Below are 129,746 nucleotides of genomic sequence, written 5' to 3' on the forward strand. Positions count from 1 at the left end.
CCTGTCAAGCAAAGTTCCTGAAGTGCAGCGACTTCAAAGTTGCGTGGTTGGAGTTCGTCGTAGATTATCATTTACCAGCTCCAGAACAGTTGTGACATACTGTAAAAAGGGAGAGATTAAGAACCACGGACGGTTTCGATTGTTGGTTGTCCAGTATGTGGTGGTGAAATTCCATTCTGTGTATACTGTGTAGCCCGGGAAAGGCTGTGCTGATGGAACTCGCAAGAAGATAGTAAAAGTGACAACTGGTTGAGTTCGAATCTTGTTGAGTAAAACGGCATCCTTGAGAAAGTTGAGGAGAATTTCCTCTCGTACCGGATCATTACCCAGGGCTTCTCGAATTGAACCGATGTCGTGGAATCGACGAAGTTCGTCCAGTTCGCGGCATTCGGTTATTAAGGACATTCTGAATAGTGTCACAAGGTGGCAGCTAAAATGGCTGCCGTCGTTTCTGCTTCTTCTTTTTATTTCATCGTCAAAATCAAAACATTGCATTGGCGCGCAAGACAAAATCGTTTGAAACTTAAATGTTTCAGATTGCTTAGAAATTGTATGTAAGCATGTTAGCACATGCAGATGAATAGATTTTCTTCACAGAATTTTGATTGGTTTGGAAAAATGTACCTTTTTTTTCAAAACAAATGAAACACGTTGTACAAAAATCAGTCAGCTTATTGCTGAATGATGCGCTTGTGTGCGTGCCATCTCCTATCGTTGTAGTACATTCTAACCGCACACAGATGCTCAACGTAATTAGAAAACATACCCGAAGCTTTGTTGTGATTTTGGCATCGGTTCACCTTAAGTGCTCGATGGTAAGCCTAATGTTGCATGAGGCGCCGTGGATCCCCTCCGGCAACAAGATGGTCATGGGTGATTTTCTTGTGTCCGACAGAGCAGCTGAGCTGAGACCGGACATCCCGGTGAATGTCGATGTGCGAGATCAGTTTCGAGACCGGTCGACATGATTACTATATCTGCTTGCGAGTTTGTTAAACTCCGGCAGAACTACTAGAGGTGTGTCACTGGCTTTGATCTTGGCATCGGTTCACCTTAAGTGCTCGATGGTAAGCCTAATGTTGCATGAGGCGCCGTGGATCCCCTCCGGCAACAAGATGGTCATGGGTGATTTTCTTGTGTCCAAAAGGGCAGCTGAGCTGAGACCGGACATCCCGGTGAATGTCGATGTGCGAGATCAGTTTCGAGACCGGTCGACATGATTACTATATCTGCTTGCGAGTTTGTTAAACTCCGGCAGAACTACTAGAGGTGTGTCACTGGCTTTGATCTTCTTTGTCAGGTGGAAGTTTATGTTCGGGCCGTGTTCATGGTAGTTTCGCCCGTATATCCGGGGTAGGGCCTAAGTCGAAATATTCTGAATATTCTACGTTGCTTTTTTAAATGTAGCTTTTACTGTAGATATAAATTATTTTTTGGTAAGGTTTTTCATAAAGCATCTATTGTTAAACGTTAAATATAACAAAGAATTGATTCCTATATGTTTTTTGTTGGTTGAAACTAAAATAGTGCATACGCCCAATTGGCTTTGGGTGCGCGACGTTCGGCATAAATACGTTAGGCATAAGTACATTAGGCATACATACGTTAGGCATAAGTATGTTAGACATAATGGACGTTAGGCATAATGGACGATTGGCATAATATACGTTAGGCATAATGCACGAATGGCATAATGGACGTTAGGCATAATGGACGATAGGCATAATTCATAAAAACATAAAATTAAGTGCAAGCCTTTATTTATTGTAGATATTTCAACCTTACCCCCGTTTTTCGGGTTAGAAAAAAACTGCACTTTGCAATACCATACCATCGTATGACTTTATCAAGACACCCTGATATGAAAAATACAATGCGAGATATTTATCCCTTACTAGTGTAGATTTTTTTTTCTATTTTTTACATAGATTAGCTGGATGTTTTCCTCATTTAAGTCAACAGTTTTGGTTCAAATACATTTCAAATTTATTGGATGTATTACCAATATAACTGTAATAAAGTATTGAAAAATAAGTCAGAATAATTACCAAAAATTAAGCTTTGGAGCTATGGAAATTTCCAGTATTATGGACAGCATCCGCATTAGGCTAAGGTTGTTACGTTTGTTGACGATACCTTTTTTATTTCGGTGACTTTTCACAGTACACGAAAAAAGTCCAGATTCTGTAGTTCTACCTTTGATGACCTCATGAATATAATCATTGAACTGTATCCCAGATTATACAGTTCAATGAATATATGAATATGGCTGCTTCTATATTATCTCCCATATTAGATAATATAAAAACAGCAATATGAGTATATTCGTTGAATGAATAATAAAATGCACCATTCTTTCTTTCATGAGCTGTTCTTAAAGGCACGAAGACTTTTTCCAATAGGTCCAATTTGCAAATGAGAGCCCTCTTTTTTCGCATTCTCTTTCGCTTATTACTGCAAAACCAAAAAGCTTTTTAAACATTTATCGGTATGTTTCGAAAGACCAAGGTTTTTACTAGCTTATTACGCAAATAGTTGAAGGGAAATCAGAAAGGTGACCGAGTAATTCGCGGAAGAGAAAGTAAACAAAGAGAGGCTCTCTTTTGTAGATTGAACCTATTGAAAAAAAGTCTTCATATTTTCTTCTTGGAAAATTGCACGTATGCCAAACGTCCTTATGCCTAACGTATCTATGCCTAATGGGGTACACCCATTGGCTTTCCGGTCGTGATTTCTCCCTTCAGAATTCGCCGTTTGCGATAAGGTTAAACTGTGGACATTATTTTCAGAAGGGTGCGGTAAATGGGCTACACCCTCAATTCAGTTCGGTAATTTCCGCACAGCTGAAAAGTCAGAAAATTTTTCAACTATATAGCTCAGCAAAGTGGCTTTAATTTACTGATTTTCCGCGATATATTTTCCGAGTTTCAGCAAAACAAACGTCACTTCTACTGAGATCTCGATAAAAGTTTTGTTAGCTGAGTGTAAACAGACTCTGTCTTGCTAGGTAGGGCCGGGTAAATGGGCGAGCTCGACATGATATTTTTAATAGGGAAAATTGTCAAATATTAGCCATTCGCCCTAGTTCTGTCCGAAACTGTAAATTTCGCCTTTATATTCTATTTGAGAAGAAGAGCGTAAGTCGAATTCTCGAAGAAAAATGCATGTTTTGCAGTTTTGTTTGCTTTAATCATTAATCGAAATAAAACGATTTTTAATAAATTTTTACCACTACCTTATAGTGTTTTAAACGCATAACGTCATAATAGCAATATTTCAATTCATTTATATTTGTGATTTAGGCCCTAATGAAAGATCTATGTCGAAGTGTCTTCAAAATACTTGTTTTCGCATCTGGCATCGCTGCCGAGAGTCAAACAAGTATCAATCAAAACACGCTGTGTTACAAGCGTTACGTTACGAGCCCTAGTTCGATCGGAATTACATTAAATTTTGGAGCGCTCTTTGCAGCGATGCCACATGTTTTTGTGAAATGTCTGTAGAAGAATAATTAAAATGTCTGTAAAAGTCTGTATAGGGTTGTGTAAATCCTATTCACACTAGGTTATTACTTTAAAAGTGGCTTGAAATTAGTAAACTATTGTGAAGGAATCACTCGTATTAGAATCAAATTATTCTAGTATAATTTTGTTAAACACTGTTACTTTTTTAAAAGTCTGTAAATGTCTGATTACGTCTGTAGGAGACCATCAAAAGTCTGTAAAATACAGATATATCTGTAAATCTGGCATCCCTGGCTCTTTGTTTATTTGGCTGATCAGCTGTTCTTTAGAAAACCTGTGAACAGCTGATCAGCCAGGTAAACAAACAGCGCACCAAATGTCATTCTGGTCGAGCGGGGGCTTGGAAAGTACCGCTATGTAACGCAGCCTGTACTGGTTCATATTGAGATATCTGACGTTTAAAATACGCACACTGAGATTTCGCATTTTTATACTACCGCCCTCCCCTTAAGCCCACAAGCGGTTTGTTTTCCTCCCAATTCGCAGTGCAAATGATTTGTTTTCCTCCCCAATTTAAACGTCAAAACGGCACAATACTAACGCAGCTGGATAAGTCTATACGTGTACAGTAGAGGGCTTTGATAGGTGAGGTTTTTGGTTGGTAATTTCACAGTTGTTTTTGTGCAACTACTTTGTGCATATTCAATTTTCAATAAATTGTAATTGTAATTGTAATTGTAATTTTATTGCATACGGTATTCTGTTGGTTTACACCTAGTATCAGGACAAAAAATAAATAAAATACAGATCAGTAATACTCATTTTCAAACCACAACCATTATGGGAAAAGTTTTGTCAATAGTTGTTCGACAAGCAAACCTATACAATGTTGAAAACCGCGCTCAAAAAGTCATATCGCAAGCTAAACCTCAACCTGCGCCTACATTCGAATCGAATCTAAAGGATCTGGACAGAGTACTGAAAAGTATGTATCTTATATGTATTTTGTCTTCATTTTGTTTTCGCAACATATTTGCTAGTTTAGAATAAACATCACATATAAAGTTGTTTGAAACGAAACAAGGCGTGCTAGGAAGGTATCTGCATGGGTGTACAAGAAATCTTACAAATTGTTTCTTAACCCGAAAACCCATCGTAACTTCTAAATATACAACGTATATTACCGATTTCATTCTGCCCTATGTTGATCTAAGCATATTTTTATAATCATGTTTCAAAATAAGACATTTATTTGGCATGTGTCGAAATGTCGTAACTTTTATTTTGAAAGGACATACGTGAAATATTTCAAAATTTCACATAACATGTACTGAATGTCCAGGCAGAAGCACTAGTATAGTAAAGTCAAAAAAATACCTATCGAGCATAATGCAGCTTTCCTACAGAGGTATCAGAGATGAATTCCAATTGTGCTCGATTGAGTTGATAAAGTTTACCGTCAGTTTTTTTCTCCAAGATCTCTAAAATCCTGTGGTAATAGCTACAATAGCAATATAGAACCCTTAGTCTGGTACCCATTTTGTCGAAAATTTTGGAAGAAATTCAATATTCTTAAATGCTACATTTGCTAAAAAGAGTCATGTGCAGCCTCATATGATTTTGCAATAAAAGAAAATGTCCAATAATTTTTAAAAGGACGCCCCCTACCAAATGACTTTAAAATATATTAACTTTAAACCTTTCATATTTTAGTATCATTCAATTATATATATATTGGCACAATTGTTCGATCTTAAACATTCGTTCCCAAACTCCTATTGTTTTAAACTTACGAAACTTGAACCCTGTATTTCTGAATTCGAGGTGGATGTCACTTAGGACTTTTAGATAGGTACATATTCTTGAATTATTTGTTCAACTCCAGAAGAAAATGCACAGACCTGATGCAACAATAACAATAATCGTGTTCAATAAAATCAAAAATAAAGCTACGTGAAATAAAATCGAAACTAATTTAAATCATTGATACTCACTGCATACGTAATTCACTGAGTACAAAGTTAAAGGTCATATGATAATTAATTTTAGAACATCCCGATCTGATACAAGAGCTCAATGTGAAGAACAAGGCGCTAGACGATAAACTAAAAGTTGTGTTTGTTACTTCAACGGATTCGGTATGATCTATCGCCATCCAATTAGAAGGAATGTTCATAAATTCTACATTGTCTTTTAGGAACACGAGCCACTTCGGGCACAAGATACCGAGAAAGCACTACCGTCGGATCGAACAACTACAGACGACTTTGAATTTGGGCATCTAGAACCTTTAAAAGTCGCAAAAGGTCATTGCACGTTACGTCAAGCAATAAAATTCATTTCAGATCATCATAGCTCAGAAGCCGAATGGACAACAAGCAAGATAGCAAAGGAATATAACATTAAGGAATCGGTAATTCGCAACATTTTGAGCTACTTCAAAACTTTTGAACTACACGTGCCCGATGAAAAACTTGAAAAACGAAAATTGTTATTAAAAATACCTAATAAAACTGATTCAATAAAGTGAAAACTTTGTTTTATTTTAAAAATCAAATAATGTTTGGCGGACAATCATAAAGATTCACACATTTATCTTCTGAAACTGAAACAACTTTTGAACTATCTGGGCTGTACTTAACACCCCACACCTGGTCTTGATGGTCGTTGAAGGTATGGAGACATTGACGTTCTGCAACATTCCACAGTTTGACAGTTTTGTCGCTTGATGATGATGCGAAGCTTCGACCATCACCAGAGAAGGACACCGATAATACCCAAGATGAATGTCCAGATAAAGTCCCAACTACATCCGAATGAGCTACATCGTACAGTTTCATATGTCCGTCATCAGAAGCAGTAAGGAGCATCTGAGAATCGGGTGAGAAACAAAGACTCCGGACGGACATAGCATGACCCTCAAGTGTTTGTGCCACTTTTCCCGCTGCTACATCAAAGATGTTAATTATTCCGTCAATGGCACCGCTAGCGATGTATTTGCCATCAGGACTCTAAAAAGAAATAATTATAAATTTCTGCGTAAAATGTCTTTATAAATGCTGTGTACATATGCAATACTCAGCGTAAATTTTCCGTTTTGGGGATCTAGCACTTGTTCTGGTTTGCCGGTTTCTACATTATATAGTGAAATTTTTCCTTCGTGCGATCCAGATATTATGTATGTATCACAGGGAGAAAATGCTACGGTCCACAAATCGACTGGTCCGAGAGCTATTTGATTCAGCAGTTCACCGGTTTCAGATTTCCAGATACATAGTCCTGAATCTAAGGAACTGCTTGCAATTACTGAAATATAGGAATTATTTAGTTATGTTCTGATATACAATGCATGCTTTTGTAAGTACTTTCTCCGTTCGTACTGACATCCACAGACACTACGCCCAAAGAATGCCCAGTGAACGTATTTCGCAGTTTTAATTGATTGTTGGCGGTTACGTCCCATACTTTGACACGGTCATCTAATCCACTTGTGACAACAAAATCGCGATATTCTGTTTGCTTGGCTCTAAAAGAATCATTAGAGTTATCTGCGTCCTCTTTGTCATGCTCCTCGAGATCCAATTTGATACGACCCCAAGAGCAAGCCCAAATGCTTTCCTCGTGTGCCGACTCTTCTTTGTGAAGAAGCGAATACTAAAATTATACACTTATTATTTGAATTGCTTTAATTACTCGAAAATACATACCATTTTTGTTTTGAGACGATTAACGATAGATAAACGATTCTAGACCGGTTGTTCTGTAACCTGTTGTTAATAAGGAAATTGAAATTTAATACAGTTTGCCGTATTTATATTGGATTGTTGTCAATGTCACTATTACAGTCAGAGATGCCAGGTACTTTTTTCAAATGTCTGCAATAATAATTTTAAAAGTCTGGGAAGAACAAAAATGTCAGGAAAGCTAGTGTAATCAAAAGCCTTTTCATTCAAAAATCTGTAAATATCTGCAACCAAACTAAAAAATCTGCAAATATCTGCAACCAAACTAAAAAATCTGCAAATATCTGCGTCATCGAAGAAATCTGCAGCTTAAATTAAAAGTCTGCGAATTTGCAGACTTGTCTGCAAATCTGGCATCTCTGATTACAGTAGAAGCACGCTTTTAAGTCCAGTCAGATCATTGTTGCCAACCCTTCAAATTTATCTGGATTCTTCAATTTTGAAGCGCCCGCGATAGAAATCGACGAGAATATTTCAAATGGACACATAAACAAACATAAACGTTTACTGAGAAATAAAAATATGCATATTTAGCATACTTTCTATTCCCGTCTCTTTTCTTCTGCGGTGATTTTTATGCATATACTTCTAGTAAGCATTCAATGAGTGGATAGACCGAATATGCACAATGCATAAAATTTACAGCAGAAGAAACGAGAGGCAGATAAAAAAGTATGCTATAGATGCATAAATAAAATTCGGCGTGTTAACTCTTCAAACAATCATAAAAGCATGTTCAGAAGCGTTTTATTTAATAGGAGTTTCAAAGTTGAACTGGAACTGAAACATTTACATCGCCAGCAGAGCGTTTTGTTTTATAATTTCGAACAGCTTTATTTTAAAATTTAAAACTGGTATACGACGCCATTCTGTTTGTTACTGATTTTGAAACACGTTTAGAATAGAAAAACTCTAGAAAGAGAACTGCAGCTTTCGCAACGTATGCCCCAGCAGAAAAAACGAGAGGCAGATAGAAAAGTATGCTATCGATGCATAAATAAAATCCTTCGTGTTAACTCTTCAAACAATCGTAAGGGCATGTTCAGGAGCGCTTTATTTAATAGGAGTTCAAAGTAGAACTGGAATTGAAACATTTAGATACCCAGCAGAGCGTTTTGTTTTATAATTTCGAACAGTTTTATTTTAAAATTTAAAACTGGTATGCGACGCCGTTCTATTTGTTGCTGATTTTGAAACACGTTTAGAATAGAAAAACTCTAGAAAGAGAACTGCGGAGAGAAGAACTGCAGTTTTGGCAGCGTATGCCCCGGGCATTGTATTGATGTTCGATTGGATTCGTTTTTGACAGCAAATCTCGAATCCAAACGATCCAAAATGGAGTCTCCACAGTCCTCTTTCTAGAGTTTTTCTAGTTTAGAACTGTGTTTTAAATACATGAAGAGTACTCCCTTAATAAACATCTTATGATCCAAGAGCCTAACGACCTGTTCAGGGTATCATCCATACAATATGTGGAATCGTTGGACTATATGGGTTGAAGCTTGTGTATATTTTTTTATTAGGGTCAGCACAGACACTTAGACCCGATAGACTGGGGAAAAATAAATTTGAAAGCGGTAACGCTGAAGGCATGGCGAACAATGAATTTTGAACTGAATAGAACACCCGCTAAAACTGCTGCTGGAGACAGCAAGTTCTAGTTTTAAAATTTTCAGTTTTATATTATAGAACTGTCAAAATTTTGAATCTAGAATTGGAATACTCCTGAACATGCCCTAAAACGATATTATGGTTATTACTGTTTTAATATTGTTCGACGCAGAGTTCTCGCAATACATAAAACTTTCTGTAAGAACTAATTTTACTGTCCAGCGAAAAAGTGATACAGTGAATTCACATTAAATGCTACTGTTTCTGAGTAAATAATGGGTGCAAAAACCGATTTTTTAAAAGCAAATAATGGGTGGAAAAAGCCGATTTTGTAGGATACATAACCATCCCGCTTTTCTACTGTAAAAGTCGAATTTACATTAAAGGTAACTGTAGGAACATTGAAGTTTATTGTTTTTGTAGTGTAGCGAAACCTAGGAGCAGATCACTTGTGATGCATTTTTAAAAATCAGCGAAATTAAATGCATTTATTTCCATCAAAATAGAAATTCATAATGTATTTTGCGTTGCGTGCAATGTCTTTTGAGTTGCGTCTAAGACGTCAAAACCCTACGAAAAAAACTAGCGCTACATTCCACAAAACGTCGAACAAAGTGGTTTGAAGAAGCCGTTTTCTGAAAAAAAATTGATTTTGGTTAGGTTGTCTTATTTTTATTAAAGTTAATCAACCACATATACGGCAAATGTGTGGTAGATACTTTTTTACTTTTCCGCATCATTTCTGTTCAATTTAATCATTTTCACCCTTTTTTGTCAAAGGTAATGACAATATATTCTGATAAATATAGCAACACAGCCAAGCATCGTTCCGCTATCCCTGCAGTAACATTGCGTACTGTGTGAAAAGTCAGAATCAACCAATCAGGAGCTGGAACATTCTGACAAAATTGGAAAAAAACCCTCTATTCTCATGCCTTGTCTTAGGATTGAACTAAAAAGAAATGTGTGTAATTATGTTTTCATACGAAGAGTGTAAACTTTATAACATGCATACTAAATAATTTTCACGATACAAATAAAATTCGAGTAAATTTAAACAGATTAGAAATTACAAAGCCTCTTGTGATGCATTTTTAAAAATCAGCGAAATTAAATGCATTTCTTTACATCAAAATAGAAATTCATAATGCATTTTGCGTTGCGTGCATTGTATTTTGCGTTGCGTGTAAGACTTCAAAACCCTACAAAAAACGGCCCTACATTCAACAAAACATCGAACAAAGTGGATCAGCGTAGGACGATTGTTAAGTAATCTTTTTACGAGGGAATGCAAAGTTGATGCGAAAATGGAAATTAAATGCATTTTTTCTAAGTTGATGCAAATTTGTTATACATTCCTAGAGTGATCTGCCCCTAGGTCCAGTCCCTCATTTTATATAGCTGGTAGATGCAAATGCAAAATCTGAACATTATGAACTTATCGACTAGTTCTCTCCTAATATCGTGACATTCGTCACAAATATTAATTTTGAATGGCATCAGCAAAGTAGCCAACCTAGGGGCAGATCACTTGTGATGCATTTTTAAAAATCAGTGAAATTAAATGCATTTATTTCCATCAAAATAGAAATTCATAATGTATTTTGCGTTGCGGGCAATGTTGTTTGCGTAGCGTGTAAGACGTCAAAACCCTACAGAAAAACTAGCCCTACATTTAACAAAACGTCGAACAAAGTGGATCAGCGTAGGATGTTTGTAAAAACAAACTTTTCTGCGAGGCAGTGCAAAGCTGATGCAAAAATGGAAATCAAGTGCATTTTTTTTCAATTTGATGCAAATTTGTTATACATTCTTAGAGTGATCTGCCCCTAGTAGCCAACTGTGTGGCAATATTGCTATTACTCATAAACTGCATTCCCGGATATATCCTCTCTAGTGCAACAAAAAATATGTAGAAAGGCTCAGTAACGTAAATCAATGCATGTCCGAATTTCATGAATGGGTATTTTGCAAAATATTTTCGAAATAGAATTCCCCAAGTATTCATTAAAATTACAAGCCACTCGCAATTTGCACAATATTCCTGGTTGCCAAAACTAGCAGACAAAATAACTTGGTAAATCTTGCAGCAAAATTTACAGTTTTTCTCCGCCTGTCTACATTTAAAGCATAGTTTTTTGTTTTTTTTTGCTGTGTCTCCAAAATCAAGATTTTAATCTGGTCACCCTGCTCGCATCGCATAAATAAACCCACTTTTCGATAGGGATTAAAATCTGAAATTGACAGCTAAAATTCTGCTACAAAGTTTGGTTCGACAGATTGATAAATATCATAATTATCATGAAGTTCTACAATAACTTGTAAAAATAATGTTCCGATCAAGCGAGTATAGTTTGTTTTTACTTTTTTATGTAAGCTGCTACTCTTTCGTTGATGGTTTAATGAAAAATACTACTAACAGTAAGTATCATGATTCCTACTGCCAATTCCATTCTGATTAATATACATCTTCCAGTTATCAAATGTATGGTAGATATGCTAAATCAATGTCCGCCCAATTCTTTGTGTGACGAAGGGTCATGTGTTTGCTTAAACGAATTTATGCGCAATCCAGATTTCAGTGAAATAAAGAAAAACGAATTATGCATTACACAAACTACATCTCACAATGCTGCTGGAAACAAATCAGTTACTTTCGATAAGGTCTTTAAGAAAACTCCTGAAACACATCATATCCTCGGTGGAATATTGATACCAATTTGCATAGTAATAGTGGTACTAGCTGCAATTGTACTGACGAAAAAACTGCAAATATTGCAAAAAATTCGACTAATGATATTTTCAAGTCGAGCAAGAAGACCCGCTTATGAAGATGTCGTATTAGGTAATGACTCAGACGATCCTCCCATAATATAAAACGTTCTCTGTATAACCATACTAAAACTGATTTTTATTAACTTTTGCAGTAGGCTATGAACAATAATTCCGAAGAGTGGAGGATAGCTTGTAATATGTAATTCTGTAGCAATCGATAGAGCATCAGATAACATTTTGATCTTAATTAATCTGAATGTGACGGGAAGGACTTTTGTATATTGTAGGAATAATATATTGTACTGATAAATAAGGAACATAAGAATATTTTTATGTCTATAGATATCAAAGATCGCATGGTCATCAATGTTTACCGTCAAATCATTTGTACATACTGAAGATTAATTCAAAAGATTTAATCTGTAAATATAGATATATCAATGTAATGAGATGTAATCTGTACAGATTATGCGGTAATAATAAATTAGGGTGAAAGCAGTCATCGCAATGAAGTAAACAAATATATCGGTTTTAATAATTTAAATAGCATTTAACGATATCTTTTGCATATTAGTTATTCCAACATATATTTCTAAGGCTCAGTGTAAGAATGATTCAACTAAAAATTGATTTTTTGTTTTTAGTTATATGTTGTAATGTGCTAAAGCTTATCACAATTAGTATCATAAAAATAAGGTGACTGAGAAACTTGATTTCTTAGTCAAAAGAACATTGATTGCGTACAAATATATTTTAAAAAGCACTTTCGTTATACACTTCCAAAAAACCTATTTTCGTCGTTTTATCTTTGGGGCGTTCTGGCACTGAATCTCTTATGTACAAGGCACCCGGCTTGGAAATTCTAAGCAAACTGAAATAGTCATCAAGCTAGCTGATGCTGTACACTTTCCACTTGGGTCTGCCTTCGCATCAGCGATGTTATTCTATTATTATGAAGTAGAATACATCCATCCACCCATCCATGAACGAAATAACTCGTAGTTTCAGGTGTTCAGATTGAACAGATCGGTTTGCGAATAAGAAAAAATGATAGATTGTGACTTGTTCATTTATGGCTCCAACCTCTGTGAGTCAGCGTCAGGCACAATTGGAGAAGATTCAAATTTTCCGTGACAACTCGTTACGGGAAACAAACTTTTTCGTTTCATTCAACCTTTATTCCCTGAGTTTGTGACTTTTGTATTTAGTTTGTTTATTTGACACGACTCGTTGTGTTGGAGTTACGCGCCAATTTTTTTATTCCACATTAAAATTTCTTAAGCTCCATAGATTTCAATTGAAAATTTTTTACAAGAAAGATTAGTTTTGTGAATTAGGGCGGGTTACCTATAGTGAAAGCTGTTGGATTTTTCATGTCATGTTCTTAAATAACAGTTTGTTTCCGCTACCAACGACACTGGTCGTTCAAAGTAGTTTCCCGTCCTATACAAAAAAGACCTTCAACTGAGAAAGCCTCGAAAAACAGCCATCCTTAAAAACGAATACAAGCAGTTATTTTGCACACATATGACAAAAACTTTATGAAAATCAATCAGTAGTATCAGTAGTAATGTACCCAAAATACATTGATTGATTTTCAAGAAGATTAATGGTTTAATGATTACCAAAAAACTCCTCTTTTGTTTTCAATGATGGCTGCTTTTTAACTTTCTTATTTGAACGTTATAATGAGCGTTATGTGCATTTAGTGTGTTGAGAGTACATTGAGTTCTCTTTGATAGATTTTTTTACGATATTCACAAACATTTAATGGTCAACGTTACCATATAGGTACAAATACAAGATATATAACACAAACACTTCAAAATTGAACATAAAACATACAACTTTGCTCAGCAAATCCTCTGGAACCGGCATACCATCCTGCCCCAGAAACTCGCAGACGATCGCGCAGGAGATGGGTATCATAAACTTCTGGATAGCAGCCAGCTCCTTCCCCAACTCCAACTCCTTCAGCGCCTACAGTAGCTTCTTCGGAACGACTCCAGTTGTCGAAACCATAACAGGAACAATTCTCAAAACCTCATCGAACCTCATCCTTTCTTTCAGCTCTACGGGCAGTGACGATATCTGGCAATTTTTCCACCGTGAATATCTACCAGATTGTGATCCAGTAGAACGGCGACGTCGATTATAGTGACTTGGCGTCGACCCATGTCATAGATCAATATATCTGGGGAGTTGTGCTGTAGGAATAGGTCCTATAGAACATTGTGATCCCAGTACAGTACGGTCTCGCGCGGCGAATGATACATCTGGCATATATTCTCGACGTCTTAGTGCCAAGCATTCTTCTTGTACTTCTTCGTCGACATTACCCTGTCCTGGATGGCTATCTTGTCGGACTCGATCACTGAAGATAGTTCACCTCGCTTGAGCCATAGGTTTGATACAGCCTTGTCAACGTACGGCTGCTCCAAATGGCGGAGGTGGGCACCGTGCACAGCTTTCTGCTTCCACTCTGTAATCTTCTCCACAGTCCGAAGATTGCAGTTAGGTTCGTAACTCGTTTGCGCTAGGTGATCCGCAGGACAAATTGCTTTATGTACTCTATGTTGGTTGGGACTTTTCACAAAGTATTCTCGCAGTCGTCGCACCTGCTCTACGCATAGTGTATGGATGTCGGCTATTCCTTATCCCCGTTCATCCCGTGGCAATGTGAATCTCTCCAGCGCAGACTGAGGATGGTGCATTCTAAACTTTAAACGCTTTCCTCAATTTTCTCTCAAGATCTTCCAGGTCAGTTCGGCTCCATTTGATGACGCCGAAACCGTAGGTCAACACGGGTACAGCGAACGTCCTAATTGTTCTGACCCACGTTCACGAAAGCCTTCAAGATACAGTTCACTCAACTCAAAAACTTATCTCATTGCTCAAGCTTGATGTCGATGTGGCGAATCCTGGGAAGCTGCTGGAATTCGAGGTACTTGTACGATTCACCGCGTACCTAATAACCTTCATCGATCTCATAGCCACCAGTGTCGATCAATTGCCCTGATAGTAGCCTCAACAGATCGGCATTTTTCTTGGCCAAACTCCATGCCGATGTCGCCACTAATCTTTTCGATTAGTTTGATGACTACACCAGTCGTTCCGTTGAGTCAGCATAGCTCTTTAGATCGTCCATGTAGAAGGTATGGGTCATCTCTTCCGGAAAACTCTCTCCATATCTTATCTTATAACCAAGCCCGTTTTGAATTAGTGTCATACTGAAGAGGCTCATCGCCAAGCAAAACTAAAGCGGGTTGAAGGAATCGTCTTGGAATATTCCCTTCAATATGCGGAGCGCTTTAGACCGCAAAACATCTTTTCCACTTCTGAGCTGCTGCGTTGTCGTCCACCTCTCCATCGCCCGCTGCAGGAAGCTCACGACTACAGAATCAAATGTATACATCTCTAATACCTTCATGAGGAACAAGTGTGGTATGGATGGAGTCGTATGCCTTCTTGTAATCGCTATAGGTTCCATTGGTTATACGCTGCTTGTCCAACAATGACTGCATCGATGATGGCTTGATCTTTGCAGTAATGTGTGTTTTTCTTTCATCCCTTCCGGTCCTACGTCAGGATGTTATTCTGCTCACGATGGGCCCATACGTTGTGATGATGGTGCTTAGGATCTTGTACAGACTTTATAGCTGCTGTCCTTGGGAAGGAGGATTGCGGTGCCATGGGTTACGAAATCCGGTAATAACGTCCTGTTGAAATATACAGCCATCGAAGGATGTACATTGTACAACGATTAATTTCTTGCACCAAAAGTTCTGGATTCCATCTGGTCCAGGTTCCGCCCACTTCCGAACATTGATTTTCATGAAGATTTTGTAGTATATAGTCACAGAGTCTGTGGTATAGACACGCTGCTGGGCGTAATACTGATTCTCACTATTTGACCTATTTACTCTGGTTTCCTCCTGTGTGCAGAGTTGACAGCAATCGGAGGATTGACGTTTTGATTGTCTGAATTGCTACCAGTAATTTGAAGTTCCCCTTTTTTATATCGTCCTGCTCAATTTCTTCGTTTTGACTATAGATTAAATGCTGCACTCTGGAAAGGGTGCCGTTGAAAACTTTGAAAACTTTGGAGTACTATTCGACTCATAATTATTCAGCGAACATGGACAGTAGCTGCCAAAGCTTCTGCGTCTCTAGGTTTCTTGCGTAGAAGCGACTCAGATTTAAATGATCTGTATGCACTCAAAATCGTTATCTTGCTCTCTGATTCGCAGCACCTTGGAATATGCTATCCAAATTAAGGCGCTGTGTTCAACGAAACAATCGGTCTAAAAATAGTTTTAAATAAGTAATAATTGATTTGTAATTGAAAGAACCGAAGATTTGTAATTCGAAATAAACAAATCAGAAGCATCGCGACTTTTACTAACCACCCACTTTCAAATTACACCCATATTGATGCAAATGTGAAGTGTTTTGTGGTTACCGGAAACCGCCATCTTGGTTTTCAGAATTCGTCATTTTTCCGTTGTCTACTAATCATCCCCTTTCAAATGACAAATGCAGTTAACCGAACATTTGTAAGTCGGAAAAAATACTTTTTACTCCGGTTTGCTATCAGAATAAAAAAAGAGAACAGGAGCACCCCTGCCGAAGAAGCCTGCATTGAGGGCGGAGTACTCTGCCGGTGGGAAGCAGCCAGGGTAGCTCTCCAACGGGCACTAAACTTCCCCGACAGTGGGCGACGAATGTCACCATCTCATCATCGCAGGCAACAGCCACCAGGAGCTCACCAATAAGCCCCTTCCAACCATCGCCCGACTGCGTCGCGTGAGACCACGAGCCAGGCACGACCCTGGACCGAATATCGAAAATAGCCTCAGCCGCACAATATACAAATAGTTTCTCGAAAACTATGGGAAGTTGATTTTTCGGGATATTTTGTCCCAAACATTCCCTATTCCTAATAACTATTCCTTTTGCGCTGTTTTTCAAATGACAAAAAAAACGTCAGAAATCAAACGGAACCTTTGCGATCTTTGTCAGAATACGAGAAGTTGGGGTTCTAGAGCATTTTAACATTCATATTAAATTTTATCATTTTCTCGTGCATCTCTAATATTCTTCAATCAAATTTTATTAAATGTATCTTGTTGAACGTGGAAAATCCTATGGAACAAAATAGAAGTAGATTTGCCAACGGTAAAATTCAAATACATTAGATTTTTTGTCATTTTGGCTCGATTACACATTTATCATTAAATAGCTCGCAACGAATCCATTTAACAATAAATAATTATTTAATTTATTATTGCTAGTGTAAAAGGTGCTCAGAAATCACATGAAAGATATTTCATTTCAGGGAACATACGAGAAGTTGGGGTATTAGGGTATTTGATACAAAGTGTGGTTTTCTGGCTAACTGTCAAAAAATCTTATTTTTCTGAATTTACCGATAACGAATCTATTTATATTTTGTTCCTGAGAATTTTCCACGTTTAAAAAAATTAAAAAAATGATGGAAGAATAATTGTGATATATGTACGAGAAAATGATAACATCTGATATGAATGGCAAAATGCCCTAGAACCCCTACTTTATGTATTCTGACAAAGATCGCAAAGGTTCCGTTCGATTTCTGCGATTTCTTCAACGTAAAAAAATGCAAAATATGTACGATTTGCAACATAGAGTAGAATAGATATTAGGATTAGGGGAATTTGGGCAAAATGTCCCAAAACTCAAATTCCTCTTATTTTTTTGAGAATCGAAAATATTTTCGTTGAATTGCTAAGCATGTTTCCATTAAAAAAAAGGTATAAACAATAACTTTGCGAGTGCTACTTTTGAAGTTATAACATTTAATATATTTTTTCCCATAGTACCAATGTCAAAAACTCCTAACGAAGCGGATGTCCAAAATTGTCCATATAAAGTAAAACAACATCCCGGTGATAAAGTGAATGTCTCAGGTCCAAAAATTTTCAAACGCGGTCTCAAGCGTGAACCTAAAAACTCCCGCAGTCGCACGAACATGAATCGGTCACTTCCGGATGTTTCTATCCTTTATATCAGCAGACTAGGTCCATGCCTTCAATTGGATCAATTAAAAAAAGAAAGCTCTCATATCCACTGGACACCACGTTACATGGCGACATGACCGAGGACTCTAGTGATATGGGGTAACTTACTCCCAGTCAGAATGTGAATTGTACACCGAAAACTAACTATCAGAACGAAGGTCCGCGTGACCATCCAAGAACGCACGCGTATATAGGAATGGCCACAAAATCCAGTTTTGTACACGCGAAGTCACATAAACGCGAGCGCACTTGACAAACGCGTTAACATACGAACGCTTAAGCCCTTCGCGATTAACAACGCACACCTACGTTCGCGATCACGCAAACTTAGTTTCACCCCGGTAATAAGGACAACGCTTTAGCACTTGCAAAGTTTCAAACGCTGTCTCAAACGCGAACCTACAAACGCCGTTTTCGCGCGCATATGAATCGGTCACGTATGGAAACCATTGCTCTCTGTCCTAATAACTCAGGTACATACATTCAGTAGGACCAATCAAAAATAAAGCTAATATCCACTAGACAACACGTTCCATGGCGACATCACCGGGAACTCTAGTGATATGGAAGATCTTACTTCTTCCATATCACTAGAGTGAGCATCTGTGCCGTACACCAAAAATAAAGTATTAGATTCACGGTCCGCGCACGATTATCCAAGAACACACGCGAATATGCGAAAGACACACGGTTCTAAAATAGATTTTATACACGCGAAGTTGCCCACATGTTAGCACACGCGACATACAAACGCGCACGCGATCGAACACGTTAACGTACAAATGCTCGATCTCTACGCCTGTAGATACCTGAACCGTACAATGAATATCACATTCAGAATCACGGCCCGCTACAATTGGCCTAAAGCAGTGTTTTAGTGGGCGATATTGCCTGTCTCGTCTGAAAATTGTAGTATGTGATTCTGACGGGGAGCCATTCCAAGATTCTAGCTCTACAGCTCTAGTAGGACAACTCTCGAAAAACAATATTTCTGCATTTTATAATATCTACATTTATCTCGCGTAAGGAGAATATTGTTCTAACCACATTTACGCGTAAGGACCACATTTACGGGCACAAAACCAATGACTAAATTAGTTATACAATTTACGTTTCGCAAAAAGAGATGAGGGGGGTCTCGAGATAGACAAGCAAACTAGTCAATCAGCAGCAATGCGACACAACTGAGAAAGTTTAAGGAGGGCTCTCATGGAATCATACAGACACAGATTTTAACAAGTGTAATATATTTTTAAAAACGTTTTGTTCACAAATATAATGACATTCATTTCATTTTATTTATTTGACAATTACTAAATAGTATGATCGAATTATATTTTTATAGCTATTATAGAGTGCTCTGTGAAAATTTATCATTACAGTTTTGTTTCCCTACTTTTTCATCGTATTTGGCACTTTATTGGTACTAGTGTAGTTAAAAGTGATACATGTTTAATCATTGTATGCATACTTAGAGTACAGTTGTACAGTTGTAAAGTGCAAATTTATAGTATTTATATCGGAAATCTTTACTAAAAATTATTCAGATTCGCTCGAAATTTCCACATTCAAAAATATCAACTGCAGAGATAGAGGAATTGTGACCAAAATGGAGACTACGACAAGCACATATGTTCGCAAACATTGAAACATTGGAAATAATCACCAGTACTATTTTCAGACAAATATCGCCGAAATCATGAATGGCAATGATAACCCACCTTTAAAGCAAGTTAATTTTGTGATTCCTCTAGTTTCTTGTTCCACTTGACAAGTAACTTTAAAAATTTCCGACAGAAAAAATACTTAACTAGATTGTTTGTATAAACGGTATATAATGCAAACAACAGGGATAAATAAAATTTGTTATTGCAAAAAAATGTGATGCAAAGAAATATATTCCGCATGATTCCAATTAGAACGAAATAATAGAATTGTAACATATGTATATATTATGCATATTTACTGATATTTGGTTACTACTAATTTATTCACTGAGTAAAGACCGTTAATTGATAATATATGAGAAATTCTAACACATGAATTCTACAAATAATATACCCCATATGACTATGCTGTGTATTATTGCCGACAATAACACTGATTTCAATTTGAGAAACTCTGAATTTGAGCAACCGTCTTCTGCCATTTCTAGCTGCCTGGAATTCGAGAAACGAAAAAGTACATTTTCCGTTTAATTATGATATCCCGGTTATATCACCAAAATACCGGTTTCTTGTGTGTAGGTTCGTTGCAAATAGGTTGCAAATAAATAATATAACAAAAAGTACAAGAACATTTTCATCGGACGTTTAAAAATGTTTCTTATTATGATAGTCGTTAGATGTCCGATTGACGGTCAATTGATAATTGAAATATAATTTTTCGCGCAGTTGTCATAAATCATGTTCTTCATCTGCATGATTAAAATTGTAGATTCACGACTGATTTACGGAATGCTGGTATCTAGCTTCATGAGAAATCGACGATCTAATCTGGTCATTGGCTGAAATATACTGGAGTTATGCTACTTCAAAAAATGCTACGGAAGAAAAATTTATTTGGACATGTCTTCCTGGGACCCACGGAAATGATAAAACTAAAATCCCGACAATCGGGATTGCACAAATTTCGAGATCTACCTAAAAATGGATATCGCGATAAAATATACTACTCTGAACGGACCTTTTCGTAATAATTCTTTGAGTGTAAATCCCTTTTTTCAACTTATAGCAAGTTATAGTATGAAATAACTTGATTGCGGGGATATCGTGCTCATCGCAAACGCTTAAATTAAATTAAAAAAAGACGTTTAGACAAATCCGAACATAGTTCATACTGTGGCTCTTTTGTACATCACAGTGGCAATGAATTCGACATCAACGATTGCCTTGGGTGCAATGTTAATCCATACACGTCCATATTAAAGAATACATTCACTGATAGTATGCCGATTAGTCATACCTGATCTAACTAACAGATCCGGAAGGCGCTTAAGACATTTCTAAACCGTCAACTTTGGAGGTTTAGTATCTTCCAAAAATTTTACGCCGTAAAACAGTACATCTTCTGATAATATAATTATGATGTTAAATCCTCCTAGAAACAATTATGAAGAATATACTTTTCATATAAATTTAAATCGAGACTTAATTTCTTCAGCATAGTGTTCGAGAGTGCTACCACAAACAACTTTGTTGAAGACATGAATACTCTATATGTTCAGGGTATTGAAATATATTAGACTATTTATGAAAGAAAACCTGGATTGGGTTTAGGAAAATTTCGAGAATATCGTTGATGCGCTGTTTTATGTTGAAAAACTTCGAAATTTATCAACCTTCAAAGATAGCGGTTTTGGAATTAGGTCATTTTGACTGTGAGAAAAGTTTTCGAATAGTTATTACGATTTGGAAGTGCATATTTTTCTACCTCATTAACTTATAAAAGAAAGTCATCTATGGAGTTTTGAAAGCTGTTTTATATTAATTCTTCTTGTTAGTAAACTCAACACTGAGCTTCTGGCTACGCCACTTATGTAGAGGAAACATACAGACGCATACTATGCGACTGCCTACTTCTCACTAAAACCAGATATCAGATTTGCACCATGCGATATTTTGGAATAAACACGATGAATATAAAGCACACAAAAATGTAATTAAAATTAAAATTTTCACGACGAATGCAGGATGTGCTTTACAAACCTATTAAGGATGTATGTTTTCTCAATTTTGCACAACTAGTGTAAGATTGAGAAACTTTTGGTAAAGATTTACGACGTGGGTCATAATAGTAGTCGAAAAGGCCACCTTGACAATCAAAATCAATTGGCTCAATTTTAACATTTCCCACGTAGTTACGAGATTGGACACACGACTCAAACTTGTATAAGTGTTTTGCACAATATGAATATTCAATATGGGTATTTTAGAATAACAACCAGCATTTTGGTAAATGCGCTTGCGAGACAAGATCTTGAAATCCAGGACTGTCCCGCCTAATCTAGGACGTCGTTTCACTTTAACATATAATGTATAATTGTAGGGTAGACGTTCCCTTACTCATCGTATTAGTCGTTTGTAGAAAAAAATGATTATTTTCGTAAACTGAATACTCAGTGAAAGTATTAAGCAAACTTAGCTTGCTGCATATGAACAATCGACCTGCAAAACTCGAACAGTAAAACTTCGATACCGTGTCCTGTTTTCAATTCAATGTATCCTAGTTAACCTCCCGTGAGTCGCGCTAGTGCACGCTGCTTTGAAAATCTAGCGAAATCGTCTTAGCGCACTAGCGGCTCCCAACCAAACTCATTCAGAACTTGATTCCAAATTTCTGCTGGTTTCGGATGAAATTAAATACTTAAACAAATTTCGACGGATTTTACTGGGGTATAACGAACTACTAATATACCCTACACCCATGACATAACAAAAACCTGTTTTAATCCACCTAGTGGTGCAATTATGCCTTTCTGATTTATCTAAACTTATGATTTAATGACTCATTACGTTCAATTTAACATTGTGGAAATGTCTATTACATTCTTCATACTTGATAAGCATATATAAGTGTACGACTGTCACGAACCTGAGAAGCAACATGTCGACACTGACACTGACATAATTGAAACAAAAATATAATATTTATATCGCTTAATCAGCGTGAGTTTAATGTTGTCTTCATGTCAACTTCATGGTGGAGAAGGGAAGGGATATAATTAGTGGGAGGGGGAGGATGCATCGGGAATCATCTAACTTATGTTAGTATACGGGGTGGACGAAGGGAATGCAGGAGGGAGGTTGGTCTGATGGGGGAGGGGGGTTGGTAAGAGAAGGGGAAGGGGGGTCGAGAGGTAGGAGGTGGAGGAGTAGATGGAGGGTTCAACACCGAACTTCATATTATACCATCCATTTGGACTAGGTTAGTGAAAATTGGTTTAGTCATCACCGAAGTGGCCTTTGAGGTATTACGATTGTACAAGTTCATATGAGAAATTACTATGTGACCGCAATAACAAACCTGTAACTCCGGAGCCAAAAGTCAGAACTAAATGAAATTCAGCGGCAGTTATTGGGAGTATTATATCTTTCATTTGAAATCAAGTTTGTAAAAATCGCTTAAGAGTTTGCTGGAAAATAGCTGTGACATTAGCTCGGGAACTTAACGAGTTCCCCGGGGGCATCGAGATCCGTCATTGGTGACCAAAACTATTTTGATTGTCCATCAGTAATGTAGACCCGCAAAATCAAGTACTGTTGAACGTATTTGAATATGTATTACATCATTCGGACATGGGAATTTGCTGTGTGACCGCACTCTTCAGCCCGTAACTCCGGAACCGAAAGTCCTATCAAATAAAAATTCAATAGCGTCTTATGGGACCGTTATACCGTCCATTTGAAATTTGTGCAAATCGGGTCAGCCATCTCTGAGAAAATTGAGTGACATTATTTGACACACACATACATACACACAGACATTTTGCGATCTCGACGAACTGAATCGAATGGGATATGACACTCGTCCCTCCGGGCCTCAGTTGGAAAATCGATTTTCGGAGTGGTTGCGTAGCCTTTCTTTATATGAGAAAGGCAAAAATCGAAATCAAAGCGGTCATACGTATCGACATGAAGAATGTTCAACATAATTCAACATTATTTCGTACCATAATTGATAAATAACCTATCCATGGAACATGGCAACCCTGTGTATGCTTGAGTATATGCAAACAGTGTTTTGAGGCGAAAAATATCATTCATTCTATTCTTGTTCTGAATTAATTGTTTTGAGTTTTGAAATGAGAGATTTTTTTAAAACTAAATGAAAAATATTAAGTGGAAAAAATTTGGTGATTTAATAGTGTGATGGTGTAATTAGGTGAAAAGTGTTGAGATGATTAGCTCAACAGCGATGAAGAAATTCGTCTCACCGATAATTTCAAGGTAAGAAACCGAATAATATTTTGAGCGCAATATTTTTTAATAATTACAAGTTTGCATAGCTTATTCCATGAATGCTTAAACATTAATTTATTTCACTAGATAAATTGCTGATACTGTAAAATGGTGTTGTATTTTTTGTTTAAAGTTGTGTCTACAGGAAATGAGAAAATTGGAGGAGTTGAGATGAATTGGGGCTCATCTATCCTATAATACATGTGGAAATCTTGAAGAGACTTAAGGCTGTGAACCATTTGACGAGTTTTATTTAACTATTGGTTCAAATTTGACAGTTAATAAGTGATTTGCTCTGAAGCATGGCTAAATTTGATAGTGGGACAGTTCAAATTTTTACGCATGATCCAGAATGAAAAGTAGACACATTTGTCTGTGCTTGATTGAGATTGTCAAGATTTTGGAATTGAAAGTGAAGGCCGATAGATGAAAACTGAAACATGTTGTGTCAAGCTTGTTTGGGTCATTTCATGATGTGGATTTATTTAAGCATTCGAGACATCACTCAATGGTTCACAGCCCCTATCGGCGTTCTTTTTTATTTTTTTGCCTTTTATAATCACAAGAAAAATGTGACCTTACTTATATGACAAGCAGTACTTTAATGTTCCTTGAAAAATGCAGTTTAGCAAAGTAAAGCAAAAATAGTAAATTAAATGTAGGGAGCGGGCATAGCGTTGTTGGTAAATCGATTGCCCAGTACGCAGCTCACCGGGGTTCGATGCCCAGTGTATGAATGTTATTATCTACTTGTGTACTAGTGTATAATGTTTGAATGTGTACCCACGTATTAAACATTATTTTTAGAAAAAAAAACTAAAATCTAGAAGAGGGCATTGCGTAGTTGGTTAGTCAACTGCCTTGTTTACAGCTCACTTGGGTTCGATTCCCAACCATGCACACTGCCATAAAATCTCTATAATCCACATAAAAAACTTAAATAATAGAGAAAAATGTGCCGGATGATAAACACATTCAGGTACGTGAGCTTCAAGCGGAATTTGTACTTCAAAATAATGTAGGTAAAAATAAGTGAACCTTTACTACCGAGAGTTTTGGCTGAATGCGAGAAAGAGCGAAAATAAATTTTTGCTATACAATTCTTGATAATATGCGGATATACATTTTTTTGATCACATTGACCCATTCCTACCATTTAAACACGCTTCGCATAGATCGTTATCGTAAATTTTAATCGCTAAAAATACGCTCTAAACTTGTACGAATCCCGGTCATTTCCCGGATCCCGCGAATACAGAATAAAGATTTACAAAAAAGAAGAGTGTTACGCAGTTGTAAGTATAAAACTGTTTTGTGGACTACAAATCATTCATTCATTCCTGCACGTTGATTTATTTTGTCACTCATCTAAATTATGGTAACAGCCATTACGATTGAGATGATCATACCGAACGTAGCTGCTTAAGTTGCTGTACAAAATTGGTATTCGTGTTTCGTGCATTCTTTTGAATTGAATACAGAGCACCTTATTTGGTAATCTAAGGGTAGTGATATTTACAGAATATAAGAGCTACATTAGGTGAGTTGCAAGAATTTGGAATTTTTTGATGGCGAAACCATTAATAACTAAGAAACCTTTCCATTGCATTAGGGAATCTATTGATATCAGACTTCCAGACTTGTTTTTTGAAGACTTGTGCACAAAGACGCGCAGGACCTTATAAATATTTAATAGGTAATTGAAAATATTTACTCAGTTCCAGCGCTTTTAAATAGCAGTCATTCATCATGGTTCCATTAGTTACAAAATTAAAAACAATTAATCTTCGAGCATGAATAAAACATATGATTTACTATTACTGCCTACTTCCTATTTCAATATAGTTATCCCGGGATATCCGAATTCTCAAAACTCGAAAGCAAAAATCCCGAGAAATATTTTTAATTCGAGGCGCTTCAACCTACTATATGTGGTAGTTGGAATAAATAACTTACTATATACTTCTCCAAAACTGTTGCTCAACAAATAGTTTTACTACATACTCAATTCAGCCCGGTAATTTCCGCAAATTTCTTTGTTTATTTTCTGCAAATTATTTTCTGAATCTCAGCTAAAACAACGACACTTTTACTAAGATCTCAGCAAAAAATATTGATTACTGGGTTCTCAGCTGTTAAGATCTCGTTGAAAAATGTAATGAATTGAGATTCAGCAAAAAAATTAAGTAGGCTTATATAGAGTATAAAAATATATTTTATACAAAAAAACTAGGGCAATAATGATTAAATAAAGATAGGCGCTCGATGTATTTGGTAAACGGAGAATGTTCACACTAATACATATCATGCTTTTAAAACTTCGAGTTGCCCCCAAAACCTCTGTCAGAGAATTTAAAAAATAGAAGTTTTGTATACTTTGAAATTTAGATCTCTGTGTATAAAATCTTTAGAATATTTGTGCTATAATAAATTTAAATTTGAAATGTTCCAACATTTTGCTTAAACTCTATATTACAAAACAAAGTAGCCATAAATAAATATCACGTCGATAAACGATTCTTATCTATATAACAAATCGTAACAAAATAATTTTACCACACACTACATTTGTTGACTGGATTCATTGGCGATCCTAGCGAGCAATTATATGCTTCTGCAAAATCTTTGGAATTCGAAAGTGGGCCAATCACTCGCACGATACCTGGCGAATGCACTGATGATCGTATTTTGGTCAAAGCATCCTCTGGGCGCATAGAACCACACCAAATTTGGGCGTAATTCAAGAAAAATAATTGATCATGCGTCATGTTCATGCCAGGAAGCTCCAGTTCTGGTCCATGAAGGTTGACCCACTTCCGATAAGCCTACAAGAATTCACAAATTTTTAAATACTGAAAAAAATGAATGCTTCAAACTCACCCGGAATGATTGCTTCAGTCCACCATTATCAGCTATGTTTTCTCCTTGAGTCATTCTCCCATTCATATATAAATTAACTTCATTTATTTTATAGCGAGAATATTGATCTATTATACACTGAGTTCTTTCGCGAAAAGCTTTAATGGTGGCGTTATTCCACCATTGCATCATATTTCCATCCTTGTCGAATTGCCGTCCTTTATCGTCAAATCCGTGTGTGATTTCATGGCCAATTACAACACCAATTCCACCATAATTGAGCGATTTGGGAAAATGTTGACTGTAAAACAGTGGTTGTAATATTCCGGCTGGAAACACTGGTAAAGCTAGGTTAGTATTTATTCACATTAAAATAAGTAAAAGTCAAACATAAAAGGAAAAACAATAATAATGTTAATAATACATACAATAAAGTGACTAAATTTTCTTTTCGCGATGAAAGTACGTTTGAAACCAATAAACAATAAGAAACAACAAGGGATCTTTTATCACCTATATCATTTTTGTTGGGATTATAAAATGCGTTTACTACTGCTGGTTCTGTCGTCCATTTATCTTTATCGACTGGCTTTCTTAACATTTGCATATTACGTTCAGCTTCCCATTTGAGTATTTTAAGAATGTTGTTCAAAAATTGATCCTTCGAAATTGTTAACTGTAATAGGGGGTTTTAAATATATTATGTAACAAAGTCGATAACATATAATGCTTACGTTTATGTATTCTTTATCGAGTTCCACAGAATTTGTTAATATTTCAGGATAGCCAATTCTTTCATTCATATCGTCTGCTTTTTCTTTGGCAACGGATCGAGTTTCATCATCCATCCAATGATTATCTGCTAAAAGCTCATTAAATGCTTCTCTTATGGTATGTATCATTTCCAGTGCAGTTTCCTTGCTATCATGGTTGAAATTGTCTCGAATAAATAAAGCTCCAACTGCCATTCCTAGTTTTTTGTTTGTCCATTCAACACACTGCGACCATCTGTGTCGTTCCGATTGAATACCTAGTAATATTTTTTTGAACTCAACTCTTTCTTTTTGATAGTCGTCGATCATATGAGTCATTATAGACATCACGAATCGCCAAATTGCATAATTATGAATGATTCGGGTGTCAGTTTCATTCAGTATTCGTCCCATCTCTATTAAATAAGGCATTGCGTAGCTGACGATTTCCTCATCGTCTTCAAGCTTTACATTCCCCAAAGTAGTCTGAAATACAAGAAAAAAGTGTATTTGACGTTCTAAACACGTGAACTGTATACATACTTGCAAATACTCTCTCCAATTGATTTGTGGTACTTCGTGCTGAAGTTGATGTAAAGTAATTTTTTTGTAAATAGCACTGGTGTCGTGTCTATCAGCTTCTGGCAGAGATGCATTTGCTAACCGTACTTCGAAGTTGATTACATCCAGTAGTTCCTTTGAAGCTCTTCCAGAATCACCGCCAAGCAATATTGCAATCTGTGTCATATAGCGGTGATACGCCTTAAGATCACCTTCACTGCTAGTCTTCAGATAATAATCACGCGATGGCAGTGCAAGAACCAGTTGATCAATCTGTTTTGGGAAATGTTAAAGTTATTATAATATTACAATGCAATTTAAATCTATTCTACGCATTCATTTATTGTTAGGATAAAAGTTGGTTTAACCAACTTAGCTGTGCAATTAAACCAACATCATTTATACATACTAGTATTCTATAGCTAGTTATGAGTAATATATATTTGAAAATATTTATTGCATTGTTATTTGTTTTTAGAAATTTTAGTACAAGCAGTAGCCTATATTCTTACATACAACAATATTTATCGAATTATTGTTTTTTGAACTGTGCCACAGAAACCACATATGCGATTTACAGTGACATTTGAATAGCCTTTTCAAAGCAATAAGTTTGATAACCAAATACAACATCGCATGAAATTTTTAACTTTCATGAATTCTGATGTTTATATTGTATAAGATTTACACAGATTTTTGGCTTGTTAACTGCTTGAAATTTGTAGAATTGACGGCCTAAACTACTACTATTAAACTATATCTGTTGTTCTATTTTGCTCCAAAGTTGATCTTGGTTCTAGTATATAGGTGCCCAGTGAAATAATAATGTAGTCGAGCTTTCCAAATTTATTGTTAACTAATCATGAATTAGCGGTTATGAATGAGAAAATGACAATATTTCACATTCTCTCATTTTTGGTTACAGTTCACAAATTATACTTTTTGACGAATTTCACATTGTCCACGTGAATTACAATGTATTGTATTTATTAAGACCACCTAATATAACAAATTCTTACAAATGCTAGTTGCTAGGACAAGTAGGCTTTGCTTGAGCATAAACGTGTTTTTTTCAGGAGAGAATATTTTTTCGAATATAAATTTTTGTCAAGTATTACATTCAAATAACTAAGATCTAATTCAGTAAAACGTAGCTAATTTATGTGGTTGTTTAGTACTGTGTTGATTCTACAATTTGAAGTCGCGGGTGTGGGTGGTCTTTCATCTAGTTATGTTATGACATCACCCGCTGAAGAGAAGAGTGTTTGTAGCAGATTCGGGAGTAGACACACAATTAAGCTCGACAGTCAAGAAAAGTAGCAGCAGCAAGGAAATGAGTAAGATCATTTCAATTTCTACCAGTGTAACTAATCGAACGTGTGACCGGATAATCTATTAAATTTATAAGGTTTGATGTTTGATATGTCCAAAATATTTCCCGGCAGACGCAATCGTGTTCCTTTTTGATTTTCATCTATTGGATTTGCTTTATGTTAGCGTACTTGAGACTAATTTTGAGGTGAATATTCACAGACCAAGCGACATTGCAGTGTTATTGTGCACCATGTTCAGGCGTATGGTGCTCTGGGTGTACGAGTAAAATCGTCAGATATTTATGTTAAATATGATTGAAAACCCTTACTCGTTACCAGAGTAGTCTATTTATAACAATGTTTTGATGTAACTGACATACCTTTGAACATTAGGCAGGACAGGGTTAAACATCTCAGTCCCATCCCAGGAACTTAGGACCAAAGGAGTGACATTAACCCTCTTAGCCAAGTCATTCGCAACGAATTATCACACCCCCATCAAATTAAATTAATTTCTTCATTAAATGACTAACTTGATTGCCGTATAATTTTGAATCATCTTCGTTTTGTACGCTGCAAAGTTGGTCTGGCCGCTTTATTGATTGTGTCACATACCATATGTGTCATAAACATTAATACTGACAAAAAATGTAGGAGAGCGCCTGCAATATTCCAGGTTCCCTACATGTATTGGCTCTATGTGTAGACTAGACTAGACTCGACAAATTCTTGTAAATACCAGTTGCAAAATTGACAATCTGCGGATAGTCATGGTAGTTATACTTTAAGAACCAAAATTAGTTCATAACATTCACGATGTTCGCGATCTATGCCGCTTAGAACCTAATTTAACCATCAGTGGTTTAGATTACGAGATTAGGTTTAATAATTTAAAATATTTTTGGGATTAGGATCAACCAATAATTCCGAAAATTAAAAACTTTGATCGATATTTTATCCAGTTTATATTTTTCTGGAAACACGTACCGGGTGAGAAAACTGGCCATTTTGTTCGTCAGCTATATACTCTAAAATATTTACTCACCTGTAAAATGTTTCTGGAAGAATTTTTATCATCGGCACCAACATACAGTTCAACAAGTACAGGTTCACTATAGACTCCCCTCAACAGACCCAGTAAGTATTCCACACTAGTAGTTGGAGGCACCCATTCTTGCTCTATTACAGGCCAACCACCAAGAAGCTTGAGTACATAACGTAAAGGTTTTATCCCAATTCGGCGTATTTGCTCTAAAATATATGAATTACTGTTGCCATAAAATATATGAACTGTCGCAGAATATTACTTACGTAAATCCATGCAGCTTTTGTAGAACATTTTTGCTTTAATAGTTGCTTGGTTATCATTGACATCAGCCTGTTCTTCTAAAACTCCTTTTAATATCATTTGTTGTTGATCAGCTAGAACCTGTGGTGAATTTATCGTAACATATTAGTATCAAGAACTTTCCTCCGAAGTACTTTATACTACTTCAAAAGTACTTATCGAACTTCTATCTTCGGGTATCACGTGTTTCTTGTTCCATGTTCCACAAGCAAACTGAAAAAAGTCCACACATGGATCAACCGTTCGATCCATCGCCGCAAGCAATGAGGATGCTGAAATTGTAAGCAAATCGATAGTCGATTCAGAATTTAAGCAAACATAAAACATTACCTGTCCTCACACACTCCTCTGATAGGCAAATTTGTCGTTTACTTTCACTGCTCTGCCCGAGTGAACAGCCTTGTCCTAGTAAAGGCGAAAGTACATAACCAATTACTAGCCCGACGAACAAAAGTGAAACACAAATCACTGATATCCATATCCGGTAATGATTATGTTTCGCACTCCATATTTGTACGTGAGGTGAGGTATTGCCAACACATTGATGCTGTATTGAGCTTCTAGTCATAGTACCAGAAGCAAAATTAACTACGATAGATTTACTACTTTTCGTATTAAAGTTGCCTTTCTCGTCATTTTCCGATGATTTAACTAATTCGACATTGGATTCAATCGTTTCTTCGTTGCAACTAGGCACAAAACCATTCATAGGATCATTTTTTGTATTGTTTGGAAAATCGTGTAATTCTTGACTTCTATCTCTGGTTCGTACCGTTTTTGTGTCGATTAATTTGGTACACATTTCTCTTGTTCTTGTTTTATTTAGAAAAGAGCTTAATCATGACACAACACCTACAATGGTAAATAAAGTAATGTTCAATAAAATTTGGGACAATATAGCGAATATATGAATAAATATTACTATCATAGCGAAAAAAAGCGTAAATATCACTATCGTGTTTCAACACATGTTTATGTCCGTTATATATGATTCCTTGGATAGATACACAGTAACTAATAGACCAGCATGTAAACAATTTGAATAAGAAGCGTCCAAAATTAAAATGTTTTGAATATAAATAACCGCATACTAACCTTTCATTGGAAAAACTAAATATTGAGCGATAAACGATATTTGTTATCACCAATTTTACACTGACAACAAAAACACGCGAATAAGTGTTTTCCTATGAATGCTCCATTTCTCTCAGAACATGCGCAAATCAGATCACATAAATTTTGACACTAAATATTGAAGATTTTCCATTCAGCTTTTCTTGCATATGCATATCATTTTCAGCATTTTTACTAGTCGTACATAATAATAGGAATTTACTTTACGTTGCTTTATGCTATGAAACTTCAGGGATGTTTTTCCAAATCTCGGTTTGTTTTCCTATTTGCACTAGATCACCTTCCTGGAGCAGCGTACTGTTTGCTACTGGTACTGTTTGTAATGATGCATTCCGAAGAGCATATTCGTTTCAAAATATTGGGCATCAGCATAAATTTCTCTCTCAAAAAGAGCACATGTTGACTGCTGTTTACATTCTCTTGTTTGTTGCATGCGTATTTTAAAATTAACGAATCGTCCGAAAACGAGGACTTTACTTTGACTGAAATTGAACTAATGAAATAAATAAAAAACTCATTTTTTGTGGTTCCAAAAATTATTTGGTAATCTATCGATATTTTGAAGTGGTGCTTGAATAATCATTAGGACAACTGTATGTCATGTAAATAATGAGCGCCAAACTTTATCACCGAGTGGTAAAACTGTTTTGATCGTCCAAATAATGCTAAGCCAGATTAGAAAATGTTAGTCCCTTGTTACCAAACAGAATATTTTTTGGCAATTGTGTTTTAACTTATAGGTCGATATAGTTTGAAGTGCTATTACTCCATCTATTTTCTATGAATTTATGCTGTTTAGCTTTGTGATTAATTAAGAATAACAATTTTAGATCAGATTTCCCTTATCGATTTAGATTATATTTCAGAGAAACGTTTTGAGAATAAGTTTGTGGCTAGGATAAATTTGATCACCTTGTTGGACATGTATAATAGTGTGTATTTATATTTGAACAACAATGCGTCTCCATTGAATTATTCGACTGTTTCATGTTTTTTCGGGTGTAGTTAGTTCACTGATTGCAGTCCTGATTCTAATGTTTTGGAAGACTGGGAGGAAAATGTGAGAGAAGGGGACGGGCATAGCGTAGCTGGTAAATCGATTGCCTTGTAAGCAGCTCCCCTGGGTTCGATTCCCGATCCCGCACATAGAATTACAGATTTTTCCAAGTGATTTCCCTAACCCGAAAAGAAGCGAATGATTCTAAGGTTAAAACCTCTATAATCAAAATAAAAAAAAATTGACAAATAACAAAAAGCCGTTTGTGTGATTAATGGGGGTCGTTTTATGCAAAAAGCCGTTTGTGTGATTATTGAGGATCGTTTCATGCACTTTGTTTTAAGATTAATTGACAGCATTCGAATACCTAGTGATTGAAAAGACTGAGTTATAATATGTAGGGTAATTGCTGGAGAGATGCCGTAACGAGCGAAACACCACATCACCCATATTCCGGATATGCAGTTATTTTGTCGTTCAGAATAATCACCGAATTATTAAGCATTTTGTTAACGCGAAGAGCTGCATTTTTTTACTGTTCCTTGCAAGCAGGGATGCCACAAGCTTTGGTGGAATGTATGTAAATGAATATTTAAAATGTCTGTTAAAGCCTGTAAAAGGTTTTTTTCTTATTTCGTTTATTTTACACGGCTCAATGCGTTAGCTTAACTGAGCCGCGGACCTTTTAACATTTGCATTGTGCAATTAGAAATAAATGAAACGAATTAATTATATGTGCATCGGATCTTGTGTACGCGTTTTGTTACTTCTTCTCCCGTCTTGGAGATCCTGCATCGCACGCCGCTGCTTATCTGCTTTTTCTCAATTTATAGTTCGTCCATGCTGTCCTCGCTATTGATGTACAGGTTTTCCTGATTAACTGCCTTGGACCGTTTATTGGACCTACAAATCACGAGCGTATATACGTGTTTTTTGTCATTTATGTTATCGGTGGTACTGGTTGTTAATTTGGAGTGATAAGGCGCATCACAACGGTCGGAAATGCTGTGCGTAGATTCTGTTGCTCTAGTGTTCGTTGGTGTCTAAGCAACTACGGTTGATGTTGATTTAGTCAATGTTGCTGAGGGCTGTGCGATTGGTTTGCTTGCAGTTGATGTTGTTCCATTAGATGTTTTGTACATTGTTTTCGGCAATGTGTCTTCTTTTTACAGAATTGATACGTAGGGGTCTGTCCTTCATACGTACACAGCGTGATTTGAGATTTGTTAAAGCCTTTTACTTTGCATTGAAAGTGCAGGTAAGAAGGAATAGGATTTGTCACTAGTATCCTTACTATACGAGCACAGTTAGAAATAAATGCGAAAAAATTTCTCCAGACTTCCAACGTAACGAATTCCACCGCTCCGTATTCCGACAAAATAGCGGTAGTGAACTGATATAGACTACGCAGAGGTAGATTGTGTAGATCTCACCCCAACAAGTGGCATCTCTCCCAGTATGGACATTTTTAAATCTTTATAGTAATTTATGATGTTTGATGTTGTATCGATGGTAGAATATGTGCTGCATATCTGTAAAATACCCTATAAAAAGTCTCTATGTAAACACTGCTTAAATACTAAATCTTGAACCGAGATTTGGAAGGTATAGGTTTAGGTGGGATAAGGTGGGGGGGTTGAAACACATTTTGTTTTTGGATCAAGAAATTTTTTGCATGTTGTTCGTCAGGATAACTTCCAAAGAAATATGCGTACAAATTGTGAAAAGTCTGTTTGTTTATTTAACACGTTTCAACCCCAACGGTCATTCGCTTTTTTTTTTTTGGATTTTTATGCACTTTAGAAAATAATAAATTACAATTCATTAAAAATAATAGAAAAAATTTTTTATTATGGGTGAACTATATACCGCTTCTCGTATTGATTTTATTTCTTGGTGGGGAGAAATCGTTAGGTTTACCCTCTTGTCGCTTACTGATCATTCCGGCTGCCTTCTCCCTCGCTCGTGTTTGTGTCCATGTCTTCGTCGCCGGAGCTTTAGTTGTCGCTGTCAGGTGCTTTTTGTGTTTTCGAATGACTTTGGTATAGCCGTGTTCTCTCTTGTTTATTTCTTCCCTAGGTATGTTAACTATTGGCTTGGGGATACTGTGAATTATTGTTCGTCCGGCATTTATTTTTTTTGGCCGGCTGTCATGTGTATCAGCAGATGTCGAACGCTGCTTGCTAGTGTTGGTTGTAGATGAGTGTGCTTTAGTGGTTTTGGCATATGGCTGACCTTAGTGTGCCGTCCGGTTACAAAACTGGTACGTGGGCGTCTGCCTCGTTCAGCCTCATGTTTCTCCATGTGTCGTTAGAGACGGATTCCACTTCCCCATATTTCGACATGAATCTTTTATTATAATCCGTGGTAGTACGAGGTGCCAGATCATGTAGGCATATTTCCGTTAGATAAAGATCCATATACATGGGGATCTTGGTTTTGACGTTTTCATATTCGATGTCATATTGCATGTTGTTCTTTGCCACGAAATTTTCTGCCTCGGCTAACGAGTTGAAGGTTTTTAGTAATTCTTGTCTCGTATGGTGTAGCTGAATATGTGAAACTTCTGTAAGATCAATGTTCACCTTGATCAACTATTCCACCTCCACAGATTGAAGACGGGTCGATGAAAAGACAATCGCGATTGCATTCTCTTGTAATGGGCGAAATTTATTTTGTGGTTCACTCATTTCACTCGCTGTTAAGTGCAACCGAACTTTGCTGTGTCTATATTTTACACGAAGCAGCTTTCGATAAACCACTCCCTCACCATTGGGTAGACGCACCAACCAACAGAACCTCGATTTCCCGCCAAACAACTTCCGATGACGACTGCTGCCTATTTACCATGGCCTCCCACACAGCATAACGTGATGATGATGCGTTATGTTCTTTCAACGATTATGCGGTATACTTGGGAGGACCGCGCCCAACTGCTACCAGCAGAAGGCAAAGGATTCTTCACATTGTCTTTTGATCATGTCCATGTGAACCTACCTAGTATAGTTCTAAGTTTATAACTGATTCGCTCTAGGATACCTATCCGTCAAATGTATTGTTTTCGTTTCTCTTAGTCTTAAATTTGCCGAAAATAGCCAACAAAATCGTGCACCACTAGCGGATGCTCGAGGACACCTCCAGAAGATCAAATGCTCACTGGATGGCCCACGTCTACACGGTATAGAACGCCGAGGCAAACCATAAAAGACAGGCAAGTATATTTGCTGGCTTTTTGCGACCTTGTACAACAGTTAATTTAATGTAACTTTGCTAAAGATAGCAGTTGTAGATATGTATATATGTACGATATACATTTATTTGTTACAATAAATCAGTTGTTTGTGTTTTCTCCATTCGATGAACTTTTATTGCTTATGTTCATTCTATACATTTCCAGACACTAGTAGATTACATAACTTTTTTTACATACTAAGTACAGTAGGATTCCGTTTTTGGTAACAAATTTAATTTTTTTCAGTTGCCAAAACCGGAGCCATGCCAAAAATGGATTATTTTTAAAGTGCAGATTTCCGATTTACGACTTCAAAAAGTTTTGAAGGATTTTTAATCATATGTGAAATAGAATGGGATGAAAGAAGAAATAAGCAAATTGAACTTTATTCATGTTTTTATCAAATTCAGTCATCGTCCAATAGAATTCTCAAAGGGACGGGCATAGCGTAGTCGGTATATCGATTACCTTGTACGCAGCCCAACTACTTGATGTATTTTGTTTTGATGTCGTATTAAGAATGAAAAGTATCTGGCTTTTGTGATATGTTCGGAAAGGAATAATGCAGCTTTGTGAAACGTGAGGTATATTTCTAATCACATTGGAATGCTCAATTTTTCATTTTCTATACGAAAAATAGCGGAGATATGAGCAAATGAAAATAAAGGGCCTCAGCCCCAAAGGGCTGTTCCATTATATTCTTATTTCACTTGGCATGCATATACAAGCGCATGAACCTGATGAGCAACATTTCGACACTGACGCACTAGAAACAAAAAAAAAATAATTAGCTTAATCAGCATGAGTTCAATGTTGTCTTCATGTTAACATATTTTGGAATGCACGGAGTTGTGGTTTAGAAGGGGATGGTGGGGGTGGGTGGTTATTATTGTGGAAATGGGGGATGTGTCAGAAATCCCTTAATTTACTTTGGTATGCAGCATGGACAAAGGAAATTTGGATGTGAGAGTGCTAAACGGGAGGGGAGTGATGAAGGAGGGGTAGGTGTAAGGAGAAAGAGCGTGGAGCAACAGCCAAACGAATATTATATTTACCATTTTGAACTTGGTTTGTGAAAATTATCATCGAAAACCCGATGTGACTTTAGTTTTGGAGTATACCCGAACCCTGAGGTTTCCATAATTGTCGATAGCGTCTGCCATCAGTGTTCTAGCCCTGTAAATCGAAGTAATTTGATGTATATTTCAATAGATTTTTATCTTGTAAGGTATTGCGGTTGTACCGGTTTATATGGTAAATACCTATGTGACCGCAGTAACCAACCTGTAACTCCGGAACCAAACGTCCATCTGAATGAAATTCATTAGGGAATATTGTATGCTTCATTTCCAATTCAATTTGTAAAAATTGGTCAAGAATTCGTTGGGAAATAAGTGTGGTATTCTTTTAAAATAAGAGACAAGTTCCTTGTGGGCATCAAGAACCGCTATAGGTGACCAATGTGATCGAAGCTACTATGATTGATCATTAGTGATCCAGACCCGCAAATCCAATTAATATTGCACTCATTCTAATACGTAGTACATCATTTGTGAATCTTGGTGGTACAAGTTTATATGGGAAATTGCTGTGTGGACGCACGCTTTAACCCATTACTCCGAAACCGGATGTCCGTTCAACTAATAATTCAATAGCAGCGTATGGGTGCGTTATATCTTCCTTCTTTAACTAAGTTTGTGCAAATCGTTTCGGCCATCTCTGAGAAAATTGAGTGAAACTACCTTTCTAACTCAAAACTGCCTTGAGAAAATAACTTAGGTTTTTCTTCATACTGTTTTATTCCGTGCATATAAGTAACGTGAAAAATTTCAAATATATTTTCTAAAGCAACTTAACAATTTATTTTCACATAAATCGAGTGTTTTTTTCTTTCCAATTCAAGAAAGGCATATGGCCAAAGCACGAAAAAGATTCTGCGCACATACTAAATATAAAGGTTTTTAGTCTTAGGCATGCTCTACCAGAGAGTCTTGAGTCATAGACGGGAACTTTCGAGTAACAATGTATAAACACGCGTTTTATCGATTTTCAATATTTTTTTAATTAAAATGTACACATTTTAACAATTGTTTGTTGTATTTTCTTATGCTTCGTAAAAGTTATAAACTACATTAATTTAGAGGAACATTCGATGCTGATTTTCGTAACTAATTAAATTTTGCTTATAACTACTTTTTATACATCACCCATCTGCTGATTATATGAGTTCTTGTTTGTATTTAGTTGATTATTATTTATACTATATCTATTCAGCGTATGTGTGTTAGGTTGGCTAGAAACCAGAGGTTAAAGATTTTTAAAGGCCAGTCTCTAAAACACTTTCATTGCATACCAAATGCCAACTCCAGTATTGTATCAACGGGAAACTTTTGAAAGAAAAAATCCTTTTGGATGTCTAAGATTCAACTGTAGAATATCTACATACTGTATTCTGCATTAAACAAAACAAAAACGAACACGCAAAATCAATTTGGATTCGAACAATAATCTTTCATAATGGCAAATGAAGACTCGAAGGGGTAATTATCTACATTTTTGGATTTGTTCGTTTTCCCTATGTAAAAATAGATCACACTAATGTATATCTTGTATATTTGGTATTTCATTACTTGTTGTTTTGATTTATAATAATTATAAACGGTTCTCGTTGATGTTGTAATTACTTGAACCAATAATTCTATTTCCGCCAAATAATCGCCTTGTGTATTTAAGTTTATTACACTTAAAGTAAATGCTCAATGAAATTATTAGCTTTTTATCAGAAATAGTATAATCTTCATTCGTAACCCAACTTTGTACCGGGAAACAAGTGCTTTTTGTTCTCTCCGGTGTGGTTTAGTTTTTTCGGTGGTACGAAGGTGCTTGCTGTGGCAGAGGCTGCAGTGGAGCATTACTAATAAACAGTCCCGCGAGTGATAGTTGTTACCTGCGATATCAGTTAAAGTAGTGCAGTGAAGTGCGTTACTAAACATTTTTCTTGCCTGAAAGACGGCTTTGTTTAGACGAGCTATATCAGCTCTACTGTGTGAAGGTCACGCGGGTGACGGATAAAACAAACGAAGGATCAATTCACCTACCAGCTCGTCAGGAACCAACTGGTGAAGTGTTTCGTTCTTTACTTTTCTTATGGATTTTTTTCTTTTTATTGCTTTTGATTTTTTATTTTGATTTAAGTTAAACAGTGCGGTCGAGCGTGTTGCTCCCGCAACAAAATGGAACAAACAGAAGGATCACCCTCCGAAGAGGAATATTATGAAGAAGAAGAACGTATATCTGATACTGAGACAGCCAATGTTATGGTCGATCCACTTCCCCCACTTTCCCCCAATGTCTCACAGCCCCCCCGAGTCAAGGTTTACCAGGATGGATCCGCTGGTCCTTGGGTGGTATACTTTCGGCCCAAAAATAAACCGTTAAACAGCATAACTGTTGCACGGGAGCTGACAAAACGTTACTCGGCCGTAACCGAGATTAAAAAGGTTCAGTCAGATAAACTGCGCGTAGTCGTTACTGACTTGAAACAGGCCAATGATATCGTTAGCAATAGCCTCTTTACGCTGGAGTATCGCGTCTACATCCCTTCTCGTGATGTGGAGATCGACGGTGTGGTAAGTGATGCGGGTCTAACTGTCGATGATCTGATGAATGATGGGGCTGGCCGCTTTAAGGACCCTAACCTTCAATCAGTTAAGATTTTGGAGTGCAAGCAATTGCACTCAAAGTCCATCGAAGATGGTAATTACTATCCATCAGACTCGTTTCGCGTAACCTTCGCCGGATCTGCACTTCCGAGCTACGTTGAAGTGGGAGGAGCTCGTCTACCTGTACGCCTGTTTGTACCGCGGGTCATGAATTGTTCCAATTGCAAGCAGCTAGGTCACACGGCCACCTACTGTAGCAACAAGCAACGGTGCGGTAAATGTGGGGAACGCCATGTGGATGATACTTGCAGTAGCCCCGCTGAGAAGTGTGTTTACTGTGGGGAGAATCCGCATGCACTTTTGACATGCCCAACGTACAAACTTCGCGCGGATAAACTGAAGCGATCCGCCAAAGATCGCTCCAGACGCTCTTACGCAGAAATGCTTAAAAGAGCTGTTCCACTTATCTCCGAAAACCCATTCGCTCTCTTGCCAACTGACGATAACGCCTCTAACGACCCTTGCGAGGGGCATTTTTTGGCTCCGCTTGGAAACTCTAGGAAAAGACCTAATCAAAACTCACCTGAACTTCCTCGTAAGGGTCCTAGGTTGTCCCAAACAAGGGTACAAAATAAAAATAATTCATCAACTGGAAGTGCTGGTACAAATCCGAAGATAATACCTCCTGGTTTTGGGAAATTGAGATACAACCAGGAGTTCCCAGCACTCCCCGGGGCACCAAAAATCCCAAGTGCTCCAATTTTACAGTCAGAAACTCAACCTAAAACGGGATTCCTTAAATTTTCTGACATTGTGGACTGGATATTCACAGCTTTCAACATTACCGATCCTATGAAAAGCTTGCTGGTTGCTATTCTACCAACAGTAAGAACATTTTTAAAACAGTTGACCCCTCCTTACAGCGATCGTATCCTTCGATGGCTAACTTATTAGACGGAATCAGGGATCTGATCACTGTTTTACAGTGGAACTGCAGAAGTATTATCCCCAAAATTGATTCATTAAAACACTTGCTAAATTACAATCATTGTGATGCATTTTCCCTATGTGAAACATGGCTCACTTCTAATATAAACCTCAACTTCCACGATTTTAACATTATCCGCTTGGATCGAGAAGACTCATATGGGGGGGTACTTTTAGGGATCAAAAAGTGCTACTCCTTCAATCGAATCAACCTCCCTTCGACGCCAGGCATTGAAGTTGTCGCTTGTCAAACAACAATCAAAGGCAAAGATCTTTGCATTGCTTCTATTTACATTCCTCCTAGGGCCATGATGGGATATCGAAGGTTCTCCAACGTGATTGAACACCTTCCCTCGCCCCGCCTGCTTCTTGGAGACTTTAACTCTCACGGTACGGGGTGGGGCTGTCTATACGACGATAATCGATCTTCGACAATTCAAGACCTTTGTGACAACTTCAACATGACAATTCTGAACACAGGGGAAATGACACGAATTCCTAGACCACCTGCGCAAGCAAGTGCACTGGACATATCTTTATGCTCGACATCACTACGGTTAGATTGCAAGTGGAAGGTAATATCTGATCCCTACGGTAGTGACCACTTACCAATTGTAATTACAATCACCACTGGTTCAAGACCATCGACACCAATCAATGTTCCCTATGACCTCACACGAAACATTGATTGGAAGAGCTACGCTGCTGAGATATCCAAAACTATCGATTCAACACAGATACTTCCCCCGGAGGAAGAATATAAGTTTTTGTCCAACTCGATTCTCGATAGCGCGATTCAAACTCAGACGAAACGAGTACCCGACGTGAACACCCAAAAACGTTCTCCCAACCCGTGGTGGGACAAAGAGTGCTCAGACGTGTACGCGGAGAAAGCTGCCGCGTATAAAACCTTCCGGAACGACGGGTTAGTTGCTAGTTATCGAGTGTACGCGATATTAGAAATGCGAATGAAAAATTTAATGAAAGCTAAGAAACGCAGTTACTGGCGCCGGTTTGTCGACGGGTTAACAAGAGAAACATCGATGAGCACTCTTTGGGGCACGGCCCGACGTATGCGAAACCGAAACAGTACTAACGAGAGCGTGGAATATTCAAACCGTTGGATATTCGATTTCGCCAAGAAGGTTTGTCCGGATTCCGCCCCGGCACAGAAAATCTACCGCGCCGCGTCGCCTTACAATACCGCGAACGAAACACCGTTTACGATGGTGGAGTTCTCACTTGCTCTCTTATCATGTAACAATAAAGCCCCGGGGCCAGATAGAATTAAATTCAACTTATTGAAGAATCTGCCAGACTCTGCCAAAAGACGCTTGTTGAATTTATTTAATAGGTTTCTTGAGGGTAACATTGTCCCACATGACTGGAGACAGGTGAGGGTCATCGCCATCCAAAAACCAGGAAAACCAGCCTCCGACCATAATTCGTATCGTCCAATTGCAATGCTGTCCTGTAACCGGAAGTTGTTCGAGAAAATGATCCTGTTTCGGCTCGACAATTGGGTCGAAACAAATGGCTTACTGTCAGATACACAATTTGGCTTCCGCAAAGGCAAAGGGACGAACGATTGCCTTGCGTTGCTCTCAACAGAAATTCAAATGGCATATGCTAACAAAGAGCAGATGGCATCAGTATTCTTGGATATTAAGGGGGCTTTCGATTCAGTTTCGATCAACATTCTTTATGAGAAGTTGCACCAGCATGGTCTTTCGCCAATTTTAAATAACTTTTTGCTAAACCTGTTGTCTGAAAAACAAATGCATTTCTCGCATGGCGATTTATCGACATCACGATTTAGCTACATGGGCCTTCCCCAGGGCTCATGTCTAAGCCCTCTCCTCTACAATTTTTACGTGAATGACATTGACGAATGTCTTGTCAATTCCTGCACGCTAAGGCAGCTTGCAGATGACGGTGTGGTCTCTATTACAGGTCCTAAAGCCGTCGACTTGCAAGGACCACTGCAAGATACCTTGGACAATTTGTCTGCATGGGCTCTCCAACTGGGTATCGAGTTCTCCACGGAGAAAACTGAGCTAGTCGTATTTTCTAGAAAGCGTGAACCAGCGCAACTACAGCTTCAATTAATGGATCAAACTATTGCTCAGGCTTCAACATTCAAATATCTCGGGGTATGGTTCGACTCTAAAGGTACCTGGGGATGTCACATTAGGTATCTGAAACAGAAGTGCCAACAAAGGATCAACTTTTTCCGTACAATAACTGGAACATGGTGGGGTGCCCATCCAGGAGACCTAATCAGGTTGTACCAAACAACGATATTATCAGTGTTGGAGTACGGATGTTTCTGCTTTCGCTCCGCTGCGAACATACACTTCATTAAACTGGAGCGAATCCAGTATCGTTGCTTGCGTATTGCCTTGGGTTGCATGCACTCGACCCATACGATGAGTCTCGAAGTGCTGGCGGGCGTTCTTCCGCTGAAAAATCGATTCTGGGACCTCTCATATCGATTGCTCATTCGATGCGATATTCTGAACCCATTGGTGATTGCAAATTGCGAAAGGCTTGTCGAGCTTAATTCTCAGACCCGATTCATGTCCTTGTACTTCGATTACATGGCACAGAACATCAATTCATCTACATATAACGTCAACCGTGCTCATCTCTTAGATACTTCTGATCCAACTGTATTTTTCGATACATCCATGAAGGAAGAGATTTGTGGAATTCCGGATCATATTCGCCCACAAGTGGTCCCAAATATTTTCTATAACAAATACCATCAAGTCGACTGCGCCAAAATGTTCTACACTGACGGATCAATTCTCGACGGGTCCACAGGCTTCGGTATCTTCAACGAAAATCTTGCTGCCTCATTCAAACTCAATGATCCTGCTTCAATTTACGTCGCAGAATTAGCTGCCATTCAGTATACTCTCGGGATCATTGACACCCTGCCCTCAGACCATTACTTCATCGTTTCGGATAGTCTCAGCTCCATTGAGGCCATCCGTGCGGCGAAGCCTGGAAAGCACTCACCGTATTTCCTGGGGAAAATACGGGAATATCTGAGTGCTTTATCTGAAAAATCTTACCAGATTACCTTGGTTTGGGTCCCGTCACATTGTTCTATTGCGGGCAATGAGAAGGCGGACTCTTTAGCCAAGGTGGGCGCATTAGAAGGCGACACTTACGAAAGACCAATTTGCTTCAACGAATTTTTCAGTATCTCTCGTCAGAGGACGCTCGATAATTGGCAAACCTCATGGAGCAATGGGCATCTGGGACGGTGGCTACATTCCATTATCCCGAAGGTATCAACGAATGCTTGGTTTAAGGGGTTGGATGTGAACCGGGACTTTATTCGTACGATGTCAAGGATCATGACCAACCATTACTCGTTTGACGCGCATCTCCGTCGTATAGGGCTTGCTAAAAATAATCATTGTGTTTGTGAGAACGGCTATCACGACATCGAGCATGTTGTTTGGCTGTGCGCAGAGTACTGTGTTGCCAGGTCCCAACTAATAGATTCCCTTCGGGCCCGAGGTAGATCACCCTATGTGCCAGTCCGGGACGTCCTGGCAAGCCGTGACCACCCCTATATTTTTCTTATCTATATCTTTTTGAAAACCATTGATGTCCAAGTTTAATACATTTTACCCTCTCTCATTCACAGTAGAATCTCACCAACCTATCCCTGTATCTACAATATGGCATTGCTTCACGAGTCTTCGGTGCACACTCTTCTTGATAACCGTCTATCCAGAACATCATGACATACCGCACATGCAGATGATATAGAGTGCCAATAATTATCCGAAATATCGACCCTCCCCTCGCCCCTGCGATTACAGGCTGGAAACTACAACACTACAACAAAGTGTGCATATCCGCCACAATGATCAATCAGCAAACGACGATGTCAATTACACAATATGTATCCCACTTCCTACCTTTTTCCTTTACTTACATAAGAGGGGAGCAAGCCGCCCCTAAATACGGCTTTCCCTTCCCCCACTAACATGTGACATGTAATATATAAAAAAAATGAATTATCGGCCTCGTTAAGCTACAGCATTTGGGCCTAAATAAACGTATTTTAAGATAAAAAAAAATAGTATAATCTTAAGTAAGTGAAGTGTAAAGTGTATCAATGAAATAAAGAATTGATTGATAGAAAAACTAGTGTAGTTTGAATGGACGTGAGCTCGAACTGAAATGAACTGAAACTGATTCATAATTTGTACTAATTGGCAATGATATTGTTCTATTTGAGAATGTAGTTATTATATTTTGCCGAAAGTTATCTTATGTACTACTCCCTCGAAAGCTGAATAAACATGTGAACCTTGCCAAACAAAATGGATGAAATAATATAGAGCATAGAGTGTACATAAACAGGTTGAGAGAATCATGTAAATTACCATTGAATTCAATTGAGTACTTCGCCGAGTCTGTTTTTTTCATCTGACTGTGTTTTAAAGCTTATGTTCGCTTTGCATGATGCGCAATACAATACCAACCAGAATGCTACACACTTTTAGAAGATCCGACGCGTTACTATGTATAGCATGAGAATTGATGAAATGTGAAGGATCTCATATTCCATATTCCATATGCTCTTGACGTCTGGATAGAAAAGAGATTTCAACTTAACTCTGCCCACTATTTCGAGTCTGTTTTTTTCATCTGACTGTGTTTTAAAGCTTATGTTCGCTTTGCATGATGCGCAATACAATACCAACCAGAATGCTACACACTTTTAGAAGATCCGACGCGTTACTATGTATAGCATGAGAATTGATGAAATGTGAAGGATCTCATATTCCATATTCCATATGCTCTTGACGTCTGGATAGAAAAGAGATTTCAACTTAACTCTGCCCACTATTTCGAGTCTGTTTTTTTCATCTGACTGTGTTTTAAAGCTTATGTTCGCTTTGCATGATGCGCAATACAATACCAACCAGAATGCTACACACTTTTAGAAGATCCGACGCGTTACTATGTATAGCATGAGAATTGATGAAATGTGAAGGATCTCATATTCCACATGAGTGCGATACAGAGAGGATTACGCTGAACCATGATACCCTTTATGTTCCAACCACGCTATGCACTCATGATAAACAGAGTGCCACGAGAGAAGTTCAAGATTGATTTAGCCTTGAACTTCAGTATGATCTGGTATTTAAAAGAGGAATGCGATTTTAACACTGTAAAAACGGTCATTGTACAGAAGACTGAAGTTGATTTCGCTACCTTTTAGTGGATTTACCAATAAACAACACAGACTAAGCCCACTATTTCGAGTCTGTTTTTTTCATCTGACTGTGTTTTAAAGCTTATGTTCGCTTTGCATGATGCGCAATACAATACCAACCAGAATGCTACACACTTTTAGAAGATCCGACGCGTTACTATGTATAGCATGAGAATTGATGAAATGTGAAGGATCTCATATTCCACATGAGTGCGATACAGAGAGGATTACGCTGAACCATGATACCCTTTATGTTCCAACCACGCTATGCACTCATGATAAACAGAGTGCCACGAGAGAAGTTCAAGATTGATTTAGCCTTGAACTTCAGTATGATCTGGTATTTAAAAGAGGAATGCGATTTTAACACTGTAAAAACGGTCATTGTACAGAAGACTGAAGTTGATTTCGCTACCTTTTAGTGGATTTACCAATAAACAACACAGACTAAGCCCACTATTTCGAGTCTGTTTTTTTCATCTGACTGTGTTTTAAAGCTTATGTTCGCTTTGCATGATGCGCAATACAATACCAACCAGAATGCTACACACTTTTAGAAGATCCGACGCGTTACTATGTATAGCATGAGAATTGATGAAATGTGAAGGATCTCATATTCCACATGAGTGCGATACAGAGAGGATTACGCTGAACCATGATACCCTTTATGTTCCAACCACGCTATGCACTCATGATAAACAGAGTGCCACGAGAGAAGTTCAAGATTGATTTAGCCTTGAACTTCAGTATGATCTGGTATTTAAAAGAGGAATGCGATTTTAACACTGTAAAAACGGTCATTGTACAGAAGACTGAAGTTGATTTCGCTACCTTTTAGTGGATTTACCAATAAACAACACAGACTAAGCAAAACCCTACAGAAAACTCTGAATTGGAGCTCGCACCAGGCATACGTTGTGTATAAGCGTGAATGACGGAAGGTAAAGAACTTAAATCCTTTTCATTCCTTTTTAACTGCGACTGTGGCCAGCGTGACTGCACTCTAGTGGGTCTGGGTTCAATCCCAGCCGAGAAAGCATTGTCCCGGTCCATGAGTTATGGTGATGGACTGATATCTAAGGTTCAGATAATGGAGTCGGTGATAGTCATTAGATAAAAAGGCAAAGAACTCTGACATATTGATTATGAATTTGGAGAGTAACACAAGCCCTAACATAAGGAGTAACCTTTACAGGTTCATTGATCGTATGTAAATACCCGGAGGATAACTTTTCCACAACGCCAATTCGTATGACGCAGCATTAAGCCCGATCCAGATGATACATCAGCTCAGCTTCAGTCACCGTTCCGTTAGGATAAGTTGAATGCATTTCTCGTGTGCCTGTTCACACGTGTCGTACGTCAAAACGTTCCATGTCGTTGTGTGAATGCCTCCATTTAACTGCATATAACTAATCTTGACGTTCGGTACCGGTGACGGAAGCCTGATGTATCGTGTGAATCGTACTTTAATCAACATCAAGATTCGGAATGGAATATCCGACTCCATTAGACTGACGTTAGATTGCTTGAAGCATGGCAATGTAGTATCTCTTGTTGTTTAACATTCATGACAATCAGACTGCCACGAGAGACGTTCATTCTCACAAATATGTTTTATCACTCATGTTCTGAACTTCTCAATGGTTTAATTAAAATGGGTTTCGAGATTGTTATACTGATAATATAGTCCTAATCGTATGTACTAAACATGAATCTGTACTAAATGAACGGATTGATTTAGCCTTGAACTACAGTATGATCTGGTATTTGAAAGAGGAACGCGATTTGTACCCTGTAAAAACGGTCTTTGTACAGAAGACAAAATTTGATTTCACTATCTTTTAGTGGAATTACAATAAATAACACAGACAAAGCAAAACCCTAGACAAAACTCTGAATTGGAACTCGCACCAGGCATACGTTGTGCAGAAGCATGATTGACCAAAGGTAAAGAACATAAATCCTTTTCATGCCTTTTTAACGGCGACTGTAGTCGAGTGGCAAGCGTGACTTTACCCTTGTGGGTCCGGGTTCAATCCCAACCAAGATCGTTGAAATTTTCTGAGGTTAAAAATTTCTGATCCACATCTTTCTTCGGAAGAGAAGTAAAGCGTTAGTCCTGGTCCATGAGTGGAGGTGATGGACCGATATCTAGGGTTCAGATGGTGGAGTCGCCTCTTTGGCGTCGGTGATAGCTATCTATTGTGACTATGGTCATTAAATAAAAAATGAAATGAACTCTGAAATGTTGATTGTGATCACGACCATCATATTTGAATCGCAGAGTTTGTGAAGAAACGTACATCCACTGTATCAAAGATGTGTTCGAATTTCTTCATCCGAGTTGAGGTACAATATGACCTTTCCAGATTTTGAAATCTCAATGTAATCAGCTTTCACTTCAGTCTAACTCAGTAGGATACCTGATGGTGAATCATAATCGATAAAAACGAACACTGGTGATATCCCACTTACCTTTAAATGGGCTGTTAATTTTTACACAACTTTAACGCAAGAAATAGACGTCTATTCTTTGTGGTGGAATGCGCAATAAATAAAGATTCAAATAGTAATCCTTTCAATTTATAACATTTACCTCAGGTAATGTACATGCCAGGTCGTAACTATTGAAAAAATTGGATGTTAATACCAATCAACTAATGGCTAAATTAAAAAAAAAATCGTGAGCAACAAACGAAATTAAAAAACAGTAAATCGGTCTCGTTTGACAAGATTTTGGCGATTAGTTTGGCTTCATATGAAATAAAAAATAGATATTAGTTAAAAAATATAAATAACCCTGGTATTGATGGCAAACCGTTGGTAGTTAGCCAATGTCATTTCGAGTTGTTAACTGACTTAAAGCTTCAAATCAGTCAGTTTTATATCCAGGCACAACTTAGAGACAAACAAAACTTTTGTCATTGTGCTGCTAGGTAAGAATAGAAGAATGTACATTTTTTGGTATTCGTTTGCTGACATAAGAATTCAACTTAAATATTATAACGTAGTTGATTCTCGACTATTGTCATTACTCTCAGCTATTGGATGTTTGCCTACTGTGCTCTCAGGCTGAGAGACCGCGTTATGTTTCGGCGAAGGACATTGGGCGTCATTTGGTACTAATCCTTCCTTGATCCGCTTCTTTTGTTTCATTCGGCGGTTTTGAAACCAAATTTTGACCTAAAAATAAAAAAAATGTTGATTATTGTTTTCTAAATTTACGCTTATTTATGAATTTGATGACATTGCTTTTGATAGGGTACATCAATGAAATACGACGTGGCCAATCTTCAAGACAGCTTGTACGTTATCCTTGAACATGCATTAAAAATTAATTTTTATTGTTTCTTGCAAATCAACTTAAAATCAACAGAGTTAAACCAGGGAGGACACTTCAACATCATTTTTAAAACTTCGTTTTGAATCTTTTCAAGGATTCAGGACAAAATTTCGAAAATGATTTCGATGCGTTGTTGCACAATAACATGTCCATATACTCACTGTTTATGTCATGGTCGGCCTAATTAATTGCTTATAAATTAATAGCTTATTTTTGATAAAGCTAGATTTATTTTTTAAATCGGTATAAATTTTCAATATACTTGTTGTATTTTGTTTGAATTCCTTCAATGTGAAAGTTAGATTTTTGTTTTACATCAGACCTAAGTATTTAACTTGATTAGACCAGGTTCAAGCGAATCCATGTTTCATCTTTTCTAGTAATTATTGATGAAATTAAAATTTTGGGGCAATCAATTGCAAATGACACCAAGACACTAGCATCCGTAACAGAGATGCTAGCGTCATCATAGAAAGGTGACTTTTTAAGAAATATCCTCATTATACAAATTCGGAAAATGAATTCCAATATTTTAGCAATATATTCTTGTGTCAAATACCGTCGCATTCTTTATCTATGCCTAGAAGAGCGAATGACAATGACTCTAACAAGTTGATGAGTATCCAAGACCAAATAAAAACTCCAATAAAATTCTCACATATATATGACATCATATTAATATATTTTATTTTTCAGATAGTAAATGTTTTATCTGGCTTCAGAACAGAAATTACCTCAATATGTTTACATCTTTCAGAAAAGTTTGCCAAACATATATTGAATAATGTAATCAAGTAGAATTTCAGCAAGGTTTTCAAGTAAAACTGTTTCTTGAAAAAAATGAGAAAATTACTGAAAAATGATCAGAATCGAGGTCAGCATGTGTAGTCGATTCTTCACAAATGTGACTTCGGTTGGTCAAAACCCTTTTAAGCGTAAATGGATTCCTCACAGACGAATAACACGTAGGTCTATTTGGGAATGACCAGGAGCGGATCCAGAAAAAAATTTCGGAGGGGGTCCAAAATTTCGACTTGAAAATGTTCATTGTACAATACGTAATATGTAATATCCTCATTCAATTGAAATCGATTTTGGTTATCGAATCTGGTTTGGAATGATTTTGAACTTAGAATGACATGAAAGAAACTATTTAAAAATTTCTCAAGAAGTTAAAACTGTTCGGGGGGGGGGGTCCGGACCCCCAAGACCCTCCCGCTGGATCCGCCACTGGGAATGACACTTAGTCTTAGAATTCAAGCTTTATCGTTCATTCACAGTTTGTTTATTTAGTGACCCTGTGATGCTTTCTCAACCTTGTCCGTTGGTGCTTTGCTCATGAGTAATGAGTGAGTTCAAAATTTTGGCTACTTTCTTGATCAGGATTAAATAAGATATAATTACCGAAATTTTAATTATATTTGCTGATAGAATAGGATTGTAAAGGTCATCTGAAATCAAAATCCTCTTCACAAAGATTTTGTATAATTCTTCGTTTTCAAAATATATTCTTGTTTCAACTAAAATGAATAATTTGTGAAAATGCACCTTCTGCATAAGTTATTGAGTTAGACTAAATTAGTTTTTATTTTTATTGTTTTACCATAGTTAATGAAATCGTACTGAAGCGAGTAATATATAAAACATTTAAATTTACCTGAGTCTCATTCAGATGTAATGAATTTGCTATTTCTATCCTCCTAGCTCGTGTCAAATATTTGTTGAAGTGAAACTCTTTTTCTAGCTCGGTGAGTTGCTTGTTGGTGAAATTAGTCCTCCCCGTACTTGTACTGTTTATCAGAAAACTTGTGTGATGTGCAGTTGTAGTGGTGGCTGAAAACATAAAATTGTTGAATTAATGCTTCCGCTTTGTTGCTTGAAGTACAAATAAATAATATGGTCGGTGTTAAGTCAGACCGGACTAAGTCGCAAAACATCGAAAAACGAGATTATGATAACACTGGGTAAAGAATTTCTTCAGCTACATTCGACCTTTGCCAGATTTGAAATATGTGACCATAAACAAGAATTATGGCAAAAAATAATTTCCAATTATAACGTAAAGGATGCTGCGATTCAAACTTTAAACCCAATTTTCTCGAAATCAATATTATGTCACTTAGTTCGCTTTGACTTAACAGCATCGATTCGATCCATACTAATTTTACTGAGGTCGTTATTGCTTGAGCCAAAACTGTGTCTAATCCCGACTGCGCTCAAAATGTATGAAGAGACGGCGGTTGTGGTTAGAACCTGACTTATTTTCGGGATCAACTAATGGCTTGAAGATTGGAAAAAATACTTAGTTTGGAACATAACAATTCATAATAGTTGTTTTATGAATCTTGCTGGTCAAGTACGTCTCGCGAGATATCGTCACATATAGTAGTCCCAAATCTATGAACTGGGACTTCTATAAAGAGGGCTTGGCGGCTAGGTTTCATGGATATTCTTTGACGATTAAACCTCTAAGTGACTTGAATGAGGTCATGGATGAAACAAGCTCACTCATAGTAGGAGCAGACCAAACGCTTGTCCGCTTCTTCTAAAGAAACTCTTTGGTGGAATGCCGAACTTGCTATACTCGAAAAATTATGTAGAAGAACTTGGAATCGCAAACACAAAGACGGGTCAGGGGCATTATAGTTGAACCGCAAAGCTTACAGAAAAGTCCTCCGATGCTCTGAGCGAAGTGGTTGGAAAGGACTTTGCACAAATGTCTCAAGTCTTAGTTAGCTTAGTAGATTTCCTATTTACGTAAGAATATTTGTTCCGGCAACCATTCCATAAACAGTTTACCATTTATGATTTTTTGTTGCAAATTAGTTATGGGGTAGTTGACGCAACAAAAATTGCTACAAAAATTGTTATTTTTAAAATCGAAAGACTTTCATGTCAATTCCATTATAACTGCTTATGGTAAAAACTCGTCTGTCGAAGATGAAGCACTTAATTGTCTTTTTGATATATATATTTTTCAGGTTGATTGGAGCCCCATCACCGATGACTGCCCTAAGTTCTTTTCAGGTAGTCTTTATTCTCGGGTATTAGCTCGAAAAATTGTAATAACCGAATTTATCAAATAGGGGAACCCGGAAAAAGGATGGAATCATTCCATTTCTACTTCAAAGAGGATATGAACATATCAAGCATATTTTTAACCGTTATGTGTCCGCCGCGGTAACCGGGCACCTTTTTAGGTTTCAATTCATGAAATTCCTATGTTTTATCAATAGCTGGAAATTGAAACTTTGTGAGTCTTAGAACTTCACTAAGCCAAGCTTTTGGGTTAATAATATTGTTGATATATTAAGGGGGAGTGAGGAGGGGCTCCTGAATTGTTTTACTACGTAACAGGCCGCCGTGGGTACCCGGGTAACTACAAAACTGAACTGCCAACAACTAAAGTAATTTCCAACCGATTTTAATACTTTTGGGTGTTTTGGATTCGGGAACTCATCCACTTTTAGAGTTGGTAAAAATGAATCGGGTTACTTTATTCGGTTCCCGGGAATCCGGATTTCCGGAAGCATGTTACAGTGTTGGGACACTATTTGTGAATTTCAATGGAATACTAGCAATATGGGTATTAAAATTCTTGGAATTGCATCAGTAGGCTGTATCTCGTGGTTTTGAAACCATTTGGTGATTTAACCCCGGAACGGACATTTCGAGGCAGGTTTCCGTGGGGCCGTAAGTAGACGAGTTTCTGAATCCAAAACATCTAAAAGTGTTCAAATCGGTTAAGGAAAGCCATAATTATGAGCATTTCAATTTGTGGGTAACCGGGTCGTCGGCCTTTTTAAGGTGTTTTTTTGTTGGACACATAACGGTTAACAAAGTTCTTACTTGTAGTCATTCAACAGAATATATTCTACTAGCGTGACAAGAAATAATAATAAAGTTAATTGCCACAGATGGACCTAAAGGTAAACCTGGGATGAGTATATTCTTGTTCCCAATGACCTTAAATTCCTGTAGTTTTCCTTTTAAACCTTTGAATGTGAGAATTCCACCTCGCGATGAATGTCTGCCTGGCCGTTTGGAGCAACAACTTGAAGAATACGTAGTTTTTTGCGTTCTTTGGTGCTGGTGTTTACTGTCGTGAAATGATATAAGACCAATCCTATTTGCTTGATAGATAATACACAGAATTTCAAGCAAAAACCTTTGTGATACTGTGTGGCGTACATTCTGCACTTCAACAGGGAATTTGCAGTAAAAGAATTTCCTTTTGCTCTGACAGACAGGCTGCCATAAAACCACTTAGTTCATCAGATTCTAGTTTGAAATTAGTAATTACATGTCGAGCTCATATCGAAGAAGTCAACATTTCAAATGTTATCTAACGTGTATGGGTACCCAGTAATTTCGGTATTACTGGAACTGAATTAACGGACGAATTGGCTAGGCAGGTGCTGCGTATAACTTCTTTGGTCCAGAGCCAGTTTTACCAATGTCGTTTAGTTGAATACAACACAAGATGTTATCTTGGACTGCAACCGAACATGTTCTAACAACAACTTTTCTGCAATATGTGAGTCTGAAAGATTTTTTTGGTTCCATTTGGGGTCCGGTAAATGTGAAAAATTTTGAGTTGATTGGTTCGTAGCGTGTTTGAAATTTGCGTAGAAATTTTTGTGGAAAATCCAACTTTTTGACATTTTCATTTCTAGATACCACGCGTTTGTCTCATCAGAATCCGACACGTACTTAGTATCATGATTAAGCTAGCACCGGATTGTTGCTAGCTCAATATGTGTTCCTGAGCCAGAGGTTTGCGTTGTTTGTCAAGCGTGATGACCCGCAAGAAAAGGAGCTCATTTTAAACTGATGAGAACTAATGAAATTGAAACATTTGGTTTGGCTTAGCAAGCCAATGCAAGATGCACTATGCTATATTTCTCGTTAGTGAAGCAACTATTTTGTCTCCATTAAGGAGAAAATTGTTTTAAATCATTTTTGCGCGTGAAGAGCACAAAACGTATAACTAAATTAGTTACGAAATTGAGGGCAGGCATAGCATAGTTGGTAAATAGATTGCCTTGCACGCAGCTGACCTGGGTTCGAGCCCCAACCCCGCACATAGGGATTTTCGGATTCAGGTCCTGTTAAAGTTTCAATTAAACTGAAAACCTAATACCTTCTTAGGTTTGGGTAAAATTCGAGTTATCCAGTTCTATAGCTTGTGTCGGATTTGGGTTTTTGAATTCAAAAACATCGTTATCGAGTAACCGAACTTATCACTAATACGCTCCGTATTAGACTGCTCCAGTTTACATAGACATGGTCACAATTGTCGAATTGTCAAGATTCTGACTCCGAAAGTTTCACTGCCACGATTTCTGTACTGGACTATTACTAGAAACATTGCATATTTGAACAATATAATACTTACTTAGATTAGGTTCAGCTAATCCTCTCAATGGATCAATTACATGATGATTGATATGATATTCCGAAATTATTTGGGAGCCCGACTTTTGCACTGCAACAAAGAAGAGTATTAAATTTATTAGAATGATAGTTGGATTTTAATTGTGAATCTACAGTAATAGAAATTACTTCGTCAAAATATATACCATAAAGAACCTGAAGCACACATTTGGTTAGAATATTTTCGATATTTCCATGTAGATTGGTAGATCTTAGTAAAATGGGCAGCTATAACGTTAAGGCAAATTTCTTCACGTCCGCTTAACTTTTAAACCAGGTATACCGGTGCGTTGAACCTGGTTTAAAAGATAAGCGTGGGTGAAGAAATCGGCCCTAAAAGAAAAGACGACAACAGGCTTCTTACTCTTTTTAATTTTCGCTACTAGGCCCTGCCGAAAACCTAGACACGGTCCAGTCTATTTTCAACCATCAAAGGCATCGGTCACAATACCCAGTGTGCTCCTGCTTCTGTCCGAGCCAATGCAAAGCGAACGAAAAACCAGTTACTTGTGTGCATTATCTGAACAACAAAGAATACCGTTATTTTTATTCTTGTGTGATCTATCAAGATGACTGAGTCTCATCAACAAAACGTGATTATTCGGCCTAACACAGTGGCGATTGACTTCAGGTCTTTTCGCATAAGACCAAGTATTCGTGATGTGGAACATCTGCTGAAGGTGAAAATGCAGCTTCGGTTTTCGGAAGTCACCTGCATACAGCTTGAGCACGTCAGGCTTGCGGTGCTGATAACTTTCAACAAATTCGCCCAGGCCAAAAGATTCATTTCGCAGAACAACTTAAAACAGGTGATTATTTGTGACAACGCTGAAATCAAGATCCCTGTATACATGAATAATGGGAGTATTGAAGTGAAATTACATGATTTATCTCCACTTACTTGCAAAGTGGCAATTAAAAGATTCATGTCGCATTTTGCAGCAGTGGAATCTATTACGGAGGACACATGGAGAAACTACTTCCCAAGTATTTCAAATGGCGTCTTTGTGGTGAGAATGCGGGTAGACCAACCCATTCCCTCCTACCTTACCCTGCAGTACAACACAAAAGGGGGTGACACTATTACACAGCGAACTCTTTGTACATATCAGGGACAAACTAATACGTGTCAATTCTGTGAACAAACGGCGCACTATGGACAACCCTGCCCAGAAACTGCTAAGGAAAGCTCAGTTGCAGAAAAAAATGCCAACACCCAAGCCCCAATATCTTTACCTGAACCACAATCGGTTGCCAAAATAGTGGCTGCAGTTAAGGCAATAATGACAACTGCAAAAGCTTCAAACTTAACAACTAATACCACCAGTGAAGAAGCTACCACCAAGGATGGAGTGTTCACATTCGGGACCTGCAAGGGCAAGAAACCAGGAAGAAGATCTGATCGCGAGTATCATGGCAGTAATCAAGATGATGATACCGACGTAAGCAACAACGAGACAAACATGGGTAACCCCGAAGTTGGCGAAAGAAGGAACATCTTCCCGACGCAAAAAAAGATCTCCGCTCGCAATAGCAAGTTGCGCGCACTGGATCTTACAGACTCAAAATAAAATTTATTGTTATTTTTATTTTTTACTTCTTGTAAATATAAAATGTAAATATAGACCCATGGCTCCTCTAAGCTAACGCATTGAGCCGTGTCAAATAAACGAATTAAAAAAAACCTAGACACCTAGCGCTCATCGTTGCCTGAATCATTTGTATGTTTTTCACAATTGCTGAAAATAAACGTACTTCAAATATATCACCTAAACTGGGTGAATTCATATTTCACTTATATGTTGTATTTTCACAGTTTATTCTCCATTATTCAACTAATTGAAATTGAGAAATCATTCAAGCACTCGAAAAACTCATAATTATGAATAAAATTGATCAATGTGATTTGGATTTTTTATGCTTTTACTGTAAGAGGGGATAGAATTTTACCGGGCCTTAGAGGCCTCGCTTGCCTTCAGAATGGTTAAGCATAATCCGTGGTTCATAGCTGTTCAAAACATCGATGTAGACTTCAGTGTCTACCTTCATACCAGTTTCCCAGCCAACCTTATTGATGGTATATCAACCGAATAATACGTGTTTATATCTCTCTATACAAGTCGCACAAAATCGGCATTATCAGCATTATCAAACGTTCCACAACATTCCTTTTGTAGAATTTTTGCCTTCGGCTTCAATAGGCATTGCAACAGATATTTTAATGATCCCGAAATAATATATTATTCTGTGAAGTTTTTAATTGGTGATGGTGATGGTTCACCCTCATGTCCATTAGACTGGTTTAATTTTTGACTATTAGCTCCACCAGGCTCTACTGATTCCTTTTATGGCCCTTAGTAATAGTGCAAATTTTGGTACCGATTGGTTGTGTCTACGGACCCTTCAAAAATTTCAAAGTTTATATGGAAATTTGTATGGAAAATCGGTGAACATAGAAAATAAATTCTTAAAAAATTACCTCATCAATCAATTCATGGAACCACTATATAATTCTAAAGGTATTCTTTTACTGAACACATTCGTGGAACATTGAAAGTTTGCGAAAATTCGCTGAGAAAAGTTATTAACTAAAGAAGCAGTATGACTTCAAAACAAGTGGATTTTATTATTAATGATAGCAACCCTGTTTGAATAGCTCCATCGTTATACAAGTGTAGACTAGACTTGCCACCCACCACTCGCGTATGGGAGATACAGTTACTCAAACAGGGTTGCTATGATGAATAATAAAATCCACTTCTTTGGAAGTCATGCTACTTCTTTAGTTAATAACTTTTCTCAACGAATTTTCACAAACTTACAATGTTCCTCGAATATGTTCAGTTGAAGAATACCTTTAGAAGTGTTCTGATTAATTATTTGATGAGGTGATTTTTTAAGAATTTATTTTCGATGTTAACCGATACTAATTAGACACAAGCGATCGGTACCAAAATTAGCACAATTACTAAGGGCCATAAAAGGAATCAGTAGAGCCTGATGGAGCCAAAAGTCAAAAATTGAACCAGTCTAACGCCCATACATTGGAGTGTGAACGAACAAAATAGGTACCCTCGTCACAATATTTTTTCCCTCACACTGATACCGATCATATAGGCGCGAAATTAGTCTCGCTACTGCACTAACAAAAAATCAAAAGCCTGACTTGCAATAATAAAGACATGTATTTTAAACCCGAATCTCATTGTCAACGTGTCTGTTATTTGCATTGTGTTTGAAAATAACCACAACACCGAAAACAATTACATTTTGCAAAAAAGAATTTTCAATAGTTCATAGACATTTTTGAAATGCCAGAATGCAAATAAATCTTGATTTTTGCATCATATCGGTGAACATATTGAAACTAGCTTTCAGTATATTTTACGATTCAATACTGGTGGTGTGATGAGCAGATCAAAGGTTGATTTTGGTAAAAAAAAACGATGGAGAGCTATGTCTTATACCTGGACTGAATTCGGTAGCTATTTCACGTTATCTTGACATGATGTCAATCTAAACGAAAGTGGATCGATGGCTTTTTTCGCTTGAACTTTTTCACTGGGACTTTGGTTATCAGACATTAATCAAATATTTGGTAAGGTTTATTATGTTTTTTAAGCGTAGATACGCGCCTATACACGAGGTGAGCAACATTTCTTGCCTCATCGAAGCTTACATTTGTTTTTTGATAAGGAGTTGCTATCACCCTCTAACTTTGAGCGTGATTAGATTGGATTTAAGATTTTAGAGTTTTATTTTTCAAACTGATTCAGGACGAGCATTTGTAACATAGAGCAATTGATAACATTGACTTGAAATTTGCGAGGACTGTAATTGGCTTAATTGTGCACACTTCGTCCTACTTTTGTAAGGTTATTCGACAACAATGCTATGCTTGATGATGACCAGCAATAAAATTTTACCTATCATTACATTGATTATTCCATCATTCATTGCAGTCGACCTTCTCATTTTATTCAAGCCAGAAGCTAAAAATTAATTTGCAGAGGTAGAATTTCCTCTGTCGTTTTGTTTCTTATCCACTGTACGAAGAGTAAAGTGTCGTTGTTTCCCTGCTGTTAAGTAAAAAAAGAAAACCAAGGAAGAAGAAAGCTGCCTCACTGTAGGTGAACACCAATGCGATTAAACAATCTCGCATTAGAATTAAGCCGCTAGTACACGGTTTGCTAGGAGCCAGTGAAATCGGCCGATATTTCGTCAAACGTCGGCTTATCTCTACAGAAGCTCGCTGAATATTCGTGCCTTTAGAAACGTCCGACCTTAAGTACAATGACAACAATAGCGATGACGACATGGACGTGGGCGATAGCGTGAGATAAGGCCCACTGGATAACATCCTAACTCGTCGCTGTTGTGCTATCTTATGACAAACGCCATTTTGGGGTAAACTGAGTTAGATATGCCACATTACTTGTTTGAAAAATCTCTACAAAGTGGCGTTTTCAGAATTGTGAAATTCTACTTGGTTACTTAGATATAGCTAGAAACATGATAAGAAATTGTGAGTTTTTTGCTTCAAATCACTATATCTAAGGATTGGCTCAAGTTATATTGAAGTTTTAGACGGTTTTATGTGTGAAAATGTCTGAGGAACACAATGGCATAAACATTTTCGAAAGAAAATTATACGAGTTGTGAGAAAAACACAGTTTTAGTTTTGAACTGGAAATAAAATATATTTGGCAACACTGTAATCAAGATTAACCATTTTTTCTAGATTCCCTGACTCATTTCCTTTAAAATGCATTTCACCGAATGTTTATAGACCATATAAACCCAAAGATATGAATAAAAGTTAAAAAGTGATGATTTTTTTCTATGGAAAATTTTCCATGCACGATTATGACACGTCATAAAAATTTTGTCATCAATACACGCCTATGACACGTGTGAGTGCGACTTTTGTTTACATTCATAGTAAAAACTCGCAACATAGTCAACCGATCTTCGTAATATTTGAGAGATTAATGCAGAACAGATAGAGGCATCAATTGTCTTCTTTGGATTGTTAATACCATTTATAAGTTTCAAGATATTCAATCTCAAACTTTAAAAATCGTTTTTCTCGAAATGTGCTAAATGGCGCTTGTCATAAGATAGCACAACAGCGACGAACTGCAGTAAGAGAGGAAGCATTTTTTTCCGCCGAAACAAAAGGATCAACGCGCGCACAAAATACGACAGAGTGTGCAAAAATGCAAGGAACCCCCTTGCAAGCAATGCAAAAGTCCTCTTTACATAAAATGCAAGATACCTCCTTGCAGAAAAAGAAAAAGAAATCAAAGGTTTTCTTCCATTTGATTCCACTATGTTTCAAACATGTTTGAAACATAGTGGAATTAAATGGAACAAAACCTTTGAAATATTACGTACTAAGACCTCCGTTTGCGTATGTATTGTGGAAAAAGAAATCGGTAATTATTAATTTGAATGAAAGTTAACCAGAATTTTGGGTCAATGTTGGACTAAAACGGATCGCACAAATCTACAAATAGTTTGAGAAACGTGCCTATCGAGCCAATATATTCTGGTTTCGGATGCCTGGCGGTGCCAATTTCCTTGTTCTACATTTCAATAGTCTTAAAACTAGGAGACAACAATACGGAATTATTATTACAGTGAAATTTTTTCCCATATTACTAATACAAGGTGTTTCAGACTGTGTGTCACGATTTATGACTTTCAATTTGTCCAGAATGAAATAAAATCATTTCATATTTAAGAGTAAAATTTTAACAGTTCATGGCTGTAAACAAATAGTGAATATTTTTGTCTGCATTTGTCAGCAGTCATGAACTGAATAGGGGAACAAATTTAATTTTTTTTTGTGTTCGGAACTATTAAACCATTTCCACAGTTAAATTTAAGGAATTTCCAGAAAAAGCAACAGTTCTGAACGGAATTAATGAAAGTTCTTTCCATGATATGTAACTTGTTAATGAATGATAAATTGTTGATTCTTATTTTGGTGGTATCTAGTTTGAGACACCTTTAATTAGAATAGTAATCGACATCACTGTTTAGTTTAAGTAATTGTTTTTCGAATTTTCGATTGTTTTCGGTTCGGTTGTTATAATTTTTTTCTGTTAATCGATTGCGTGAATTCGTTAAAGTTTAGTCAATCAAAAATCATTTCAGATTTTGTGCTCAAGTGTTGTTTTTTGAAATTTCAAATAATGCGTTTTATCGTTGTTTGACGTCATTATCTAATTTTTCTTTTATGCTTGATTTATGCGTCACAATTTCCATTTTCTGGTAAAAATGGTCAAATTTGGCCTAGTTATAGCAATACATCATTCAAATGAATAACTTGGAAGAAAGTATTCTATATTACCTCCGCTATACAAAAAATTGAAAGCATAATATAAATTTTCTTTATATTATTCATATTATATGCAATACTTTTCTAACTGGTTTCATCAAAATAGTGCATCAGATTCTGAAGTTTAGATATGATAATATTTTCAGGGATGCATTTTACTCAGTCATTCTCTAGTAAGTAACAAATATGCACAGTTGGAAGCAAAACATATCAAACAAAACGATGTAGTTGTGGGTTTTGCTCGACGACTAAGAGAAGAAAAGAAAATGGATACAAGACGATGGAGAGTAAATCACACTATAATGCAAACAACCATCGACCCGAAACAAACAACAATGAATTCATTACATATCTACGCGTACTGCGTGGATTTAAATAAGGATTTATTATAGTAGAAATGAGCCTCGATGCTAAAAAAGTCTTCAGCCAACAAATTAACCATGTGGAACACTATCTACATATGGTATTCAAGTAATTAACACATATCGCTACGTTCGCGAAAACAACATCAAACATATCATGAAACACAAAGCCATTTTTTACTGATCTAGGCAACGGAATTCGAGTTGTAACTTTGTGTTAAACTCACCCTATTCCATCATTCCTTATCCGATTATTTCTGAAATATCGCTAGGTACATGGGACCATTCATAAATTACGTAACGTTACTTGTTATAAATTTCTGTTATTTTAACTACTAACGAGACCTAATTTTTAACACAACATGTTACAAATCAACATGTTATAAAAAAAGTGTTACGTAATTTATGAATGGTTCCCATATACATATGAGATTCCCACATACCAGTATACTACTCAATGCAAAATACTTTATTTTATTACTAACTTTAACAACAATTACAATTTCCTTTTAGAGTTTTGGACTTTTAATATAAGGGTCCCATTTGAAAATATCATGTAGATTGCGAGGTAGTGTGATAATTAGAACATCAATTACTTCCGTTGCACTAAATGTAATCTTTTAAGGGGTTATAGTTGTGGCGAAAAAGTGAGCTAAGTTCGTGATTTTCTTAAAGCGTTTTATGCAAATTTTATTTGAAAAAGCGTAAGAAGTTCGTTGGTAGCACTATCGAAGATAAAAAAAAACAAGTTAAATTAAAAAAAATATTCAAGGATGTCGGAGTTATGGCCCATCTCCCGAAGCGTGTTTTTGGCAAAGGTTTGCGGTGATCGCTCTCCAAGCCGAACCGCTCAACTTAAATCCAAAAAGATTATTGAAGAGAAATTGTATTGTGGTGTACTTGAATGGATCGGTTTCTCAATAAAAATTTGTTTTCTTGCATAAAAACATGTTGACCAAAAAATTTAGTTTTATGGTGTTCAAAATTTTAAACAAAACATCATTGAATAGAATCAAAAAAATTTTGACGAAGAAGGAACCGTTCAAGTACACTAGTAAATAAATACTATCAAAAAAAAAATTTGAACATCGGATGACTAGTTTTTGAGATATCACGTTCACCGCAACGGTACTTTTCAAAAAACTCCATTCCGAGACAATTGCGTTTAAAGTTTGGTGTTAACTTCATTCGTGGAAGAACCAGCGCGCTGCATAGGACTGTAATTTAAAATCTAGCGTTCCGATCTGGATGAAATTTCGCACAGATATATTCAAAAGTATTTACTTTCAGAATATTCAATATATTTTTTTTAAGTTTCAACTTTGTATATAACCTCTTAAGTACGACTTAACGGATCAAAATGCATCACAACAATGGAACAAAATACAACGCGAAAAAACTAATTTCTCGCTCAGGTAAGTTGGTTTAATTTTGGAGCGTCAGGTACAAGCCGTTCAGTCTATTTTCTACTTCTGCCGGTCTCTAGAACAAAGGAAACAGTGGATTATTGTTGTCATAATAAGTAAAGTTGAGGAAAAAGCTCTACTCCCACCCAAAGCCACGGTCGTTGATTTTATATTTTGTTCAATACGACCGAGTTTTTGTGAAGTCGAATACCTTTTGGAGGTGAAAATGCAGCTTAAGCTTATGGAAGTCGCGTATCTTCAGTATCATCATCTTCGCAAGGCAATACACATTAATATCATTCAATACGTTAGCCCAAGCCGAGCGTTTCGTTTTGCAAAACAACTTGAAACACATTGTTAAAGGTGACAACTTTGGAATTAAGATTCTCGTGTATATAGCAAATGACTATATAAATGTAAGGCTACATGACCTATTGCCTTGTATCCCTCCTCAGTCAATTGCAAAATGCATGTCGCAATACGGAGAAGTACAATCCGTTACAGCTGATACTTGGTAAAACTACTTCCCGAGTATTTCTAACGGCGTGAGGATGCTGGTCGAAAGACCTATTCCCTCCTACTTGACTGTAAAACTGTAAAACTCGCGGAATTGCAATCAAACAAACTACGCTATGTACCCGTGAGGGGCATACTCTTACGTGCAAATACTGTAGTCAAACAGTATATCACGGAAAGCCTTGCGCGTAAGATGCAGAGGAGAATGTATCTCAACCGATTACCAATTCATCTAAGGCAAACCAACCCTAAACAGAGTATTCAATACCAATGCCTGAAGCACAAACGGTGGCCGAATTTGTGGCAGCTGTTCATGCTATTATAGCAAAAGCAGAATCCAGCACCCCAGAATCAACAGAAAGCAACATCGCGAAGAAGTTAATAACAATGACAACGAATTTACACTGGTCAACCGTAATTCCAATAGAAAAACCTGTTTTAATCCACCTAGCGGTGCAATTGTGCCTTTCTCATTTCTCTAAACTATGGCATGGAGGCTTTTTATGTTCAACATAATTGTGGAAATGTCCATTACATTCTTAGTACACTTTGCACTTATACACAATGGCATGTCAGCCATGAACTTGATGAGCTACGTGTCGATGGTGAAACACTTGAAACAAAAAATATCATATTCCATTAGCCTAATCAGCATTAGATCAATGTTATCTGCTTGCTAACTCATTTTGTTATGCGGGGGTGGGTATGTGAGGAGGGCGAAAGTTCCATGAACGAACGACTCCCCCGCTTAAATTGGTATGCTTTGTGATATAGTGGTGGTTTAAAGATGATGGGGTTGAAAGGTAGGGGTATGAGGGCTGGATGGGGTGGTGGTCTGAGGGGTGATTTAAGGAGATTTTTAAAGGAGGGGAGTGCACAGTAGAGGGGGGGGGGGGTGTAACCCCTCTCCGTAAACCATCAACTACGCCCCTGTTAAAATCCAGAAACCTTATGCGAGTCGAAAAAAAAATTAGGCCGGGATTAGGTTGATGTTTTTCAGAGTGATTGCATAACCTTTCTATATGAGAAAGGCAAAAATGTGCCAAAATCCAAAAAAGTGAATCGTCGTCAATTTTTTTTCGAGTTTGCATCAAATCTCGACGTTTCATGCACCTTGAACACATTTAGCATCAAAAATAAAAATTCTATTTTTAATTTTTCCTGTAGTTTATATGAGAAATTTCTGTGTGGCCGCACTCTGAAACCCGTGATTCCGGAACCAGAATTCCGATCGATCCAAAATTCAATAGTAGCCGATTCATTTGAGACCAGGGTTGTTAATGCGATACATTTTTCACGATAATTTATCGACGTTACTCGCTAACGATAATGTATCGTCATCGGAAACTCCGTTAACGATAGTGTATCGTCGCTTTCATCGTCATCGTCGATAATTGTATCGTCGTTGTCATCGTCATCGTTTGTTCATCGGTTACCGCGATACATTTTGCGTTAATTTCCCGTTTATTGGGGTTGAAGTTGATGCGGTTAACTTTCAACTGTTTAGAAATAAATACCTATTGAAGGACATGTTGTTGGCAGTTGAAAATCAATAGTTTTGGACATTTTCTATGCACAGCGGGGTCCGACGATGCGTCAAAATGAAATTATTTCAACTTTTCGGGAAAATGTATTATATTGAAGAGAAAGTTGTTGGCAATTGAAAATCAATAATTTTGGACATTGCAATACCCAGAAGGGTCCGATGATGTGTCAAATTTGATTTTTTTCAACTTTTCGAGTAAGTTGGTGCGCAGGAGAGTCCCAGGTGCACAGTGTTTCCAAGCGGCAAAAAGGTGATCAAAATTGTTTTGACCATGAAGAAAACAAATTTTGAGCTATTGTGCAATTAGTAATTTTTAGCACGCAAAAACATATATTGAAAAAACTACTAAACCGCTATTATTAGGCCATTCAGAAATTACACTACACATTTAAGTCGTGTGGCGATTTTATTATAATTTTAATTTTTTATTTATTATATTATAATAAATTTATTATAATTTTAATTTAAACCAGAAGATTTCGGATTTTAAAAAGGAGAATATACATACATATTTCCAATGTATGATTTTCTTTTCTAGTTAGGAAGCTTTTAGCCCCCTCCTCCGTTTCTTCTCTCCACTATGTAACAAGATGCTTCATGCTTCCTTCTTTTACCCTTACATATGTAGTGTAATTTATGTACGGCCTCATAATAGAGTTTTATTCGTTTTTTTTGAATTCAGTGAAGACCCGTTTTTATCAGCCCCTTGGCGAATTATAGGCTGATAAAACGATGACATTGACAAAATCGGCACATATTTTTTCTGGTTCTGAAGAGACGAAGTCGAAACGCAAACACCTGGACTAACATTTTTTTTCTTTCTTTTTAATAAACCGGAGCGGTTAAAATATTCTTCTTTAGTCCCTCGACAAAGCCTCATAACCCGTACTTATCATTTAGTAAAAATTCCCTTAAGAAGGTCTTACAGTACAGTATTATTATTTTTGTATATTTTGCATCTCTAAGATAAGAAAAATATGCTAAAGAAGGAATTTACTCGAATTTGACTTGACCGTAGGTTAGAGCCCACCAAACGATTTTGATAGCGTTTGTTTTACAGATTCGTATTGGTATTCGTCTGCGGAAATTTGCGGCTTCCATACCAAAATATTGCTTTTTGTACTCTAAAACATTCGATAACTTCTAAGTTGTAAGAGATACAAATAAACTTACATTACAAAAATTCTGTATTTTCTTATACTGAACAATTTCTTGGAACAGTATGAAATTCTACAAAATTAAGGGAACATAGGGAGACTTGACCAGGTTTTCAGCTAAAACCTAGGACCAGGAAAAGTATTTTTTAAAAGCAATTTTCAGGGGTATATCAAATAAATCTCCACAAATGTAATTTAAAATCGACAGATAGACACATAGTCTCTTGAGCGAAGTTAATACTTAAGATATTCTCAACAACTTTGCCAAAGAAAGTTTTTTTTATTTTCTTAAATGACCAAACAAAAACTTGCTGCTCAGCTTTAGAGGGATTAATCACCCAACTAATACTTTTTGAATGTAAAAAATATAAATAAACTTTGCTGAAGACACTATAGCTAAAAAATGTTTTTCGTGGTTCAAAGAATTTCTTTCACCTTTTTGCCACCTTGGAAACACTGTGCACTGGTGGATCCTCCTGTGAATTGAAAATGTCCAAAACTATCGATTTTCAACCGCCAACAACCTGCCCTTCAATATAAAAAGTTCGCGAAAAGTTGAAAAAAATACTATTTTGACGCACCAACGGTACATTGAAAATGCCCAAAACTATTGATTTTCACTTACCAATGACTTCTTCAATATAATAAACTTTCCCCAAAAGTTGAAAAAATCCATTTTGACACATCGTCGAACCCCCTGTGTATTGAAAATGTCCAAAACTATTGATTGCCAACTGCCAATAACTTTCCTTTCAATATAAAACTCTCCCGAAAAGTTGACAAAAAATTCCAATTTGACACATCGTCGGACCCCCCTGTGCATAGAAAATGTCCAAAACTATTGATGTTCAGCTGCCAACAACATGTCCTCCAATAGTTATTTATTTCAAAACAATTGAAAGTTAACCGCATCAGCTTCAACTCCAATAAACGGGAAAGCAACGCAAAATGTATCGCGATAACCACCGATGAATTACCGACGATGACGATAAATCCGACGATAAATTATCGTTAACGAAGTTTCCGATGACGTTGACGGGTGGTTAACGTTATCGACGATGACGATTAATTATCGATTAACAACTCTGTTTGAGACTAAGTTTGGGCAAATCGGTCCAGCCATCTCTGAGAAAAATGAGTGACATTATTTGACACATACGCACATACATACACACACACATACACACACACACACATACACACACATGCATACATACACACACATACAGACTTTTTCCGAACTCGACGAACTGAATCGAATGGGATATGAATGGCCGGGATTAGGTTGACATTTTTCAGAGTGATTGCATGACTTGACCGTAGGTTAGAGCCCACCAAACGATTTTGATAGCGTTTGTTTTACAGATTCGTATTGGTATTCGTCTGCGGAAATTTGCGGCTTCCATACCAAAATATTGCTTTTTGTGCTCTAAAACATTCGATAACTTCTAAGTTGTAAGAGATACAAATAAACTTACATTACAAAAATTCTGTATTTTCTTATACTGAACAATTTCTTGGAACAGTATGAAATTCTACAAAATTAAGGGAACATAGGGAGACTTGGCCAGGTTTTCAGCTAAAACCTAGGACCAGGAAAAGTATTTTTTAAAAGCAATTTTCAGGGGTATATCAAATAAATCTCCACAAATGTAATTTAAAATCGACAGATAGACACATAGTCTCTTGAGCGAAGTTAATACTTAAGATATTCTCAACAACTTTGCCAAAGAAAGTTTTTTTTTATTTTCTTAAATGACCAAACAAAAACTTGCTGCTCAGCTTTAGAGGGATTAATCACCCAACTAATACTTTTTGAATGTAAAAAATATAAATAAACTTTGCTGAAGACACTATAGCTAAAAAATGTTTTTCGTGGTTCAAAGAATTTCTTTCACCTTTTTGCCACTTTGGAAACACTGTGCACTGGTGGATCCTCCTGTGAATTGAAAATGTCCAAAACTATCGATTTTCAACCGCCAACAACCTGCCCTTCAATATAAAAAGTTCGCGAAAAGTTGAAAAAAATACTATTTTGACGCACCAACGGTACATTGAAAATGCCCAAAACTATTGATTTTCACTTACCAATGACTTCTTCAATATAATAAACTTTCCCCAAAAGTTAAAAAAATCCATTTTGACACATCGTCGAACCCCCTGTGTATTGAAAATGTCCAAAACTATTGATTGCCAACTGCCAATAACTTTCCTTTCAATATAAAACTCTCCCGAAAAGTTGACAAAAAATTCCAATTTGACACATCGTCGGACCCCCCTGTGCATAGAAAATGTCCAAAACTATTGATGTTCAGCTGCCAACAACATGTCCTCCAATAGTTATTTATTTCAAAACAATTGAAAGTTAACCGCATCAGCTTCAACTCCAATAAACGGGAAAGCAACGCAAAATGTATCGCGATAACCACCGATGAATTACCGACGATGACGATAAATCCGACGATAAATTATCGTTAACGGAGTTTCCGATGACGTTGACGGGTGGTTAACGTTATCGACGATGACGATTAATTATCGATTAACAACTCTGTTTGAGACTAAGTTTGGGCAAATCGGTCCAGCCATCTCTGAGAAAAATGAGTGACATTATTTGACACATACGCACATACATACACACACACATACACACACATGCATACATACACACACATACAGACTTTTTCCGATCTCGACGAACTGAATCGAATGGGATATGAATGGCCGGGATTAGGTTGACATTTTTCAGAGTGATTGCATAACCTTTCTATATGAGAAAGGCAAAAAATATATAATCTAAAAACGTTTGAATGTGATGCAATTTTGGCCGAAAATCTTTATTCGTACAATTTTGGCGAGAAATATCGAATAAATATTGTTCAATCTCTTCATTGTTCCATAATTTATCTATAGTTAAACAGCTTTTCTCCTGTTTTCTGAAAGCGCCTTTTACATACTTTCTGTTGATGCTGAATGTTGTCAACTATGGCAATTATCATCACTTTTTTACGTTTAGTGATATCTTGGAAACAAAACTTCCGAGTCCAATCAAAATGTGTGGGTTCTGTTCGAATGTTAGGTCCTTAATTAAAATCTAATTAAGATCGCTACAACTATTCATGAAATACCGACCTAATAATCCCGTACAGAAAATACATATATACATATACACACATTGTCTTAATTCATTAGTCTGATCGAATAGTGCCTCAAACTTTCAAAGGTTTGAGAGTTTTTTTTCTATACTTACACCTTTCTTTTAAGAATGAAAAAATCCTCTGATTCAACGCTCCTCGGTCTCCCCTACTCTGAAACCATCGTGATGTAAGTGTATGCATTGTATACTTCCCCCACAATGAGGGTTGAACAGTCAAGACTTAGAGCTAATTAACAGACCGCTAGAAAGCAAAGCATGCATAATAAAAGATTTTTATCGTTATATACATAATTATAATATTTCCCCGTCAACCGACATGCGAACTTTAACTACTACGCTCCTTAAGCAGTCGTCCACGTTGTTGTTGACTGAATGGGTTTTGTTGGCACTACACAGGATCAATAAAATAATTAACGGTGTTGTGCTGTATTTTAACTAGCCAACTAGCCCTTGAAATTTGTTGTAAGAGAAAGCGGCATCAAAAAAGTGTTGAAATAAGTAGCAAAACATTTATGATTTTTGTCATCTTATAGAATGATTTTATACTATTTTTCAAGTGCTAGATTAGATTTGAGGAAAGATGACAGCTTTTACCATTTACAATAATATTTTCACGCGAATTCAGGATTAGGCAAGCACTATATTTTGAGAATCGCGACATTTCCCTGCATATAATTGGATAGGTATCTCTTTCCATTAGCTGCATTTTTCAATGCCGTGTTCTAAACATAAATGTTATGAATTAAAGGCTAAATTGTATTTCGGCGAGAGGGAAACTTTTGGTCAAAATACACCCTACAACTTGTGACATAAATCAATAGAAAAAAGTTCAATTTCGGAGTAATATTTAACATTAAATGAACAAATAACATTAATACACACATCTATACGATTGCATAACGCTTGGGAGTCGACTCCATGATATTCGATATCAATGTTGGTGAAAAGCAGTATAATTCAGATATAACCACATTGCAGTGTTTTGCGCCCAAGAGGGAGGGTGAGTTAACGGTATTTAGAAGTATCATGTTTCAAGCATTCCAATCACCGGAAACTTTTGTTGGTTTGTATGATTACCATGATCAGCTCACATAAAACAAATATTTGTGCATATTTCAGAGAAGGCAACTCAGAAGGTTTTGTTTTCAAGTTCGATTGAAACGATATGTTTAGTATATGATACAGCTATGGCAATATTTGTATCAGTAGTTTGGAGTGATGTAGTCTATCAACCGATTTTGCCAAATTTTTCTAATAACATAGGTTATTACGAGTATACGTTCAATAAGCTATGTATGTGAACAAGTACATGTAAAGAGAAATACAGACACAATTATGATAATGCGGCGACTTTATAAAATCATTTCACTGCAGGAGGAACATAGACTTAACATAACTTAACCACAAGAAGAACGCAAATTGAACTCATAATCTAAGTTGATTTATTCAGTTAGTTGCACTGAATTTTTTTTCATGCGGTTTTATGCCAATTTCACAGTTTCTGCGGTTGCTTATGTGTTTTATGCGGATTTCGCAAGTTATGCGGGTTTTATACGAATTTCGCAAGCATGCAGATTTTCAAAGTTATTCGTTTTTTTGCAGTACGGCTCCCCGCATATAAAAAATTTCGGGGTATTATTTGAGACTACTAAAAATTCTTGTTTTCTTGTCAATCATTGTTTTCCCTGGCTTAAGGGACTAAACATTTGCATTTTTTTTAAACTAATCCCGGCCCGTCATATACCATTCGACTCACTCCATCGAGATCGAGAAATGTCCATATGTGTATGTATGTTTGTATATGTGTGTTTTAGAGAGCAGAAAATTGGGCCACCCGGCCCGCTACAACAACTACTCTTGCATGGAACCTGATTCCTCCCCGGCACTACCTAATGGCATTACTTCAGGGCGGAGGGGGGAATGGGGGGAGGTTATGTGCATATCACACACTCTAGTCCAGCTACTTAGTAGTTAGTTCCTGCGGTAGGGCGTGGCGAGTCATTGTGTATAGGGGCAAAGACGGGTATGTGCATAGCGTAGTTAGTAAATTGATTGCCTTGTACACAGCTCACATGGGTTGAGATCCCAATCCTGCACATACGATTAGAGATTGTTCTACGAAGGGGTGGGCGTAGCGTAGTTGGTAAATCGATTGCCTTGTACGCAGCGCACCTGGGTTTGAATCTCGACACCGCACATAGGGTTAGAAATTTTTCATAAGAGAGTTTCCTAACACGAAGAGGCGAATGACCTTAAAGTTGAAACTTCTATAATCGAAATAAAAAAAGATTGTTCCAGCTACATGGCACTTACTGACTTAAACTTTTTCATAGCCTCTATGTTTGAGTAATCAGGACAAACAAATGATCTACTTGCAAGGGACCGCCGCTTCCGACGGCAGGGCTCCAGGAGTATCATCCAGCGGATCCTTATCGACTTTACGCCACTTAGGTTTCTTGGTCTCGAATAAGCTACAAATATGCATCACACTGGCATCGCCCAATTGCCATGGGCAGTGTAGAATCCGATGGTTCAATAGATGTAAATTCATCCAACAGATTGTCGTTTTCAAAATTTGGCAGCCGCGGTAGGAAGGGGTACAAAGCAAACGTGAAAAAAACCATTGTCTTTAACTGATACAGCGCCAGCAGATGCGATAGGACTGGAAAGCAAAACATTACGATGTGATAGGACTGGAAAGCAAAACATTACAGCTTCAGTTTCTTACCAGTGTTGTGCGTTAATAACAAAAAAATCACATGAAGTATAAATTCGAAGCTACTCACGATAAATAGTTTTTTATATGTTTATATAAAATTGATACGATAATTAGTACATAGTAAATAATTAGTCATTAGAGACGGATGCCACTTCTCCATACTTCAATATGAATCTTTTGGTATAGTCCGTGCTAGTACGAGGTGCCAGATCATGTAGGCGTATTTCCGTTATATCAACATCCATATACACGGGGATCTTGATTTTGACATTTTCATATTCGACGTCATATTGTTTGTTATTCTTTGCTACGAACCTTTCTGCCTCGGCCAGGGAGTTGAACATTTTTTATACTTCTTGTCTCGTATGGTGTAGCTGGAGGTGTGATAATTCTGTGAGATCAAGTTTCATTTACACCTTGTTCAACTGTTCCACCTCGCGCACTGAAGGTCTAAAACGGGTCTGCGAAAAGCCAATCGCGATGTTGTGCCCCTGTAATGGCAGAAATTTATTTTGTGGTTCACTTATTTGCCTCGCAGTTAGGTACAACGGAACTTTGCTGTGTTTATTTGTTACACGTAAACGTTAGACCGGCATGACACGGGTAGTATTTTTTGGTTGTGTACTGTTCGCAAGCGGCGCGCTTTTTGACTTCTGATCTGTACGAGGTGAGGAACCAAACTGAACGTACAGTCCAGACGTTATGACGCTTGCAAGCAGTTTCCTCTTACTACTACTTCTACTAGGTCAAATTGTTGGGCATTAATCAAGCTGTGATCGCTCTTGCCGTTTTCTCACAAGCATGACTAACAAAATTCAGTCGATCGTTGATTATCACGGTCAATTATTTAACATCACGCCTCGAGTCGATGATATACCTTTTCTCTCACTGTGATTTTCACATGTTTCATTGCCTGTCGGTTACTAATCAACAGCACTCCTGTTTTATGATAGGCTATTGTCAGCTTTTTCTCCCGCATCCAGTTTTCCACTGAACCTATCACCTCTGTTACGGGTACCTTCACCTCTTCTATTGATTTCCATACTACTTGGAGCAACACATCATCCGCGAAACCGAAAATAATCACGCTCCTGGTAAGATTCAGCTTCAACATTCTATTGTGTTCAATAGCATCGGAGCGAGGATTGAGCCCTGAGGAACGCCCGCAGTGATTGTTATTCTTCTCTCTTCCTTGCTCGTCTCGTAGATCAGTGTGCAGTTATAAAAGAAACTGTTCAATATCCTGCAGAAGTACTCAGTAATCCTCATGCTGTGCATGTAATTAGTGTTCGTTTCCCAGATAACACTGTTGAAAGTATTCTTCACGTCTAGGGTGACGACTACCGCGCAATAGCGATATTCTGTTCTGTTTTTTTCAGTGTTGTCTCCGCAGCTTCCACAATCGTTCGGATGTTATTCACTATAGACCAGTTTACCAGTTTTTCGACCGAATCCACATACATATTGGCCTATACGGTAAATCTCCAGGAGGTTTCGGCAGTTGCATCAGCATCTATCGCTTCCAGTTATTGGGATAGCTTACCTTGATCGATGCATTTCTGAAGCGTAATCTTGAGTACACTCGGGTTCTCCTGCATTGCTGTTTTTTTTGGACTCCGTTTGGTTCTAAGGCTTCTTCGCTTTCATGTAGGATTTTCGATTGATTGACACCGGTGTAGTGAAGGGCACTGAAACTGCACCGTTTTTGCACTTTCTAGCCAAAGTGCAGAAAACTGGGTATGTTCCATTGACACTTCTGCTAGAAAGTGCAAAACCAGTGCACTCAACTACACCGGTGTCAATCAATCGAAAACCCCAATGGTTTCGCCACCTTGATTAGCTCTTGGTTGGTTATTCGGGTTTCTTCTTCATAATCATCCTCTTCACTGGAAGCGGTCAGACCGTTGGTTCATGCTGCTGTAAAAGCCCTTCGAGGATGACCTTCACGTGGAACAGCTCTTTTTTTATTTCGATTATAGAGGTTTTAACCTTGAGGTCATTCGCCTCCTCGCGTTAGATAAATCCCTTAAGAAAAATCCAACACTATGTGCGGGGTTGGGATTCGAACCCAGGTGAGCTGCGTACAAGGTAATCGATTTACCAACTACGCTATACCCGTCCCCTGGAACAGGTGGGTGTTTCATTTTCGCCATGGAAACTCTATAGAGTTCGTGTTTGTTTTGTGGCAAAGCATCTCTAGGCAGACTTTCATCCTTAGGTTGATTGCTTTGTTGAAAGCGGATCTTGCACTTTAATTCGTCTTCGGTATCATTTCGAGCTCTATTATTTCTTCTCCAGGCTAGGAGACAACTTACACGTAGATAGGCAATCATCACATCTAGAGGTACCAGAATATATTTCCGAGAATCCCGGGATTTTCGGATACCCCGAACAACGAGAAATTGTGTTTGTTCATTCCTGGGATTTGGGAGTCTCGGGATATTTTTTTTAATTTATTCCAAGACTACCATTCTACAAAAGAAATCCTGCAGAAAATATCTTGATCGGCAAATATTTGGAGTGGGTAGCAATTGCAAATTATACTTTTTCAACTGGTTCGCAAATCAGTGGGGTTTTTGGATATAGTAAAATGCTATTATTTTTTCGTGATTATTTCAGGTATATAGTCCAAACCTTACTCAAGTCACTGCTAAGGAATGTTCATGTTTTCATGCCAAAATTAATAAATTGCCATACGTTTCCTTGAATCATTTCCTTACAGTAGTGTTAGTGGTGCGCACGATATCACCGTAACCGATGAACCGTTGGATCTGAATTTTTACACAGTTCTTTCTTATTTTAATAGCTATCTTCAACGAAAGAGTTTACAAACAACAATTTGTTATGAAAATGTTGTTGTTTTTTTTTACCAAAAATCGCTGAGTTCTTATTTAAATTTTTTTGATGGTTTGTAGAGGTCGCTTAACGCATTTCTTTTTTATTTCCCGGATCCCGGGAAGCTGGAAATCGCCGGGAAATGGAAGCTCTAGTCACATCCCACCAGTATGCTGGGTGGCGACCGTTTCTTGGTTTCTCTTTCCTTGGCATGGGCCCATCGAACGCCTTTATTAGTGCTGCCATCAATGGGCTGCAGCAAGTGACATCGATGATGGATCCCCCTCCCTTCCTGCCGTAAGTACTGATGGTACCTTCATTAGCAAGATATACATTTAACTTTGCTAGAGCCTTCATGTTTAACAGCAAATCAATGTCCCTGTTGGATCCAATGGGTCCGGGCCAACACCGATGGGGTAAAAATCCTTTGCCGGACTGTTTCTGCACTCACCACGGATTGAAGATGAAAAATTGCTGCTGCTGGCTGGAGGTAATCGGGAACGGACGGCCCACGGGTACTCAGGCGACGGTCACTTGTGTATTGGATTTTCGGGCATCAAAATGACCAAAGAACACTCGCGATGTACCATTAACACAAGCTTTAATAAACTACATTTATTTCTAACTGATAATAATTTTTAATCTATTTAAACTATGGTACATTAATTCATTTGTAAACGGCGCACACGGTCTTCCAAGACCGATCTGATTGCTGGTTAGTACTGCACTGCCTTGCTTCTCGCTGATAGTAGGTCAGCAGACCCTCCGATGTGGTCTGCGATGTTTTGGCGATCGGTCCGATCTCTCTTCCGCTCTCACGATGTGCTGCTATCAGTGTGATCCTTATCAGTAGTGGTATCGTGATCACTGCTCTCGCTCTACCGTCGCGACGATGATGATGACTCTCCACCACATTCCCTAATGTGTGTATGGTTGTAGTTGCCGGTTAAATGGTGATGGTTTGCCTCTGGATTAGCCTGCTATTATCCACTTTGCGCAGAATCTACCTGCTGTGCTGTTGAACCCATGGTAGTGTGGGGACCGTGGTTAAATGATGAGATGATGCAGGGCTGTAGCATAGGGTGTATCCTTGTAGTTACTAAACATCCTCACCCACCCTGAAATCGCTGCATTTCTGAAAGAAAGAAAGAAAAGGCTCCTCTTCGACGTGGGAGGGGATGGGGAGGATGAAGCTTTCCTTAATCTTGATGATCACCTGACTCGGCATCGTCGACGAATTCTGCTGCAGGTAAGATGCATATTTTCTCAACTGGTCGAGTCAGCATGCCGGTGGCTGTTTTTAGTGTCACCACCCGCACGACCCCGTCGTCTCCAGGATGGATGGCTTGTATTCTTCCCATCTTCCAGCGTAGGGGAGGTTGATTATCGTCCTGTATGATAACAAGCTTTCCCACTTCCACTTGTATCGGCGGGCGCCAACGTTTTATTCGAGATTGGAGCTGAGACAAATACTCCCTTCGCCATCTCGTCCAGAAATCTTGAAGGTTTCGCTGCATCAGCTGCCATCGGTTCAGACGGTTTGTTTGGATGTCTTCGTATTCGGGTTCAGGAATGGACTGTAATGACGTTCCTACCAAAAAATGTGCCGGTGTCAATGGTTCCAGATCGTTTGGGTCAGTAGAAAGAGCTGTAATTGGTCTGGAATTCAAGCATCCTTCCACCTGAATCAGCAACGTGTTCATATCCTCCGGCGTGACTGGATTATTTCCAAGAACTCGCAGAATATGATGCTTGGCCGAACGGACTGCTGCTTCCCACAGTCCTCCGAAATGCGGGGCACTTGGAGGGCTGAAATGCCACCGCATGCCTTCGTCCGCACAGAACTTGGACACCTTGTCCCGGTGTTGCTTGCTATTTTGTAACTCCAAGAACTCCAGTAGTTTGTTTCGTGCTCCGACGAAATTGGTACCATTGTCGGAATAAAGGTCGGTGCATCTGCCCCTCCTTGCCACAAACCTACGAAGTGCTTGCAGGAACCGGTCGGTGGAGAGGTCCGAAACGAGCTCCATGTGCACTGCCTTTGTGCATAGACAGATGAAAATTGCGACGTACGCCTTCACCGCCGTTCGCCTGGGAACAGATCTTAAATAAATTGGTCCAAAGTAGTCTACCCCCGTTTTTGAGAATGGGCGAGAGACTGTCACCCGAGCCTCCGGTAGTTCTCCCATGAACTGCTTCACGGGTGTAGGTTTCGATCTAAAGCATCTCTGGCACTTGTGCACTATCTGCCTTGCCATATCTCTCCCACGCAAAGGCCAGAAGCGGAGTTTAACGACGCTCAAAAGCAGTTGAGGTCCAGCATGAAGTAACCGCTCATGATAGTGTTGCAGCAACATGCGAGTGAAGCGATGGCGAGCTGGGAGTGCCATGGGGTGTTTAGTCTCTTCTGATTCCTTGGAGTGCCTTAATCTTCCACCCAACCTGATGAGACGATCTTCGGCGATGATTGGATTGTACCACCGTAACGGTGATTGACCTGGTACCGGCTCGCCCTTTGATAGTGCCTTCCACTCCTTGGAGAAAGCCTCTAACTGCACACGGCGGACTAAAACACATTCTGCTTCCTGTAGCTCGATGCTAGTGAGAAACCCTGATCGACGGTCTTCCTTCGACGTGCGCAGTAACTTCATTAGTCGCAACCAAATTGCTGTCCGTCGTACCATTTCCGAATATGACGAAAATTTACTGATATACCAATCGTTGAATTCTGTCACTGATGAAGCTGGAGCTGCAATCACCGTACGACGCCTTTCCTCTTCTTCCTCCTCGCTATTCAAATCGCCAGGATACTGGGGCCACTGATCACGAGCTTCTGCCAACCAGGATGGACCATTCCACCAGGATTCGTTATTTATAATATCTTGTGGGGAAATTCCCCTGGAGATCAAATCAGCAGGATTATGTATTCCGGGAACATGACGCCATTCCCCATGTTCCGTTAGGTTTTGTATTTTCGCCACCCTGTTGGCAATAAACGTGATCCACGTAGATGGTACCGCTTTAATCCACCGCAACACACAAGTGGAATCTGTCCAGAAGAAAACGGGAGAGTTGATTCGAACAGACTGCTGTACCTTCTCATACAATTGAGCAGCTATGAGCGCTCCACAAAGCTCAAGTCTCGGTATCGTTTGGCATTTTAAAGGGGCAACTCTCGATTTGGATGCTAACAGACGAACCGCCACCTTCCCTTCTGCATCTTGGCTCCGAATGTAAATGCTCGCTCCATATGCCTTCTCAGAAGCATCCGAGAAGCAGTGTAACTCTATTGCCACCGCACCGGGTAGAATCACACTTCGGTTAATTCGTATCTCGTTCAATAACGGTAACTGGAGGTGGAACTTTCGCCAATTCTCACCCACCGTTGGTGGTATCGGTTGATCCCAGTCTAACCTGTTGCCATCCTCGTCTCTCAGCGTCCATAAAAGCTGCATGAACAGCTTGGCGGTTGTGATGGTGGCTCCTATGAGTCCCAACGGGTCAAACAGTGTGGCTATTATTGAAAGAATACGACGTTTAGAGAAGTCATCCACAGTATCAGGCGTCGGAATATTGAACTGGAACCTGAAAACATCGGTATTGGGCAACCAGGTAAGTCCCAAGGTTTTCACTGAGGGGTCTGGGTCCAAGTTGATCCCATCAGCATCGCGTATCGCTAAGTTTTCTTCAGCGATTCCATCCAAAACTGGAGCTGCGTTGGAAGCCCATTTCCTGAGACGAAATCCCCCGCTGGACATCATCTCATCTAATTGAATTCGTAGCTTGATCGCTTCTTCAACGTTGTCCGATCCTGTTAACACGTCATCCATGTACGTGTCCTTGATAGCTGCCTGGGCTGCCAACGGAAATCGAATTTCTTCATCTAACGCTAGTTGCTTTAGTGTGCGCGTTGCTAGGAACAGTGCTGGTTTGGTACCGTAGGTTACCGTATTAAGTTCGTACGTTGCTACATCATCCGCAGGCGATGGGCGCCAAAGAATACATTGCAGTGGTCTCTCCTCCTGTTTGACATCTATTTGCCGAAACATTTTTTCGACGTCGGCTACAATCATGATTTGCTTGGTTCTGCATCTCATGATTATCGACCGTAAATCCTCCTGAATCACCGGCCCCACCAGTAGTACATCGTTCAACGAGATGCCCGACGAAGTTTTGCAAGATGCGTCAAAGACCACTCGAACCTTTGTGGTCGTGCTTGCCTCCTTAACCACCGGATGATGTGGTAGATAGCAACGCTTGATTGTATCGTGCGGATTAATATCGACCCTTTTCATGTGTCCCAAACGACAATACTCGTCCATAAACGAAACGTACTGTTCCTTCAAGTCAGCGTTCCTTGCTAACCTGCGCTCCGTTCCCAGTTGCCGTCGGAATGCGATGTCCCTTGAATCGCCCATCCGTGCAAGAATTTCTTCGTCCTTCGGTAGAGAAACAGTATACCGTCCATCTGTTCCACGTTGGACCGTTTGTGCGAATAATGCCTCACAGCGCACTTCCTCCGGAGAATAGTTTACCACCGATTCTATTTCTTCACAATCCCAAAATCGTGCCAGTAGCGCATCCAGGCTATCCGACATAGATAAATTGCAGTTGATCTGTAGCGATTGATTGGGAGCTGACAGACCACCGCACACCACCCATCCAAACACCGACTCGTTTAAAGCTGGCATTTGCTCGCCAAGTGAAATTTTCTGACCAGTAACGAAGAAGTCGAAAAAGGCTTCAATGCCGAGTACTATGTCCACACCCTTAGAAACACAGAATGACGGATCGGCCAATTGAACGCCATTTGGAATTGCCCATCCTGTTGCGTTGATCGTAGCCGTAGGTAGATTTACAGTTACCTTTGGCAATACGAGAAAGCTCATTTCTCGTGAAAAATCGGAAACTCGTGACCGAATCGTTGTTAAAATCCGCTGCTTGACCTTAGTGCCGGCCTGGCCGATTCCGAGCACCGAAATATCTACTCTCTGCCGTTTAACTTTCAATCGTTGACTCAACCGCTCCGTAATAAAATTACTCTCTGATCCCGAGTCCAACAGAGCACGAGCTGGAATATGTATACCATCATCATCCTCGACAATGATTACCGCAGTAGCCAACAGCACCTGTGACGAAAATTGCTGAGCTGGATTGGATGCTGACATGTCGGTAGCTGCAAGGTTAGACCCTTGTGTGGAAGAAGATTGAGGTTCCTTCGCAGCAGTGGAGTTACCATCATTTGCAACGATTGATCCCTTGCCGTTGCTATCTTTCTCGCGTTTGAAGCAGACCATGGTATGATGCCGACCCTTGCAATTGCGGCACGAGAATTTGGACTGACAATCCCTTGCTTGGTGACCCTGTCGGAAGCAGTTTCGGCAGAGTGAATGAGTCCGAAGTAATGCATCACGTTCCGCCACCAACATCCGCTGAAATGAACCGCACTGATACAGCAGATGGTTTGCCGCACATGCCACACAGCGTCCCCCAGACGATTGTGCTGTGCTGTAGCTGGTTTTCACATTAGGCGGCTTCTGTTTCGAAGGCGCTTGTGACTGATGGATGCCCCTATTATCCATCGACCTTGGTGGTAACGACTCCAGTACCTGAACTCGACGATGAAGAAACTCTGTCAGATCCTTCAGTGTATCCGTCTCCTTGCTAGCCGAACATTCTTCCCACCCTCTACGGGTTACCGGATCCAGCCGCACGGTGAGAAGATTGATGAGCAGGAGGTCCTTATAATCTCCAGGCTGCACAGTTTGATCAAGCGTTTGGATGACTCTCTCAAAACCTTCCAACAGAATGTGTAGTTCTGAAGCGGACTCTTTCGAAAGGCTGGGCAACTTGAACAGCGACTCCACCTGTCGCTTTTTCAGCAGCTTGCTGTTGTTGTACCGTTTCAACAGCATGTCCCAAGCAATTAGATAATTTGCCTTTGTGATCTGCAAGGGGTCAATTAGGCTCTTTGGTTCGCCTTGCAGACACCCCTTGAGGTAGTGGAACTTTTCCACTTCCGGCAAGTCAGTCTTCCAATGGATTAGGGAGGTAAAAAGGTCCCGGAAACTCAGCCACTCGTCGATGTCCCCGTTGAACGATTGTAGCTTTATCTGCGGGAGCCGCACGTGATCCAACGTACCCTGCATCGTCGTGTCCCCGACACGAATGGACTGTTCCAAACTCGAATGCTCCTGTCGCTCTTTGACCCGATCCAAGAGAAACGATTTGGCCCTATAGTAGTAGTCGCTGAACTCCTTTCGTTCCTTTTCATAACCGTCACCATCGGAAGGATAGTCATCGTGAGATTTGATTTCAACTAGAATGTCACCAAATCTTTCCCACAGCTCGTCGAGTTTCTGCAGGCGTATCTCCGCTTCGGTGATTGTAGCCTCTTCCGTGAAGTTCTCTACGAACTGCCAGATATCGTTGAATGATGATTGGACGTCCTTCAACTTCGTTGTCAACAGCTTTAGAGATGACCCTTTCTTGGCAGCGGATGATGCAGCAGGAGCCATAGTGTTAGTTTGTCACACGTGAGAGGAGAGGAAAACGGTGTAGTATACTGCAATACGCCCTAGCTTCGCCAGGCATATACTGTTCTGTATTTTACCTGGACGAAAATACTGCACACCAAATCCAAATTGAAAATCCGAGACTAGTATCCGTATACCAGCGTGACTTAATATGGCGTCAAATAGTGTCTCACAATGCTCCGGGTTAAGAATAAGAAGAGGAGAAAACCAGGATGTACTATCAAATAGACCTTGGCCACGGCTGGCCATATACTGCTGTAGCTCACCTGGAGAAACTACCAGCAGCACAGATTAAGAATCAATCCAAATTGCGATTTTCCAAAATACGATTTTAAATGATGGTAGGTACTTAATAGCGGCCTCAGTTGCTTATGCAACCACCAACCGGAATTTTTCAAAATGGCGCAGTAGAAGAGGATGAACAATAATCAATACGTATAATATCTGAGATCCCAGCTTCGGCTGGCATATACTATTCTTCACTAACCTCGAGAAACAGAATATGGTGCTCCCTCTTCGTTTTACGTTCTCTGGTAATTGCCGATTTCGTTGAAATTAGTGGATGGTATTTTTCCTGCACCGGCAAAACCCTTTGCCGTTATCCAGGAACCGATGTATGAATAATGTGCTATGTAGGTTGGTCCAATTACATGCACCTGAATTGTTTTAACTGACTAGCGGAACTACGGCAGGAAGTTTTCGTATCCACGAAACGCAGCTCGATGACCAACGAAAATGGTAAAGGCGAGTGTTAGCACTGAGTAAGGTGCCAGCTTCGGCTGGACATATTGTAGTGGATCAACTCACCTGAGAAAAATCCTTTGGCGCGAAAGTCCAGTCGAAGGTTTGATGTTCCGAAAAGATGGCGAATCCTTTGTTCTGGGTGATAATGACGCCAACTCCTAGCGTCATGTAGGTCGCGATGGCGTCCGAGTACAATGCCAACAGCTACAATGGCGCGTGAGTAGCGCCGATGGGTCCTTTTGGAATGTCCGTGGAATTTGATGCCAGTCCGACGATCCGGTTCGAAGGACCAAAATGTTGGATCCAATGGGTCCGGGCCAACACCGATGGGGTAAAAATCCTTTGCCGGACTGTTTCTGCACTCACCACGGATTGAAGATGAAAAATTGCTGCTGCTGGCTGGAGGTAATCGGGAACGGACGGCCCACGGGTACTCAGGCGACGGTCACTTGTGTATTGGATTTTCGGGCATCAAAATGACCAAAGAACACTCGCGATGTACCATTAACACAAGCTTTAATAAACTACATTTATTTCTAACTGATAATAATTTTTAATCTATTTAAACTATGGTACATTAATTCATTTGTAAACGGCGCACACGGTCTTCCAAGACCGATCTGATTGCTGGTTAGTACTGCACTGCCTTGCTTCTCGCTGATAGTAGGTCAGCAGACCCTCCGATGTGGTCTGCGATGTTTTGGCGATCGGTCCGATCTCTCTTCCGCTCTCACGATGTGCTGCTACCAGTGTGATCCTTATCAGTAGTGGTATCGTGATCACTGCTCTCGCTCTACCGTCGCGACGATGATGATGACTCTCCACCACATTCCCTAATGTGTGTATGGTTGTAGTTGCCGGTTAAATGGTGATGGTTTGCCTCTGGATTAGCCTGCTATTATCCACTTTGCGCAGAATCTACCTGCTGTGCTGTTGAACCCATGGTAGTGTGGGGACCGTGGTTAAATGATGAGATGATGCAGGGCTGTAGCATAGGGTGTATCCTTGTAGTTACTAAACAGTCCCTTTAAATACAATGTTCACCAGTGACAATTCCGTAAGTTGCAAGCTATTCGGGTTCTGGGGATATTCCAGAATTATAGTCAGGAATCCATAGGAAAAGGTTTATTAGATTTCCACAAACGTAGTGCCAAATGGAAGGTTTAATATCCTTAAATACCAGAGGTGAAGTCCATATGGCTGCGGAAATACGATCTAAATATTGCGGTGTCATATGGAATCTTTAAATGTCAAAATCCTTTCAGTAATCCTTATGCAACGAACCCCACATAAATCACTAGGAGTTTGATTTGAGTTCAGATTAGTCTCTTAGCGCAATTCATTTCGAATGCAACTACCGATTTTGAATATATATCCATTGTTGCTTCTAAAGTAGAATCGATGCATAAATCAATCTGTATTCGCCTTTCCATGTCACGTTAGTTTTACCCACCTGTGGTACTTCCTTACGTGAACAGAAAAACCCGTCCGGCGAACGTCTTTCGCTAATCATATTCGGTTGATCTTAGACTATATCGACGATTTTGTCGGGCGTCGAACCCACCCGAGAAACATAAAAACGAAAAAAAAACGAAAATGTGACATGGAATGGAAAATTACGATTCATTCCCGTATGGTTTTTAAGAATAGGAGAAAAACGTGCTCTCAAATAATGTATAATATAATAATGAGTGAATGTAATTTCCATAACTGTCATAGTAGTGTTCAATGTCGAAAACATTATATGAAAGTTATTGTTGTGGCGAATTTCGCGTTAAATCGTATTCAGAGTTGGTAGCACCCTCTCGGGTTTTAATGAAACTTTCTGCTCATGAGAACTTTGTCACAAAAAGCCACTTTGTATACTTTGTTTTTCCAAAATTGATCTAGACTGTTTTTTGAAAAGGGTCAATTTTTTTAACAATTTTTTTTTCAAATGGCTGTAGTCTAAAAATGACAAATCCTAAATAAAAAAAAATGTAGGATGTCGTATTGGTAAAATTGATTGCCTTGTACGCAGCGCACCTGGGTTCGTGTCCCGACCCCGCACATAGGGTTAGAAATTTTTCATAAAAGATATTTCTAACCCGAAGAGGCGAATGACCATAAGGTTAAAACCTCTATAATCGAAGAAAAAAAAGTTGTAGGAGTGATTTGCACAAAATTTGTCAAATTGTTGAATAAAAATATTGAAAAAATTCTTCATCGACTTCTATACTGAAAAAAATCGATTTTGAAAATTTAATTTTCAAAAAAACATCTTTGATTTGGATGAAATTTTGTTCCAAGATAGGTAATTATGCTCCCTATCTACCGTCAAAAATTCAAGTTGGGCACGTTCAAGGAAAAAAAAAATATTTCAAAAAAACTTTTCCTTGTCCAAACTGATTTTTTTCAGTTCATTTTTATCGAAAACTAATCTAATGAAAGTCATAATCATCTCAGAATCCAATAAAACTCAGTTTATGAGAAGATGTTGTCTAATTTATAGTATATTTATTATTCATGGGCGAATAACCTATAGGTTAAAGCCCCAATAAACAATAACAATAATATATTTATTATTAATCAAGTATATTTTTATTAATCAAGAATCCCATTAAAAGAGTTCATGTCATTGGGAACGGGCATAGCGTAGTTGGTAAATCGATTGCCTTGTACGCAACTCACCTGGGTTCGATTCCCAACCCCGCACATAGGGGTAGAGATTTTTCCAAAACGAGATTTCTCTTACCCGAAAAGAGGCGAACGACCCTAAGGTTAAAACCTCTATAATCAAAAGAAAAAAAAAAAAGAAAAAAGTTCATGTCGTTAAACAAACATTCCATTATTATTTCTTTATTTTCTTGTTTAGTTCTGAGGAAGGATCAGGGAAAGCTATAACCACCACAACATTATGTATTGAAGTTTGCATAATTATTTATTTATCTTTATATATAACACTAGCTAATGCCCATCGCGCGTAGCTGCGACTTTTAACGAAATGGGAGAAAAACACAATTTGCCCTGAAGCGCCATCTGGCGGGCAGTTAATCCCCAACCAATAGCACATAAACACGCTCCATAATATATGCTTACTATGTACAAATTTTTAGGGCAATCGGTTAAGCCGTTTGGGAGTCCATAAATCATATACATAAAAAAACTTTTATATATAGAGATTTGTCTTAAAACTATCTTCAAGCATGCTATTTTGTATTATTTCCATACAAGGAAAATATTTTTGGTTCATCTTCTGAATTAGAATACCTTTCCGCCTCTGCTTTGCCACAGGAATAAGCACAAAACTGTGGATTTTCTGAGTGCCACATATTGTTTTGGCGCTATTATACAGTTCTTCGAGTTCTGACATTTAGTTGTAGAGTTCAGTGAATATGAAGCAGAAATTTAATTTTGTGATATTTTTATCAGTTTGTTCAACTGCCCAGTTATATAACTCTCGGGGAGTTGTTATGGTATTTTCATAGTCGTGAGCAAGACTGGCTCTTCCTACCATTCGCTTCAGAGTGCCACAAATAGCATCAAAGGGTCCTTTTCCATGGGATGTTACAAAAAATGCCATTCTGCACTTAGTTCATACTTTTACTGGTATCTACACTAGCTTGCGAAGTTTTTCTTATTTTTATATTGTGCTGCTTCTCCATCTGACATAAAATAAATTTTAGAAAAGTTTGTCAATTGTTTCATAAAATTTATCATTTTTGAGTCTTCCAGTCTTCCAGTCTTCCAATCTTCCAGTCTTAAGTCTTCAAGTTTGTTATGAATGTATACCAAATTCATTACTGATACTTTTTGCATGTATCGGCAACTAGCAGTTGGGAAATTGGATTCTGACTATGGCTGGATTGGATATGACTATGACTTTCAAATTCAGTTTGGACAAGGAAAAGTTTTTTTCAAATAACTTTTTCCTTGAAAGTTCCCAACTTGAATTTTCAATGGTAGATAGGGAACATAAATACCTATCTTGGAACAAAATTTCATCCAAATCAAGGATGGTTTTTTTGTAAATCGACTTTAAATTTTTTAAATCGATTTTTTTCAGTGTGGGAGTCGATTTTTTCAATATTCTTATTCAAAAATTTGACTAATTTTGAGAAAATCACTCCTACATCATTTTTTTGTAGGATTTGTCATTTTGGACTATAGCCATTTGAAAAAAAAAATGCTAAAAAAGTTTGACTATTTTCAAAAGACATTCTAGACCATTTTTGGAAAAACAAAAGTATGCAAAGTGGCGTTTTATTTGTTTATTTCGGTTATCAAAGAATATTTCTACAAAGTTTCAGAGTAAAGCTGATTAATATCTCATGCTTGTGAGTTTCCTTTATTAACATCTATGCCTGTAAGTTTCCTTGATTTTTTTGCTTCCAGAAACATTAAAGCCCATACTATGAAAACAAGGTTTTTCAAAATTTCATGCGCGATCTCAAAAAAACTATAGATGACTATACAAGTAAAATACTGTTTTTTAGATAATTTGTGAACAGAATGAACTAAAAATGTTTTTAAAAATCTCATTTTGCAATGCTATTAACGCATTTACTGCTAAAAAGGCCGAAAATCAAGTACTTCAATAAAAAATTACTAAAATATTTAAAATTTCAACTTTCTGTCATCATGAAAGGCTACCCTGAGCAAAAAAGTTTTCCGAATAAGTTTAGAATAAGTTTTTAAATTCGCTTTTTTATTTATATTGACGTTCAAAAAAAAGTTGCATAAATATATGTTCAAAAACACGCAAAAGCTAAAAAAATCTTTTTGATCGAAATTCGAACAAAATATGGCTTATTTAGGTGCCTCATCCTGGCTTGAGCAAATTCAAAAATTGCAATTGATACATAATACACTGAAGTTTTTTTTATGCGGGGGATACGGATCGCATAAAAAACCGCATAACTTTGAAAATCCCCGGAATCGCAGGACTGACCCACCTAACCGACCAGCATCGAGATAACGATTTCGAGAGAAATTTCAATGTCGGAAAATGTCTCCGTCGGAAAAGACTAGGCCCAACGCCAGGGACTAGTTCGAGTAGATCGGGAAGTAGCACCGGCAAATGGTCGTCGTGGTGGCTGTCAACTGGAAGTCACCCTCCACCCAGAATCGCAGTACCGACCTTGGCATCTGCCCGGGTAGCGTCGGTTTCGGAAGCTCTTCCACTGCCGGGGAACTCTTCGTCGGAGTAGGAAAGATCCACCGTCGGGGACTATTCCGAGTAGTCCGTAGCGAATCGCTGACTTGAATCGTCGGGGTATCAATGAACCGGACGCAATCCTCCACCCGGAATCGCTAGAGGAAGAATAACGCGTCCGTCAACGGTTGCGGGGGACATTCTTTCGTCGGGGAACTCTCCGCCGAGGTAGGCTAGCTCCACCGTCGGGGACTACGCCGAGTAGCACCGAACGCAACAAATCATCAGTATAGGGTTGTCGGTGCACCAGTGAACCGGAGGCCACCCTCCAACCGGAATCGCTGGATCGACCACGGCATCCAACTGGTCAACGTCGAGAGGAGGGCATGTAGAATATCATGCCGTGCAGGACTGATATGGCGGTTATGGGACCAGCAAAATCTAGCACGATCAGCTAGACCTGGAATCAAGTGAAGTGAATTAGCACACCTCCCCCCGAAGTAGTTCTTTCAAATGGAATCCGGGGGATCAGGCAAATGTCGGACTTTTTGGTGGAGTTCAGAGGAGTAGGGCTCAGAGTTATCTTCTCTGTTCAGAGTCCCTCACTCTGGCACACGATGGACGAAATCGGTAGTGTGATTGAACTACTGAATGTGTGCTGGGTCGGCGTAAAAGTTTTTCCACCAAGTAAAAAAATACACACACACATAGAGACTTTTTTCCGATCTCGCCGAACTGAGTCGAATAATATAAGAGATTCGGCCCTACGGGCCTCGGTTAAAAAGTCGAAATTCCAAACCGGTAGCATAACTTTTATTATGAGAAAAGAAAAAAGGTAGGCACTTTCTGTTTTTATTTTCACTGAAATCATGAATTCTCCCCATTATCTTAATCCAAAGACTAGTAATTAATAATCTAAAATAAAAATATGAACATTTTATGTCTTTTGTTTGAGCATGTGCATTCACGAGGATCTATATTTCGATAAAATTCGCTTCAGGTAATGCCCTAAAAAAGGAAGCTGCATAAAAAGAATCGCAGAACTTTGAAAATCCGCATAGAAAAAACCGCATAACTTTGAAAATCCGCATAAAAAACCGCATAACTTTGAAAATCCGCATAAAAAAATCGCATAAAAAACCGCATAAAAAAGACTTCAGTGTATTGAAATGGTCCAACCTCACTGCCAAGTAAAAAATCGACTTTTTTATTATTTTCAAATTAGTTTAATGTGATCCGAAAATTCATTCGGAAAAATTCTTTTGAAGTTACCAAGCGAAAAGTTAAGGAATTTTTTTTAGGTGATTCTTCATTCATCAGTACACGGTCCAAAAATATTAAATTTGTAAAAAATTGTGGTGTCTAAAAATATTTAATGATCGCCTCGAAAAATGACAAAAGCCACCCCGCTTTACGGTAATAAGTTTCACGCAAACTTTAATCATGAAAATTGATAAATAATTTGATACGAAAACAGAGAAGATCGTTCTACTACATCCGTTACGAAAGATAATCCATAACAAGTAATTTATAAATCCTAAAACACTGCATGTTTCTGATTGGAATCACTGGAGTTAAATTGTAAAATTGATATGCAGAGGATGTTCATGATGCCATTTATTCCTGCCTATGTCACCAGCAATCGTTATTGGCTGGTGGAACACCTTTTAACTGAACCGCTTTTAAACTGAATCTCTGATGGTTGGAAAATCGCAACGTCCAAATCAATTGAATGACAAATTTTGTTAGACATTGTTGACAGTTAAAGATGCGAACAGATGGATTCACACCACGGGTCAGTCGTTCCTAGCGAACCCAATTCGTTTGTTGGACTGAGGTGGTGGTCTAACCAGTGGGTCTCGATTGTAGATGATTTTGTAGCGCGTGGATACGTTTTTGTTTTTATTTTGTTTCAAAACAAAAATACAATCTGCACCAGACTCGTCAATTATTGATTACATGCGTTCCTTTGAATGATCCAAAGGTGCGTCATTTTTGACGGTAGATTAAATCTATTTTTAGCTAAGTAAATCGAATAAATGAGAGTTTTTTTGGATCCATTCATCACTATTCACGTACTGCAGTTTCACCTGCTATCTTGCTTGCTCTAGTTAAGGGGGTAGTTTGCTTAGAAAGACAAAAAAGAAGCTGCCTTCGCCTTTTTCGTTAAAAAATGTCCGACTTATGAGTTAATCAGTGAAGCAACCTGTTTCAGAATATATTGGCAGCCCAAGAACGAATCTTATGCTTTATCCAACTAATCATCAGTAGTAAAACTAATTATGAACCAACGAAGTCACTCGCAGCACCTGCTCCAGCCAATTCGTCCGTTAATTCATTTCCAGTAATGCCAGAATGACTGGGTACCAATAAAGGTAGATAGCATTGCTGACTTCTTCGATGTAATTACTAATTTCGATCGCAAATCTGCCGAACTAAGTGCGTTTAGTACAGCGTGAAGTGCCGCTCGTATGCTACACTGCATCGCGAAATTTTTTTTGAAATACGATGCAGTATCTACCGAGCCAATGGGATTGGTTTAGTCTCATGTCACGACAGTAGACACCAACACTGGCTCGGCCATCCAACAAAGATCCGACAGTGTAACAAATTACGTATTCTTCAAGTTACGGTATATACTTTCATTCTTCAAGTTATCGCTCCATACTGCCAGATAGTCATTGCTCGTGAGTAGAAATTCTCACATTTAAAGTTCTGAAAGCAAAATCTCTTCATCAGAGGCTCATAAAAAAGGTGTTTTTTAGGATTTTAGGAATATGTTTTGCTGTACAAAATAGGCTCTCGAACAAATGGTCTAATTCCCAGTGGAAAACAGGGACATTCATGGGGCCCATATTATTGGCTCGAAACAAAACTCGTCCAAATGTCAACTGACGATAGGTTCATCCGGAGTGTTCATTTGTGTTTACCTTTTGCTAGCGTTGCCAATTTTATTTTGAATCCACGACCCAATGTGGCTACGCCACATCGCTTTTGCACGTGCTAGGGATAGCCCTTTTGTTTGAGTAAGACGGGCAAACGAGTGGATCACAGGTTTGCTTGCTTCCAACGGCGGGTCGGCTAGAATTGGTTGCGTCACTGGAGCCGGAATATGAATTAGAACCAGCCAGCATTCCTGCTGAGCTTAACTGGGAAGTTTCCAAAAATTTAATCTGGGAAATAAAAATTTTCTGACAACGCTCCAGCACCCCGTTGAACTCTAACGATTTCACCCCCTGGGAGCAAGTTGAGCGCTATGGAATGAACTTTGTTTACTTTCGACAAGTTTTGATTCGAGTCGACAACATCCAGCCCATTCATGAACCGAACCAAACTGGAGGAATCAGGAATCATAATATATTGGCTTAAATGGCAACAATGGCAATGGGAACCAAACTGCAAAGTTTCGTTCGAATCGGAGATGGTCCGATTTTAGGAAATGCTGCTTTCTCATGGTATTCATCACACCAGAAGTAGCATTAATTTTGTTCCTAATTTTCAATCTCACTGGATGGCTATTTTTATAATTGATAATAATAAAAAAAAACCTTTCAAGTGTTCATAAAACCGAAGCGATGTACTAGATCCAATGCCAATTTTCATTTTCCTTCTAATTTACTACTTATACGTTTTCAGTACACTCAAGTTGCTCTTATTGTCGAACAGCGTTTTCCTGTACAATCAGTTCAGTAGGAGCCTGCGCAGCATAACTTGCGTTTGGTTGTTAAGGAGTTAGTACATACCTTTTAATTTTTCAAAAAATTCAAAAAAAAATTTTTTATTACTCTATCCTTGAGAATATTTTCCCAAATTTTTATAGAGATCCGAGAAATAGATCGAAAGTTACAGCGCTTCCAAGCGCGCTTCATCGTCCAAGAGCAGTGGTAATTTTAAATTTTAAACGAGACTTTCATGAAATGTCGCTTTTACAAAAATGGTTTTTTCGTGATCACGATTGCCGAAAAACCACTCAATCGATTTTCTTCATTTTTTTTCAATTGATAGTAATTATTTTTTTCTCGTACCCTAACGATTCCTTTTTTTATTATGTAGGTTTTAACCTTAGGGTCATTCGCCTCTTTTCGGGTTAGAGAAATCACTTTTGGAAAAACCTCTAATGTGTAGGGTTGGGAATCAAACCCAGGTGAGCTGCGTACAAGGCAATCGATTTACCAACTACGTTCTGCCCGTCCCCTTCTTAACTATTCCTTTTTTATGAATAAATTTTTGTTTTGTAGATGAGAATTTTTTAATACAATTTTTAGAGCTTAAAGCAGTGATTTTTAGGGAAAACGTTCCCGAATGCAGGAAAAAATTATTATTTATTAAACTAATTGTTAACAGCGTTTTCGTTATTGCTTGGTGCTACAGCGATGTAGTGCAAAGAAAGAGATAGACTGATTACACCCAAGTTTGAATGAGTGTAGCACCGACTACACCGGTGTAGTGCACTATCAAAAACGAAAATGCTATAAGATACTAGGAATACTCATACTAATGGAATTTTTTGAGTTTTGAGATTTTAGTAGATCTATTGTGCTGCTTTATGTGTTTACCCAAATTCAAACAGGTTCAGCAGTGCAAGTGAATGCATGGGACGTAAACACCCTGCCTCAAAGGCCCTGCTTTTAGACAATTCTGCTCAGTTGTTATGCAAGGATTAAAGTTAAAAAGACTAAACATTTCTCACCTAAGTATTAGTGATATTTACGTGCCAAGAATTTAAAATGGCATAATCTTTTGACTAAACCACTAGTCAAAATATCACCAACATTTTTCTCCGACGAAGTGTCTGTTTGGGGTTTTGTTATAATATCAGGGGTTTGGGCTCCTCTCCAAACCTATTCGCCCAGCGCACCGATAAACATCCAATCGAAGTTTAATTTTTTGATTGCATCACAAAAAAGGCTCTGGCGTGTTGTGCCTGTTTACCGTTAAACTTATATGCTTCCAACGTGGTCAATACTTAGGAAAAGGCTTCAATACTGACTGCCACCTGGACAATACCCTCGTCACAATAGCTTAGCCTTCGCAGTCGCCTAATTCTAAACCAATTGAAAACATCTGGACTTGTATAAAACATAAGCATTGGGGAAAAACGTCACTTTGAAACAGGTCCTACGAAAAAATCGATAGTAATTGCGGATTATAACATGTGAATGTATACCGGAATATACGAACAATTTTAAAATAAATTTTGCCCTTTATGCTGTATATGGTTATACATATCTGATTGTATAACAATATATAAGCGAACGGAGGTCTTAGCGGAATGTACGTACTTTACATAGGTTTTTCTACCATTTAATTCCATTATGTGGAATTAAATGGTAGAAAAACCTTTGTAAAGTGATTGTATAACCTTTTAGATCCGTTGCACGAAATCAAATATATACCTCATCTCCATCTAAACAACTTGCAATATTACTATGTTGAGCTCACCAAGGCATAGCGCTACATAAGGTGAAACGTCAATCGCACAAGTCAGTATTATGTTCAAGCCCTAATCAGGAAGGATTCTCAGTGTCAGCATGATCGTAGTACTAGCTTGTACGCTGAAAAAAAGATGCGATGTCATAAAATAGATATTCTTTTAAAAAAATAAAACCTTGGTACTACTCTCCACTACATATTGTTTCTAAAGAGCGTTTTTTTTTAAAAAAACGCTGAGTTGATTTTTCATAGCTATTTCGAATGCCATTAGGTAGAATGAGCCATAAGGCAGCAAGCCATTAGGCGGAATGGTTATATAGACGAAACCATGTTTGGACGACTGAAACTCAGAACCATACTAAAGTTTCTTATCCAATGTGGTAAAGAGCTTTAGGCTTACTCGCAGGCGAGTTGAACTACTTGTGAGTTTAACTTACCTGTTGTTTATTTTTGTTTTTGTGCTGTTATTTTTCCCACCCTTACAATTCTACTTCCCCACACCTCCTTGTCCTTTCCTTCCGCCCAGGAAAAGATTCAAAACACACGGCAAAGCACAAATCCCCGACTACATACGGGGAACGTGTCATTTAAGCCAATATATTCTGATTCCTGATTGTACTTGTAAACTTACAGTCTTCTTCAATAAACATGCTGTTCTATATAGTTTTCTTGATCTTTTATTCCAGACGCCTGTGCAATTTATTCGATTGCATACAGCCAGCGAATACGGGGACTGTCCGAAAGTCGATAGCCTCTTCCATGTTCCCTGCTGAACATAATTTTAGTTAGTCTAATGACCCATTTGACTAAATGACACATTCGGCCTCATTACCCATTCGGCCCTATGATCCATTCGGCCTAATGATCCATTTGGCCTAATGACCGCTTCAGACGATTGGCTTTCTGTCTAATGACCCATTCGGCCTAATGGCATTCAGCTTAACGGCATTCGGTCAAACGACATTTGGCCTAATGGTCCACCACCTGCAAACGATGCTGCAGCAAATCTCATAATCTACCATTCAACGATTAATCAGAAATACTGATAGGCACCATCCAACGCTACCTGTTGATGGATCCGACCAAGATAGCTTTTAAGGAGCTTACTGCTTCATAAAAAACATTAATATGATTCGAACCAGATTTCCCAACCATTAGAATACCGCGTTTGGCGGTTCAAAGGGTACGGCACTGGTCTTATAAGCCAGTCGTCGTATGTTCGAGTCCCAATCACAAAGAGTTAGTAGCATTTGATCATGACATGTTATGTCCTGTACACTAAGAATCGGCTGTGAAGTCTGTCGAAAAAGAAGGTCATGTTCCACCACGGAATGTAGCGCCGCTTTGCTTTGCTTAAAATATTATATGATGATCTCATTAACCCATCAACACACCAAAGTATGCTTTTTATATGGGATCTACCGAGGTGAGCATTTTTATATTTACAATTGTCAAGACTCACGAGCACGATTACTGCAGACATTCTAAATAAATGTTAAATAAACTATATAAGTGCAGTGGTAGTTAGGTTTTGTGCCCTTATATACTTTACGTAAGGGGTTTTAAACTAGTTTTTTTCCTAAGGGAGGAATATTGCATACGAATAGTATGGTTGGAAGAATTTTAGTTTATAGTATGAGTCAAATTTTGATTAGAAAAGTATAGTTCCGCCTTTCTCTGTAAAGAGGGCGGCAACACTAACTTTATAACGGATTGAGATAAAAATTACCAGTCTTTCACAAAGTTATAGAACAAACATTTTACAGTATTTTTTGGAACATAACCAAAATGTATCTCTCTTTGATAAGTTATTGATGGTGCTCTCTAATTGGTGAAATATGCTCATCCCTACCATCCTTTCGCCAAAAAAATAAAATTCGTGGGAATCGAATATTAACTTATTCGCCATCATACAAAACTGGCCCAAACTTCACTTCATTAAAAAGTATAAAAACTTCTACTAACTAAACTGGATTCACTTGAAATCGACATAGTTGTAGCCAATTCAATTCTTTCTTATTTTTACTTACAATAACAATCTGATGCATACAGCACCACCTAACGGGGGAAATGTGAGACTTTGGGTTTTCTCTTTGTAAATTGTCAAAAAATCTCATACCAACTTCAAATCCGTCTGTTCTCTACACTTGTCCGATTTGGTTCAAATTTGGAGCAGACACTCTTGGTGCGCCTAAGAATCGCTCCAGACGGTGTCCAAGGTGGTGAATTTTTAAAATCTTTTTTTCTTGGCTGTCTAAAATATAAATGCGAAATATTCTCCGAATCGCTTTTTTATTTGAATACTAGCTAATACCCATCGCGCGTTGCTGCGACTTTCAACGAAATAGGAGGAAAACACAATTTGTTCCGAAGCGCCATCTGGCGGGCAGATAACCCCCAACTAATAGCACACAAACACGCTCCATAACAAATGCCAGCTATGTATAAATTTTGACGGCAATCGGTTAAGCCGTTTGGGAGTCCATAAATCATATACATACAAATATTGATATATATATATATATATATATATATATATATATATATATATATATATATATATATATATATATATATATATATATATATATATATATATATATATATATATATATATATATATATATATATATATATATATATTGGTTTCAATTGGTTTCAATAACATCGCTATCGTCGTTAATGTTCTTTGTTAACGATAGCAGGCATTAAATCTGGAGGTTTAGTACCACAGGTCCGGACTGGAGATTTAAAATGTTCCCTAAAAATAGGGATATCAATGATAATAACCGTTGTTAATAGCGATACAATTAATGTTCAGTAACGTTGAAGTGTAAATGAATTGCGTGGGTAGTGCCTTTAACGCATTTTCATCACGAATTCCAAAGGTATAATACTTCATCATACTTACGTTGAGGTTTTGGCACATTTCTTTTGACTTGCATCCATTTATAGGTTGGTGCATTCTGTTGATTTTGTTGCTGCATGTGATCATGTCGTAACTGTAATAAAGCGCGGTCGCTATCGGAACTAGTCGTATTATTGCTATTTTCCGAAACACTGATATTAGTATCTGATTCTAACCGTGCAGTGGACAGACTCTGTGATTCGAGAGAATTGGTAGTTGAAAATCCAGATGCACAATTCTGTTGTGAATGCTGTACACTATTTTCGGCATATAACTGATGAGACCATGTGGTATTTTGCAAGGAATGATGATTCACAGAATGTTCACTAGATCCGTCGCCCACTGGTGGTAATCCAAAAGTCCCGTAACGATGAAGGTGTAACTTGTTTTCCTGATTAATTAAACTATCTCCACAATCCTGTTGGCTGTACATATAATCTAAATTGGTATAACTTAAACCGTTGTCAGCACTAATAATCCTTGTTTGTTGGAACGGAGCAGTCGAATTTTGACCGTTGTTATAAAATAAATTCTGAGTTTCACTATCGAAGTAAAGATCCGACGGCGAATTCGATGTAGTAATTCCATACTCCAATGCAGAAGGGCTATATAGATGACTATGTGAATATGGTTGTTGCTGTGCACAATTTGGTCTACTGTTACAGTTGCCCGTATTGGTTATGGATTGCGTATTACTCGTTCTGGATTCCGACGGATTAGCAACATCAACAGTTGTTACTGTTTGGCGTTGATGGTAGTAATGATGAGGATGATGTTGATGATTTGATGATAAATAAGGATATCCATCTGATACCGCGTCGTTACTTTGAAAGCCAGTCGCGTGCATTGCATGACTTCCATATACACTCACATCAATCATATTGAGCTACATTAATACACTGGAATAAACTGCTCAGCGTTTCACTTTTCAAGAATCGCGCATTTGGCATATTTTAAATGTGACTATACATGAGATAACTCTTTTCTCTCACGATTAGATTGATTCAGGCTTCGTGTCAATTAAAACGGTAAATTTCCACATCAATCTGTTTAAAACGTTAACGATGGAAGCACGCGTGTTTGTTACTCCTTGAACATTTCGATTGAGACTGAATGTCTTGTTTCTACCACCTGCTGGAGAATAGAAACACACCACAAAAAGACTATAGACATATATAGCTTACCTGCTTTCACTTTTGTACTGGTTCTCTATTTCCCTCTTACTTACATTTTATGTTTCACTTCATCGTATGTTGTTTTCAAAAACAACGTTGGTTATTGGTATCTCTCTCATTTACACTTCATCCAGAACCAATAAGAAAGGGAAATGAGCGCCGCTTGATGCAATACATTTATTTTGGAGGCGGAGTTTCAATTGTACTGTCTGGTGAATCCGAAAGCATGATGCCAGTGTAATGCTGTGGGGTTGTTTTATTTCATGACTTATACAGTAAATATAACAATTAAATTATGTGTAGCAATGGTTACTGCATATGTGGAAAACATATTATAATTTATAGCAGTAACTTACTATAAGAAGTTCACATCAATAACACTTACATAGAAAAGGCAAACAACATGTCAATTTTTAGATATTTCTATGCCATTGCTATTTTTAAAATGGCTACAATAAAATACATTTAAATGAACTGCATCACACGTTAGTTGGTTCAAGCACATGTTGTTTATTTTAATAACGACACAAAGTCCTAATCTAATATATTTTTTAATTATAAGTACAAATTGTTTCGATGGTATTGACACAAGATTGTATTATTGAATATATCAAAGCATATTTGGTACAACTTAGTTGCAGTACAACAGAAATTGTTGACGACATTCTTCATGTAATATTATCTGAAATATTACAGAATTGGTATGTACAATAGATTGTATCCATTTTGAACATTATTAATGAAGTGAATTTTTTTTCGCTATATTAAGTATTATTTTGATATGGTGTCTATTATTAGTCCGTGATATGGGTAGGTATTATTGTAAAACTGGAGATCTCACTGTGTGATAATAAAATCTCTATTTTTAAATATGAAAAAATCACGTGCATCGATATCTGCTGTCCTCACGAGACGCAGCATATTGTACTGCATTTGTGACGGGAGAAGAATGTCAATTATAAAAGATAGTGGGATTTCAATTTTAAAAAAAGTGTTTCTCACAAGTTTCCTATCTCATGCCTCCACGCGAGTCCCTAGACCGGCGACGACTGGGTGCTACCAGCCTTCTGCCGATAGTAGCAGAATGAGAGGGTGCGAACCGATCTAGTCGAGAAAACAATGTCAATTATAAAAGATAGTGGGATTTCGATTTTAAAAAAAGTGTTTCTCACAAGTTTCCTATCTCATGCCTCCACGCGAGTCTAAGTCTATGACATTTGGTCTATAGACCGGCGATGACTGGGTGCTACCAGCCTTCTACCGATAGCAGAATGAGAGGGTGCGAACCGATCTAGTCGAGAAAAAATTGCCGTAAAAATGAATAGTTGATCGGAAATTAGCCCCAATAAGACTTTAATCTGACTTGTATCGATGATCACAGGTCAATACGTACTGAAAATTCGCCGCGTCTGTTTTTGTCTGTTTGCCGTTGTTGCTAACAAACCCGTGCATCAGGTTTACAATCCTTTATATTTCCCTTCAGTGTTTGTTATTATCGCTCGTATACTTGTATTCCACAAACAATTCGATATAGAAAATAAGAAAAACTTTCCTTGGTTTATAACATATCGCGCTATCATAACTCTTTACCTGTATAATGTGTTATCACTCGGTAGTTTGCAACCCAATAAATATATCGTAGAGAAGAAGTAGCGAATTCTGTTTAAATACTGTTGCAATAAATAGTGATCCGGCCCATTACGCAGATAAGATTAGCTTTTCTAGGCAATACTGCCACGGTCAGCTGTGTGGAGTTCAAATTACTTTTGTTTATGGAACATAGGATACTCTCGGTAGCCGGCTGCCCAGAGCTTAAAAAGAACCAACAACTAAACAAGACCTTTTCTTTTTCGAGTGATCGTGTACTCGAAGACTAACTAAACAACTACCTAATAAAATATGATTTACAGGTCGCATCGCCTGCTTGGAGCGAATCCTAGACCTTATACCCTTCCAAATCAGCAACTCCGCGACACCTATGGAAGAGTCTGATGAATCGTTAAATAGGTGGAGCATCAACACTTCCCGTCTACCTTATCCTTTATTCTTCCGCGTGAACGATGGAGATGGAGGCGGTCGGCAATGATGGCTCATGCTGTTGAGGTTTTAATATGTGTCGGCTTGGTACACTGAAAAAAATCCAAACGTTAATTCTATTTGCTTCAAACCGCTTAAAATTCATATGAAGAAGAAATGCTATTATTATCACGCGCACACATAACTTCTATGTGTCAACTGTATAAACTATGTATGCACACACATAAGTTATATTTGTATATTGTTATAGAATGGGGTTTTATGTGCCTAATAGTTATGAAATGTAAATGTAAGATTAATATTTCTTATAAATACACACATTAGGTTTATGTACCAGCAAATAGTGTCTATATGCCTCCGTTAATTGCAAAAATCTATGTGTAAAATCAATAGGCATAACGTTTACTTTTTTTTTAGTGTAGGAATTCCTACTTACCATTACCATGATGAAGTCATTATGGAATCCGTCAAAATCATCGTCACAACGCAACTCAATGGGGTTTGTTTCAAATGATGATAAGTGTAATATTATGGCACTGCATATGAAAAGTACACTTTGCATTTAAAATCAAATGAAATACGGTTATTGAGGTTGTGTTACCTGTAGTAATGGAACACAAAATCCTGGAATCGTCCCATTTTGATACCAAAATATACGTGTTGAATAAAAATAATACCTGCATTTTGGTACAATGCAACCCTTTTGATTCAGAATATTCCTAACCTAGAGCTGAAGCTCCAGAAATCTATCCAGGGAGCAAAATAATAGGCTCAGAAGTGACATGTAGTTTATGTGTAGAACACTGTGATAGAAGTGCGAATTTGAAACGATAGCAAACTCACATACGGAAAATGTAATGATTTCTTCGCTTTAGGAAAACGGTGAGAATTTGAGGGGAGAGGGAACTATTTGTAAAATTGTGCGGTAAGACTTCGTAGCGTGTAGTTGTAAATACGCAAGTTACGAACTTATCTTCCAGAAAGGAATATTTTAACTATTTGCTCAAAAATAATCTTAAAATTTATTTTTTATCTTCATGAATTACGCAAACGCATTTCTTATTTAGTGAATTTCATGAGTTATGACCCTAAACCATACTTTGGGCCAGTTATTCGAATTGTTCATCTGAGAACTTTCAATAGCCGAAATACCCATGCGCAATTACAATTCTGTATCCAGAGCTGTACTGCAGCATATAGCTGCAGGTTCAAATCCCAGTCAGTAGAGCGAACTTTTTCACGTGTTCAATCTCTGTTATTACTGTTATTTATTTTTCAATTTGTTTCCCTGTTATCCACTGCCTTAGCAAAACCGATATTGAAGGTTTAACTTCAAAATCAAGATACAAATTTTTGTTAGATTATTTAAGTACTGTACTCCGCTTATATAAAAATAATTAGAAAAAAACTAGATTAAAACATTTTCATTATATCCCAAAAAAAATTGTTATTTTTGATTGTAAAGCCTATGAATTTGCCAGAAATTTATTCAAGAGAACGATCGTTTCACAGATTACATATTCAAAATTAACTATGCATCGTTTAAACTCAGTTGAATAAAGTACCATAAACAACAATTTTGAAAGTGTAATTCATACTTCGATATAACGTACAATTCGATATAGCGCACATTTTTCAAAAAGAAATGTATCTCATATCGAAGATTACACATACAACGAACTTGTATTAAATTTCAAAGTATTTATAACGAGCAGAAGACCAGTTCTGTTTCTCATCTCGCTCAGTTATGACGCCAGCAATAGCTCCGCTGCTGTAGCAGGGCAAGTAATCAAATTACCCGCGCGCTGCTTGTTCTATCTGCAAAGGCAAAAATTGATTCCTTCTTCCTGGTGTGTGAAACGTGAACAAACAATGAGTGACAATACAAAGCAAGAGTATGTCCCGTTGCGGACAAACTGTGTTACTGTTGACTTCTCGAAATGTCCGGTAAGACCATCAATTCGTGAAGTGGAGCAAATGTTGAAAGTGAACATGAAGCTCAACGTAGCAGAAGTTAATGCGGTGCAATTCCATCATTTACGTCATGCGGTACGGATTATGTTCTAAAACATTAGTCAAGCAGAATTATTCGCTTCCCAGAACAGCATGAAACACGTCGTCAAATGTAATGACATTTTATACAGCATCCCAACGTATATAGATGTTGACAGTATTGAAATAAAGATACATGACCTGGCACCACGTACTAGTTCCTCCGTTATCAAAAAAATCATGTAAAAATACGGAGAAGTGAGTAGTATTACGGAAGATACTTGGAGGAACTTCTTCCCAGGACTCAACCTGTAGTAATGGTCTTTGGCGTTCGTGTGGTGAGAATGCGTCTGACAAAACCTATTTCTTCTTACTTGAGCAAATGCCCTCAAGGTATTACACATTCTCAACGAACACTAGTCACGTATCCAGGGCAGATTCCTACGTGCCAATATTGCGTTCAGCCGCTACACCACGGAAAACCTTGCACAGAGACTGCTTAGGACCTGTAGTAATGGTCTTTGGCGTTCGTGTGGTGAGAATGCGTCTGACAAAACCTATTTCTTCTTACTTGAGCAAATGCCCTCAAGGTATTACACATTCTCAACGAACACTAGTCACGTATCCAGGGCAGATTCCTACGTGCCAATATTGCGTTCAGCCGCTACACCACGGAAAACCTTGCACAGAGACTGCTTAGGAAATTTCACGTCATACGACCAAAGCCTGTATACAGTCATCGTATGCTAAACCACAACCGGTTGGTAAACCAACGACTGCGGACCGGGCATGCACAAACACCAGCTCAACAACGATCGAGCCCAGAACCACTAAACCAACTGCCATTACCAACATTACAGCAAATGTTTCCAAACCAACACCACCAATAAGGAATCAAATACCGATGAAGAAGAATTTACAATAGCGACCCGTAAGCACAAACAACAAATAAGAACATCCGACCGCGAGCAACATGAATGCAGTACCGATGACGACATGGACATAAACGAAAACGCGAGAGAAGACGGACCGAATGACCCTCAAGGTGCGGGAAAAAGCGCACCTAATATTTCACCACCTAGGAAGAGGATCTCAATACGCTGCAGTAAGATGCGTCAACAAGACTCGACGAACAGGCTGTAACGATAATTTCTTCCTATTTTTACAAATTGTAAAAACACGAAAGATCCACGGCTCAGTTATGCTAACGCATTGAGCCGTGTCAAATATATTTAAAATGAAAAAAAAAAAACGATCAGAAGATAACCGAAACATAATTGGTTTGGGAATTTTTCATAGGCGAAGTTCGTATTAGTTTCCATTATTCGCTATGGACCGACATAATTAGTTTGTGGCTTAAGTTGCGTTTGTATTCGGTTGGTTGTTAGCATTGTGCGGTAAATTGCACTAAATTATGCTCGAGAGGCTGTAGAAGCGAGAATTTTTCTTTGTAGGATCTCTGAAATAGTCAAAGTCGTCTCACTAAAAAGTAATTGGTTTCAAAGGCCCGCCAGATTTCGGAATCAAAGAAGGCACTAAAATGCACTTTAAACCCGCTTAGTTGGTCAGAATACTTGATAAGCATATGACAGTTAGTTTCAATCTGGAGTGTTTCTCGTTTAAAAACATTCGTGTGCCGATACTACCCCTATTGGTAGCTTCAGTATCGCGGCACCGGTTCTCTCCAAGGAATCTGCGGAACCTTCCGATAATTTTTTAGAAACGTTATGTGTTCTACAAAAGTACTCCAAATATGCATATTAGACCTCTCCACATTTTGAAAAAGTTTTGCATTGCATATATTTCATTCTAGTAACATGGCTTATTCAGTTGCAACTTGGATTAACCATCAAAAGGTAGGCTGTTTGTATTTTTGCTTTTCTACAGAAATCGATAGCTTTTTCTCCAAAAACCAATACCTCCTTTTTCTCTAGTAGTCTATATTCCGTTTTTTTTTGTGAATTACACGGGGCTACAGTGATTTTGTAATTTGCAAGTGACCTAGTACGAGGTTGTAGATCTCGTCAAATGTTGATTTAAAGCAAAAAAAAAACAATTTTTTGGGACCTACGGTGCTAAAAAATTTGCTACGCTGTCATTTTTTCAACCGAATTTTAATATTATAATTGTAGTAGAAAGAAGAACGAATTACTGTTTCATGTTCTTTTGTTAAAAATACTATGCAGTTTTGGGACAATAATATGAAAATAACCATTATTTTGCGTTATTTCCATAAAAAATATAAAAATTACTCAACAACTTAGTTCCGTATCTAACGACCATCATCAAAATGCGTTAAAAAATCGTTTTTCAAATTAAAAACTTGCTCGCATGAGCTTTTAAAAGGTTAGTGAGGCATTGCCGCGCTCTGTGTGTGACCTATGATTTCTTAGGCCACAATATCGTCTTTTTGGTTACTGAGCCCTGCTTGTATATATTTTTTCAATATTAGTAATTTTTGTTGTATAAGTGAATAACAGGGGCCTATCTTGTGTATTTGACGATGCCTGTTGTTTGTTTCTACTTTAAAATTATTGTTTGTAAATGTCTAATAGAATTTAAACGTCAAACCATTACTACTTCGTGCTTGCATGTTTGAGTCGCGTTTAAGTTCTGATTAGTAGCCCTGGTTGGTTTACTTAGTTGCTTATTAATGTATTTGTTTATGTTGTTACTGATTTATTTTGCTTGTTTGTTGATTTATTCATTTATTTACTTGTTTATCCATTTATTATTTATTTTGTTATTATATTGTTTGAAATTATCGTCAATAATTTAAAAAAAACTAGGAAAGTTCCTGCACGTTTTATATATTAGCATGCCAATCCATTGTACTAAATTTGAGCATATTCTATGACACCAACCAAAATGTATAATTTTGTAATTCGTCAACCGCCATCGTTCTGTCATTGCATCATCATCGTCGTCAAAGGCTGAGTGGCATTGCGAGACACGTTGGAAATGGAATGGAAAATGAGCGGGAAATTGAAAAAACTGCCGGCAAAAGATGATCCGATCTCTAACAGTTTTCTGAGTCGGAGGAGGGACGAACAGCAGCAGCGAATCCCAAGTTACCAGGAACATAGCATTTCGTAGTAGAAGTTCCGTTTATCCAAGAGATCATAAAGTGTCCGTTCCGAAGACCATACGGACGTTTGTTTCGGTTCGGGCAATCGAGTGGTATAACTGTGCGAGATTCGTTATTTTCCCCGGTACCTGATAGTGAGAAACACTAGCGCGTCATTTGCATGGTCGCCGAGGACGCCATACCGTAGGACCGGTGTAAAGACTTGACAGTAGGGACCGTAGTTTAATCCCACTCGTTTAAGTAAGAGAGACACCCGCGATTCATATTGTGCACGGTGCCATTCCCCGGGCCATCCTCAACTGAAACGCAGGCCTCCGCTACACATAAGCCGAGTTGCTGCAGTATCTGGAGTCCTCCGTCGCCATCGTCCGACGCAACCTGTGTCCGAACCTGTACCAGCATCGGAGCCCGCCCCACACTCACCCTGTGGCATGGCGGCCATCGCCGTTACGGCCGCAAAGTTGCACTACCCGATGCATTGAAAAAAAGTTTTGGAATAAGGCGTATGTGAACAAGTGCCTTCAAAAATCGTGATATTATATAGTTTAAATTTATAATAACATTTGTGCTTGGTCTGTATATTCAAGCTGGTTCGTCTATTTTGTTTGTGGTATTTCCTTGTTGGTGCTTATTTCTGCTCCATATTACGATTTTCTCAGTAACCATAATATAGGAAGAAAGTCCGTTGTGAATTTCTCCTGCAGACAACCGTGAAACGAGCGTAATAGCTGGTGAGTATAGTGGGGCCCCACCACAGCAAGTAAAACGTTACGTAACATGTGGGATTCTATAATTATATCTTTCGATATTTCTCCAAACTCCAAAGTTTACATACATGCTTTTGAATGTATACTACACCGGCAACAATTTTGACTTTTTTTCGGAACACTGCTAAGTCGACTTCACATAGCATTTATCAAATATGAGCTTTTTCCGAAAACTCTAGTTAACTCACAAGAGTTTTGAAGTTTGTATGTGAAAATATATGAAAAAATAGGCAATATAAACAAATTCAGTACAAAATGCCAGTGCCATCTTGTGCATCCCAAAATCGGCAGATATATAGCCTAAAGTATAAGGATCAACATTGCCGAAGACTGCAAATTGATCCGATTTTGCAGTAAAAATATATCGTCATATAAAGTTATGTGTTGCCTCTCTTTCTCGCACATGTTTAGAATAGGAATTTTCAAAAAATCAATCAAGTTAAACAATGCTGTTCGCAATAAACTAATCTTCGCGGCCTGAAGTTTTGAGGTATGTAGAGTCACTGTGAGATTTTTGATTGAATTGAGTTGATTGAGTTTTTATTTTCGATTTGGCATATGGTTTGCGGAGCCAATTACCATTTTGAACTACCAGAGTTCCTAAAAAGGTCAAAATTGTTGCAGGTTTAATGTATAGTTACTATATTCATAGTCAGGCGGAGACACTGAGCGGAGCCAATTGAACATGTCAAATACCGGAGCCAATCGAGCATGACGTCACATAACATGTTCTCTTTGGATGTATATGGAAAAGGTATTGTGATTATGGTCATAACTATTTTACTCTTATCTTGTGTTATCGAGTGTAGAGAAACGAAAAGAACCAATTTTTTCTGTAACAAGAAGAGATATTCGCACAAGTATGAAATCATATCATCAGATCTTCGAATTGGTTTTTCTATTCGTGCATGTGAAGTTCTTACTTACGACGACAATGAAATTATTAAGCTAAAGCTTGAACATTTACATAGGATGCCAGTGTTTTTTTCCTGAAATAAGAGCTGCCAGATTTCCTACTTTTGTGTCCGCCTAACTCTTAATATAGTAACTCTAGTTTAATGTACACACTGGCTGATAAGCAGTAAGGCTGTGAACCATTTGGTGAAATTTTTAACTTTTAGTTAAAATCTGACACTTCGAACGTTATTTGCAAAACAACCCTACTCTGGAGCATGGTTAAATTTGACAGCTCGATGGTTACAATTTTGCCCATGATGCAGAATAAATAGGTGGAAACATTTTCTGTACCTAATTGAGGTTGTCAATACTTTTCAATACAAAATTAAGGGATAAAGATAGAAACGATAGCGTGTTGTGTTAAGATTTGTTTGGGTTATTTCATAATGTGGATGTTTACTTTTCGAGGCTATGACTGTCATACTTAATGTAATAAGAAAAAAAACTAATTTTAAAATATCGACAAATGTTCATACCTCTACCAAATTGTGGTCATCGCAGCTGTCAATTCTAAATAACTATCCATATTCAACTTTTGAAATGGTTCGCTCTCTCGGTTAAATTTTTCCATTCAAGAGAAAATAACTTTCGAACTGTCAAATTTTAACTAAAGGTTAAAAAAAATCGCCAAATTGTTCACAGCCTAAGTGTACACAAACCTTTTCAGACTAAGTATTCTGGTAAAACGGTTACTCTGTTGTTGTTCCTTGTATTTTTCTATGCATCTGAAAGTTTTAAAAAATAATTATGTTATGTAATGGCATTTTCGGATGATATTTGTTTTCACTGTTGGGCAAATCAATAATGAAGGATGTACGTAATTGATGCAACAAGGAAAAGTTCGTCAAAATTTAGCCATTCAATCGATCTTCTGCAAACTTTTGGGGAATATAATAAAACATATTATTAAACTTTTGCAATGTTCGGATTATCGATTTTCATAGCCATATACAAATGCACGTACCTTGTTCTTAACACTGCTCATAAGGTTTTGTGCAACGTTTGGGCCAACTTGTTTTTGCGTGAAAATCCATTTTCTTCTCATTTCTGCTTCCTTAGGATGCGTTCAGATTTCCTGCTTCATAAAGACCCAGTAGTTCTCAATTGGCCGAAATTCTGGTGCGGGCAGGGGATTAAGATCCTTTGGTATGAAATTAACCTCGTTAGCCTTGTACCACTCCAGAACAACTTTCGAGTAATGGATAAATCCGCCCACAAAAACGTAAGGCCTCAGACGTGGAAGAAGAAGCTTTTGGAAGCATACTTTCAAGTACACCTGCCCATCGGCCGTTCCGGTTGTCACGAACGGTGTGCTCCAAGCAACTTACCTGTCAAATTCTATACTTATTGACAAAATTAAACATTTTCTGCTTTCCAATTTTTTTAGCCACGTCGAACTTATGATGAGCTTTTGAGAAAAGGAGCCCAGAAAGCTGTCGAAAATCTACTTTCACATAGGGGAACATGGGGAGACTTGACCAGGTTTTCAGTTAAAACTGCATAAATCTCTAAAAAAGCCTTCAATCCCTCAAAAGTCATTCAGATATAGTGCGCAAAGCTATTGCGCGTCTTCATGACTTTTTGCGGAATTTTTAATTTAATTTTCTGTGATCGTTTATTCTGGTCAAGTCTCCCCATTGCGGGGAGACTTGACCAAGGCATGGGGAGACTTGACCAAGAGAATTTTGAAAAATCATAACAAAAAATAATGGCATAAAACATACTGTAATTATTTTTTTCCTATTGTCGAGATCCTTAGTTAGCAGTAAAAAATATAAAAGAGTTGCACTTGATAAATTTTGATTTTTTTAATGCATTTCTTTTTAAGGATTATCTGTACTGCTTGCATTGCATGTTCACACGTCACGAAATCAGTCCTACTGTTGCTAACTTTGTTTACAAATATTAAAATATAAAGACTTATGTTCGGGGTGGGATTTTTTTATGGCGTGATTAACATTAACAGTAGATACCAAAGCATAATAAATATTAGGAATTTTGTATCTTTCTTCAGCTGATCGCTGCTTGGTCAAGTCTCCCCATAAAATCTTGGTCAAGTCTCCCCAACATTAGTTATTGCGTTCAATATCATGCAAATTCTAGTAATAACTATTCCAATGTTCCAGTTTATGTTAAATCTTTTCACTGCTTCACAAGGATTAAGATGGTATATTAGTACATTAATAGTAATTAGTAGTCGAGTAGATATGTCCATACAAAGTTTGATAAAAAATTACATCATTTAATGCAAATTTATTAATCACGTAATATTGTCTGCAAGGAAAGGATTTTTCACTCCAAACTTTTAAAATTACCTTAAGGGATCGAAACAAGTATAAAAATATTTTTGAAAAAAAATTAAGAATCAAATAGAAGACGCCATAGCCGAAAATAGAATTTTGCACTTGGTCAAGTCTCCCCATGTTCCCCTACATGGTTTCGTCAATAGCTGAGTGTGGAGCTTCCGCGCACATGTTTTTTTTTATATATTTCAATTATAGAGGTTTTAACCTTAAGGTCATTCGCCTCTTCGGATTAGAAAAATCTCTTAGGAAATTTTTTTAACCCTATGTGCGGGGTCGGGACTCGAACCCAGGTGCGCTGCGTACAAGGCAATCGATTTACCAATACGCTACGCCCACTCCCCGCGCACATGTTTTCTCCACTGTATTCTGCCTTTCATTGCGATTTTGCGCTTTTTGGACTTTGTGCATGTGTAGTAGACTTACCGTAAATTGGACCATTCCCAGCTTCTTGACACTTTTCATACAAATTTGCTTAGTGTTCCGTTGTTAAAAAGATTATTGGCCATATAACGATATAGAATAAAATTAGATTCCTAAACCATCGACTGTGGAACTTTACTTTCTTTCGATTCAAGAACGATGAAGTTTACTGACGCTGCACAGAGGAGTAACTAGAACAAATTCCTGGCCAATAACCAATTTTTTTCAGTTTTTTTCGTTATTTTTTTATATACCCAGAAGCACTGCACAATGTGGCAAAATTAGGAGTATGTCAAAAAGTGCTATAGGATTCTTGCATGGATGCTAAATGGTGATATTTCAAGAGGTTTTTTTTTAATAATTTTTCATTATATATCCAGTAATATCGCTTTCTAGTGATTATGACTGTATTAAATAGAACAACACTATTACAAACGTTGTTGAACACAACCATTTCCATAACTTCAACTTAAAACTAAATGAAAATCGTAGTGTTGCTGTGCATTGCCCCATCTCTACAAATACCCTTTTTTAAACATTTTACCTAACAAAAAAACATTTTATTCAAAATTTGAAAGATAAAAAGGTAAATTATACTGAGAGATCCGACAAAGTTACTGAAGTAGTATAACATAGCAAGATTGCAGATATCCCAAAAACATTCAAACTCTTCCGGTTTTGCCCGATCCACAAATTCCAAGCGAATTCAAAATATCGATTTTTTAGTAATTTGAGATAGACCGAAATACTGTAGGGCTAAATGCCATATTTGGAAAAATGTATCTCTATGAATATGTGGACAGGCGTCCCTTCCCCTCTGCCTTTTCCAATGATCATTTGTTTATGCGACTACAAAACAAATGTATTCACAAAGATCACCTCGAAATTACTAGCATTCGAAAGGATATAGAAAATCTGCACTGGTAGGTGAATAGAACCCAAGTTGTGCAAAAATCTAGTTATTGTCTATTTTTAGTTCATATTAAGGCATAATGACAGCAATAGCAGTTATAAATAATTTTGGCCAGGATTCGACCCCAGTTACTCTTCTGTGCGCTGATGTTCTTTGGATTCCTTTTTCACAACGGTTGCACAATTGCTAGTGAAACTAACACAGTGTAAAAATACATATTGAACTAATTTTACCCAAAATTTCAATAGAAAATACCTAATAGAACAAAGTTACAGCAATTTGAAAAAATATACAATTTAGTTCCGTACATCCTTTAGGCAGAAAGATAAAAAATGATCTATGGAAGCGCTCGTTCACAGAGCTAAATCTACTCAAGATGAGTGAAGAATGACCACCTCATATGTTAATCCCATTGATTAAAACGTATGGTCGAGTTTGGAAACGAGGGTCTGTGCAACTCGTTATAAAATTTGGATTCTTTGAAGCAAACATTTCGTCGGGTATGGTATCGATTGACCAGTGAAAACCGGCGGCACATGGTCGAAAATATCGTAAAGCGGATGGATTTGTGTATTCGTGCTATGAAACTAATTGATTATTTTGTTATTAATTAATCATATAATTATTTTGTAGCTTCCGTTATTTATACGTTGGTTTAAACTGAGTAGTAGGAATTGGTATTATTATTTTTTAACATTAGTGTTTTCTTCGTGGGACACCTCAATACGGGCATGCTAGAGCATTCAACAATATTTTTTGCTATTCCATACTGCTTGTCAACTGCAAGAATATATTAATAAAAATATAGATGTACATACGGGATTTATATGGATGGATGCTAAAGATATAATAAAAAGCATGGGACCGAATACAGAAGCATATCGAAGTACTGTCATGCGTTGAGTGGCATATACGTAGGGAGCGTGCTGCGCCAAACGAAATTCTACATCCATTCATTCTTCTCTTTCTGCTTATTTTAGTACAGTCAGCAAATTGAAATAGTAGCTATATCCGACCCGATCTGAGATGAGAGATGGCACATTCATGTTCATAAATGCCACTCTGTCAAGCCACGTTTATCCTGAGATCTCAGATGTTAGAGTGTGGATGGACATGTAGAGAAAAAAACAATCCATCTTCCTGTCATGTCACCTTCATATTCGAAATGCGTACATATTCATGTTTCTGTTAAGCTTTTTCTCTTTTACTTTTTCGGAACGTAGAAACATGCTTTAGGATTTTTTCTTTGTACATATTGCTATTATTTTGGGTGCTGAATGTTATCAGTTTGGCAAGTTGAATAACAGCGGCATATCGAATCTAATTTTTCAGGCAGCTGAACAGCAGCCTGGAGAAAAACATAATCATTAGCTATATTACAGGTATGGGATGAAGACTCGATATTCTATGCCAGATACAATCGAAAGGATCCGGAATATTTTGTTTTCTTTTTTTGTTTCTTCATTGATTTTGGTAAACTAAATGTAACTACTAAAGATTTCAATATTGATTGGTTCAGCGATTAAGGTTCGAATCAATTGAAGCAGGTGGCTGAGTGCTTGTTTAATTTCTAGCAAACTATGAATGGTTATTAAAAAAAAACTTTATTGGATCACGTTTATTCTAATTTTGATGGGATTCATTCATATATTGTAAAATTTCACATCATGAGACAATTTTAATTTTTTAGAGAGAAGTAAATAGAGCTCAAAGCAAAAATAATATTGAGTTCAAATTAAGGCAATATAAGAAATGTATTCGAAGCAAACGTTGACAAAGCTTGTTTCAAAGAGCCTGGATTTTACAGAATTTGAACAACAACTTTTTTCATTGACGTATTTACATACTATAAATCATTTAGCATGTGATGTTGAGTAATTCGAACAGCTCAACAGGTATAGCAAGTGCGAAAAAGTTTAGATGTGAATGTATTGATATACAGATCGATTGGAATTAGAATATACAACAGCAATAAGTTATGAAAAATTACAAAGATTTTAATTAGGACTAACCATAGTTCAGTGCATTCCATAACTTTTTACTCAGTAGAAGAGCAATCAGAACAAATATTAACCATATATATCATTAACAGTGTGCAATCGATAAATAAAAATAATAAGTTAGTCAGTGAACCTGTAGAAATACCTTATCAATAATAGCATATTAACATGTTGCACACATTCGAGATACTTTAGAACTTGTTGTTAAGAGACACCTGCAGAATTATATTTGAATAGTAATAGTTTTTTGATTCCGGAGCAATCGAAATACCAAGAGAGGTGCCCTTTGTAGATCCTTTCTATTACAATCATTAGAGCAAAACGGCATGAAAGGAATCACACATATGTGTTTTGAAAACTGTTTATGTGATAGAACTCATAAAATGATTTGGTACATATTGGGTTCTCCCGTCAATTTGCTAAGTGTGTGGCAAGGAAGTGTTCTAAATCCTATTTTAATATTTTTGAATATGAATGACATTACGATAATAGTAAAATTTTATTGTTGGTTCATTTCACTAAAGATAAACTTCTGCTCCATTATATTATTTCTTGCCAATCTTACATAAGCTAATCAACTCTGACGAAAAATACCGTTCACTATGCAAACCTTGCACTGGCGTGGTGAACGGTTATGCTTCGACGCTAAATGATGTGCGGTTTTTCCATCAGAATTGGTCAGCTTTACCATATACAACTTCCTCAAATTTCATGCTGGACGCATTTCTGTAATGTAAAGAGTTCATTACTTGACGAAACCACAGAATATTAAAATTATAAATTGATTGAATCTTCGATAAAGGTGCGATACAATTGAAAAGGAAAATGATGTACATAGGTACAATAAGAACTTTGCCATTTGCAAATTCACAAACGAGTTCATAGTAATTTCTTATAAGTATTAGATTTGAGTAGATTTAGCGCGCATGCAAAATGAGGAACATTTGCGTCAGGTAAATTTGGACAAGAATGGAAATGAGACTGCCACGTTAGTGGCCAACATCGTTTCGGTTATTCGTTGGTCTAAGGACCTGATAAGTACCGGAGTGCAAGTCGGCGGTAGAAACCGACCGGACCATAGACCGTGCTCTTCCACGCCCAATAGAACAACGAGGGAATAATGATTTTTTGGGTTTTGACGTAAGTGTCAAAATTTAAAAAAATTTAAGGCTTTTTGGTAGTATACAACGGGGGAAAACAGATCGAAATGATGAGTTAAAGCGGAAGAATTCATGTGAAAAAAATCAAACCAGAGGTAGGATACGAACCTGCAATCTGCCTCTGAGGTGATTTTTTCATATAATTGGTTTCATTTAACCCATCACATAGTGGTGGATTTCCCCAACAACCTGGCCAAAAGTCGAAAATTGCATGGTGTTACATTGGGTTCTAGTATATATACTGTCCTTCAGATGATGCTGCCGCATGCTATTTTAGATGAAACACTCCACAATTCCCATATTTGAGGTGTTGGCACACCCAAATAGTTTAAACTAGTTCTCAACCTTTTTCGTACCACGGACCCATTAGACACCCTGAGTTGCTGCGGACCACCACCGATAAAAATCGATTTCGTATGCTATCAACATGTTATTTTCAGTTTGTTAAGAAACAAGATTTGAAATTTCAATCTGCATTCGGAAAATGTATTTTTCTTCGCGGACCCCAAGTAACAACTTCACGCGCCCTAGGGATCCACGGACCCCAGGTTGAGAATCACTGGTTTGAACCGTAGCGTTTTGCTCATATTTTTATCGAGCGCTCGAAATATCAGTATTATTCAAGTGTAGCTGGATTTTGATAAAAGTGCCGGTTTCGAATTTGGAATAATGGAAAATTATGCTGACGGTATGTACTTTATTTATATGTATTGATAAGAAGACATTGTTTTGTTTGTTTATAGAAAATGTCAACAACAAAACAAATCTATAGGTGGAATATATGACTGGATACTACGAGCGAACATCAGCAGAGTATTACAAAAGAATACTGGGATCTCCGGCCGCGATTTGGCCGAAAATCTCACTTTGGCGTACACTCCAGCTTGGCGAATTTGTTTGTTAGAAGGTTATCAGTCGTAGTATGTCAGCAAGCAGGACAACAAAACGTGGTCGTTCAAAACTATACTAGGAAGCGTAGTAATGGACTCTGGACAAGTCCCTAACAATCAATTTTCACTCCATGCATTCCGTCACATAATCGGCCTATTTCTATAATTTAGAAATATACTACTTTTCGCTCATTGAGAAATATGTGCATCGGACAGTAATTGAATAATAATTGTACAGAGGGTTTAAATTTTTTGCAACTATGTTGTATAATATTTCAAAATACATAGTTTTAAATGAATAATAACATTCTCATAAAAGCTACATCATCTAGACACACAAACATCTCAATGCGTGCAAACCAACAAATTTTATCATTTCTTGAGCGTTTTTTCAAAACGTCATATCTGCAAGATTTAACTACACACCGTACAGAGGAGTAATTGGGGTCAAATCCTGGCCAAAATTATTTGTTGCTGCTATTGCTTTTATTATGCCTTAATATAAACAAAAAATAAATAATAACTAGTTTTCCGAAAAATTTGGCATCTATTTACCTACCAGTGCAGAGGGAAATTTCCTATATCCTTTCGAATACTAATAATTTCTAGGTGATCTTTGTGAATACATTTGTTTTTCCAGTTGCACGAACAGTTGATCAGTGGAAAAAGGGGAAGAAAAGAGACTCTTGTGCTTATTTTCATAGAGATACATTTTGAAAAACATAGTGTTTGGCCCTACAGCATTTCGGTGTACCTCAAATTAGTAAAAATTTCAATGTTTGCAAATCGCTGGGAATTTGTGGATCGGACAAGTCCGGAAGAGTTCGAATGTTTTTTGGATAGCTGGAACCTGATTTTGTAATATTGTTTCGCCAACTTTGCCGGGTCGCGCCGTAGATTGTAACTTTTTTATCATTCAAGTTTGTTATAAAATGATTGAAAAACGTATTTTTTAAAAGTTGGTGCAATGCACAGCAACACTGCTATTTTCAGTTGGTTTTAGCCGAAAGTTATACAAATGGCTGTGTTCAACTATGTTTGTAATAATATTGTCTTACTTAATACAGTCATCATCACTAGAAAGCGATATTGCTGGATATATAATTAAAACGATTAAAAAACCCCTAAAATATCACAATTTTATATACATGCAAAAAATCTTTAGCATGTTTTGACATACTTCCAATTTTGTCACGTTATTCAGCAGGTTTTAGGTACGCAAAAAAATATAACAAAATAGAAAATCGAAAAAAAAAATTGGGTTATTGGCCAGGAATTTGTTCTAGTTACTCCTCTGTGCACCGTTTAAATCTTCATTCGTGGAAATTTACTATGTTTAGATTTATATGTCAGCCATTTTCTATCCGCCATTTTGAATTTTGAAAATCTGACTTCAAAATCGTGATCTGCGCTCCAAAAAAACCGTGCTATTATGTACCTTTGCAGGTCAATCAAAACCATTTTCGACTTTTGGCCAGATTTTTGGAGAAATCCGCCACTGTACACCATTTCGATCAGTTTTCCCCATTGGATACCACCATAAAAGTCTCGAATAATTCCGCTGTTTCCGGCGAGTGCAGTGGTCACGAGTATCCTTGGCAATTTCGCAGGATGTGACAATTCCTATAGGCTGCGTGCTACTATCGCAAGATTTGGAGTGCGTTGGCTGTCTCATGGTACTATTACGCCATTACCGGTTGCCACAAAAGTAAGACGTGTTCGATCAAGGAAAGATTTTCCCGACACCATTATCGTGTCCTCGTCGTTCGACCACGTGTTCAGCACTTGGTGCATGTAATCACCGCCCGCAGTTCGTCGGCCGTCGTAAGAAAACCCCGCCCCGTCTAACAGTATCGTTGTTGCTTCGCGCTGCTCGAAATCGTCCAAACCATCTGCTGCGCGGTCGTGTTTTTGCTACCAACATCTAAAACGTTTGGTTAAGGTCGATTTGTTTTCTACAGGAACAAAGGCAAGCGACACCAATTTGTTTTGTTTTATTTCGTTTTATTTGCTTATGCATCATGGTGTAAAGTGTTTGTCGTTCATCAACATTGTGGCTCAATATTTTTGCTTCCTACCAAATTTTAAAAGTTAAGTCGTATACGCATCGTGCAGAACGATCATAACATTTCTAAACTGTCAGTGGGCTCCATAATTTGTGATGTTGACTGCTGTCATTTCAATGCAAACGATAAAGAGGTGTACGTGGTTCAAATGCAGTATTAACAACTGTGAAACAAACCAAAGCGCTCACAAACAGTGGCTTGCCGTATAAATCACCCGTTGGCGAACCAAAACAGAACGCTCACAACCACCCACTGATGGCTTACAGTGAACGCAACACCCACCAACCGGGTGGTCTACAACGAACACCTCGTCGTACATCGTAGCACCGAACCAGCATCATAGTTGGGCAGTGAACCCATCAGCACCCGACGGCAAGTCAAGGTCGTTGAACCACTCACCCATCGAGTACGAACAAGGTAAGCGTTCCAGGAGTGTCTGCTAGTGTAACTAACATCAACCATACGTACGAACTTTCACATTGGTCAGATCGGTCATAAAAAAACTGTTTAAGATGCACTCAGATAATCCTGCGTTATTCGGCGGTATTTTGACATCAGCAACGATGCCGGATTGTGGAAATCTGAAATCGTTTTTGTTCTCCATATAGGTTGACTGATTTGGCTCAAATTTGGAAAAGAGTCACAGTTTGGTATGGAGTAGAAATAGTTCCGTAATGCTGGAAATCATATTTTGATCATACCCATACTTGACAGCTGTTGATACTTGTTCAATTAAAGGGGCCCCTTAGCTTAGAGTCTCTCATTTGCACACATGACCATCTCAATAAGTATGCAAGATATAGTCTTTTCTGCTCCACGTTCAAACGCGTTTTCTTTGAAGTATGAATATAACAGAAGAAACGTGTTCAACCTGGCGGTGTTCTAAATTTATAGCAAAAATCAATGTTTGGAGACCTTTGGCACTAACAAATTAGCTACGCTGTCGTTTTCGTATCAATTTTCGCCTTTGAAACGTTTCTAGAACGCAAAAGAACAGACCTTTCCAACGTTGTATTTTTTGTTCGAAATATTGTGCGGTTCTGGACAACAATATGAAATCAGCCTTTATTGAGTGATGTTTTCGTGAAAAATATGTAAATTGCGTAACATTTTTATGAAGAAGCGTCTTCGTTTTCATAAAAAAATGGAGAGAAGATTTAATTCCGCATCTAACGGCCTATTATTCATCAAGGACCGTTGAAAATGCCAGAGATATTAAATATTTTCGCGCAGGGTGGGATAATAAAATTACACCTTTCGTTATTTTTTTCCAATTTTTACTTCAAATCTCACACAGCTACTTTTGAATGTATACGTAATCGAGTAAAAAAAAACCATTTTTTCGAAAAATTTATATAAGATCGATGCGGAAATATATTTTTGCTCTAATTAATAATTCAAACAAAGACGCTCCTTTATAAAAATGTTGAGCAATTTACATACTTTTCATGAAAAAATCGCATTTAATCGCATATTTTCATATATTATTGTCTGATAATCCCACAGTATTTTTAACACAAGAACATAACATAACGTTGTTTTTAAGATTCTAATCCAATGGGGGCCTGGAATCCACAGCGAAACGTTATTGCTGCCAGGAGCACCATAAGTAATTATTGGTAATCAAAAATATTACTGATTCGGCAATGTTCGGTACAGGTTTAGCAGATAGACAGAAGTTTGATGCTACTCCCTGTCATATTGGAAATATTTCCAACCACCAGTATCTAATTTAAGAGCTGTAATCAAAACTCGACAATAGATAATATATTTCATTAACCCTATCTTTACTGTTAGAAAACAATATTTGTTTTTTATACTCTAATGAATGCACAGGTTTATGTACTACCCCGCCAAACCATTCGGAATTTGATTCGGAATCCTGAATGGAGTCAGTATGAATTCCAGCTCAAATAAAACAATCGATTCCGTTCCGATTGAGTCGAAATCGGTTGTTGCATTTGAGCTGGTATCCATGTTGACTCCATTGAGAATTCCGAACCGGTTCCGGAATGGGTCCCAGTTAAACCCATCTGAAATGGCATGGACCAAACAAACGTGCCTTGTTGCTAATAGGGTAAAGCACGTATAATGACCCTGTTAGGAAAGGGGTTTCGCTATTTCATTGATTACACGACATGCAAGCGATGGAATTCGCAAAAAATAGCATCTAGATCATTGCTTCCTTCCTAAGAACCAATAACAAGAGGTGAACAATGTTTGAGCACAATGAAAACTCGAATCAAGTGCCTCTATTATCACCCTTTGACCCAATGCGTTAAACAAAAATAACAGCTGCTACTCCAATCAACAGCTTCAAATAGTTAGGGTGATAAATAGGTCCATTACCCTATATTGTATCGAACGATGCTCCAATAAAGTTTTCTTTTTTTCTTCCGGGTATCGATTTACTCATCAGCATACAAAGATTGATATCAATTCTCGGTATTCTTTTTATGTTCATTCATTGCAGCACCTTCACAAAGATTGGAAGTGCGATGGACGCGTAGCTTGTCACTTTTAATTTCAAACTTATTACATGGCAAACAACGTTTCTCGGATGTCAATGACATAGCTGTATAATGCCGTCGTTTCGTGTGGTTGAGGTACAGTAGAAAACTGGTTTCTGATGAACGCAGAGAACAATAATCACGATATATTTTTTATCTGTGGTGTTAAAAGGGATACGGCAAAAATTAAAATCTTGGCGTTTCATTGATGGCATAACAATCTTTTGATATACTCTTGAGATTGACGTGTCCTTCATGTCTACAGGATTATGATTTGAAGAATCGCGATTATTTGATAAACTATATACATTTTACCTTTATCGGGAAAAGTAAAAACTCAAAAAACCAGGTCTGGAAGAAACTGAATTAACAAAATATACCAAGAAAAATATGAGTATCAGTTGCACCTTCTATCTTTCTGTTGATACCTTCTATCCCATTCATACATCACGCACAGAAGTTTGTTTTAGGAGCGTGTTCGTTAGACATTGAGAAGAGATAATCCGTTTTAAGCCCCGGGATCAGTGAGCATTCAACATGTTTATTAGAACCAGAAAACTGTACAAATGAATCCGTTTTCCCTTGACATTTCCTCCATAGATAGAACAAGCTCCAGAATTCGCAACAATTACTCTTTCTTTTCAACTCACAAGGAAAGGCAGAGATAATCTCTTAAATATATAAACACGTCAAGCTGTCGTACAAATGTCGAGACGACAACCCAAAAAGGAACATCAACTGCTGTGTCAGAAGAAAAGATTAAACCGAATTGATATGGCAATCTTAGCATTACAGCATTTGACTTAAAGGATAGAAAACCACAAGAGACACATTCCACAAGTCATTTCTGTGCCTTACCGTTTTGCTTTAAAGAATAGTAAAAGAAAACTGAAACACGTTTATTTCCGTTGCTTGACCAAATTCTGAATAAAATTGCCGTTGATTTAGTTTTTTATTGATTTTGACAGTCTTTCCAGTTGATTTTTTAGCATATGACAGTTATAGGTCTAGTACAATAAAATACTGGCTACCATAAGATTTCCTCGATTTTTTAATTTCTGTTGAAGGGGAAACCAATGTACTGACCGCCTCCATGCGCAGTAAAATTGAACATGTCTATTTTGCTCTTGTTTGTAAACGTATCCAGCTTTTTACGTGTTACGTGGCGGCAAGTACCGTCCAGCTCGTAATATGTCGACAGTCCTTTTATTGACAATAGTTGTTTACGTCATCCACCCGGTAAGAGGAAATCATCTTACGTTAGTGCAATGCGTTGGATGTTCATTCAATGAACGCCCGACATCCTCAACTGACGTTGCAAAGTCAAAGGCATAAATCTCCGATCAACATGGGAAACGTGCCATTTGATCCAGACATTTTAAACCGCCATTATGGCACGTAAAAATCTGCATCCAAACCCGAGAAAATTTACAATTACTCATGGGAATCTCGCGAGTGCAAACGAAAAAAAACTTACCGAATGGGCGCGTAAGGCGGCGCACAACCTGGTGAAGCATGACGGAAAAGTCAAGATGTGGATTTTAAGAAATATTCGCTATCATAACGACTGACATGTTCGCCTCCTACATAATTTGAAAAAGCTTTATAAAAAGTTTCTATTTCCTGGATTTCGTACTTGTACTGTACTTGGTATATATCCACGGAACAATTATGGAGCAGGTGCAACAACTTACTTATTAGACCAGCGCTTTGTGATCTATATCACCAGGCCATTATTGTGCTGCTTGTACGTTTCTAGTTCACATGTACTCCTTTTATGTTAAGCCTGAGTTGAACTAGACTAAGTAATTAGTTAAAAAATGAACACTTCAACTCCAAAACCCAACTTTATAATCGAAATATGGAAGATGGTAGGTAATATTAACCACTTCCGACGGCTCCGATTGCCTTGAGAAGAACGATGAAAATCCACTAATTATCTATACGGGATGGTTACCGTAGCTTTGTTGATAAGGTATTCATATTTTTGTAGAGTTTTTAGCAATGCCAAACGGACAGATGAAAGAATAAATACAGGATGAGAATGGATGTAGGGCAAAAATCGTCCAATGGCAGGATTCATGCCTGCATTTTCAGCTCGAGTCCTACTTCTAGACGAAGTTTTATTCCCTCCTATTCACTCGTTTCATTAACAAAAATATATTTCATTCAGTCACATACGATGTTGTTAGACAGTACTAGATCAGTAAATTGATTAGCAAACTTGATGCGGATTATTGATAACTTTAACTTGTGACACGCATCGATATTCAATCGTTCTGTTATCATTTACCTGCAACAGAAATTTCAGGATAAAGTCAAAACTGACAATGTTAAATGATAAATGTATTTCGTCTGCCAGTTCAAACCAAGATAAGTTTTGTCATGATATGATTACGCTCGCTAAGATAAGAAAAAATAACAAATGGTGACCCTGTCAGGTGTACCTGTAAAACCAATTATTCCAAAATCTTTTTTTAACAATATAGTGAATAAAGTGATGGGTTGCGTTTCGACTACGTTTCATTAGAATCTGACACTAACTTAAAGTCGAAATAAATTCAGCACTGGATTGACGCTAGATCTAATACGGGAACACAATTTGTGTTTCGAATCAAAGGACTGACCAAACGGGATGTCCCGTTAGAGCAGAAGTTCTGTTATGCCGATGAAACACAGCGAAACCGTATCTTGGTTTGGTATAGTAGTCTAATGCAAAAGCACAATGCTGAGACGAAGTCACCGCGCAACCCATGATTATATTCAGTAAAGATTTGTACCCTTCGCGCACAGAGTGGCTTTACAAAAAAAAATTGCCCTATGGAAAAATATTGGTGCTGACACAATTTTTTCTCATTAGGGAGAAATATAGCTTAATATAGTGAAGTTATCGTAAACTCTCTCAAATCGACAATCAAGGCCTCAGGCTTGTGTACGCATCAGGTGAGATTTTTGTTTGTGTTTCCAGATAGGGCATTGTGTTTAGCGTTGTTAGAGGGTTTCACAAAATATCAGTATAACTTTGAAAATTAAATCGGTATTTATGAGTATGAACTTTATTCTTGAAAAACAGTGTAAAATTATAATAATTTTTGAATATGTATTTTAGAAATTTTTGGCTTTAGTCATAATCGGTCAGAAATTAAAAAGCACACCGCTTGTGAACAACAAACAAACGAAAAAGTACTAGGTACCCGCGCCTCTCCGCTATAACGTGTACGTGTAAACTACAGAACAGCAAAGTCCTGTGTGTGACTCACACAAGATAAATTCCGTCCGTGACGGATAACACTATAGCGATTGACTTTACGCAAACCCTTCTTAGTCCTACAGTGCGCGAGGTGGAACAGTTGATCAAGGTAAAAATGGAACTTGTGCTTACAGTAGTGTCACACATACAACCACAGCATATAAGAAATGTAGTACTAATAAGTGTAGTTCAAGTCCTTAGCCGAGGCAGAAAACGTAATGCAACGAAGACAACATGTAAAAACCAAGATCCCCTTGTATATAGAAAATGATCTTACAGAAATTCTCCTACACTATTTGGCACCACGCACTAGCAGGGATTATATAAAAAGATTCATATAAAAGTATAGAGAAGTGGAATCCGTCACTAACGACACTTGGAGAAACCTTTCCCTGTCATTCTCTACGATGATCGGTTAGTGTGAATGCGGCTGAACTGATGTATAGCGCCTTACTTGACTTTCGAGGGCAGATCATCTCAAGGGTTAGTTAACACCCAAAGAACGCTACGCACATTCTCTGGGCAGACACAAACCTTCCAGTTCTGTAACCGGACAATTAGTGTTGGTTGTAGTAGATGCATTTTCTTTAGTTGTTTCGGCATATGGCATACCGTAGTGTGTCGTTTGGTTACAGAACTGGCACTTGTGCATCTGCGCAGAGTAAGTGCATAGCGTTTTGCCTTTCTCATATAAAGAAATGCTATGCAATCACCCAAAAAATTGACTTTCTAATCGAGGCCCGCAGAGCCGAGTGTCATATACCATTCGATTCAGTTCGTCGAGATCGCAAAACGTACGTATGTTTGTATATGTATGTATGTGTCAAATAATGTCATTCAATTTTCTCAGAGATGGCTACATCGATTTGCACAAACTTAGTTTCAAATGAACGGTATAACGCTCTCATAAGACGCTATTGAATTTTAAGTTCATCGGACTTCCGGTTCCGGAGTTACAGGTTGAAGAGTGCGGTCACACAGCAAATTCCCATATAAACTGGTAACCCTATGATGTCCGAATGATGTAACACATGTTCAAAAGGGTTCAACATTACTTGGATTTGCTGATCTAGATCACTAATGACCAATTGAGGTAGCTTTGACCACACTGGCCACCTATGGCGGATCTTGATGCCTCCGGAGAACTCGCCATGTTCCTAAGCTAATGTCACAGTTATTTCCCAGAAAATCCTTAACCGATTTTTACAAACTGGATTTCCAATGAAATATATAATACTCCCATTGACTGCTATCGATTATCATTCAGTTCTGACTTTTGGTTCCGGAGTTACAGGTTGGTTATTGCTGTCACATTTAGCCAATTTTACGTACTGATCTGTCGCACAGTAAAGGGTGTCCCACATCAAATTACATCACGGAAAAAAACGCTGTAGAAAATAACCCATTGGATATTTTCTCTTAAAAATTTGGGTAGAAGTAGTTTAGAGTCTATTGTTTATACTGTATTTTTAGTGCTGTCAGTTTTTCGAAATTTGAAAAAATGGCGTCACCCGAAAAGCAACGTGGCGAATTGCTTTTTCGCAAAATCCTCAACTCTCATCGGGAAAAAGTGTCATTGGTGATAGATTCAACTTCTCCATACCTCGACATGAATCTTTTAATATAATCCATACTAGCGCGAGGTGCCAACTCGTGTGGGCGAGTTTCCGTAAGATCAGCGTCCATATGCATGGGGATCTTGGTTTTAACGATTTCGTATTCGATGTCGTGTTGCATGTTGTTCTTCGCAACGAAATATTCTGTCTCGGATAATGAGTTGCTAGTAGTTAATAGTACTACATACCTCGTATGCTGTAGCTGTATGTGTGACACTTCTGTGACACTTCTCGCAGTTAAAGGCTTTGCAGTTTAGTTTACACGGACATGCTATAGCGGAGTGACGCGAGTAGTGTTTTTTGTTTGCCGTTCACAAGCTTTTTGGCCTCTGATCTGTACGAGATAAGGAAGTAGAATCTACGATAAAGATGCACAGTGATTTTTTACTAAATATGTCTTATATAGATGTTTAGGAAATAGTACGTCAATACTTTATTATGTAAAAAGTTATGGATGATATCGCTTGTCCAAATAATAGTGCGGCACCCTCTCTAAAAGGGCCAAAATAGTCTCGTTTCCCTATAAAAGTTCTTCAATCGCTCCAAAAATCGACTTTGTGTGTAAAGGTGCTTTACTTATATTTTGTTTGCTACGTTTAAACAGACATCTGCCTTTGTTAAAATCAAAAAAACCCCATGCTATTGCACAGGCGACAAAGGCCTAGAAGCGGCTAGGCCCATCATATGTTGGCTACTGGCAAAGTCTGTATATCTTCATAGCGGATGCCAGGAGTGACACCCCCTTGGTCCATCCCTACCCACTACCTATAATATGCGGTACGGTGCAACGGAAAAAATGAAGGTGATAGGTAGAATTCACGTTACAAGATCCAAAAAATCGAAGTTTTTTTATTTCTTGCATCAATAAACTGTCTAAGAATATATCACAACAATGTCAGAACCCAATTCTAAATATTTCTGAAAATATAGAGCGAAGCGCATTGGAGCGTCACACAGCCATGCGAGCGCTCGGACGAACGCGGTCATATGGAATGCCACTCACTTGCCTATTTTAAAAGTTTAAAATTCTTTCGAATCTTATTGAGCGATTGGAACAAGGCCAAGTTTGTTATTTCAGTCTATCTTCTCATCTCGCCCAGAGAAGAAACTAAAATTGATTGATTGATTGATTTTATTGGAGCGGGTTTTAACCTTATAGGTCATTCACCCGTAGTATGAAAGAAAATTTTTTACATGTCATTTAATTAAATTCTAGTATGTGATGGTCCTGTCGGTGGTTTAGAAGGTTCCTGGGTTTCGGGGCTGGTGTCAAGTTTGATCTTGGAGGGCGCAGGTTGGTTTGGGTGGGCCGCGGTTGTCCCTCCCATCATCCGTGTTGGATGTGGCGAGGGGAACGGGGTTATGTGTAGAAGGTGAATTTTGATGTTCGATGGGCCGCGGAGAACCCTCCCATCACCCGGTCCGGGTGTGGCGAGGGGCCCGCTGAGTGGGGTGTGTTGTGGTGAATTCCAGGTGGGCCGCGGAGAACCCTCCCATCACCCGGTCCGGGAGTGGCGAGGGGCCCGCGGTTCTGAATGGCAGCGTAGTTGAGTGGTACGCCGGGGTGGGTGAGTCTAGATGAGTTCGTAAAGTTCTGAGTCCTTTAAGAAGTTAAGCATGACCTCCTCTCTCACAGGGTCGTTAGAAAGTGCGTCGCGGATGGAGAGTGGTAGGTCATGCATTGCTCGAAGATCTTGTAGCTCGATCCAGTTTATGAGCAGGTGCTCGACAGATTTCCGAGTCCCGCATGTGGTGCAGGAGGGAACGGGTGCGTTGGCGACGGTATGCTCATGGGAAATTTTGGTGTGTCCGGTCCGGAGCCGCGAAAGGACCCTTTGCTCCTTCCAGCTGTCCCGGTTATCCCACTTGGCGGGAGTTCCCTTGATTTTCTGCAGATAACCACGAGAAGTTCGCCAGTGTTGGGCGAAGTGATTGTAGATGGCCTGGGTGAAGTGGCGAACAATGTCCTGCGATGGAACCTCCTTGGTTAACACTTTCCTCGCTGTCCTACCCCGGGTTGCGAGGGAGTCAGCCTCGGCATTCCCCTTTATACCACAATGTCCGGGGATCCAGCAGAGGGTGGTGAGAGAGTCGATGTCCTCTTCGATGGCCTGTACAAAGGGGTGGCGGGACTGGCCGTTCTCGAGGGCGCGAAGAACCGAGAGCGAGTCGGTGAAGATGGTGGTTGCAGAGTCGGAAGGTCTTCGGGCAAGGGCCAGAGCGATGGCTGCTGCTTCGGCCGAGAACACCGAGCATTGGGTCGGGAGCCGGAAGGAGGAGCCGGTTGGGCCGTTGCTAACACCGACTCCCACCTCCCCGTCCCTCTTCGAGCCGTCGGTGAATATGCGTGTGTGGGAGGAGTAGCGTCGTGCTACCAGCTGGTTGTATGTTGCCTGTGCAATTTCTGGTGCTCCTCCGGCCCGGAGGGTTCTGGACAGGGATGTGTCGATCAGGATGGGTTGTGCATTCCAGGGGCGAGGCCAAACCCGGTGCAGCCGGGCGAGTGGGGGTAGGGCGGTTCCAGTGAACTCCAAGTATATATCCTGGGCTGTTTGGAGTGTCGCAGATTCGTCGTTTCCGTATGTCTTCACAAGTACGCCTAATGCACGCCGGAAGATGACGAGGGCGATTCTCCAACGGAATGGGAGTACGCCAGCCTCTACACATGCGCTTTCTGCTGGTGTGCTGGGCAGGAGTTTGGATGCGCTCCGGATGGATCCGTGGTAAAGCGGGGCTAAGATGTTGTTGATACCTGCGATGTTTTCCCGGTTATCTCAACTCCGTAGAAGATTCGGCTATGAATAAGGGCTTCGCCAACCCTCAGTGCGGTGTCCCTGTTGCATTTAGGGTGCCTGGCGACTATTGTCTGTACTAGGCGTTTACGGTTGGCGCATTCGGCTTTTATCCTCCGGAAATGGGGGGCGAAGGTGGTTTTGCGGTCTAATGTGATCCCGAGGATGGTCGGTTCCTTTCTGTATGTGATCGGGGTGTCGGCGATGCGGATCGGACGGTCGGTGGCACGGTGGAAGGAGTCGCTGATGTGGGTGTAGAAGCTCTTGCTGATCGATAGTCGGAAGCCGATTCCAGTTGCCCATTTGGACACGGCATTGACGGCAGCCTGGAGTTTGATTCGCGTTCTACCTCTGGTTCTTCCGGTTACGACTAGTACAATGTCGTCAGCATACACGAAGATGAAGACCCCCTTGGGGAGGGTGGCGAATATGGTGTTCATAGAGATGAGGAATAGGGTGACCGCGAGTACGGACCCCTGGGGTACTCCGTTTTCTTCCACGTACACTCCGGATTCGCTAGCGCCAATTCCAACCCGGAACCTGCGGTCTTGGAGGAAGCGCTGGATATAGGCGCCGAGGTTTCCTCCGATCCCCCAGCGGTGGAGTTGGCGGAGGATACCCTCACGCCATACGGTGTTGTATGCTTTTTCGATATCTAGGGCTGCGATGTCCGCGTGGAGGCCGTCCCTTCTGGCCTGTTCGAGGGTCTCTCCCAGGGATGCCAGGTAAGACCCGGTGCCCTTCCCCTTCCGGAAGGCGTGTTGACGATTGTCCAAGAGTTGGCGCTGTTCGAGGATGTCTGTTAGTCTTCTATTGGCCATCCTCTCAAATGTTTTGCTGATGCAAGGGAGCAGGCTTATAGGCCGGAAATCCTTGGCCGTGCGGGGTCCCTGGACCCTTCTGGGGATCTGGATGACCAGGGCTGTCTGCCACGAGTTCGGGATAGGTCCGCCCTTCCAGATTTGGCTGAAACACTCGAGGAGGGTTCTTTTACCAGATGCCGGTAGGTTGCGTAGAAGAGGATAGCCAATGTTGTCGATGCCGGTGGCTTTTCCTTGGCCCTGGTTGAGAGCGTAGGAGAGTTCCGTTCCGGAAAAGGGCTGGTTCCATTGGGCGGATGAGTCCGGAATGAAGGTAACGGGGTTGGCCTCGAGATGGTTCTTTCTGGTTTGGAATTCGGTGGGCAGCGAGGTGTTTGCGGAGAGCGAGGAGAAATACCTTCCCAGCTCGTTAGCAATTTCACTGGGTTGAATGTTTGGTGATCCACCGATGTCGAGTGAAAAACCTATGTTACGTCTCTTTCCGCTGAGCGCGTTGACTCGGCGCCAAATTTCTTCCGTTGGTGAATCGGGGTGGATCCCGTCTAGGAAAGAGTTCCAACTGGCGGTTTTGGCTTCGGAGATGGCTTTCCGTGCGTCGTTGCGCAGTTGCCGGAAGTTGTTGGATCGAGGGGCCCATAAAGGGCTGTCAGTCGGAGTTTTCCGAAGAGTACGGAGGGCTCTGCGGCGGTTTTTGATGGCGGTAGCTACTTCGGAGCACCACCAGTGGACCGCTCTCCGTCGTGGGGTCCCGCTGGTTCTGGGAATGCTCGATTCGGCAGCGAAGTGTATGATGTCGGTGAGTTCATCTGCAGTGTACGACCTTAGTGGGTCGAGTTGGTCCGTAAAGGTCTCCTGGAAGTTTGCCCAGTCGGCTTCCTTGTAGAGCCATCGACGCCGGCGAGTTGTTGTAGGGGGGGTTGCCCTGTGAGTGATCAAGATCGGGTGGTGGTCACTGCTGCAGGAGTCCGGAAGCACGGACCACAGGCAGTCAGGTGCTAGGGGGCTGGAGCATATGGAGATGTCGATGTGCGTTAAGGCAGGGCCTCTGGCGAACGTCGGATTTCCGTCGTTAAGTATGATGGCTCCATTGTTTTCGACGGTTTTGAGGATCTCGTTTCCGCGACGGTTGGGGCGGCGAGACTGGAGGTGGTGGGCGTTGAAATCGCCCATGATGAGGAACGGGGTGGGTAGCTGCCGAATCAGGTGATCGAGCTTCTTTCCAACATCCTGGACCTCCTGGGGTATGTAAACGGTTGCGACGGTGCAGGGGGTGGGTACCAGGATTCTCCTCGCGATCGCGAGTAGCTGTGTGTCTAAGCGGATTTCGTCTCCTGGAATGTCGGAACGGGTGGCTAATCCGACGGTTTGAAAAATGTTTCCACCGGTCCGGAGTTCCCACGTGTAGTGGCCTCCAAGCCACCGGGTGGGATCGGTTCCTACGGGGATATGTGTTTCCTGGATGGCAAGCACGATGGGGTTGTGCCGGGCGATGATGACCTGGAGGTCTCCGAGGTTCTGACGCAGTCCGTTGGCGTTCCACTGGAGGGCCAGTGTGCTGCGGTTATCGGAGTTAAGGGTATCGGAGCCGGATTCCGAAGGGGTGCCGGGGCGAGGGTCGCCAGGGCTGTGTGTGTTGGAAATCTGCGGTCTGGTCGTAGTGTGTAGGCCTGGTTGTATCAGGTTTAATGGGGGGTCAGCAAGGCGTTCCGGGGAGTTCCTATAGTTGTGAAGCAGGTGGCTGGGCGGGTTTGGTGGTGAGTTGTCTAGAAAAGGTGTGGAGCTGTACGATTGTTCGGGAGAAACGCAGCGAATAGTGGGACTTACCCGGTGGGGAGCCGGGCCCCCTGCACCAGCAACCGCCGAAGGCTCGTCGGTAGGTGCCGGTACGTCCGCGGGCGGGGCCGGTGCAGGGGAGAAGGCTTTTTCGCTAACGTCTCCTTCTATACTGGTTTTATCGGAGTTAAATATGCTGCTGGTTGGCTCTGTGTTTGTCGCTGTGTTCAAATGGAAGGTGATGGGGTGCCAGGAGCAGCCAGCTACCGGGCTCGGAGAGCGGGGGTGAAAGTTGTAGCTCATTGGGGTGATGGGGTGTTCGTTGTGTTGGTGTTCCGGGGGGTTGGCCGGGCCCTCTGCATCGGCAGGAGCCGAAGGTTCGTCGGGGTGAACCGGTTTGCTTCTTGCTGTGTCACGTGGTGGGGGGTCGTATGGTGGGGGGCGATCCGCTTGCCGTCCTCTAGTTCCTCCTGGTGGGGGTGTGCTGGTAGACCCGGGTTCGCCATGTTTTTTTGTATCCGTAGGTTGGTTAGTCGAATTATGGTGGTCGGCTGGGCTGCATTGAGGCCCGCTAGGTCGCGGGGCGCTAGAGTCCGCCGGGTTGTCCGCCGTTTCGGTCTTGATGGTTGCTGTGTTGAAAGGGGGTGGGGCAGTTGAACTGTTTTGGTTGGTAATGAAATTAGTACTTGCCTGGTTTGGTACCGATGGTCCCACACCAACAGCCGCCGGGGGCTCGTCGGGGGGACCCGGTACTTCCCCGGTCAGGATCGATGTGGGTAGGTTTTTTGTTTTTCTGCTGTTTGTTGGTATCATGTTGGGTTTTATTTTTGGTTGCGCCTTATTCTGAGAGGTCAATCGACAGGTCGTCAAGGTTTGTTCGGAGTTGGAATGATATTTCGCTGGATGTGTTCGCAGTGTTCTGTCCGTCCCGTGTTATGCTCAGTTTTCGCAGTGGGCTTCTTGATTTGCTCCTTTTTTTGGTGGTTTTGTTGTATTTTTCCCTACTACGACCAGTGCGAGCGGTTTCAGTTGTTTGCAGGTTAGGGATGAGGCTTGTTTGTGGTTGGGTGCCGATCCTGGGTAGAATTATTGTTGAGTGAGTGTTTGATGTTGCTGCTTGTGATTGGGGAGTTTTGTTTGGTTGTACGTTTCCTATTATTGTCTGGACGTTTCCTGTGATTACCTGCTGCTGGTGTGTTTTTTGGGGTTGTGGGTTTCCGGATTGGGTTTGTTGTTGCGGTGTTTTATTTTGTGGCAGCGGGAGGGGCGATTTGGAGGATCCTCTTTGCAGTTCTTGGACTGCTCTGCGCAGGGCGGCCATCTCGTTTCGCAAGTCTTTATTTTGGATGCGCTCTTCGATTATTTGTTCCTTTAGTTTTTTAATTGTTGTGTCTTTATCGTCACTTGTAGGTTGACTTTTGGTGGCTTTTTTTAGGGATTCCACTTCTTGCTTGAGCAGCTGGATAACGCGGTCTCTTTCGTCCACGGTTGTGTCCATTCGTGCGTTTACCTTACTCGCGTATGTTTCCTTTCCTGTTCTGTCCTGTTTCAACAATGCTCGGGCCTCGGGGAAGGTTAGGTTATTGTCCGTTTTTATTTTGATCAGGTGTTTTTCCGCTTCGAAAACGGAGCAGGTGCGGTCTCGTGCCGAATGTTCCCCTTTGCAGTTTACGCAGTAGCTTGTTTTTTGCATGGATTTTCTATCGTTGTCTCGTGGTTACTTAAATCTTCCGTTCCGCAGTTTAGGCAGATTTCCTTTTCTTTGCAGTTTTTGCTACCGTGCCCGAAGCGGCCGTACCTGTAGCACTGCATGGGGCTGGAGTAATATCTTCTAACGTTTACCCTCAGCATTCCCAAGTATACATAATCCGGTAGGTACGAACCCTCAAAGTAGACGACCAGTAGTGGTGTATTAGTCGGGATTCCA

General features: G+C 38.6%; 5 protein-coding genes across 6 annotated transcripts; 1 reads left to right on the forward strand and 4 right to left on the reverse strand.

Annotated features, from left to right (window-relative positions):
• Positions 1 to 4,134: 4,134 nt before the first annotated feature.
• LOC131689094 (protein NDUFAF4 homolog) lies at positions 4,135 to 5,997 on the forward strand. The gene is made up of 3 exons (XM_058973903.1): positions 4,135 to 4,449; positions 5,514 to 5,602; positions 5,662 to 5,997. Exons 1-3 carry the CDS (start codon positions 4,305 to 4,307, stop codon positions 5,992 to 5,994), a joined length of 567 nt encoding a protein of 188 aa, XP_058829886.1. The 5' UTR covers positions 4,135 to 4,304; the 3' UTR covers positions 5,995 to 5,997.
• On the reverse strand, positions 5,973 to 7,299 carry LOC131689092 (superkiller complex protein 8). Its single transcript, XM_058973901.1, has 4 exons — positions 7,172 to 7,299; positions 6,830 to 7,118; positions 6,532 to 6,770; positions 5,973 to 6,475 (listed from the first exon to the last, which is right to left on the reverse strand). Exons 1-4 carry the CDS (start codon positions 7,172 to 7,174, stop codon positions 6,017 to 6,019), a joined length of 990 nt encoding a protein of 329 aa, XP_058829884.1. The 5' UTR covers positions 7,175 to 7,299; the 3' UTR covers positions 5,973 to 6,016.
• An 11,590-nt stretch (positions 7,300 to 18,889) lies between these two features.
• Positions 18,890 to 31,897, reverse strand: LOC131689088 (neprilysin-1-like). 2 transcript variants are annotated; one of them, XM_058973894.1, is made up of 10 exons: positions 31,541 to 31,897; positions 30,776 to 31,297; positions 30,590 to 30,717; positions 30,409 to 30,526; positions 30,143 to 30,348; positions 27,767 to 28,057; positions 27,206 to 27,709; positions 26,985 to 27,147; positions 26,493 to 26,809; positions 18,890 to 26,437 (listed from the first exon to the last, which is right to left on the reverse strand). In XM_058973894.1, exons 2-10 carry the CDS (start codon positions 31,245 to 31,247, stop codon positions 26,165 to 26,167), a joined length of 2,472 nt encoding a protein of 823 aa, XP_058829877.1. In that variant the 5' UTR covers positions 31,248 to 31,297; positions 31,541 to 31,897; the 3' UTR covers positions 18,890 to 26,164. The 2 variants fall into 2 exon arrangements, with proteins under 2 accessions (XP_058829877.1, XP_058829879.1); XM_058973896.1 differs by lacking the exon at positions 31,541 to 31,897 and adding an exon at positions 31,368 to 31,531.
• An 11,314-nt stretch (positions 31,898 to 43,211) lies between these two features.
• LOC131689090 (homeotic protein labial-like) lies at positions 43,212 to 96,372 on the reverse strand. Its single transcript, XM_058973899.1, has 4 exons — positions 95,290 to 96,372; positions 54,453 to 54,542; positions 50,712 to 50,887; positions 43,212 to 48,894 (listed from the first exon to the last, which is right to left on the reverse strand). The coding sequence occupies exons 1-4, from the start codon at positions 96,164 to 96,166 to the stop codon at positions 48,712 to 48,714; spliced, it is 1,326 nt and encodes a 441-aa protein (XP_058829882.1). The 5' UTR covers positions 96,167 to 96,372; the 3' UTR covers positions 43,212 to 48,711.
• Positions 96,373 to 124,007: 27,635 nt separating this feature from the next.
• On the reverse strand, positions 124,008 to 128,632 carry LOC131693322 (uncharacterized). The gene is made up of 2 exons (XM_058981046.1): positions 125,317 to 128,632; positions 124,008 to 125,185 (listed from the first exon to the last, which is right to left on the reverse strand). The coding sequence occupies exons 1-2, from the start codon at positions 128,630 to 128,632 to the stop codon at positions 124,008 to 124,010; spliced, it is 4,494 nt and encodes a 1,497-aa protein (XP_058837029.1).
• Between the last annotated feature and the right edge of the window lie 1,114 nt (positions 128,633 to 129,746).

This window comes from Topomyia yanbarensis, chromosome 3 (genome assembly GCF_030247195.1).
Source record: "Topomyia yanbarensis strain Yona2022 chromosome 3, ASM3024719v1, whole genome shotgun sequence".
Taxonomy (NCBI): Eukaryota; Metazoa; Arthropoda; class Insecta; order Diptera; family Culicidae; genus Topomyia; species Topomyia yanbarensis.

Coding starts and splice junctions, on each gene's coding strand:
- LOC131689094 (XM_058973903.1), top strand. CDS start 4,305: ATGGGAAAAGTTTTGTCAATAGTTGTTCGACAAGCAAACCTATACAAT. Junction 4,450..5,513: donor TCTGGACAGAGTACTGAAAA/GTATGTATCTTA, acceptor AATTAATTTTAG/AACATCCCGATCTGATACAA. Junction 5,603..5,661: donor TTGTTACTTCAACGGATTCG/GTATGATCTATC, acceptor ATTGTCTTTTAG/GAACACGAGCCACTTCGGGC.
- LOC131689092 (XM_058973901.1), bottom strand. Junction 6,771..6,829: donor TGTCAGTACGAACGGAGAAA/GTACTTACAAAA, acceptor CCTATATTTCAG/TAATTGCAAGCAGTTCCTTA. Junction 6,476..6,531: donor TTACGCTGAGTATTGCATAT/GTACACAGCATT, acceptor ATTTCTTTTTAG/AGTCCTGATGGCAAATACAT.
- LOC131689088 (XM_058973894.1), bottom strand. CDS start 31,247: ATGTGTACCAAATTAATCGACACAAAAACGGTACGAACCAGAGATAGA. Junction 30,349..30,408: donor CAAAAGCTGCATGGATTTAC/GTAAGTAATATT, acceptor CATATATTTTAG/AGCAAATACGCCGAATTGGG. Junction 27,148..27,205: donor TCGATAAAGAATACATAAAC/GTAAGCATTATA, acceptor CCCCTATTACAG/TTAACAATTTCGAAGGATCA.
- LOC131689090 (XM_058973899.1), bottom strand. CDS start 96,166: ATGATTGATGTGAGTGTATATGGAAGTCATGCAATGCACGCGACTGGC. Junction 54,543..95,289: donor AAATGTGCCAAAACCTCAAC/GTAAGTATGATG, acceptor TCTTTGTTGCAG/TGCAAAAGTCGGGCTCCCAA. Junction 48,895..50,711: donor TACATCTGAATGAGACTCAG/GTAAATTTAAAT, acceptor TTTTATTTTTAG/GTCAAAATTTGGTTTCAAAA.
- LOC131693322 (XM_058981046.1), bottom strand. CDS start 128,632: ATGATACCAACAAACAGCAGAAAAACAAAAAACCTACCCACATCGATC. Junction 125,186..125,316: donor AAAAGCCGAATGCGCCAACC/GTAAACGCCTAG, acceptor AAAACATCGCAG/GTATCAACAACATCTTAGCC.